This window comes from Oncorhynchus masou, chromosome 24, assembly GCF_036934945.1.
Source record: "Oncorhynchus masou masou isolate Uvic2021 chromosome 24, UVic_Omas_1.1, whole genome shotgun sequence".
In the NCBI taxonomy this organism is placed as follows: Eukaryota; Metazoa; Chordata; class Actinopteri; order Salmoniformes; family Salmonidae; genus Oncorhynchus; species Oncorhynchus masou.
The window spans coordinates 71259756-71403934 of NC_088235.1; the positions used below are offsets into that span (position 1 = coordinate 71259756).

At 43.1% G+C, this 144179-nt stretch overlaps 5 protein-coding genes and 1 long non-coding RNA gene across 6 annotated transcripts in view; 4 read left to right on the top strand and 2 right to left on the bottom strand.

The window, feature by feature from the left end:
• Positions 1-5750: 5750 nt before the first annotated feature.
• alkal1 (ALK and LTK ligand 1) lies at positions 5751-17623 on the bottom strand. Its single transcript, XM_064933168.1, has 6 exons — positions 17064-17623; positions 16079-16363; positions 12719-12772; positions 9990-10073; positions 7904-7977; positions 5751-6312 (listed from the first exon to the last, which is right to left on the bottom strand). Exons 2-5 carry the CDS (start codon positions 16350-16352, stop codon positions 7913-7915), a joined length of 477 nt encoding a protein of 158 aa, XP_064789240.1. The 5' UTR covers positions 16353-16363; positions 17064-17623; the 3' UTR covers positions 5751-6312; positions 7904-7912.
• A 1239-nt stretch (positions 17624-18862) lies between these two features.
• On the top strand, positions 18863-27187 carry zgc:153738 (uncharacterized protein LOC558115 homolog). The gene is made up of 19 exons (XM_064933169.1): positions 18863-19055; positions 19413-19740; positions 21006-21125; positions 21483-21674; positions 21956-22027; positions 22318-22523; positions 22704-22824; positions 22876-22986; positions 23076-23151; positions 23304-23410; positions 24397-24483; positions 24593-24654; positions 24839-24921; positions 25346-25453; positions 25671-25870; positions 26031-26117; positions 26228-26405; positions 26566-26804; positions 26930-27187. Exons 1-19 carry the CDS (start codon positions 19045-19047, stop codon positions 27047-27049), a joined length of 2508 nt encoding a protein of 835 aa, XP_064789241.1. The 5' UTR covers positions 18863-19044; the 3' UTR covers positions 27050-27187.
• Positions 27188-52741: 25554 nt separating this feature from the next.
• LOC135512560 (uncharacterized) lies at positions 52742-54420 on the top strand. The gene is made up of 3 exons (XR_010451430.1): positions 52742-52980; positions 54103-54219; positions 54347-54420. It is a non-coding gene; the product is annotated as an uncharacterized LOC135512560 (long non-coding RNA).
• A 60-nt stretch (positions 54421-54480) lies between these two features.
• Positions 54481-118320, top strand: LOC135511428 (obscurin-like; the record flags this gene model as incomplete). Its single annotated transcript, XM_064932936.1, has 54 exons — positions 54481-54631; positions 54967-55128; positions 56518-56622; positions 56758-57024; positions 58484-58753; positions 58952-59212; positions 63656-63919; positions 64224-64490; positions 64612-64881; positions 65116-65385; positions 65651-65917; positions 67011-67277; positions 67499-67765; positions 67923-68192; positions 68346-68615; positions 69322-69597; positions 69767-70033; positions 74432-74698; positions 74909-75175; positions 75798-76064; positions 76295-76561; positions 76906-77172; positions 77488-77757; positions 78052-78330; positions 78459-78716; positions 78883-79149; positions 79981-80244; positions 82633-82896; positions 84121-84387; positions 85732-85881; positions 87322-87489; positions 88826-89089; positions 90729-90995; positions 91148-91411; positions 93236-93808; positions 97867-98133; positions 98294-98557; positions 98727-102182; positions 103676-103751; positions 103843-103940; positions 111454-111563; positions 111754-111957; positions 112146-112228; positions 112325-112498; positions 112626-112785; positions 112916-113023; positions 113114-113278; positions 115456-115614; positions 115897-116074; positions 116438-116551; positions 116782-116949; positions 117189-117291; positions 117429-117558; positions 118045-118320. Coding segments are annotated over 54 exons (15354 nt in total), but the record flags the coding sequence as incomplete, so codon positions are not given.
• Positions 118321-119907: 1587 nt separating this feature from the next.
• LOC135511429 (obscurin-like) lies at positions 119908-137509 on the top strand. The gene is made up of 24 exons (XM_064932937.1): positions 119908-119987; positions 120066-120205; positions 120323-120435; positions 120692-120860; positions 121146-121233; positions 121376-121576; positions 121694-121754; positions 121889-121966; positions 122122-122294; positions 122416-122442; positions 122573-122725; positions 122811-122856; positions 122973-123047; positions 130807-132574; positions 132685-132816; positions 132917-133039; positions 133436-133603; positions 133697-133802; positions 133975-134214; positions 134432-134649; positions 134790-134846; positions 135137-135212; positions 136192-136341; positions 136506-137509. The coding sequence occupies exons 1-24, from the start codon at positions 119908-119910 to the stop codon at positions 136684-136686; spliced, it is 4623 nt and encodes a 1540-aa protein (XP_064789009.1). The 3' UTR covers positions 136687-137509.
• A 1566-nt stretch (positions 137510-139075) lies between these two features.
• The window catches only part of LOC135511692 (guanylate kinase-like), a 16015-nt gene continuing 10911 nt past the window's right edge, over positions 139076-144179 (bottom strand). Inside the window, exon 7 of the mRNA XM_064933170.1 lies at positions 139076-139111. Coding sequence (XP_064789242.1) covers positions 139076-139111 — 36 coding nt within the window. The remainder of the gene's footprint in view (positions 139112-144179) is intronic.

A 144179-nucleotide genomic window follows, 5' to 3' on the forward strand; every position in this document is an offset into this window, starting at 1 on the left:
GCAGTTCTGCATGAAAGAGTCAGCCAAAATTCTTCCACAGTGATGTGAGAGACTGATCAGCTACAGGAAGCATTTGGCTAACTTTGTTAAATAAAATAAGTATTTATATGTTTATGTTATTCTAATATTAGGTTTTGGTTGAAAATCTGATAACATTCAGTATAAAAAACATGCAAAAATAAAGAAGAAGAAAAAATCTAAAATACTTTGTCATGGTATGTGTGGGGTACAGAGATGAGGTAGTCATTAAAAAAAGCATGTTAAATTCTGATTGTACACAGAGTGAGTCCATGCAAGTTATTATTTGACTTGTTAAGGACATTTTTTACTCCCAAACTTATTCAAGCTTGCCATAACAAAGGGGTTGAGTACTCAATACATTTCAGCTTTTCATTTTTAATTAATTAGTTAAAATCAACAACAACAACAAAAATTCTCATAATTCCACTTTGACATTAAAGGGGTATTGTGTGTTGGCCAGTGACTCTCAATGTAATCCATTTTAAATTCAAGCTGTAACACATCAAAATGTGGAAAAAGTCAAGGGGTGTGAATATTTTCTGAAGGCACTGTACAAGCACTAGGGTTCAATCCCTAAAAAGCATAACAATACTAAAGGTAGAGTGGTATTGTGACGGGTTTCTTCTTCCTCTGACGAGGAGTAGTAGGAAGGATCGGAGGACCAATGAGCAGCGTGGTAAGTGTTCATCATATATTTATTAAACCGAGAATACTAAACAAAATAACAAAGGAGAAACAAAACAGTTCTGAAAGGTGACATACACATAACAGAGAATAATCACCCACGAAACACAAGTGGGAAAAGGCTACCTAAGTATGATTCTCAATCAGAGACAACTAACGACACCTGCCTCTGATTGAGAACCATACCAGGCCAAACGCAAAACACAACATAGAAAAAGGAACATAGACAACCCACCCAACTCACGCCCCTGACCATACTAAAACAAAGACATAACAAAAGAACTAAGGTCAGAATGTGACAGGTATTCCACTCTCCTTTAGAAAAAAACAAAGACATACTGTGAGGAACCAAGGTTTACAAATCTTTCTCAAGGAATTTGATGTAGGTTCTACTGATAATGCTTGACGTATTAGTCATCGTCATGTAGGGATGTGTGCATTCACAAAATGAGATACGAGAGCCATGAATTAATCATAAGGCCACACAAAATGAATCAAGAGCCCTCTATTACAGAAACGTGTGTGGGCACCTCAGTAAGAGAATGTCATGCAGCCATCTACATAATTATAGCATTAGCTATAAATAAAGGTAGTTTGCTTACACAAGGATGATTTAATTGGATTAAAGTGTTTACTTTTGATGCAAAAAAAATCATTTTGGCTGGTTTCTAATGCACGTCACATGGAGCCATGTTTTGAGTTATTCAAAATCTCATACAGAATATATGGTGTGTCAGTTTCTCCATTCTGTATCACCATTGCCATAGGTTTGATACAGAAAATGTAACTTGGACTCAGGGGTAGACTTAACATAGTAAAAATGTAAATCCGTGACACCCCAATTAGTCTGATATTAATTTCTGGATGTCCATCATCAATTTCGTATGATATTTTACAAATTACAATTTGTATGAAATGTTACGAATTTGCAATTCATACAATATGTTATGAATTTCCAATTTGGCTAACATTAGCTAGTGTGTTAATGCTAACATTAGCTAGGTTGCTGATGTTAAGCTATGGGTTGGGGGTTAGGGTTAAGTTTAGGGTTAGGAGTTAGGTTAAAGGGTTAGGTGAAGGGTTAGCTAACATGCTAAGTAGATATAAAGTAGCTAAAAGTTGTAAGTAATTGCAAAGTTGGTAATTAGCTAACGTTGTCCCTAATGAGATTTGAACAAGCAACCTTTGGGTTGCTAGATGTTTGTGTTATACGACAACCCATCCACCCTGACCAACCATGCTACTTTACTTTTTGCCTTAAGTAACCTTCTGTCTTATGTAACCATACCAACCGTAGCATATCATACTAATTTGAATATCCCGGATTTACATTTACTATGTCTATTCTATGAGACCAGGCTTGAAAATGGCAAACCAGAGGAAGAGGACTTTATCAGTCCCTGCTGAGAATTAAAAAATGATCTCTGTCTTCACAGGGACTAATAAAGTGCGTTTTTACTATTCTATATCATTACTGACCATACTATTACTGGGGTACTATACAGACCAATTGAATGAAAAGCCATCACAAATAGAATCAGAAAGACTTTGAGGCAGCATCGTAAACCTATTGGGCCTTGTTGTTCCCCTCTGTGCCTGTGTCCCAAATGGCACCCTATTCCTTATATAGTGCATTACTTTTGACCACGGCCCATAAGGGCTCTGGTCAAAAGTAGTGCTCCATGTAGGGAATAGGGCATCATTTGGGATGCCGCCACTGTCTCTCAGCTGACTGCTGCTTCTGGCTCTTCAGATGTATGGGAAATGACCTGGCTTTGGCTCTATTTATCTCAGTGCCTCTTAGAAGAGGCGCTGGGGCATTCAGTAGGGTTGTGTGTAATTGTGTTAGGGCCCTCCCACACTCCGTCCCCAGTGCATCTTCTGTCTCTTTCCTTAATCTGCACGGTTTGTCTCCAGATGTGATATCCTCCTCATATAAGGATCCAGTGTCTCTGCCCACCCACCTGCTGAGAAAGGGATCCCCCACCTTACCCCCGTGAGGACGGACCCCTTATTTATAGCACCCTAATCCTTTTATAGTGTTGGAAAAAAACACCAGACCACTCCTGTGTTAATTGTCCCGGGTAATCATGGTACAGTGATGAGGAGCCATATAAAGATCATTATGATCGATAGTGCCATTTATGATTAAAAACTAGATATATAAAGAGCTCTGATGATAAATCGTGTGGAAGCATAATTTCCATAGTTTGTTTTTTGTCTCCTTCTTTCCAAAGAGTGTGCATTGACGGTGTGTTTCGTGATGGGGGTGTGATTTGTGAAAAGGCAGTGGTATGACGGAGGCTTATGAGCCCTCAGGACCAATGAAAATGACATCCATTTTATATGGACTTGTAAATATTGTATGATCCACGCTTCTGGAGAACAGGAAATGTGTCTGTATGAAATGTGGTCCTAAAAGTATTGCTACATTCAGATCTAAGTTGTAGTGGTCGCATTGTTCTCCACTTTCAAAGCTGTAGAAGTGGAGGCCAGCTTTCAAAGTGGGGTGTAAACGCAGTCAGGAAACATGAGCTATATCACATGATGATGTATAACACATTCATTGTTGTGAAACTACGATGAAGTGGAAGAATGGCTTCTTTTCACGTCTGTCATTGATGGAGAGGTTTGATATCTCTTTATCTAATAGTGAAAAGGGGGAGATTGCTCATAAGAGAGCCTAGTGATTAGTCTTGGTTAAGATGCTCCAGCTGATGTTCCGAATCATTATAAACAGTCTATAGAGACATGCTGGCGTGAGAACTGTAGTGTTGTAATCTTTGGCCAAGTAAATGTTTGTTTAATCCTATCGGTCCCGAGATTCCAGCAAAAATGGCTTTTCACGTATCTGACTTCCATTTATCTGCATGTCTAGCCCTTATATTTAGCCTCACAATTAAGTATTTCACCATTTTCTTTTCAGGACAACCAGGGCTATAAGTAGAACACAAAACGATTTGACATAAACAGTTGCATTCATGTGTTTTATTGACAAATGTTAATAACAAAATAAGGTCGGCCAGAGCAAACAAATTAAGTATGAATCATGTAAGTTGAGAAATTATTTGCTCACTGAGAAATGAAAATCCAATTGTGTGGAATTTGGAGTTTGTGACAGCAAATATGTGAGCTTATTACAGTACAATAGACACTATGTCTTGGGATTTCCTATGATCTTTATGTAGAAGAACCCTTTACCCTCTAATGACTTGTGTAGCTTGTGAGCATCGGAGAGCCCAACATGTTACATGTGCGTGTTCGTTCTCAGCTTTTCATAGATAGCTTTTATTACACTACATGACCAAAAGTATGTGGACACCTGCTAGTCGAACATCTCATTCCAAAATCATGGGCATTAATATGGAGTTGGTCCCCCATTTTCTGCTATAACAGCCTCCACTCTTATGGGAAGGCTTTCCGCTAGATGTTTAAACATTGCTGTGGGGACTTGCTTCCATTCAGCCACAAGAGCAATAGTGAGTTCGAGCACTGATGTTTGGCGATTAGGCCTAGCTCTCAGTCAGCGATCCAATTCATTCCAAAGGTGTTCGATGCGGTTGAGGTCAGGGCTCTATGCAGGCCAGTCAAGTTCTTCCATACCAATCTCGACAAACAATTTCTGTATGGACCTTGCGTTGTGCATGGGGATATTGTCATGCTGAAACAGGAAAAGGACTTCCTCAAACTGTTGCCACAAAGTTGGAAGTACAGAATCATCTAGAATGTAATTGTATGCTGTAGCGTTAATAAAAACAATGGACGATCAACTATTCCCCAGGCGTGTCTGAACGAGACGATAGGAGAAGATAGCAATAGGAATATATAAAAAAGTTATCATACTGTTTATTTTGTAAGGACATTCCTGTTATAGATGCTATAAATATGTTTTAATTTCTCGGCAATAACAGACAAACTTGGTTTTGGGGTGCAATGTCCCTTTAATTTCTAGATGTATTTATATTCAAAATTCCAATGACAACAAGTCTCAGCTTATTTTTTCTCCAATTGCTACAGTCTCTAGCTATTCCTTTCATTTGTTGTCGTTTTGTCGTTCTTGTGCAAGAGTCCTAAATGACAATACCAACATTTAGGACTTTTACAGAGGCCACGTCCTGGATAACACCAGAAAATAAACACTAATGTTCTTTCTAATGTTCTTGTGATGTCTGAGCAGGCAACTGCAAGAGCATGTTATACCAGCGATCATGTCATTGTCCACAATGCACCAAAAGGAGGGGTGTTCCATCTTTGACCGATAACTGAACTTATGGATTCCTGAGCCATAATAATATAACGTTTTTTTGTTGTTCACCGATCTCACTTGTCAAGTTATTGTAACTGCCAGACATATCACTGGAGGTTTAATACCAGGTGCATGCAGGTCAATGTGAAAGGCACGCTCAAATAAAAAGGTCAGATGCATCCTGGCCCAAAGACCAAGTAAACAATTCTGTCAAGGACCCTACAATTCGAAACAGAACAGGATCAAAAAGGAGACTCTTTTCCAGTCCATTTGGTTTTGTCGAGTTTGAATTGCTTCACTTTCTGTTGTCCAACAGTCCAAGATTGGAATGCGTTTGGGTTCTCAAGGGACAAACTTAGTTTGCCAGCGATTTTGAAACCAAGTCAGCTACAGATTGGGAAATTCAATATAGGCTTTGCTAAGACATTGAGGAAAGGATTTTGCATGCACTCTTTTCCCTAAAACTTGTGTTGTTTTTCCGAAATTGTAGGGGTTATGGGGTGCAGACGGAATTGGAATAACCCTCTAAACGATTGCTTTTCTCAATCCTCATGGTCTTCCCAACAGCATACTCTTGAGTGAAATATAGTTGTGTGTGTGAGTCACATGCTGATGTTTGGAATATGGCATATCATCCTATTGGTAGACATTTTCCTTTGTCGTGCACTACTTTTGACCAGGGCCCATGGGGTTCTGGTCAAAAGTAGTAGACTATAGGGAATAGGATGCCATTTGGGATACAACCCTGCTTGCAGCTTCCTTATTGAGTGTCCTAACAGCAGAAACTTCAGAAATGGTTCCCTCAACATGCTCTTCTATAATAATTGCAAATATGCTGTGCTTGAATATTTTTTTATTGTTCTGTACTGCAGTGCATTATTACCATCGTCATCCTTCAATATGTTTTCATTGTGTGAAATCGTTCAAGTGCCAAATTAAATGCAATGTAGACAATGACAGTGAAAGACATATAGAAACGACCATGGTGGGACCGTCTCAAAAATGTAATATTGACAAAGCAAATAATATTTAGTGAGATGAATTCACACACTTCATCAGATGAGAACTTAAAGAAAAATAATTGAATATTTCAGAATTATTGTGAATAATTATATACATTTCAATAAATAGGTGTATTCAATATTAAATTAAGGTTTTCTTAAAAATACATGATACATGAAAATAAAATGCTAATCTATTTCATAAAACCAATCAAATCTGTCAACATTTTCATATACATACAGTATCAACAACAAAAATAAAAATACTATAAACAATTACAATATTATGTTCTTAATGTGACTGCTGCAAATTGAAGGCACTTCCTTGGCAAAACATAGACCCCGCTCAATATTTTGAACCTGAAACACACAAAATCAAATTACAAACATTTACATATTTTTCGAATGTAATTTTAAATTCTTTACATTCTCAGTTTATAAAATAGGCAACAGGATCTCCCGTCTAGCAGAAAGACACAATCCGTGTCCTGTGACATTCTGGTCATATATATATATATAAAATAGTTTTTTTTTAAATGAGGTAGAATATGAAGAGTTTGAGCTGCCCTTCCGTATTTCCTTATTAGGGACTAAATGTTAAAGGGCACTTCTTGACTTATTTCCTAAAGAGCTGGATGAGTCAATCGATGATTCACCTAATAAGTCCCTCATGACACCCCAGTGGCAGTAGGCCTCTCATTATGGTTCGGACTAGAACACATTCTCTGAATGACTGGAGAGAGGGAAAAACTGCTAATGTGCCAGCCCCCTCAATTTTCCAATCAAATTAATTCCAATGACACTCCAACTAAAGTGGTGCTTGTAATGGGTGCCTCATTCATGTTAGACCATTTAAAGGCCGTTAGATTCCATCAACTGACATGGAGTCAGTTCTAAGTGAGCCTGACCACAAATGTAGGCCACAGATATCCTCATCCCTGCTGTCGTCAGCCTCGTCAGGTGGAGGCAATAGACAAGTGTAACAAAGGGTTATCAACTTAACCACAATGACGATCTAGCATATTAGCTGGACCACGTCAACCAGGTCCTTCCTTTTTCATTGTCTGACCAAGTGGTGAGTAGCTTACATTGTGTGACTGACAGTTTGTTAAGACACTTGGTCGCGTTTCAAAATGATCCTCTTTTTACGGTTGAACTTTTTTTTAAATCTAGGACAATGCTCATTGTACATACGCGGGCCCTAACATAAATCGCTCACATGTAACTTTGTCATGACCTTCAACGTAAAATGATTTCAGCTCGACAAATACTTGCTCTCATCTTTGAGTTTTCCAAAAGAATAAGCCAGACTATAAATAATCAAGCATAAATGTATTTTGCCGAACGTATATTACATTAGGACCTCTTCTTCGATGGAATACCGTTGGAATGACAAAAGGGTCCAATAGCATTATCTTTAAGAATATATGAATGTCGGACAGAAACTCCAGCAACACATGGATCTGATTATGTGAACATGAGTTGTTTTTTTTTTCAAGCCTTACAGATCACTTGCAGATGTTAGACACAAATTAGAATAATGTTGACACAGCAACAACATAGCTCTCTCTCTTCCTGTGATTAGTATCACAAATAACAACTATACTCTGGTGGACCTGTACAGCATGTGAATCTCCATCCACACTACACATGTATTTACAATACATAGCACATTTTTGTTGTGTGTGTGTGTGTGTGTGTGTGTGTGTATCTAGAACCAAAAAGGGTTCTTCTTCTAAGTGGACAGCTATATTACCGGATTGCTCCTTGTCAATCTTTACAGTTAAATATTCACAATATAAATAAGATAATGTCAATCGTTTATATGTATCTTTACATGTCGAGCAAGGAGTCATACAATGCTCGACCAAGTGTACTAATCAACATAAAGCCTAAATATGCAAATCTAACCCCTGTGACAGTTTAACGCCTAAAAAGAAAGTATACTCACATGCAATGTCTACAATTGTGTGCAGAGTGGACTCATTGCTAGCCGTGTTAGCAATCTTGCACATCTTTTGTAGTCTGTAAAATGATAAAGAAAACAGTTAATCACTTTAAAAAATAAAAATAAAAATACTGAGCTATATTGTATGCTCAAAGAAATGGGGAAATTCTATTAATTTATACTAATACAATTGCTCAGAGAAATATTTTTATTTTTTACAATTCAATTCAAAATTATTGCCACCCGTTTTCAGTACTCCAGCACTCTATCCTTGCAAGGAAAACAACACTGAACCTTTAAAAAAAAGAGATTGGAGAAGACATTGGGAGGTGATCTGAGACCATTCCTCCATACAGAATCTTTCAAGATCCTTGATGTCCTTCGTCTGCACTTATGGACTGCCCTCCTCGATTCAAACCACAAGTTTTCAATGGGTTTCAAATCCAGAGACTTTAATTCATTCAATTTATTTCACCTTTATTTAACTAGGCAAGTCAGTTAAGAACAAAATTGTTATTTACAATGACGGCCTACCCCGGCCAAACCCTAACGACGCTGGGCCAATTGTGCGCCGCCCTATGGGACTCCCAATCATGGCCGGTTGTGATACATCCTGGAATCAAACCTGGGTCTACTGAGATGGCCATTGCAAAATGTTGATTTAGTTGTCAATTAACCATTTCTTTGTGGATTTTGATAAGTGCTTGGGGTTATTGTCTTGCTAGAAGATCCACCTGCGGACAAGTGGCAACCTCCTGGCAGAGGCAACCAGGTTGTTGGCTAAAATGTCCTGGCACTTGGTAAAGTTCATTATGCTGTCGAACTTAAAAAGGGTTACAGGACCAGTGGAAGCAAAATAGCCCCATATCATCAAAGATGCACCACTACTTTTTTTACCATAGGTATGAGGTACTTTTCTGCATATACTTCCTTTTTTCAATGCCAAACCCACCACTGGTGTGCGTGGCCAAAGAGCTATATTTCCATGTCATTTGACCATAGCACCGCCTGGAGTTCAGAGAGTAGAAGTGTGCGCCAGCGTTGCGCGGGGGGGGGGGGGGGGGGTCGGGATTTGAATCCCAGCATACACAGTCGACATGTGTGCCAGAGGTGGTAGCATTAACCACTAGACCAGCCTATGCGACAATACTGTTTTATCTTCATTTGAATATAATATGTTTTTACAGCTGTTCCGAATATATGCAACAACAAAAACATGCCATTTTAAAAATCAGAAGGACATTCAAGTCTAGCCAGTCAAAGTTTTAAAATCATCCAAGAGAGAGTATTTCACAATTTCTCCCTCCCTGGCCTAAGCACCACCCTGGAGACCAGGGGAATAGGGAGGCTAAAGAGAGAGGGCCTTCTATGATACATGTGTCTTTTTTCAATAGGAAAGGGGTTGTTGGTGAGCAAAGCCAACACACTGTAACGTACGACCAGTGTTTCACTAAACTGAGTTTCAGTAGTCTACGAGGCTGTTGTGGTTTGCTTTATTGACAAATACAAAAAAGAAGAGAGCAAAACTCAATGCTCTAATTCACTGGTCCACAATGGTGGCAGGGCTGCTGCTCAGACAGTTCAGTTCAGGCAGCCATCTGAGAAACTAACATACAATCTGGGAACATACTGAGGCCATTCGCTACTTACTGTCTGATGTCATCTGTCCCTTTTCCAAGAAAACTACAATGACAACATGATTGTTCAGTAGATCTGCTAAATTGATATTTATATAATGGCACATGCTGTGGAACACTGACATGTTATAGGCTTTGATTCAAGTGTCCACTTATTGCTTCTGTTCAAAGACAAGTGAATCTATTGTTCAGTTTGTGTAAAAAACGGTGAATGTGAGGTCATCGAAGAGAGTTTGGCTAACGTTAGAGCAAGACACCATGTTATGTCACCAAGGCATTCAAATTCAGTCATAATGAGTATTTGGGTTCTAGCTCAAACAGATCTGGGACCAGGCTACAATAAAGTGTCGCAAGGCAGCCAGAAACATGGTATATATGACTATCAGAAACCCAACGTTACTGATCACAAATATAGATACACACAGTATTATGATATTAAAATGAATACATACATGCTGGTTTTGAACAATCCCTTGTGTTGTGATAGAGTCGATGAAAATGTGTTCTACATTCCGATGAGAACTTGACTGGTCCTGCTTAAAAAGAAAGGTTCTTATCAGGGAACAAACAAAACAAAAAAAAAAGTGTTCCATTTCATTTCCTAATTTTTTTACATTTTATTGACAGAACTGAAGTTAATTTTCCATTAGCAACATCATCAAAAGAAAAACAATATTTTTGGACAAGCATGCAAAGTATTATCTAGCAGTCAAGATATCCTTTTTTTCACCAAGGCAGAGCTCCAACTATGCTAATTGCAACTAACTAATCTCACAAACTACATTGATATGCATATTTACTGATTTAGGGGTATGCCAATTCGTTGTTTATGACTTATTTATGATGCACTGTCCATATAAAAGAAACATCCTCTCACTGTCAACTGTGTTTATTTTCAGCAAACTTAACATGTGTAAATATTTGTATGAACATAACAAGATTCAACAACTGAGACATAAACTGAACAAGTTCCACAGACATGTGACTAACAGAAATGGAATAATCTGTCCCTGAACAAAGGAGAGGGGGTCAAAATCAAAAGTAACAGTCAGTATCTGGTGTTGCCAACAGCTGCATTAAGTGCATCTCCTCCTCATGTACTGCACCAGATTTGCCAGTTCTTGCTGTGAGATGTTACCCCACTCTTCCACCAAGGCATCTGCAAGTTCGCGGACATTTCTGGGGGGAATGGCCCTAGCCCTCACCCTCCGATCCAACAGGTCCCAGACGTGATCAATGGGATTGAGATCCGGGTTCTTCGCTGGCCATGACAGAGCACTGACATTCCTGTCTTGCAGGAAATCACACACAGAACAAGCAGTATGGCTGGTGGCATTGTCATGCTGGAGGGTCATGTCAGGATGAGCCTGCAGGAAGGGTACCACATGAGGGAGGAGGATGTCTTCCCTGTAACGCACAGCGTTGAGATTGCCTGCAATGACAACAAGCTCAGTCCAATGCTGCAGTGACACACCGCCCCAGACCATGACGGACCCTCCACCTCCAAAAAGACCCCGCTCCAGAGATCCGGGGCCGGGTGTAACGCTCATTCCTTTCACGATAAACGCGAATCTGACCATCACCCCTGGTGTGACAAAACCGCGACTCGTCAGTGAAGAGCACTTTTTGCCAGTCCTGTCTGTTCCAGCGACCGTGGGTTTGTGCCCTTAGGTGACGTTGTTGCTTGTAATGTCTGGTGAGGACCTGCCTTACAACAGGCCTACAAGCCCTCTGTCCAGCCTCTCTCAGCCTATTGCGGACAGTCTGAGGACTGATGGAGGGATTGTGCGTTCCTGGTGTAACTCTGGTAGTTGTTGCCATCCTGTACCTGTCCCGTAGGTGTGATGTTCGGATGTACCAATCCTGTGCAGGTGTTGTTACATGTGGTCTGCCACTGCGAGGACGATCAGCTGTCCGTCCTGCCTCCCTGTAGCGCTGTCTTAGGCATCTCACAGTACGGACATTGCAATTTATTGCCCTGGCCACATCTGCAATCCTCATGCCTCCTTGCAGCATGCCTAAGGCACATTCACGCAGATGAGAAGGGACCCTGGGCATCTATATTTTGGTGTTTTTCAGAGTCAGTAGAAAGGCATCTTCAGTGTCCTAAGATTTCATAACTGTGACCTTAATTGCATACCGTCTGTAAGCTCTTAGTGTCTTAACGACCGTTCCACAGGTGCATGTTCATTAATTGTTTATGGTTCATTGAAAAAGCATGGGAAACAGTGTTTAAACCCTTTACAATGAAGATCTGTGAAGTTATTTGGATTTTTACAAATTATCTTTGAAAGACAGGGTCCTGAAAAAGGGACATTTCTTTTTTTGCTGAGTTTAGTTAGGCTGATTATATATTTCACTTATGTTTTAAATTGTATGACATCACATTTTATGTATGTTTCTGCAGATATACCAAGATGTTCAAATAAATCTAAACCTAGCTCTGCTCAGACTCAAGAAATCATTGCTCTCTACTGGTCCATGACATCTTAAAAGGACTCAGACAATAGACTTAATGATCACTCCTAAGTACTTCTGGGCCTTTAGCGAGCCTCCGGATAACAGATTCTCACACCATTTCCTGAAGTCTGTTTTGAGGTCCTGCGACAAATAATCCGCTTTAACATTACGTTGCCTTCAACTTTACCCTGGCTGTTTCTGTCGGAGTAATGTGCTCACTTCTCTCCCCTATGTCCATCAGAAATTAATTTAATGGCAACCTTCTCCAGCAAATCTGTGAGGCCCATCCCGGGCAATAACATAGTTCTAGGGATAACATTGAATTAGGGTCTCTGACACCATGATTGGACTTTGGAAAGCTACTTGATTAGGCATTAAGGAGGCAGGACACAGAAATGAGGGGTAATGTGGATTCAGCTCACAGAGCCGAGAGTCTTCCCCTGCCAAACTAAATAGCTTTACATGGATTTATAATATTTGTAGCTGATCTAATGTGTGCAGGGCTGTATGTATCAAGGCTCTCAGAGTAGAAGTGCCGATTTAGGATCAGTTTGGCCTCTTAGATCCCAATGAGAGTACATGGACAGAGGAGACCTGATCCTAGACTCCTACTCGAAGAGGCTTGAAACATATGGCCACTGATGTAAGGTGAGATTGATCCATAAACAAATGGTCAAAATTGAATGTTGACGGAACATTTTTTTGATATCAGTTGTCTTACCTGTGAAATGCTTTATGAACTTGTCTTTCAGGTTTACATCTCTTGGGACAATATCTACAAAAAAGAAGAAAATAAAAGTAACCCATCTGTGAAACCTCTTAGCATTAAATGGAGAATCCACTCAGACACAAGTTTGATGTATTTTCTTCTTCTTCTTCTTTTCTCCGTCAGTCCCACTGTTGATACAGTCCCAAAATGTTTTGCATGTCAGCAGTAAAGTTTTCCAAGATATTGGACTTTCAAGAAGCAAAGTGTCACCGACCACATGATGATGTATTTTTTTACCACACTGCCAGACGCTCCTGTCTTCCATTTCATCAACAAAACTAAAAACGGCACAGAGGGGGGAATAGTGGTGCTGTTTCCCCCTATATGGATTTCAGCTTTAAGATAACCTTTTAGTAATAGGTAAATGTTTAAATATTACAACATTTAAAGTAAGGCCATGTAAATACCAACCCATCACACCTGTGCTTATATTATGAAGTAATAGGCCTATACATTTTCTAGCTTGGATGAGAGCTGATGGAATAAAACTACTATGAGTTCTTAAGTATTTTGATTTAGATTTTTTAGTTACACTGCGTATACCAAACATTAGGAACACCTTCCTAATATTGAGTTGCCCTCAGAACAGCCTTAATTCGTCAGGGCATGGACTATACAAGGTGTCAAAAGCATTCCACAGGGATGCTGGCCCATGTTGACTCCAATGCTCCAATGTGTCAAATTGGCTGGATGTCCTTTGGGTAGTGGACCATCGTTGATACACACAGAAAACTGTTGAGCGTGAAAAACCCAGCAACAGTGCAGTTCTTGATACAAACCGGTGCGCCTGGCACCTGCTACCATATCCCGTTCAAAGGCACTTTTGTCTTGCCCATTCACCCTCTGAATGGCACACACACACACAATCCATGTCTCAATTGTCTCAAGGTCGTAGAAATCCTTCTTTAACCTGTCTCAGTACAGTACAGTAGAGCACAGAACAGTAAAGAAAAGTAGAGTATAGGTCAGTACAATGCAGCACTGTACAGTAGAGTTTAGTACAGCACAGGACACTATAGTAGAGTGCAGTGTAATTTACTGTATTGTACTGGACTGACCTCTGTTGTCCCCTTCTGTACTTTACTGTACTGAAATTAACAATTCTCTACTCTGCTATACTGAATTCCACTGCGCAATGCTTTACATCTGTACTTTTCTTTGAATAAATGTGTTTTTGTAAAATGTTCAGTGGAAATGGTTAGAAGCCGTCCTTGTGCATAGATGGTTTGTTTAACTTTGCAAGCAATGGTTTTTGTTTGGCGTACATTTTAAAGTGAAAATTGGAGCCTCGGCGTCATTCTGTTACCGTGGAATTGCCCATACACCGATTTCCTCACAACTGAAGACAAGCCAACAGGCTTGGAAGCTCATTGCACACATTCTGTAGCTCAGCCAAGCCCATCCTCTCTCCAAACATGCAAAGCACACAGGTGTCAGACGCATTCAGGCTAACAGTGCAAGGAGATTATAGCCCGGCAGTTGTAATGCTTATCAATGTCATAAGAATAATTCCGTGCAGCTAGTTGCTGTGCTAATTTTACCAGACTGGACTGAGGAATGAACAGTACTCTCTGATGCAGAAATCACAGAAGATGATCGGTTCAATTACGAACCACTACAGTAAGCTTAGGCAATGCGTTTGAAGTCCCGACATACCACTGGGCACTATGGAAAACAACGACTCATCACTCCAATATGAAAAGATGAACAGGCTATGGGTCTTTACGTAAGGGGAATAAGGGTCCTGAAACCTTAACCTGGCTCCAATGGTCGGTAAATGCTAACACTAACCGGTAGAACATCAAACTTATTGCCTAAGTCCAACAATATTGCCTTGGAGATGCTGGAGATGTCTGGATTACCTGATGGTCAGGAAAGAGAGATACCTAGTGCACCTTGGCAAAGAGAACGGAAACTGTGTGCAGGAGGTATTTCCCTTTCCTTCCTTGCGTGCAAAACATGGACAATCTAGTGTGACTGTGGGTCTTAAGGAATGGCGCACGCACCACTTGCTAATGTGCAGCCTTTTTCACTTCCTCACAAGGTACTCTCTGTCTGGCCAGCAGCCTGTGTAGTTCTCTTGCCTGTTACACAGTTGGTCTGTGACGCTGCTTTGACAACTTTGGGCGGGGATGTCCCAATAAAGCCTCTGACTAACCCTCGACGCGACATTTGACCGGAATATTAACGCAGCATTTCTAAAAAAATTATTATTATAATATTTTGGATGGTAACAGACAGTCTGAGGGAATGTGAAGCATTGCTCACCCAATTGCACAGATTAGTATTAAGGAATTACTCGTATGGCTCAGTTTCAGTTAGCATATGCTATTTTGTAATGTCTTAAAAGGCACTGTAACACCACCCTTCCTCTCACAATGACTTCAAAGATATATCAAAGCCGTGCACATTTCTTTCAAAGGCAATGAGTAATGCTTCTACCAGGCACAGAATGACAAATTGAATCAATTGGCTCTAAATGTATGAAAGACTTCCCGTTCAGTACTTCTGACCACATTCCAAAAGCCCAACACAAATCACATGGATTCTATTGTTCCACTTGAGCAAAAAAAGGCTTTCACATTAACATAGTCTTTCCATCTTACACGTGAAATGAAGTCAGTGAATGTGGTAAAAATGGCTGTGTGATCACAGCTGACTAAACTGTGTGCCACGTGAGTGTCCTGGTCTAACGTCACCTGTGATGCATCCCTGTGACGCTCACCACTGGCTGTCCAAGAAGCTGGAGGAGGCGGATCATTCGTGGTTTGAGATTCCGCAATGTGTCTTGAACTGAATGAATCATTCACAAGTTTAGTATGCTAATGAGCCTCCGCCCCTGGGCAACTTGGTTGGTGATGCCATTGATAATCTTTTGTTATGATGCGGTGATACGATACCTCACTAGCCAAGTGAGAGGATGGATTGTGGCTCTTTCAGGGTGCCAATAGGGAACTGCAATATAGATTCACAATTCATAGACTATCACATCAGAGACAGAAATACAGATAATGAATTGTAATGTAGAGCCTGTTGAATCAATTGCTGATATTGTCACATCCCTAAATAGTGAAGCATGCTAGCATCGATTGCGTTTGTAAAAACTGTTTGTAAAATAGTCATAATTTATTGACAGCTCTCACCTCTTCAAATCATAAAGTGTGCCATTTCCTACATGGAAAAGGACAAGTAATCATGAACAAAAGGCAACAGTAGCAGACATATTGATACAGACCAGAGGCAGCTGTCACACCCCAGTGAAATAGGGATTACAGTTTCATCATGGCCTAAAAATAAATCTTATCAGCTTACCTATGGGTCTACTGTTATCCAGCCTAGGAACATATAAAGGCTTTTCTCGAGAGGAGAACCTCATCTCTTGGGCTGTAGGGAAGAGGCCACTGTTATAGCGCCTGGAGACTGAAGGCTTGTCCCCTGATTGGCTGTCTCCGATAACCTGTAAAATAAGGTCCAGCAGGGTCCTTCTCCCTTTCTGCTTCACTTCCTTGCTGTCCATGCACTGGCTCGAGGTGATCAGCATAAGGATTATACTCAAAAGTATGTGCCATTTCCTTTCTGCCTGCATGGCTTTTCTGACTGGGTAAACGAGCAAACACAAATCAAGTTAGATACAGTGCTGGAAAGAAACAAATGGTGTCCAATCACAAGGTGTAAGTGCAAAGTGACTGCATACTTCTATCACCCCCAAAAGGATGGGCATAACATTAATAGTGGTGGAAACAGTGAGAAGTAGTCTATTAAATGAAGCATACAAGTGAACATATACTCTGAATGACATTAACGGTAATAAATGCAACTATGAGTAAGATATTTTGTTACTTCGAATAATCTCATTTAGAGGGAATAAAAATGTAGCTAATAAAACAATTGCAAATTCCTTAACATGGTGTTTGTCATGCTACTATACAAAGCCACAGTAATGCTGATATATTGATCTAATATAATAAAACAAGGCGTGGTGTCTTCAATTCAAACAGGTGTGAGAACATTTGCTTTGGGGCAATTCCATGATAATGAAATTATGCTAAAACTCAAGATTTTTCACTTTTAAATGTATACCAAACAAAAAACATTTATTTCAAAGTTTAGCATAGCATACAACTCTCTTGGCATACATTTTAAAGTGAAAAATCCGAGTCTCTGCGTAATTCCATTGCCCTTTGATGAATAGTAACTGTCAAGTGATGATGACAGTAGTCTACTTATACAAAGCAAATTAATAACATGGACATAGAAATCAATCTCAAACTTACTTGGATAACAAAGTCAAACTTACTTTAAGTTACTAAAGGATCCTTATGTCCTGAAAAGTGGACACGAGTTGTCTGTATCAAATCTCTCAAGGCGTTGTCGGTTGTGTAGCTTATTGAGCGAAGATTCCGTTGTCTGCAGCCGGTCTTGAAATCATACGTCCCGTTTTATACGTTCAGCGAGCTTCTAATACAATCGATTTCGAGTGGGTGGTAGGCAACTGTTGATATCTTTGGTTTAATTTATTCCATAGTGGTCGCTACCTTTGGCATGCGCCCCTCCTTTACGTCCAAACCCATCACTGAAAGTGGACTAAGAACACCACTTCACTTCGTATTCGTGCTTAGGAAAAACAATGTTGCAATGTCAAGTTTGGATGGGAAGGATTAATGCTGAGATTTCCATTGGGGAAAATATCATCCGAAGCGCGCAATGGCGGGTGAAATAAGTTTCCAAAATTGCAAGACCTGTTCAATGCAGAGTTGTTTAGTGGCATATGGGCTTGACCCTGACCTATGTCGGCTAATTGTAGTGTCTTTGTTTTTGTTCATGGATGTCCAAGTCTTGTGACTGCCTAAGCGCAGCAGAGAATGCGCTTTCAAGAACAGCCCTCGGACTGTTTCGAGCACTTGAGTTCAAGATCTCATTTTTTTTCTTCTCGTATGGACTGTTTTTAAAGTAAGAAAATCAGGTGGTTTGGTGGTCTTGGACAATTAAGAGAGTGTTGATACATGCCGCCTATTTTTATGAATTTATTACAGAGTAGGCCCAACTGGAGTAATGATAACGGATCGAACATTCATTGAGTGATTTTTGTACACATGCGTGTCATGATATGCCGTCAGGAAAATGTAAACTATGTTCTCCCTCGGTGTTATGATAGTGACATATTTGATAGCGCTATACCTTCATCTCTCATGTATGGCTTTGCATTGATCCAATGTATAGGCTTATGAGTCATAGTTGTGACTGGGTGTAAATTACATTGCAATGGAAAGCAATCCATAATACTAGGAATATATAGGGCTATATCTATGAATCATGCATCAGCAGAGGGCATCAGTTGAAATATGGCATACAGACATCAAAATGCAAACTGTCTTTCACATCATATCCATTCAAATCTGATCCTCGCAAAATATCATGCACTACGAGGGCCATTATGCGGATCATGATGCTGATGATGAGCTCAGCTTCATATTCTCTCCTCAAAATGTGTAGCCCTCATAACAATAGAGAAAAACTGCATTGTCATTTTATAATGCAGTACAGTAACGAAACACCTACTTCAAAACATGTTTCATACCAGGTTGTTATAATGCATAGCCTTAAAGCCTAATAAAACATTTAAAAAATATATATATATTTTAAAGTTCAAAGAATGTTGAACATCATTAGTCAAAGTAGTCTTTAAAATCGCACAATAGCTTTCAGAGAAATAATGTCATCTGGTGGCCTGATAATTACGTTGCAGCCCCAGAGGCTCAGCCTGGCTCAGTCAGTAGCCAGCTAGGGCTAGACTACACTCTCAGATGGGGCCTGAAAATTGTGAAAAGCCCCCAAAATAGACTACACATTTTAAATATCTTTTGGATAATTTAGTATAGGCTACAAAATACATTACAATTTTCTATAATCAATAATCGCCAAAATACTCACTTTCACTCGTCAAAAATGTCACTTTACTTTTACTCATCCTGCTATTGTTACAATGCTAGTCACACATAATTAATTTGAAACCGTTTGTAATTTCTTCAAAATTGTGACAGTGAGGCAACAGGTTCATCCGCGTCAAAGATCCCACGTGGGCTGCTTCCGGAGCTCGTCAGTTGCTATGGGAACAAACGGGACACAAATAAAAAAGTTGTAGACTGCCTTGAGTTTATCAAGCTAGCTATGTAGCTAACGATGTTTGTACAAACTGCTAACTGCCAGGATTTTTTTTGTATTAGTTAGCAAACATTGAATTCAAAAGGCGCCATTGGCTACATAGAGATAGTTGCATCATGTCTCACAGGTTAGTAACGTTAATTGACTTCAGTTAGCTGGCGAGCTAGCTAACTTTAGCTATTAATTTAGCTAGCTATGTTTACTTTATGTTGCCTGAACTTCTGCCAATTAACAAACCACCTGTCTATCAAACTAGCTAGTAGCAGATTTTGCATACCATAATTTTCTTAATAGACAAATATCAATGTGATAGACCTAATGTAAGCCTTTTATCAATGTTATGGACATGATCATACTATTGATGGCAAACTCCCAGTTTTCAGTTGGTGAATTCTTAGTTTTTACTCATTTCCCGAAGTGCAAGCAAATTCTACTGATTTAATTGTCATGATAAATATCCTTCCAATGACTGTCTCTCTTCCAGTACATACAACAAACTGTGGGCTGATGCCCAGGTCGAGTTAAACTCCCTTCTGACTCAGGAGTTCCCTGCTCAGCCTCCTCGCCCAGAGAAGGACCGAGTGGTGTTCTTCCAACGCCTGGCCACCCTCTACGTGCGCTACGTGCAGATCTTCAGGCAGCTGGAGGAGGCCTATGACCAGGTGGTTCATCCCCAGAAGAGGAAAGTGATCCGAGAGGTCCTGGATGGCGTGATGGGGCGGGTGCTGGAACTCAAGAATGAGATGGTGGAGAAAGAGTTCTCTGAGTACCATTACATGGACGATGTCATCCAGGACTTGAAGCTCACGCCTGTAAGTTCACCCCCCCCTTCCCCCTTTTTGTTAATGAAAGTTGATAAGAAGTCTCCTACAGCAGGGGTTCTCAAACTGGGGGTCCCAAAAATGTTTTTAAGGGTTGCAAGTGTGAATGGGACAAATACATATTTTTCATAGATATTTAAATAGGCTACATATATTGCACCAAATAGTTGTCTCAAAAACATCTCATCTGTGCTTCAGAACCAAAAAGTTGCGTGTCTTGATTGTTGACCAATGACAAGTCATCAGCTTTGGCGCACAAAGACTAGCACACATATCCAGATTTTCTTGCTTGATTTTCTCTTGTTTTGCCTGACAAAAACAGAGTAGACCTACCCATATAAAATAGTTTTAAAAATCTACTATGGAGGCATCTTTGCCAGAACAATAATAGGCTACCTGGCAATTTGATTGCAAATTTTCATATTTCAGATAGACTGTAACTGAAAGCGGTAATTTATATGGTAATTTTAGTATTATCAACAGTAAAAATAACTCTAAAATGTTTAACTGTAAATTATGGTGGATTGTGGGAAAATTGTTGTATTTTGAATGGTATTGTAATTACACCCAACAGAATACAGTACCGAACCATATCTTTGGAGTGCCCAAAACCTTTTGACCACACTGTAACAAAAATAGGTACAGAATGTTACTGTAAATTACAAAGAAACTTTGGTTCAACAGTACATTACTGAAAAGTTAACAGTAATGTACTGTTAAACCAAAGTTTCTTTATAGTGTATGGTAACACACTGTAACTTTTTTTTTACAGTAAATTGCAGGTAACTGGATGCTAGTAAGGTACCATAAAAACAACAGGATTTTTTTTTACAATGCACAAGTGAGCACATGGCATTGTTTTTCTGACTCATTAACATATTTTGAGGTGTGCCTTGCAAGAAGCTATATTTGTTGCACCCGTGAGTGAGAACGCTATACTAATTTAACTCTTATGTGGTTATAGTGCCTCATCAATTTAAATGTATGGGGACAGATTGGAGTCTTAAACCTTAAATAGTTGAGCGTTTTGCTATGTCCTTTTGGTCTGTTTTTCCCTGAAGTCGCTGCCAGTTTGGAAGCCTTTGTTAAGGTTTCTAGAATAGCTATTCCCAATATGGTGCTCTGCTTTTGGGCTATGGTCAAAAGTTGTGGCCTATGCAGGGAACAGGGTGCCGTTTTGGTATGTAGCCCATGTTTCATTTACTGTAATAAACGGTATCTTTTTTGGACATAATGCATCTCATGCCTCATCACAGGAGGACATTGAGATCCCCATCCCTCGATATTTCCTCAGTGAACGCAGCAAGGTGTTGCAGGAGAGACGGAATATGCTCTCCAACATCCTCAACCTCATCGAGGTAGTAGAGCGACCCAAAGTGAGTTTTTCTATAACACTTAACATTAGACTTGGTGTTATTACAGGCAACTACACAGCAATTACACATAGCTACACAGTAACTAGCTAAGATATCATCTTCAGTTTATCACAGAACCATGTGTATGTGACCAATAACATTGGGTTTGATTTGATTTGAGAAACTTCCTTTCAATATAATAATTCAATGCCAGTTAGCAGATACTTTGGTCCAAAGCGACTCACAGTATAGTGAGTGCGTACATGAAAGTATGTGAACCCAGCGGGAATCGAACCCACGACTCTGGCATTGCTACATACTTACCTACTGAGCCACACAGGACCACCTTTAATACCCCATGCTGTGTTGTGCCCCTAGCCTGTAGGAGTGCGTGCACTGAACCTGGAGGAAGCCATAAAGATCATCCAGGTGTCAGAGAGGGCCCGTCAGGGTCGCCTGAGGGCCAAGTTCATGAGGGAGATCCAGCGCGATGAGGAAAGGCAGAGGAGGGCCAAGGACAGGGACCTGGGGGCAGCGGCCATCGACACGGCTGTGGTTCGCATCCAGAAGGTATGGTCAAGCCTGTCAAAGTCAGATACTGTACCTTCAATCAGTCCAAGACCATAGGTCTCACACTCGCTAGGTAAATGAGGCTGCTTAGTCCAGACTATACGTCACTGGTATAGCCAAGTGATGATGTGGAGCATATTGGGAGAATACTCTGAAATCAGAGGTCTTTATCTAGCCTGCTGTAGTTATTGCTAGCCTTTTGTATGAATGCTCTGTGAGTGTCAGTCATTAAAGACACCATACAATAGTTGAACAAAGGTGCTACTTTTTCTCTTTTCCAGGTGTGGAAGGGTTATGTGCAGAGGAAAAGAACAAAGAGGGAGCGAGAGGAGGAGATGATATTTTTGGGCATGGTGAGTTGGTTTGATAAGCTCTATCTGTAACGTTTCTATAGTGTAGTGCGTATTGTAAGCTACCAGCAGATGGAGCCGTAGGATTCTTTTATGATGCTCCAGGGAGAAGTTTTCCCTAGGTACAGATCTAGGATCAGATACAGCTCCCCCCAATCCTAACCATAACCATCAGTGGGGGAAATTCTAAACTGACCCAAGATCAGTGTCTAGGGGTACCATCACCCTACTCCGCTTGGTGACAGCCTCATCCACCATAGCAGTTGTCTCACCTTTTCCTCCTGTACCCTCAGGCCATGGAGCCCAGACACACCCAGCCCTGTCCTGCCATAACAGCTGCCCTGGCCAACGAGGCCCGTCGGAGAGGCAAGCAGGAGGAGCATGAGGAGGACTACCAGAAGTCCATTGTGGCCATCACAGACAAACTCAGAGAGGTGGAGGGGCCCGACATGAGGGAGACCATGAAGGACCAGATCAGACAGTGGTTCATCGAATGCCAGTGAGTTTATTACAGGGAGATGGCTGTGAATCACGAGTGATTATGTTAGGAGAATGTTTGTTCACACCGTCATTATATTATTCCATATTAGATGGAAATAACGGGGTGACATTGTCATAGCAGTGAAATGCATACTGTACATGACAATATGCAGCTGATGGTAATATGTTTGGATGTTAGTGATGCAACAGGAACTTTCCCTGACTACCCAGAGGAGGAGGATGGAGGCTCGACTCTCATCTTTGCGGAGAAAACACCTCAACAGGTATTCATCAGTGAATCCATCTTCTGGTGTGAGATGGTAGTAATACACGCAGATTGACTTACAGTAAGTGGGTCTGCTGTCTTTAAGTTAATGGAGGAACTAGCAGCGAAAGATGAGGAGGACGCCAACAAAAGCACGAAAGGGAAGGAGGAGAAGAAGGACAAAGGGAAGAAAGACAAGGGAAAGGGAGGAGATGAGGTACATGAAAGACTTTGGAATAGATAACCATGGTCAACGAGATGCTTTTACTCTGTCCAATCAATGACTGTAGCTTTGTTGAACCACAGGAGGAGGAATCTGGGCTAAAGATGCTGCCGTCTGCTTTCCTAGGAGAACTGGAAGTAGGACACAAGACCTTTGGTGGTAAGAGAAACGGATAACGGCATCCAAAGCATCGCAATGTTTTGGAGTTTATTCTTATTCTCTGGTAGACAAGGGCCTTATAGATGCAGTGTGTTTTCTTATGTATCAATAGTCTACAGTACATTGAAAGTAGATGTTTCTATGACTGACAGAGGTGTGGCAGAATCGTACCGAGTCCAAGAACTTCAGCCAGAGGCACGAGGCTGAGCTGATCAAGGAGGAGAAGAGGAAGGAGATTGAGGTGGAGATCAGGTTGCAGGTGAGATAAATTATTCTGTCACTCTGAGAAGTAAGGCAGGCCAGGTAGCCTTGCTCTTACCACTGCACTGAGTGGATAAAACTAAGGTAAATATTATAGAGATACTTCAAGATTTTTGCCTACTTAACTTGTAGATACCATTTGTGTCACGGCTTTCTTCTGTTGAAGGAGAGGCGGACCAAAACGCAGCGTGGTTATTTTGATACATCTTTAAAATCTTTAAAGATGAAAATAGAACAATATACAAAAACAAGACCCGTGAAAAACCGAAAACAGCCCTATCTAGTGTAACAAACACAAAGACAGGAACAATCACCCACAAAACCCAACACAAAACAGGCTACCTAAATATTGCTCCCAATCAGAGACACTGACTAACACCTGCCTCTGATTGAGAACCATATCAGGCCCAAACACAGAAACAGACAAACAAGACATCCAACATAGAATGCCCACTCAGATCACACCCTGACCAACCCTTAGCGCAATGCATGGAAGTCTATGGTATCTATTAGCATGCTGGCAGTTGCCATAGACTTCCAGTCATTGCGCTAACGCTCATTAGCAACTTCCTTCAAACTGCACGCAGAGACATACAAATTGTCACACCCTGACCATAGTTTGCTTTGTATGTTTCTATGTTTTGTTTGGTCAGGGTGTGACAATTTGTATGTCTCTGCGTGCAGTTTGAAGGAAGTTGCTAATGAGCGTTAGCGCAATGACTGGAAGTCTATGGCAACTGCCAGCATGCTAATAGATACCATAGACTTCCATGCATTGCGCTAACGCTAGTTAGCATTGAATCGTGAAACTACCTCTAACTTCCTTCATACTGGATGCAGAGAGATAAAAATGGTATCCATGATTTTATCTGACTCTGGGGAAGTAGATAAGGGGCTTCATTGCCCAAATCCTGAACTATCCCTTTAATGTTGTTAATAAGGTAAACATATAGGCTACTGAGTGAGCTGTTGTGCTTGACACAGGTGGATGAGCTGATGAGGCAGGAGCTGGCTAACTGGAAACTGGCCGTGGATAAAGATAAGGGTGGCAAAGCCAAGGGAGGCGCAAAGGTAACACACAGGAGGGAACATTTATCTATGACGATATTTCAATAATACCTTTATGTTTGGTATCTGTTTACTTGAGAAGTGTGCTGATGGCATTTATTTTGCTGCTTAGAAAAAGAAAGGGTCGAAAAGTGGAAAGAAGAAAAAGAAAGACAAAGATCTGACAGCTGATAGGTGAGACCAGACTCATCTACATTTCTCCCAGTGGGATAGGCCATTTGAGCTTTTTACCATTTACTTTTACACATGGAATGTACATGATAGGGGCTTTAGAATTTGAATGGCACAACATACAACAATGCTTTAGATCTGGAAAAAAAAGCAATTTTTGAAATATGTAAATATTTGCATCCTATAGGAATATTGAGTCTCTGTATCAGGAACTGGTGGAACAGGGCTTGTTGAAACAATCAGATAACGTTAAACTGCAGGATTATTTAGGTAAGCATTACTGTTTGGTCCCTCCTGTGTGCTGTCTGGAGATACGCACTACCTTTACCAATTACCTTCAGGTTAAGGTCTATTTTCTAACCTCTCCTTTCTCCTCTGAAACCACTTTAAAATGTGCTAAATCATTTTGTGCACACATCATTTTGTACAGACTGCCATTAATCATAATATAAGTGCTGTTATGTATTGTAGACAAAAAGGACAGCTCGATAAGTGTGCAAATACTGCCCTCACCTGGCTAGTGCTTGGCAAAATAATATTGAGGACAAACTAATGCATATTTTAGGGAAATCCCATATTCATGAATCAAGATGGTAAATGTCACTGGTTTACGTTCATCTTTTCTTCAGCTTTTCTAAATGCTCTCCCCAGATTTGATCAGCCTGACTGACAGCTTCTCTCTCCTGTGTCCCAGGCGACTATAGCTATCTGGGGACAACGTTAAGGCAAACTGACATTGAGCCCATGCCTTCGCTATCTGACGTGAGACAAGTTATAGCTCTGTACGCCGTCTTACCTTTAGGTACGTTTGGAACATCTGTAGTTGTCCTCAGATGATAAGAGTCTCACAGAATTAGAGACGTTAATCCTTAATACCAATACAATTGAATTCGTCTTGTGATTGATTTAAACTTGCTAGATTGTCTTTGTTTAGAATATACCGGCCATTTTCAGCTAGACATTTATTCTGGAAGTTTCTAAAGGTTCTAGCTACAGTAAGTTCTGAATGTTGCTTGTAGGTTCTCAGGTGGTCCATGAGAAGGCTCCTCTGGTGAAGGCCATCCTGCTGGCAGGGCCCGTGGGCGTAGGCAAGAAGATGCTGGTCCATGCCATCTGCCAGGAGACGGGCGCCAACCTATTTGATCTGTCACCTCTGAACCTGGCAGGGAAATACCCCGGCAAGAGTGGCCTGGCCATGATGCTCCACATGGTGTTCAAGGTAACACACAATGTAATGAAAAAGTACCCCGTTTTGATTTGTTGATTATGTTGACATTTTCAATTGACTGATGGTTCTGAGGTAGATGTCCAGTCATTTGTTTGGTCACTCGATCATTCATTCATTCATTCATTCATTCGTTCATTCATTCTGTTTGTAGGTTGCCAGACTGTTGCAGCCATCAGTGGTGTGGATTGGAGATACAGAGAAAATGTTTTACAAGAAAGTACCGAAGGAGGAAAAAGAGGTATTCATTCATACCCATGAGTTACTAGCTTAGGTTATACCATTTTCTATAATGCTAGGGTAAGAGAAGATATCTCAATTCTTAAGTCCAAACAATGTTCTCATGTACAGTTAGATCCAAAACGCTTGAAGAAAGACTTGCCCAAGATCCTCAAATCGATCAAAGGGGAAGATCGTGTTCTAGTCGTGGGAACGACTCATGATCCGTTCAATGCTGACCTCAAATCACTATGTAAGGTGTACAGCAAAATTATCCTCATTCCACGTCCTGACTACGCCTCACGATATGGTAAGAATGTATCTCCCAGTTGTTGACATAAGCATTAATGAACTGCTTATGTATGTACTGCCTGTGAATGTGTTATGCATGCATGCTTATGAATGTGTTATGAAGTCTTATTGTAGGCACCCTTCAAGTGCTAATGGTCAAATCTACGCTCTTCACTTAGTAATGTGGAGGCAGTTGATCAAGAAGAACGGAGGACAGGTTACGGCTGCCCTGGACCTGAGCTCCTTGGCCAAGATCTCTGATGGCTACACGCAGGGTCATATGGTGCAGGTGGTGCGCAGCATACTGACAGAGCGCCGCGTCCAGCAGCTGGCCAAGAGACCCCTGGGCGCCACCGAGTTTGTGGCCCCGCTGGCCAAGATCGACCCTGTGTTTCAGGACGAGGAGGAGGCCCTGAAGGTAAATTATGAAATGTTTTATACTTAGCTTTTTTTTTTAAATCTTAGTTTGTTGATGCTGAATGCATTTTCTCTACATGAAAGGTGTTTGACATAAAGACTTTGATGATGAACATTTGTTTACAGAATTGGTATGCTAAAACTCCTCTGGGTAAGAAGCGAGCCAAGGCTGCCTCAGGAAAGGAGGGAGAGGAGGAGGCACCGACAAAGGGAGGCAAAGATGCCAAGAAGAAAGGGAAGAAGTAAATCAAACAACGTCTTACCTTAACTGAACGCAACACTGAAAGAAAAACTGAGGTGGACACCAATAACATTTGCGCACCAGTTTCCTTGAAGTTATTGTATTTTAAATGAATCTGTATAATTTATTTCATTTTCTCTTCATGCACTGTCATTTTCTGTTCATTCAATATGTCACATGGGCCAAACTGCTATTGGAGGGTTGCTTAAAGCAGAAAGTCAGGGGCATCCTGTAGTGGGTAGTGATATTTGTCATGTGTATATAGTATATACAGTATGATTTTATAAATACCTCACATGCGACTCATAGTAACACTAAGTAATAAGCCTATTCAAATGTTTATCTGACTCCATAAAGAGGATTTAACAATATGCAAGAACACTATCGTTGAGTTACGAATAGGCAATCAAGAAATGTCTGAGAATGGATTTCTAAATGCCATCAGGTTACAGGTAAGACCCAAATGCAGACTGTGTTGAAGTAACAATGTTTATTACAGCAACAGGGGCAGACAAACGACAGGTCAATGCAGGCAGGGGTCGATAACCCAGAGTAGTGGGGTACAGGACAGCAGGCAGGGGCAGGGGCAGGCAGGCGGGCTCAGAGTCAGGACAGGCAAGGGTCAAAACCAGAAGGGCAAGAAAAAGAGAGACGGAAAAAAGCAGGAGCTGAGACAAAATGCTGGTTGACTAGACAAACAAGACGAACTGGTAACAGACAAACAGAGAACACAGGTATAAGTACCCAGGGGATAACGGGGAAGATGGCGACACCTGGAGGGGGGTGGAGATGAGCACAAGGACAGGTGAAACAGATCAGGGTGTGACAGTACCCCCCCCCCTCTAGGAGACTTAGCACCTCTCCTCTGGGCCATAACCCTCCCTGTCAACCAGGTACTGGAATCCCCTGCAATTTCCAAGCCCCCAGGAAGACGTCCCGTGGCAGGCAGAGATGATTACAGGCAAAGAGTTTGGCAGAACGGGCTCCAGCCCATGATGGCACCAGTAGACCAGTCAATCAAGGGATTGTGTTGCTGGAGCCAAGAGAATCCCAATACTACAGGAACCTGTGGAGACTCAATTAGCAGGAATTGGATCGTCTCGCTGTGGTTCCTCGAAAATCGTAGGTTGATGGGGGTGGTGTTGTGGGTGACCCGGCCTATAGAGCGCCCATCCAGCGCTCACATTCAAGGGAATGGAGAGGGGTTGAGTGGGGATGCCCAGCTCGGACGCCAGGGTAACGTCCATAAGACTCACATTGGCCCCCGAGTCGATGAGTATCTGGAGAGACTTAGACTGGTCACCCCACAGCAGGGTGGCATGGAGAGGGGGGCAAGTAGGAGGAGAAGCAAAATTGTCCTTAAGACCCACCAGAGTACTCATTCCTATAAATGAGCTAGGTCTCTTGAAGGGACAGGTAGACATAATGACCTGCAGTACCACAATACAGACAACTCTGGGTGTTAAGTCTGCGTACGTGTTCGGCTGGAGACAGCCCTGCCATGCTGCATCGGCTCGGGAAAAGGAAAAAAAAAAGAGATTACTAGGAAGTGTACTCCGAGCATGTGCTGACCAACTGGCAAATGTCTTCACTGACATTTTCAACCTGTCTATCAGACCTCAGGATAAGATCCAGATGCAGAGGAGACAGAGGGCTGTGAGACAAAGGTTTAATTCTTGATACATGAAAAGTGGGATGTATACGGAGGGTGCAGGGCAACAGAAGACGAACAGCAGAGAAGGTTAAGAATCTTAGAGATGGGGAAAGGGCCGATAAAATGGGGGAAAGTTTCTGGTACTCCACCTGGAGGGGTAGATCCAGAGGGGACAGCCATATCCTCTTCCTCTCACTCAGGCTAGAGTGGGGGCTGATAACCCATCAAACACTCAAAAGGTGAGAGACCAGTGGCTGAGCAGGGAAGGGTGTTGCGGGCGTATTCCACCCACACGAGTTGCTGGCTCCAGGTGGTGGGGTTTGGTGGAGACGAGGCAACGAAGAGTCGTCTCCAGGTCCAGATGGGCTCGTTCCGACTGGCCGTTAGACTAGGGGTGAAACCAGGAGGACAGGCTGGCCGACGACCCAATGATTGTGCAGAACGCCTTCCAGAACCGGGACGATAACTGAGGACCACGCACGGTCTGTTCCTTAGTGTCCACATCCCCAAAGAACTATCATGTTCCAAACACACCAAGACCGTCGTAAAGAGGGCATGACAATGCATATTCCCCCTCAGGAGACTGAAAAGATTTGGCATGGGTCCTCTGATCCTCAAACGGTTCTACAGCTACACCATCGAGAGCATCCTGACTGGTTGCATCACCGCCATACGCAGAGGGTAGTGCGTACGGCCCAGTACATCACTGGGGCCAAGCTTCCTGCCATCCAGGACCTCTATACCAGGCAGTGTCAGAGGAAGGCCCTAAAAATTGCCAAAAACTCCAGCCATCCCAGTCATTCTCTCTGCTTCCGCACTGCAAGCAGTACCGGAGTGCCAAGTCTAGGTCCAAAAGGCTTCTAAACAGCTTCTACATCCATAAGACTCCTGAACAGCTAATCAAATGGATACCTGGACTATTTACATTGTTTCCCCCCACCCCCATTTTTATACTGCTGCTACTCTGTTTATTATCTATGCATAGTCACTTTACCTTTGCCTACATATTACCTCAATTACCTCGACTAACATGTGCCCCTGCACATTGACTCTGTGTCGGTACCTCCTGTATATGGCCTCGACACTGTTGTTTTATTGTTGCTCTTTTTTACTTCAGTTTATTTTAGAAAAATACTTTATTTACACGTACCTTTCTTAAAACATTGTTGGTTAAGGTATTTGGCGCATGTGACAAAATTATAGCTTGAAAGGGCATGCCACAAAAGTCCAGAGAAAGAAAGAAAGAGAGAGGGAGAGAGTCTCACCACAGCAGTTCAGGAACAAAAAAGATAAAGACCAATGAATCTAATCTTTTATAAGCATCTGAGTTGTTCGGTTTCAAAATATAAGTTGTTGATCAATAGTATTACTGTAAAGTTAACCTTCAGTCAAGTATCAGACCTAATATGCACTTGGAAAGTATTCAGACTCTCTTTATCCACATTTTGTTACGCTCCAGCCTTGTTCTAAATTTGATTAAATTAATAATTTTGCTCATCAATCTACACACAACACCCCAAAAATTCAGCTCAGGTCCATCCTATTTCCATTGATCATCCTTGAGATGTTTCTACAACTTGATTGGAGTCCACTTGTGGTAAATTCAATTGATTGGACATGATTTGGAAAGGCACACGCCTGTCTATATAAGGTCCCACAGTAGACAGTGCATGGCAGAGCAAAAAAACAAGCAATGAGGTGGAAGGCATTGTCTGTGGAGCTCCGAGACAGGATTGTGTCGAGGCACAGATCTGGGGAAGGGTACCAAAACATTTCTGCAGCATTGAATGTCCCCAAGAACACCGTTGCCTCCATCATTCTTAAATGGAATAAGTTTAGAACTACCAAGACTCTCCCTAGAGGTGGCCGCCTGGCCAAACTGAGCAATCGGGGGAGAAGGGCCTTGGTCAGGGAGGATTGAACTCTTTGGCCTGAATGCCAAGTGTCACGTCTGGAGGAAACCTGGCACCATCCCTGCGGTGAAGCATGGTGGTGGCAGCATCATGCTGTGGGGGTGCTTTTTAGCGACAGGATCTGGGAGACTATTCAGGATCGAAGGAAAGATGAACAGAGCAAAGTACAGAGAGTTCCTTAATGAAAACTTGCTCCAGAGTGCTCAGCACCTCAGACTGGTGCGAAGGTTGACCTTCCAATAGGTCAACAACACTAAGCACACAGCCAAGACAGCACTAAATATGGTTCCCAATCAGAGACAATGACTAACACCTGCCTCTGATTGAGAACCATATCAGGCCAGACATAGAAATAGACAAACAAGACATCAACCATAGAATGCCCACTCAGATCACACCTACACATACAAAGTAAACTATGGGTGTGACAGGAGCATTTAATATCCAATGCTAGTGTGCATGACATTCAATATTCTCTGTGAATGGCGGCAAAAATACATAGCTTCATTCATTTTCAAAAACACAAGTAGGCATATCAGATTTGTGATTACACTGGCAAAATTGGGAAGATGTGGAATAATAAAATAAATTCAGGGAATAACAGTTGTATTCTTGCTGACAAGCACAGTAATTACCCTATATTTTAGCCCATTGTTAAGAATGAGAATTGTTCCACTGATCAGACCAATTTTTTTTACCTTTATTTTACTAGGCAAGTCAGTTAAGAACAAATTCTTATTTTCAATAACGGCCTAGGAACAGTGGGTTAACTGCCTGTTCAGGGGCAGAATGACAGATTTGTACCTTGTCAGCTCGGGGGTTTGAACTTGCAACCTTTCGGTTACTAGTCCAACGCTCTAACCACTAGGCTACCCTGCCACCCTGACCAAATAAACTACATGGATAAAAAGATGTCTTGAAGACAAGATGGCATACATTTGCACCTACACCCTAACTAGACAAATTATTCTTATATGTACACTACCGTTCAAAAGTTTGGGACCACTTAGAAATGTCCTTGTTTTTGAACAAAAAGCTCATTTTATTTTGTCCATTAAAATAACATCAAATTGATCAGAAATACAGTGTAGACATTGTTAATGTTGTAAATGACCATTGTAGCTGGAAACGGATGATTTTTAATGGAATATCTACACAGGCGTACAGAGGCCTATTATCAGAAACCATCACACCTGTGTTCCAATGGCACATTGTATTAGCTAATCCAAGTCTATCATTTTAAAAGGTTAATTGATCATTAGAAAACCATTTTGCAATTATGTTAGCACAGCTGAAAAAGGTTGTGCTGATTAAAGAAGCAATAAAACTGGCCTTCTTTAGACTAGTTGAGTATCTGGAGCATCAGCATTTGTGGGTTCGATTACAGGCTCAAAATGTCCAGAAACAAATAACTTTGATCTGAAACTTGTCAGTCTATTCTTGTTCTGAGAAATGAAGGCTATTCCATGTGAGAAATTGCCAAGAAACTGAAGATCTGGCACAGAACAGCGCAAACTGGCTCTAACCAGAATAGAAAGAGGAGTGGGAGGCCCCGGGGCAACAACTGAGCAAGGGGACAAGTACATTAGAGTGTCTAGTTTGAGAAACAGACGCCTCACAAGTCCTCAACTGGCAGCTTCATTAAATAGTACCCGCAAAATACCAGTCTCACCGTCAACAGTGAAGAGGCGACTCTGGGATGCTGGCCTTTTCAATATGTGAGATATAAGAGGTGTGCCGTGAGAGCGTGAGAAGAGAGTCAAATGCATTTGTCTCACGGCAAATGCGTGAGAGTTGGTAGCTCTGTAGCCGGGTGATTCTGCAACTTCGGGCACTTTGGCTCGGCAAGCTTTCAGAAATTAAAATGTATTGAAACACTTTACCAGTTTTATAATCGGTATTTGATTTGTCTAGAAATAATATCTGATAATGTCTGCGATCGTACTATTCAGGAATTGATATATTTGTCATTTTTCTCAGACAGCCATAGACATGTCATTTCCATCACATCTTTAAACATCCATTTTAGTTGAAAATGAAATATAAAAAAACAACACATTTCTTATATGTTTGTACATTAACTTGCATTGAATATTATTTTAAGTGCTTTTTAAGGTTTTCCTAAAATGAATAATTCAACACAATGCCTGAATGTAAAACTTGCCTTTGTGACAGCTGAAAATATTTATCATAAAAAAATATATTTCCACCCAACCTTTTTGTGAGATTATGATAACAACCATATGATTTCCCTATCTAAAACAAATCAATGTAAATTATACACAATATACTAATTTACCTAATTTGTGGAATGTCCAACACAGGTGTGGAGGGTCACCTGCGTGTGAGAATCACCAAAGTGAACTGCCTGGATTTTACTGGTGTATTTGCACAGATAGTTCTCTCAGTGGCACAACTTCAGTTTTAGATGTGTGGGGGGGGATAATTATTATAATTTGTTTAATCCGTCCGGATAAACTCTCCAAACAGCCTACCCGACTGCTCGGAGGTGTCTGCATGGTCCTAAAGCACACCGTTGCCTCATTTTGTGTCACATTCAAGGGGACAAAAATGCTGTGAAAGTTACACCCCTGAGTTCTCTGCAAAGTCAACATGCATGATGATCTCTTTCTGCAGATTCTCTTCGTCTGGAGTATTGGTGTCGAATGTTGTACGTTTCCCCAACTTCTCTTTCAATCCTCCAGTAGAATATGCAGTGTGCCACACAAATGTCATATGTTCAGTGATCTACTCCATGTTTCCCTCTTTGTTTTTCCTTCTCTCTCTCTCTAGCTTTGTTTTTCCACTCAAACCACCATGTCTGCTCACCAGCATCAAAGTCAGATTTTGAAGCTCTTTGGTTTGGCAAAGGGAGAACTCTGTCGACATGCACTCTTTCTTCGGGTTCTCCCAGCACAAAGACTCAATAAGGTTCCCATTGTTGCTGCAGCTGATCACTTTGCGATGTTAGTTTGTCCCGCATGATCTGGAGGTTGGCGTGGGTTTTGGCATGGGTCCCTATCCTGGACCGTTTGGCTTGACAACCCAAAAAGACATCTTTTAAAGAATTCAAAGTAGGACATCTCTGAATATTCCCCCTTTAAAATCCTGAATTGTGCCATTCAAGAAGCACTTCTGCTCCCCCCCCCCTTTTACCTCATTAGTGTCCCACCCCCTTTCCTCATTAGTGTCCTTTTCCCCCAGCTGTTGAACTGTTGTTCATAGAATCGAGTGATTTTCTTCTCTGTGGCTGTTCTAATTGTGTTACCCTACTTAATCCTGGAGTATTGACTTGTTGGCCAGTTTTCATTTGCCCTCAATGCTTTTCAAAATTCTCTGTTTGCAGCTTTGACCAGGCCATACTTTCTCAGGATGTTGCCTCTGAGCATTTGTGAAGCCACTTGTTTGACCTTTGGCAATGCACTTAAAAAAAACAAACTTTTGCTTTAACTCTGCAATGATGGCATTTTGAAACAATAAAATCCTTCAAGTTCTTTAGAGTTCCCTTCATTTTCTGTTTTGTCTTTGTTGAATCTTGTCTATCCATTTTCACCTATAGTTGAGCATACCTTTTTTTGGTATTTCTCAGTTTTCCATTAAGCTTTATCAAGAATGACTTGTCATGCAAGGATCTCTATGTTTCTGAGTGACTTCTTCCAACCTTTTTCCTTCCAGCAAGTATTAGACTTCTCGTTCCTGTTGCAGGTTGTTACGCACGCTTCTTGGTTGGGGTGGGGGGTGGGGGGGGGGGACGCAACACCCTGCTACACTCAACTCCCCGTGGAGTGAAAGAGGTATGTGACTGTAGGTACGGGTAAGGATGACAGAGGCAGAGAATATTACCTTTAACAGGGAATTTATTCTTCCTTCACACGGTAATTTGGGAAAAAGGGGCTGGACGGAAAGAAAGTAAGAGTTAAAGAGCCTCCTCTCCTACCTTACCCACCCACTACTTATACTTAACGCCACCTGGCGAGCTAACCAAAATACAGGGGGTGGTTCGCCCAGGTCTTACCTAGTGTACATAGACTGAGTACATACTACGGGTATATGTTTGCCCGCAGGCCTCTTGCCTAAACACTCCCAAGGTGTCTTCCCCTTTCCCTGGGGGAACAAAAACAGAATAATTACTAACATAAAATGACCAATTTCAACAATCAAAAACACAGTCCTTTTGACATACACATTCCTCTGCAGGACCGGCTACAAAATACTTTACATCAAATTATACAGACCCACAACAAAACACAGGAAATACAAAGAAGCTCTCTCTTCCTCAAAGGAACACTGGCTTTTCAAGCTGCAGAAGGAGTTTGTAATTGAAAACAGCTGTTTCCCCTGACGAGAGGGAGGGTTCAGAGCTCCAATCGTCAATGGGGTCAACCAATCGGCTGCTTAGAATCCAGGAAGCCATTTCCTGAAATACACACATACAAGCACATACAAACCCAAAACAACACAAAAACTGGGGAACATAACACAGATGATGAGGAAGGGGTATAAGGGCATGCATCAGGGCAGGTGAGTTAGGGGCAGGTATGATGGCCTCATGTTCTGGCTGCAGGTCATCTAGTGACTAAGGTGTTGTGTGTTACCTGATAGGTAGGTCTCCATTGCAACTGTTCTCTTTAAAGTCTGTCATCTATTCCGTTGGTTGCATTTCCATTGCCATCTCTTGCTTCTTTGTTCTTGCTTTCTAAGCTTAAAGATGGATATCACTTCTCCCTTCTCTTTTTTCTTCCAGTATCTCTCCCTGTCTTTTTGCAGATGTTCCTGGTATCATATAGGATCGTTTTTTATTTTGTTTCTGTCTGTGACCTCTGTGCTGTTTTATGTGGCACCTTCTAAAAACAAAGAAAAATACAATTTAAGTTTTCCAATTGTACACACCTTGGAGCATTTTCTAGATTAAAGTAATTTTGTCATTTCCACCACGTTCTGTCCTTTCCATCACAGTTAGGTTTGTGATGTAAATGACAGACTGCTTAGCATGCTTTGGCCAGTATTACAGCTAGCGTATGGTTTACACTAAATACATCAAATATATTTAAAAAAAATCTAAATTCTACCACAAATTATAGAAATTGTTGGCTGTTTGGAAATGACTGACAATAAAAATATTCTCCACACAAGCAATATTTACCTTGGTTTTTCTTCAACTTCTGGACGTCACAACTGGAACAACTGTCCTCTACAGCCATGTGCTTCAGTGTCACAATATGTTTCCATGATAACTAAGTTAACATTCTCTTGACAAAACTTTATTAATGAGGAATTTGCCCTCAGTGGTAGAAATGACACCACTACCAAAGGACAGGTATATTTTGTGTAAATAACAATATAAAGGGCATACTCACAATAAATATTGATATAGATTTAATTTAATTGATTCTTTCTCTAGAAGATAACATTACATCATGTGTAATTATTAATGTTTTCTCATAGGAAAACATAGTAGAAGATCAAAAGTCTGGGTCAGGGACAAGGGCAGTGAAACAGTGAAATCGAGGTGTAAAATGCATCTGAAAAGTAGCTAAAATACTTGATAGAGAGGTGTTGAAAAAAATGGTGTGATTTATAGTGTGAACTTAATAAAGAATAAAAACATTTTTTTAAATAAAATCCCCAAAATTGACCCTGAGGACATAGAAGTTCCCGTAGTTGCAGAATTACCCATTCTTATCTTCTATTTTGCCAAAAGGCATGTGTCTATATAGGCCTCAAATTAAAAACAAAACAATCTGTTCTATTAGTTGACGATATGACACATTGGCCTCATCTTATAAATTCCTTGCAGAGTATCAGATGTCACAATGACTGGGTGTTTTACATCGCTGAATCACATAACAGCTCATATCAATGTCAGCGTCGTGTGTATAGGTGGCAGGGAAGTCAGGCGCAGGAGAGTCAAAATGAAGTCTAAATGGCTGCCTCAGCGCGCCGAAACCAATTGTCCACCGCAGGAGCCTCGGTCTGGCTCTGATGCCAAGGAGCCAGAACCGGCTGATACCCTAATACACATTGAAAAGGAGTAAGGTTCGTGGAGGAGTGACGTAGCGAGTTCTGAGCCATCTCTGCCCAGGGCACGAACTTTGCCCACTCCCCCGGCCGATCCTGGCAATAAGACTGCAGAAACCTACCCACATCCTGGTTAACTCTCTCCACCTGCCCATTACTCTCGGGGTGAAAACCTGAGGTAAGACTAACCGAGATCCCCAGACGCTCCATGAAACGCCTTCCAGACCCTTGATGTGAACTGGGGACCCCGATCAGACACTATATCCTCAGGCACCCTATAGTGCCGGAAAACGTGTGTAAACAGGGCCTCTGCAGTTTGCCGTAGGGAGACCGGGCAAATGGAGGAGACGACAGGACTTCGAAAACCGATCCACAACGACCAGGATTGTGGTGTAACCTGTGAAGGTGGAAGATCAGTCAAAAAATCTACTGACAGGTGCGACCACGGCCGTTGAGGAACGGGTAGAGGTTGTAGCTTACCTCTGGGCAGGTGTCTAGGAGCCTTGCACTGAGCGCACACCGAGCAGGAGGAAACATAAATCCTCACGTCCTTAGCTAAAGTGGGCCACCAGTACCTCCCATCAAGACAGCGCATCGTCCGACCTATCCCAGGATGACCAGAGGAGGGTGACGTGTGAGCCCAATAGATCAATCGGTCGCGGACAGCAGACGGAACGTACAGACGACCAGCTGGACACTCAGGGGGAGAGGGCTCTGCACGTGACACCCGCTCAATGTCCGCGTCCACCTCCCACACTACAGGCGCCACCAGACACGAAGCTGGGAGTATGGGATCGCTCCTCTGTGTCATACAGCCGAGACAATGCGTCTGCCTTAACGTTCTGGGAGCCTGGTCTGTAAGAAAGAGGAAACACAAAACGAGTGAAAAACATGGCCCACCTTGCCTGGCGAGGATTCAGTCTCTTCGCCTGCCGGATGTACTCCAGATTGCGGTGGCCAGTCCAGATGAGAAAAGGGTGTTTAGCCCCCTCAAGCCAATGCCTCGACACCTTCAAAGCTTCTACGACAGCTAACAGCTCTCGGTTCCCCACATCATAGTTTCGCTCCGCCGGGCTGAGCTTCTTCGAAAAGAAAGTACAGGGTCGAAGCTTCAGTGGCGTACCCGAACGCTGAGAGAGCACTGCTCCTATCCCAGCTTCGGATGCGTCCACCTCCACTATGAATGGCAAAGAGGGATCCGGATGAGCCAACACAGGCACCAAGGTAAACAGAGTCTTCAGGTGCCCAAAAGCCCTGTTCGCCTCAGCCGACCACTGCAAGCACACCGGGCCCCCCTTTAGCAGGGAGGTAATGGGAGCAGCCACCTGACCAAAACCCCGGATAAACCTCCGGTAGTAATTGGCAGACCCTAAAAAACGCTGCACCTCCTTTAACGTGGTTGGAGTCGGCCAATTACGCACAGCTGTAATGCGGTCGCTCTCCATCTCCACTCCTGAAGTGGAAATCCGATGCCCTAGGAAGGAGATGGATTGTTGGAATAACAAGCATTTCTCAGCCTTGACATATAGATCATGCTCCAACAGGCGACCAAGCACCCTGCGCACTAGGGACACATGCTCTGCGCGTGTAGCGGAGTATACCAGAATATCATCGATATACACCACTACACCCTGGCCATGCAATCCCTGAGGATTTCATCTACAAATGATTGGAAAAGTGATGAAGCATTCATCAACCCATATGGCATGACAAGGTACTCATAATGACCTGCGGTGGTGCTAAATGCCGTCTTCCAATCATCACCCTTCCGAATACGCACCAGATTGTACGCACCCCTGAGATCCAATTTTGTGAAAAAGCGTGCCCCGTGCATTAACTCAATAACCGTATAGATCAGAGGTAGCGGGTAACTATATTTCACTGTGATATTTCACAAAAAAGAAACTCGAAGAGACGGGTGAAATGGATGGCTGAATGAACACCTGATGCAGGGATTCAGAGACATATGTCTCCATAGCCTCCATCTCCGCTTGCGACAGGGGATACACGTGACTCGTGACTCGTGGGATATGCAGCGTCTACCAGGAAATCTATCGCACAATCCCCCAGTCGATGAGGTGGTAATTGAGTCGCCTTCTTTTTACAGAAGGCGAGAGCCAAACCGGCATATTGGGGGAATGCGCATGGTGGAGACCTGGTCTGGACTTTCCACCGTAGTAGCACCAACTGAAACCCCTACACACCTACCTGAGCACTCTCGCGACCACCCCGTGAGAGCCCTCTGTGGCCAAGAAACAGTGGGGTTATGACAAGCTAACCAGGGTAGGCCTAGCACCACAGAATACGCAGGGGAATCAATAAGGAAAAGACTAATCTTCTCCTTGTGACCCTCCTGCGTTATCATACACAAAGGTGCGGTTACCTCCCTGATAAACCCTGACCCTAATGGTCGACTATCTAAGGCATGAATAGGGAAAGGCATATCCACAGAAACAATAGGGATCCCTAAACTATGAGCAAAATTTTATTAATGAAATTCCCAGCCGCACCTGAATCTACTAGCGCCTTATACTGGGAATGCAGGGAAAAATGAGGAAAAGAGACCGAGACCAACATTAGTGCAACAGAGGGCTCTGGATGAGAATGGTGCCTACTCACCTGGGGTGATGCCAGAATGCCCTGCCTGCCTTCTCTATTCCCAGAGGAACCAACCCGGCACCGACCAGCAGTGTGCCCTCTGCGACCATGAATGGTGCTCGAGCGGGAACCCCCTCCGGTCTCCCTGCGCACCATTCCTCCCAATTCCATAGGTTCGGGAGAGAGGGTGCGGGAGGATGGAACAACCAGACCCCGATCTAGACGTCCACGAGTAGCCAGCATGTTGTCCAGCCTGATGGACATGTCCACCAGCTGGTCGAAGGTGAGGGTGGTGTCTCTACAGGCCAACTCCCGACGGACGTCCTCGCGTAGACTACAACGGTAATGGTCGATCAGGGCCCTGTCGCTCCATCCAGCGCCGGCAGCCAAGGTCCTAAAATCCAAAGCAAACTCCTGTGCACTCCTCGACTCCTGCCTCAGATGATAGAGGAGCTCACCCGCTGCTTTGCCTTCGGGTAGATGGTCGAATACTATCCAGAATTGGCGGGTGAACTCCTCAAAATGGTCCAATCCCGCATCCTCCTTACTACACACAGCGCTGGCCCATTCCAGGGCTTTCACGGTGAGGCAAGAGACGAGGGCGTAACTCTTCTCACAGTCAGATGGTACTGGGGAGACCGTGGCCAGATACAAGTTCAGTTTAAGGAGGAAACCCTGGCAGCCGGCAGTATCTCCGTTGTATCCCGTGGGTAGGGATAAATGGATCTTCGGTTCCGGAGGGGAAAAAGCGTTCAAGGGAGATTCCGGTTGTGGTGGTGGCGCTGCAGAAACTCCCTGTCTCTCCCAGCGATCCATATTCTGGACAATGCGATCCATTACCGTGCTCAAACAGTCAATCGCCTCCGCTTGTTCCCGGACACATTCCTCCACCTCCATGGGCGTAGTGTCCTCTCCTGCTGACTTCATATTTTTATGGTCAGAGATTCTGTCAGCGTCGTGTGTATAGGTGGCAGGGAAGTCAGGCGCAGGAGAGTCAAAATGAAGTGTAAATGGAGTCTTTTAATAAATGTCAACAGAACATGCTCCATAACACTAAAAGGTACAGACACTGACAATAAAACAATCTCTGGCAAAGACATGAGGGGAAACATAGGGTTAAATACACAACAGGTAATGAATGTGATTGAAAACAGGTGTGTGGGAAGACAAGACAAAACCAATGGAAAATGAAAAATGGATCAATGATGGCTAGAAGACCGGTGACGTCGAACGCCGAGCACCGCCCGAACAAGGAGAGGCAACGACTTCGGCAGAAGTCGTGACAGTCAAGCCCAATCTGATTGGGCAACCATAAACGTGACTGTAAAAAAGACGGGTTGGTATGCAATTAATAGCCTATCAATTCTCATAAAAAAGTCTGAAAATATAGGACAAATAAGTCTGGACACCTGACGAGTCTACCTGACCTTCATATTTCTAGTTGAAACTTTTCCCTGACATTTGTTCACAATAAGATATTGTGCTGGCCTACCGACATCCTAACTGACTCTAATCAGAAATGCGACATCATTTTAGTGTACTGCACACCATGGGCGTTACATTTACCGAAAGGTTGCAAGATCAAATCCCCGAGCTGACAAGGTACAAATGTGTCATTCTGCCCCTGAACAAGGCAGTTAACCCACTGTTCTTAGGCCGTCATTGAAAATAAGAATTTGTTCTTAACTTCTTACGGTATAGGGGATGCTTGCCAAAAACCAGGGAAAATGCAGCGCGGAAAATTCAAATAAATTGATATAAAAATCAAACTTTCATTAAATCACCCATGTAAGATACTCAATTAAAGCTCCACTCGTTTTGAATCCAGCCAACATGTCAGATTTTTAAAAGGCTTTTCGGCGAAAGCATAAGAAGCTATTATCGGATGATAGTACAACAGTAAACAAAGAGGGTAGCATATTTCAACCCTGCAGGCGCTACACAAAACGCATAAATAAAATCTAAAACATGCCTTACCTTTGACGAGCTTCTTTTGTTGGCACTCCAATATGTCCCATAAACATCACACTTGGTCCTTTTATTCAATTAATTCCGTCCATATATATCCAAAATGTCAATTTATTTGGCCCATTTGATCCAAAAATCCTTCCAAAATGCGCAACGTCATTACAAAATATTTCAAAAGTTGCCTATAAACTTTGCCAAAATATTTCAAACTACTTTTGTAATACAACTTAAAGTATTTTTCAATGTTAATAATCGATCAAATTGAAGACGGGTCTATCTGTGTTCAATACAGGAACACAACAAACCAAGCTACTTTTCAAGGCTTGCTCAACTCTCAACAGTGTTACGCAGTTCCTAGTTGGCCCTACTTCTTCATTGCACAAATGAATAACCTCAACCAAATTCCAAAGACTGGTGACATCCAGTGGAAGCGGTAGGAACTGAAAACAAGTTCCTAAGAAATATTGTTTGCCAATGAGAACCCAGTGAACAGACACTGGGACCTCAAAAACAAAATCTGAACGGTTAGTCCTCGGGGTTTTGCCTGCTACATAAGTTCTGTATTACTCACAGACATGATTCAAACAGTTTTAGAAACTTCAGAGTGTTTTCTATCCAAATCTACTAATAATATGCATATCTTATATTCTTGGCATGAGTAGCAGGAAGTTGAAATTGGGCACGCTATTTATCCAAATTGAAAATGCTGCCCCCTAGAAGTTAACTGACTTGCCTAGTTAAATAAAGGTAATAAATAATTACATTTCTATCATGTTAAATGAGTGCAGTTGATACATTGTATAACAAATTTTGCTTCACCCAAGTGTAGCACATTTTGTAAGCATAGGTGGCAGAAATGAGAAAAATTAGGATATCTAGCTAGGGCATAGGCTACTAGGGGGTAATGAGCCCCCCCTGTATTTCACATTAACGCCACAAGATGTGACAATTATTTTCCCAACACTTTCCTTGGCTGCCACTGCCAGAATAACGGAAACATTATTCTGTGTCATCACAACTTTTGGAGATATTTCAACAAAAAATGTTGTGCTAAGTTGCTAAAATGTATCAACTTTTGATCAATTTTCACAGAGTGCTAGATAAATGTGACACGTAGATGTGACAGAAAGCCTTAAGATAAATAATCAACTTGTTTAGAGAGAGAAATTTAGATATTTTTTTGGTAATTGGATGAGTGTGTTACCCCTTTATGGTTATGAATGTGTGAAACCCTATGCCTATATATATAAAAAGTGTAAACTGTAGCCATTTATTTGCCTTTATAGTTAATTTGCCTAAGCATAACCTTCATTCAAGTAAAAACATTTTTTCAAATGTTGCTTATATGTGTCAGCAATTAGACATTGTTTTTAGGGGGGGGGTTATTATCCCCTAGTAACCCACAGGAGATGCCAAACGGGAGGATTTCTATAAAATATCTTAGATGACCGATCTGCTGAAGTTGGTTACTTTAGCGACCTAGCTATTGTTCCTGTTTTGAGGCCCTCAAGACTCCTATCGTGGCTGCTTTTTGTGGAGCTGCTGTAGCATAGTTATGAAGTATTTTGGACATTTTCCAATTTCGTTGTTATGCCAGTTATTCTCCTGTTGCTTGACAGAACTGTTGTGTGTGTGTGTGTGTGTGTGTGTGTGTGTGTGTGTGTGTGTGTGTGTGTGTGTGTGTGTGTGTGTGTGTGTGTGTGTGTGTTGTATTCGGTCCTAATCATTGCCCTTTTGATGCCCAGGCTAGAATAACACATTCATTGTATAGCCTAAGTAATTGTTTACTGCATCAGCTGACACTTGCTTGTTGTAGTTTCTTAGCATTCATTTTCGAAAATGAATGATCTTGCTTGTAGAAGGTGGTGATAGATATTTACTTGTAACAAATTAGTTAGTAAGTCAGCCAACATTGAACGTAAGGGTACAAGGTAAACCACCTAGCTAAGCAGCTAATGTTACCCTGTGCATAGCACACGGTGGCTAGCTATCTAGCCATACAGCAAAGGGAGAGGAGAAAGTGGAGTAATGGTAGCCCATTTCTAGATCTGTAGCCATGCCAAAAACTGTCCAACAGTAGCCACGAGGGCATCCCCCCTCAGTGTGCAGTTGTCAGCTACAAGGCCATACATAGAGGTGTGAAGACTGTGTGTTCCACTCACTCCAGTCAAGGGCATCTAATACAAGGAGGGGATTTCAGCGGCAGCAAGTACAGCTCCCAGTTATTCCAGTAGAGCTGAGGCTGGTCTAGGATGAAGCTCAGACGTTGTCCAGACTCCTTAGTGACCAACAAGTGGACAGCTTCTAGCTCTGGTCCAGAGTGTTCCCCCACTAACTCCCCCAAAATACCTTGGCTAAACAGCACCTAACCTTGAGAGTTGGGAAAATATAGTTTTCTTTTAACTTGACCATAAACCACTCTGGAACTACTAAACCCCCAACTACCTGTGTTACATTCACTGAGCTTTACAACCCTAAAACTAGGCAGTGACATGTTTGAACTGAGCTGTGATTAGATTCATGGGTCTTAGATTCCCTGCTAAGACTGCCGTGTTGGTAGGGAGGAGAATCCGAACCAAGGAAAATGTGAGACACACAGAGAGCGGGTTCCAGACGTGGACTCAGAGGCTTAGGTGAAGTGTTCAGCTGTTTTGTCGAGTTCATAATTCACTCAGCACATCCTCACATTGCCTTGGTTCCCCTTAGCATCCGGCTATATTTAACTTCCATGCACCATCTATAATATACTCCGCACGTGAAGTTACTTCAGGAGCAGCACCTTGAAAATGATCTGTTCTAGAGACGGCAAAGTATTTAGCTGTTTCACCTTATGTCTTTCTGACCTGACCTTTTTAGCAAATGGTTAGCTAGTTTATACAGTAGATCCCCCTCCCTTCAATATGACACTCTTTATAGGGACATGGTAGCCTTTTTCTCTATCACTACAGATTGAAAGAGAAATCACTGCCTGCCTCTACTCTCTGATCCAGACAGTCAAGTTGGGAAATGGGCTGTTTTTCTACCGCAGCAGGATAGCATGGAGATTATCCTGTCGCTAGAGTTTCATCGGACTTAGTGGGGCTCTGGAACACATGGTTCTGTCTGTCAAAGTGAGGAAGAAAGTGGTACTGAAGAGATGGTGCCTGCTTTGTGTAGCTGTCTGGAGCTGTTTAGGCTAGGAAACCCCACAGATACATACCACATGGATTGGCCAACTTATAAATGTTATTTGGCATGTTTGCCATGCCGGCGAGTGGTGGGAGGAGCTAGGTGTGTGATGGAGGAGTGAGGGCGGGACTCATCAAGCCCTTTGGCATCTAAGTACAGTGCCTTGACTTATTCAACATTTTATTGTTAGCCTGAATTAAAAATTGATTTTTTTAAATTCTTCTCACACCCATCTCCATATAATACCCCATAATGACAAAGTGAAATCATGTTTTTAGAAATCTCTAAAAACATTTTTTTTAGAAATATATTGAAATTTAAAATCAGAAATATCTATTTTACATAAGTAGTCACATTCCTGAATCAGTACATTTTAGAATCACCTTTGGAAGAAATTACAGCTGTGTCTTTCTGGGTAAGTCTCTAAGAGCTTTGCATAATTGGAGTGTACAATATTTACCCATTATTCTTAAATCAATTCTTCAAACTCTGTCAAATTGGTTGTTGATCATTGTTAGACAACCATTTTCAAGTCTTGCCATAGATTTTTCAAGCATATTTAAGTCAAAACTGTAACTCAGCCACTCAGGAACATTCACTGTCTTCCTAAAAGCAACTCCAGTGTATATAAAAAAAATACCAAGGAGAGTCAGTTAAGAACAAATTATTATTTACAATGACGGCCTACCCCGGCCAAACCCTCCCCTAACCCGATGACTCTGGGCCAATTGTGCTCTGCCCTATGGACCCCCAATCATGACTGATTTTTAACCTTAATTTAACCAGGTAAGTCAGTTAACAACAAATTCTTATTTTCAATGACAGCCTGGGAACAGTGGGTTAACTGCCTGTTCAGGGGCAGAACGACAGATTTGTACCTTGTCAGCTCGGGGGTTAGAACTCGCAACCTTCCGGTTACTAGTCAAACGCTCTAACCACTAGGCTATCCTGTGATACATCCCACGATCGAACCCTGGTCTGTAGTGACTGTGATGCAGTGCCTTAGACCGCTGCACCATTCAGGATCCCAAAGATAAATGTGGCCTGGTGTTTTAGGTTATTGTCTTGCTGAAAAGTGAACTAATATCCCACTGTCTGGTGGAAAGCAGACTGAACCAGGTTTTCCTCTAGGATTTTGCCTGTGCTTAGCTCCATTCCATTTGATTTTTTATTCTAAAAACCACTCCCTGGTCCTTAACGAATACAAGCATACCCATAACGTGATGCAGCCAATACTGTGCTTGAAAATATGGAGAATGGTACTCAGTAATGTGTTGTATTGGATTTGTCCCAAAACATAACATTTTTTTTTGTCATATTGTTTTGCGGGTGTAGTGAAATGCTTGTGTTCCTAGCTACAACATAACAATACACACAAATGTACACACAAATGTAAAATAGTTGAATTAAGAAATATAGAAATATTAGGATGAGAAATGTCAGAGTCTGGAGTTTAAATATATATCTCTGCACGGTTTCCTTCCTCTAGGGCAACTGAGTTAGGAAGGACGCCTATATATTTGTAATCTTGAGAGTAATCCAAAGTGTCATTAAAAACTTCACCATATTCAATGTCTGCTTTTTTTTACCCATCTACCAATAGGTGCCCCTCTTTGCAGGGGCATTGGAAAACCTCCTTGGTCTTTGTGGTTGAATCTGTGTTTGAAATTCACTGCTCAACTGAGGGACATTACGGATAATTGTATGTGTGGTGTACAGAGATGAAGTAGTCATTCAAATATCATGGTAGACACTATTATTGCACAAAGAGTGAGTCCATGCAACTTATTATGTGACTTGTTAAGCACATTTTTACCCCCGCACTTATTTAGGTTTGCCATAACAAATGGGTTGAATACTTACTGACTCACGACATTTCAGCTTTTCATTTATTATTAATTTGTTAAAGTTTTGACAAAGATAATTCTACTTTTACAATATGAGGTATTCTGGGCCAGTGCTCCAAAAAAATGTAATACATTTTCAATTAAGGCTGTAACAGCAAAATGTGGAAAAAGTCAAGGGTTGGGAATACTTTCTGAAGGCACTGTAGATGGTATTTCTGCGATGCCTGATTCCGCTGTCACTTTCAAAAAAAGTATTTTATGTTTATTACCCTGAGCCATTCCTCCCACTATTCAGAGGTCGTTGGGAAGTTTTAACCTAATGTGGCGCTACTGGGTGCGATACCATTGGGCACCAATTCATCCTGTCAACTTTAGCCAATCCTGCTCACCTTGGCAGCAATACACATCTCACAGGGGAATGTACTGTAGACCATTATGCAGGAGGACAATTGAGCTGATGAATGATAGCCCAGTGAAATAAGAGCTTAATATCACTAAATCTCTTGTGACCTTTCAACTGTGACTGCTGTGGCAATTCCACCATTGGCCCTCCTGGCTTGATCCCTAACCTGTGCCTTTTTGGAGAATGACAGATATGGGTAAGCTATGCAAACAGAGCGTGTGATTAAACCACATCAGTCATGGTGTGTGAAAGGCACTGGCATGAAATGGGTTTGGAGTGGGTAAAAAAATACATGTTTTTTTGTTGTTTTTTTGTTGTTGAAATTTTACCCCTTTTTCTCCCCAATTTCGTGGTATCCAATTGTTAGTAGCTATTATCTTGTCTCACCGCCATAACTCCCGTACGGGCTCGGGAGAGACGAAGGTGGAAAGTCATGCGTCCTCCGATATACAACCCAACCAAGCCACACTACTTCTTAACACGCATACAACCCGGAAGCCAGCCTCACCAATGTGTCGGAGGAAACACCGTGCACCTGGCAACCTTGGTTAGCGCGCACTCCGCCCGGCCCACCACAGGAGTCGCTGGTGCGCGATGAGACAAGGATATCCATACCGGCCAACCCCTCCCTAACCCGGAGATGCTAGGCCAATTGTGCGGACCTCCCAGTCGCGGCCGGTTAGGACAGAACCTGGGCGCGAACCCAGACAAGTGCATTAGAGTGTCGAGTTTGAGAGACAGATGCTTCACAAGTCCTAATCAACACAACCGTTTTCAGCTGTGCTACCATAATTGCAAAAAGGTTTTCTAACGATCAATTAGCCTTTTAAAATGATACACTTCGATTAGCTAACACAACGTGCCATTGGAACACAGGAGTGATGGTTGCTGATAATGTAGATGTTCCATAAAAAATCAGCCGCTTCCAGCTACAATAGACATTTACAACATTAACAATGTCTACACTGTATTTCTGATAAATTGTATGTTATTTTAATAGACAAAAAATTGCTTTTCTTTCAAAAACAAGGACATTTCTAAGTGGCCCCAAACTTTTGAATGGTAGCATATACACTGCTCAAAAAAATAAAGGGAACACTAAAATAACACATCCTAGATCTGAATGAAATATTCTTATTAAATACTTATTTCTGTACATAGTTGAATGTGCTGACAACAAAATCACACAAAAATTATCAATGGAAATCAAATTTATCTGAATTTGGAGTGACACTCAAAATTAAAGTGGAAAACCACACTACAGGCTGATCCAACTTTGATGTAATGTCCTTAAAACAAGTCAAAATGAGGCTCAGTAGTGTGTGTGGCCTCCACGTGCCTGTATGACCTCCCTACAACGCCTGGGCATGCTCATGATGAAGTGGCGGATGGTCTCCTGAGGGATCTCCTCCCAGACCTGGACTAAAGCATCCGCCAACCCCTGGACAGTCTGTGGTGCAACGTGGCGTCGGTGGATGGAGCGAGACATGATGTCCCAGATGTGCTCAATTGGATTCAGGTCTGGGGAACGGGCGGGCCAGTCCATAGCATCAATGCCTTCCTCTTGCAGGAACTGCTGACACACTCCAGCAACATGAGGTCTAGCGTTGTCTTGCATTAGGAGGAACCCAGGGCCAACCGCACCAGCATATGGTCTCACAAGGGGTCTGAGGATCTCATCTCGGTACCTAATGGCAGTCAGACTACCTCTGGCGAGCACATGGAGTGCTGTGCGGCCCCCCAAAGAAATGCCACCCCACACCATGACTGACCCACTGCCAAAACAGTCATGCTGGAGGATGTTGCAGGCAGCAGAAAGTTCTCCACGGCGTCTCCAGACTCTGTCACGTCTGTCACGTGCTCAGTGTGAACCTGCTTTCATCTGTGAAGAGCACAGGGCGCCAGTGGCGAATTTGCAAATCTTGGTGTTCTCTGGCAAATGCCAAACGTCCTGCACGGTGTTGGGCTGTAAGCACAACCCCCACCTGTGGACGTTGGGCCCTCATACCACCCTCATGGAGTCTGTTTCTGACCGTTTGAGCAGACACATGCACATTTGTGGCCTGCTGGAGGTCATTTGCTCCTCCTGCTCCTCCTTGCACAAAGGCGGAGGTAGCGGTCCTGCTGCTGGGTTGTTGCCCTCCTACGGCCTCCTCCACGTCTCCTGATGTACTGGCCTGTCTCCTGGTAGCGCCTCCATGCTCTGGAGACTACGCTGACAGACACAGCAAACCTTCTTGCCACAGCTCACATTGATGTGCCATCCTGGATGAGCTGCACTACCTGAGCCACTTGTGTGGGTTGTAGACTCCGTCTCATGCTACCACTAGAGTGAAAGCACCGCCAGCATTCAAAAGTGGCCAAAACATCAGCCAGGAAGCATAGGAACTGAGAAGTGGTCTGTGGTCCCCACCTGCAGAACCACTCCTTTATTGGGGGTGTCTTGCTAATTGCCTATAATTTCCACCTGTTGTCTATTCCATTTGCACAACAGCATGTGAAATGTATTGTCAATCAGTGTTGCTTCCTAAGTGGACAGTTTGATTTCACAGAAGTGTGATTGACTTGTAGTTACATTGTGTTGTTTAAGTGTTCCCTTTATTTTTTTGAGCAGTGTATATTTTATTGGTCAAATATTTGGGGAAGCCTGGCTTCCCTTGGCATCCATGAATACAAAACACTGCAAAGATTGCTAAAGTGTGACTGCCCTTGTGTTTCTTGGCCAGTTATATCATTTTGTTCACACATTAGGTTGTTTTTCAATATTACTTTGAGTTTGCTGCAACTGTCTGCTGCTAGGAAGACATCGCCGTCAGAGATTTGTTTCATCACAGACAAGCCAGTGCCTAAGTTGCCACAGTAACGGCCAGTCACGTAAAGCGTGCAGTTTAACATTTTTGTCTCACCTAATGATTGTGCTTGATTGTGCATGGAGGGGGGTTGTTTTTTGTTTTTAATGTATAATTTTGTCTGGCTTAGGTTACAAATAAAGTGAAGTCGTTTTTGCTCATATAATTTATAAAATGAGTCGTCTAGAGTAGGCAGTGGCATAAGTCAACTGTGGTATGACTAAAGAGTTAGTGTGATTTTTATTTATTTATTCCCCACACAAAAAAATGAATTTCAATATAAACAGGGGGAAAAAAGTGGGCCTCGACCCCTAACCTCCCATCCCATTAACCTAACCCCACCCAATGTATACATATCTTTCAAATCTTGGAATGATCTCAAACCAGTTAGGTCCATGATATCGGATTCTACATTTGGACCATTGGGGGGGATGCAAAAGGCCGCCCTCCAGATCGCAAGGCAATGTTGTGAAAGATTGGAGTATGGTCATTTTGATTCCCAGTTACATTGTTTTTAAATGTTGAACCAAATAGAAATTGTGTGAGCAATAATAGGACCAAAGCATAGTTTACAGTGTTTAAGGGATATATCAGTGAAGACCACCTCTTCCAGGGCAATAGGAGACACCATATTTATCTCTATACTCAGCCAGGGGGCAGAGGAATCATGTCTAAACCAATTTAGGTTGGGGCACAATGCTAGTGCCTGGAAATACAGGATCGTTTACTTTGACATACAGTGCATTCGGAAAATATTCAGACCCCTTGACTTTTTCCACAGCTATTTTCAGGTCTCCAGACATTCAAAGACAAGGACACTCAAAGACTTGTCCCGAAGCCACTCCTGGACTGTGTTGGCTGTGTGCTTAGGGTCGTTGTGCTGTTGGAAGGTGAACCTTCACCCCAGTCTGAGGTCCTAAGTGCTCTGGAGCAGGTTTTCATCACAGATCTCTCTCTATTTTGCTCTGTTCATCTTTCCCTCAAACCTGAATAGTCTCCCAGTCCCTGCCACTGAAAACATCCCTACAGTATGATGTTGCCACCACCATGCTTCACCGTAGGGATGGTGCCAGGTTTCTTCCAGATGTGACGCTTGTCATACAGGCCAAAGAGTTCAATCTTGGTTTAATCCAACCAGAGAATCTTGTTTCTCATGGTCTGAGAGTCTTTAGGTGCCTTTTGGCAAACTCCAAGCGGGCTGTCATGTGCCTTTTACTGAGGATTGTTTTCCGTCTGGTCACTCTCCCATAAAGACCTGATTGGTGGAGTGCTGCAGAGATGTTTGTCCTTCTGGAAGATTATCCCATCTCCACAAAGGAACTCTGGAGCTCTGTCAGAGTGACCATCAGGTTCTTTGTGACCTCCCTGACCATGGCCCTTCTCCCCCGATTGCTCCGTTTGGCAGGGCGGCCTGCTCTAGGAAGAGTCTTGGTGGTTCCAAACTTCTTCCATTTAAGAATGATGTAGGCCACTGTGTTCTTCAATGCTGCAGCAATTATTTGGTACTCTTCCCCAGATCTGTGCCTCGACACGATCCTGTCTCGGAACTCTACAGACCTCATGGCTTGGTTTTTGCACCGTCAACTGTGGGACCCTATATAGACAGGTGTCTGCCTTTCCAAATCATGTCCAATCAATTGAATTTACAATAGGTGGACTCCAATGAAGTTGTAGAAACATCTCAAGGATGATCAATGGGAACAGGATGCACCTGAGCTCAATTTTGAGTCTCATAGCAAAAGGTCTGGATACTTATGTAAATAAGGTTTTTCAATTTTTCATTTTGAATACATTTGCAAAAATGTCTAAACCTGTTTTCACATGGTCATTATGGAGTATTGTGTGTAGATTGCTGAGGAAAGGTTTAATGTAATCAATTTAAGAATAAAGCTGTAACGTAACAACATTTGGAAAAAGTCAAGGGGTCTGAATACTTTCCGAAGGCACTGTATATTTAAAACGACACACATAGCCTACCTACTGTATATGTACATAGAAACTAGGTCAAATAGGGGAGAGGCGTTGTACCGTGAAGGGTTGCTTTATCTGTTTTTTTTCAAACCAGATTTACTGTTCAACTGAGCAATCTGAGATGGGAGTTCCATGCAACCATGGCTCTATACTGTATAATTGTAGCAGGGTGCGTAATAGGTGGCAGAGAAGTCAGGCGCATGAGAGCAGAACTGGGTAGTAACCGGAGATTTATTAAGCAAAACCAATGGCATCCAGAAGATAAATGGGCACAAAAATAACCCGCCGTGCACTCATGGGGAACGTGCACAAGCACTACAATAAACAATCCCACACAAAGACATGGGGGGAACAGAGGGTTAAATACACAACAAGTAAATAAGGGAATTGAAACCAGGTGTGTGGAAAAACAAGACAAAACAAATGGAAAATTAAAAGTGGATCGACTATGGCTCGAAGACTGACGACGCCGACCACCGCGCTTGCCCGAACAAGGAGAGGACCCGACTTCGGTGGAAGTCGTGACAATAATACTGTATGTTTTATTGAATTTTTCTGGTTTAGGAGACTGTGAAAAGACCCCTGATGGCATGTCTGGTGGGACAAGTGCGTGTGTCAGAGCTGTGTGTAAGTTGACTATGCACACAATGTTTCTTATAAAAAGAAGAAGTAATGCAATCAGTCTCCCCTCAACTTTTAGCCAAGAGAGACTGGCACACATGGTATTGAATTTAGCCCTCTGATTACAATGAAGAGCAAGATGTGCCGCTCTGTTCTGGGCCAGCTGCAGTTTTTCTACGTCCTTCTTTGTAGCACCTGACCATATGACTAGGTAATAATCAAGATAAGATAAAACTAGAACCTGCCGGACTTGCTTTGTGGAGTTTGGTGTCTAAAAAAGAAAAGAATCTCTTGATCATGGACAGACCTAGCTTTTCAACCGTTGAATCAATATGTTTCGACCATGACCGTTTACAATCCAAGGAATTTGCAGGAACAGGCACAAAACGAATGTGTTGGTCAGAGGAGAGCTTCCCATCCAATATGACATAAGCACAAATGGGAAAACCATCAAAGCATGTTTATTATATAATTGTCTGGTGATTTATGAACTTGCGTGGATATATCCACACAACTGATGCCGGGCAAGGCTTGCCTCACTGCAGTAAAGCCAAAGCTATCTTAGCGTGTGTAATGACACTGGTCTATTTTGGAGGAGAGGCTGACAGGAGAGATATGTCAGCTGTTCAGCATTAGGCTTTACCAAAGTAGGAAAAAAAAGAGAAAGGGCCACTGGCTGACCATCGGCTCTGGAGACCGTGTGGTAGGCTAGCCCTCCAACCTGGGCATTCTCTCTCCTCGCCAAACCTTTGTTGTTAATCTTGAGGGATTTGGGTTGAAAGAAGACAAGGATCGGACAAACCTTTCATGACAGGCGGACAGTTTTGGCAGCTTTTTTGTCCAGCTGAAAGTGGTATTTTTGTAAGGATACTGAGAGGGCATGAGAGGAAAGAGATTTTCCCAGAATACAGCTGAGCAGGCTTAAGGTGGGTACACCACCGTGGGTGGTCAGAATTCTATTTCTGATACTGTATGTTATTGTATCAAAAGAAATCACTGCCATTGACCATTTTCTGGCGCTTGTTAATATGCGTCAGGAAATTGATAATGATTGGGGACCATAATGCTCGTTGGTCTGAGAATTATAATATTGCAGGTGTTCACGTGAACATTTACTATAACTTCAAAGCTGCTTGGCGTTGTATCTATCTGCTGTTCTGCTCTATGTTCCTGCAGTGACAAGTTGTGAGTATGTCATCCATCAATTAGTAATGTAGACTGAATATCGTACTACGTGCTCACACTAGCCAGTTGCCCATTTGGCCAATGTTAATGTGATCCAGTTGTTTAGATTTTTAACTTCCATGGAAATGGATACATGGAAAATGACACAGTCCCGAGTGGGAGATGCATGATGGTTAATCATATACTCTCTCCACAGCTGTTTGGATATATAAATATGTGAAGTGACTTTGGCTGACCTCCTTTGTCGATAACCTTATTGGGTTTCGTGGCATGAGGTCTGTGAGACAATGTTGTCTGAGATTGAGAATGTGTTTGTATTTCTGTATTGCGCACACGGCACCACGTGAGTAAAACCGATGTGACGTGGCAAGTCATTTGATGAGGTCTTGTCCTTGGATGGCCCTCCGCCATTATCAAGCTTCATGCCCCTCCGAGTGGGTGGAGTCTTAATAACCTTTCAACTCAGCGATTGGTTATGTTTTTGTATTCTATGTCAGTCAGTCATACTGATTGACACCTTTCGTTTGTTTAACCTATTTTGAGGTTAGTGGAGTCTCCTAACATACAAACTATACATGTAGACTGCTGGAGGGGGCAGCACAGCTGACGCTAAATTAGTGATGCTGAGCTCAGCCATGTCAGGTGACAGAGATTACTTGTCATCTTCATGATGTCGGGTGCCAGCCAGCCATGCCACATCACAGTATAGCCATATTAAAGTTTCGCTCTCAAGTCCACATTGGTCCTTCATTTTGAAAAATGTCTGCGAGAGTGAGAGAGTGGAGGGGTTATTTACAAATAGAAAGGTTTCCTTGACTTATAGCATGTTTTTTTTTTGTATGTATCAAACTGTGCCGTTTTAGTCCTAGGGACAACCTAGATACGGACAAGGGGAAAGCCAACCACTATCAGAAGTGGTTGAAGCCACCCCTCCTGACGAACCATGGGAGACAAGTCTGGGAGCAAAGTAGCTGCTGCAAGTAAGGCTATGCTGTTACATTTCTTTTGACTTTGTGTTCCGCTCTAATTTATTCAATATTCAATGACCCCCCCCCCCCCCCACACACACACAAACTTGTTGGAACATGTCTTACTCTCTGTCTACAGAGAACCAAATCCATCTCCGGGTAGTGAAGGGGCTGGAGGATGTGGATGTGCGTGAGAGGGAGGGCTGCACGTTCGAGGTGACCCTCAACCTGTCCTACATAGCGGGCACGTGGACCAAGGACGGGGTCAGGCTACAAGCCAAGCCCACCTGTCACATCGCTGCCCATAAGAATAAACACACTCTCACCTTCACCCGGGTCACCGTAGGAGACACTGGCCTGTTCTCCTTCCAGACTGACGGGAGCCAAAACTGGATCCAAACCTCAGGCCAACTCACTGTCATAGGTAACAGCATGACAGAACACAACAGTGGATAGGAATAATGCAATGGGGACAATTGTATGACCTTCCCTCAGTCTATCGTTTCTGTAATAGCTGCAAGTCTTATTGCCTGTCTGTTTCTATGTTAGCCGGGATATTTTCTCACTGACTTACATTTACATTTAAGTCATTTAGCAGACGCTCTAATGGCTTGGCGAAAAATACATGTAAAATCCCAGATAAATCCCAGTACAGACCACAATACATCATAGCACATAATTTGATCGAATCGCATACTGGATCTCTAGGTAATGTTGGGCCTATCTGTCTGTGTTTGTCTCCCTGTGGTTGTCTGCCAGCCAGAGACATACAGATTGTGAAGGAGTTGGAAGATGAGGAAGTGACTGAGAGGCAGAGCGTGACCTTCCTGTGCGAGGTCAACTGTGAAGACGTGGACGGGCGTTGGTACAGCGACAACACCAGGATCAAACACGGAGACAACGTCAAGATCAGGCACGAGGGTGAGCATGGGCCACAACTGAGCCACAATGTGTTTATAACTCCGTATACTACCAATGATACGTATTAACCCTAGATGACTGACAGGAGGCGCTGTTGAAATGCGGAGAAAGTTTAACCTTACTAAAAGCGGACAATTAACACTTTTTATAATTGTATAGTAACAGCTTTAACAGGTCTATTATCTATCTGTCTGCCTTAGGCATTTCATCACTTTACCTGAAGCAATCAAAGATGACTTCATAGTGGCTTATAAGTATGCTATAACACACCGTAACAAAGATTAGGATGTAGTAATCATGATGTGCTGCTCATTGACAAAAAAACAACATTAGAATTATCACACTGATGGTCGTTATAATACTTTGAGGAAGAAGTGACCAGCGCTATGTTGCTGTACATTATAAGTGGTTATAAACTGGGTGGCTCGAGCCCTGAATGCTGATTGGCTAAAAGCTGTAGCGTATCAAACTGTATACCACGGGTATGTCAAAACATTTATTTATTTAATTTAATTTATTAATTTTTTATTTTTATTTTTTGGCCGCCCGGGTGGCGCAGTGGTTAAGGGCGCTGTACTGCAGCGGCAGCTGTGCCACCAGAGACAATGGGTTCGCGCGAGACATACAGATTGCACAATTGGACAATTGGCATAACGTCGTCCGGGTTAGGGAGGGATGCACAATTGGCATAACGTCGTCAGGTTAGGGAGGGTAAGGCCTGTAGGGCTATCCTTGTCTCATCGCGCACCAGCAACTCTTGTGGCGGGCCGGACACATTGGTGCCGGGTTGGATGCGCGCTGTGCGGCTTGGTTGGATTGTGTATCGGAGGACGCATGACTTTCGACCTTCTCTCCCGAGCCCGTACGGGAGTTGTAGCGATGAGACAAGATAGTAGCTACCACGAGATTGGGGAGAAAAAGGTGGTAAAAATAAAAAACAAACATTTATTTTTACTCTTCTAATCACACCGCGTTGTGTCATGCGTAAGAACAGCCCCTAGCTGTGGTATATTGGCCATATACCACACCCCCTCGGGCCTTATTGCTTAATTCTAATTATACCTATGATGCACTAGGAGTATTGGTACACGGAATTATGAGTCTATATAAGTCTTTATGTATGTGAGTGTATAACTATGCTTATAGGGCATTATTACTCTATCGTAGTGCATTATGAGTACATGTATAATGCATTACGCATATGTTCTTCCTAGAAAGTGTTACCATACTTTTTTACTGTCCCCATTAATGTTACTGTCCCCCTTACAACAAACACATACTTAAATACATGCAAAGCCTCTCATTGTTCATTAAATAGCATCAGCAATCCAGGGGTTATACACACAATTGAAAACTACTAATGAAACACCTATTTCCATCTGAATACAGGTAAAACTCACACCATGTGCTTCAAGTCTGTCAGGCCAGCAAATGCTGGGGAGATCAAATTCACTGCAGACAGGGTCTCCTGCTATGCAACTCTCACGGTAAAAGGTGAACAACATCTATTTTTAGAATCAACGATCTCGATGTTCGTCAATGACAAAAAAAACTGTCATCTGGCCTAAATTGGCTTCATCAGGTGAAGCTTTAATAAACAATGGTTCAGTGTTACCCCTATTTCCACAGAGCTGCCTGTGCAGATAGTGAAGCCTCTGAGAGTGAAGATTGCTATGTACAAACACAAAGGACTGCTGGAGTGCCAGGTGTCCAGGGCCAACGCCCTGGTCAGGTGGTTCAAGAACAGGAGTGAGATCCAACCCAGCAAGAAGCACCAGATTGTTAGCGATGATGTCTACAGGCAGCTGCACATTGATGACGTGGCCTCATCAGACGAGGACACCTACACCTGTGATGCTGGCGATGACAAGACCTCCTGCCAACTACTAGTGGAGGGTGAGATGCTCAATGTAATTCCTTCTGACTTATTGTCAGGTCAGCTTAACATACTAGTTCCAATATTTTTAGGCTAAATGTCCATAAGCAGTTTACAAACAGACCTTCATATAAAGTATTACACCCTCATACTTATCCGTAAGTCACCAAAACACATCATTCAACTAAACATACTACATGGCTAAAAGTATGTGAACACCCCTTCATTAGTGGATTTGGCTATTTCAACCACACCCGTTGCTGACAAGTGTACAAAATCGAGCAGACAGCCATGCAATCTCCATAGACAAACATTGGCAGTACAGAAGAGCTCAGTGACTTTTAACGTGGCACCGCCATAGGATGCCACCTTTCCAACAAGTCAGTTTGTCAAATTTCAGCCCTGCTAGAGCTGCCCCGGTTAACTGTAGGTGCTGTTATTGTGAAGTGGAAACATCTAGGCTCAGTCACGAAGTGGTAGGTCACACAAGCTCACAGAATGGGACCGACGAGTGCTGAAGCGCTTAGCACGTAGAAATCATCTGTCTTCATTTGCAACACTCACTACCAAGTTCCAAATTGCCACTGGAAGCATCGTCTGCACAAGAACTGTTCATCGGGAGCTTCATGAAATGGGTTTCCATGGCTGAGCAGCTGCACACAAGCCTAAGATCACCATGCACAATGCCAAGCATCGGCTGGGGTGGTGTAAAGCTCGCTGCCATTGGACTCTGGAGTAGTGGAAATGCATTCCCTAGAGTGATGAATCACGCTTCTCCATCTAGCAATCCGATGGACGAACCTGGGTTTGGCAGATGCCAGGAGAACGCTACCTGTCCGAATGCATAGTGCCAACTATAAAGTTTGGTGGAGGAGGAATAATGGTCTGGGTCTGCTTTTCATGGTTTGGGCTAAACCCCTTATTTCCATTGAAGGGAAATATTAACGGTAAATTCTAGACAAGTCTGTGCTTCCAACTTTGTGGCAACAGTTTGGGGAAGTCCCTTTCCTGTTTCAGCATGACAATGCCTCTGTGCACAAAGCGAGGTCCATACAGAAATGATTTGTCGACATTGGGGTGAAAGAACTTGACTGACATGCACAGAGCCCTGACCTCAACCCCAACACTTTTGGGATGAATTGGAACGCCGGCTGCGAAGCAGGCCTAATCTCCCAACACCAATGCTCTTGTGGCTGAATGGAAGCAAGTCCCTGCAGCAATGTTCCAACATCTAATGGAAAGCCTTCCCAGAAGAGTGGAGGCTGTTATAGCAGCAAAGGGGGGACCAACTCCATATTAATGCCCATGATTTTGGAATAAGATGTTTGACGAGTAGGTGTCCACACACTTTTGGCCATGTAGTGTATGTTCACACTGATAACCCAACTATCTACATTATTCACTTCCTGGGTGTACACTTTCCTTTGAAGTAGCTCTAAGTGATGATGCTGATCCAATGTGTGCTCCCTGTGCATGCAGAGCAGGCGATCAGCATAGTGCAGGGGCTAAGGTCTGTGGAGGTGACTGAGCCCAGGGAGGCCCTGTTCCAGGTGGAGACCAGCCTGAGGGCAGGGAGGCCCCCAAAGTGGACCCTGGACGGAGAGGTCCTGATGGACGGGCCTGAACTGAGCATAGACCGGCAGGGGACACTGCACACCCTCTGCTTCATCAGCACGGACAGCTCTATGACCGGCCCTGTGCAGTTCAATGCCGGGAAGAGCCGCTCCACCGCACAGCTCACCGTGAAGGGTAAGGTTGATTGTCACCAAGTGGAAGTTGGAACGATGCCCTGCTTACTGTTGACAATGACCCTCCAGGCACTAGGGTAGAGTACTATATTGTGAGAGGTGTTTCCCGTTGCAAGTGTTTCCCGTTGCTTTGCTTTTTAATCCCTTAAACAGACTAAGATACAGTATTATATCATTATCCATCCCTGTACCTTTCCAGAGCGCCCTCTGAAAGTGGTCCAGCCCATGCCAGACGTGGAGGCTAAAGAGAACAGCTCGGTCACACTGAGGTGTCAGTTTGCCCCCTCCCCCAGGGTGGTGCGCTGGTACAGGGGCCGCACTGCCCTGCAGACATCCAGCAAGTACAGCATGAGGACCGAGAAGAACCAGGCAGAGCTGACCATCCAGGGCCTCAAGGAGACCGACACTGGCCAGTACAGCTGCATGGCTGGAGGGTCAAAGAGTACAGCCAAGGTCGATGGTGAGGATGCTGTTGATCATACAGTATTAAAGAGAACAACAAATATTTTTCAGGGACAAAGCTTCAACGTTCAGATGGTTGATCATGGAAATCAGCTTCAAGCTTGATGAAGTGAAACTCTTTGTATAAATTGTCATCTACACTGCTTCGTCTATACTGTGCAGCTTCAGTGATAATGCCAGATAAGCTGGTGTTTGGAGGATACATTGGCATGGGTGTGGTTACGCCAGAGACGAAGTCGAGGGCCGGCAAACCGTGTCAATATATCCTCCAAACACCGGCTTTGAAGACATTATCAAATAAAATGTTATTTGTCACGTGCCGAATACAACAACCTTACAGTGAAATCTTTACTTACGAGCCCTTAACCAACAATGCTTTAAGAAGTTAAGAAAAATAAGTAAAATGATGTAAATAAGAAATAGAGTAACACAATTAAACAGCACCAATAAAATAACTATGCATAGATAATAAACAGAGAGTAGCTGCAGCATATTAGCGGGCCCTTTGATTAACTGTTCAGGGGCCGTATGGCTTGGGGGTAGAAGCTGTTAAACAGCCTTTTAGACCTAGACTTGGCGTTCCGGTACCGCTTGCCGTGCAGTTTGCAGAGAGAGCAGTCTATGACTAGGGTGGCTGGAGTCTTTGACAATTTTATGGCCTTCCTCTGATACCGCCTGGTATAGAGGTCCTGGATGGCAGGAAGCTTGGCCCAGGATGTACTGGGCCATACGCACAATCAATCAATTAAATGTATTTATAAAGCCCTTTTTTACATCAGCCAATGTCACAAAAGTGCTATCCAGAAACCCAGCCTAAAACCCCAAACAGCATGCAATGCAGATGTAGAAGCACAGTGGCTAGGAAAAATTCCCTTGAAAGGCAGGAACCTAGGAAGAAACCTAGAGAAGAACCAGGCTCTGTGGGGGGCCCAGTCCTCTTCTGGCTGTGCCGGGTGGAGATTATAACAGTACATGGCTAAAATGTTGAAACGTTCACAGATGACCAGCAGGGTCAAATAATAACAATCACAATGGTTGTAGAGGGTGCAACAGGTCAGCACCTCAGGAGTAAATGTCAGTTGGCCTTTCATAGCCAATTATTTCGAGTTAGAGACAGCAGGTGTGGTAGAGAGAGAGAGTAGAAAACAGCAGTTCCGGGACAAGGTAGCACGTCCGGTGAACAGGTCAGGGTTTCATAGCCGCAGGCAAAACAGTTGAAACTGGAGCAGCAGCATGACCAGGTGGACTGGGGACAGCAATGAGTCATCAGGCCAGGTAGTCCTGAGGCATGGTCCTAGGGCTCGGGTCCTCCAAGAGAAAGCGAGAGAGAGAGGAAAAAAGAGAAAGAGAATTAGAGGGAGCATACTTAAATTCACACAGAAAAGACAGGAGAAATACTCCAGATATAATAGACTGACCCTCACCCCCTAACACATAATCCATTGCAGCATAAATATGGAGGCTGAGACAGGAGGGGTAGGGAGACACTGGCCCCGTCCACGATACCCCCTGGACATGGTCAACCAGGCAGATATAACACCACCCACTTTGCCACAAGCACAGGCACCACACCACTAGAGGGATATCTTCAACCACCAACTTACTACCCTGAGACAAGGCCGAGTATAGTCCACGAAGATCTCCCCCATAGCACAAACCCGAGGGGGGCGCCAACACGGACAGGACCCACTGAACAGATGAGTCTTCAATAAAGACTTAAAGGTCGAGACCGAGTCTACGTCTCTTACATGGTTAGGCAGACCATTCCATAAAAATGGAGCTCTATAAGAGAAAGCCCTGCCTCCAGCTGTTTGCTTAGAAATTCTAGGGACAATAAGGAGACCTGCATCTTGTGACCATAGCGTACGTGTAGGTATATATGGCAGGACCAAATCGGAAAGATAGATAGGAGCAAGCCCATGTAATGCTTTGTAGGTTAGCTGTAAAAACCTTGAAATCAGCCATAGCCTTAACAGGAAGCCAGCGTAGAGAGGCTAGCACTGGAGTAATATGATCACATTTTTGGTTCTAGTCAAGATTCTGGCAGCCGTGTTTAGCACTAACTGAAGTTTATTTAGTGCTTTATCCAGGTAGGAGGAAAGTAGAGCATTCCAATAGTCTAATCTAGAAGTGTCAAATGCACGGATACATTTTCCTGCCTCATTTTTGGACAAAAAGTTTCAGATTTTTGTGATGTTACGTAGATAGTTAACAGCTGTCCTTGAAACAGTCTTGATATGTTCGTCAAAAGAGAGATCAGAGTCCAGAGTAATGCTGAGGTCCTTCAGTTTTATTCGAGATGGCTGTACAACCATCAAGATTAATTGTCAGATCCAACAAAATATCACTTTGTTTCTTGGGACCTAGAACTGGCATCTCTGTTTTGTCTGAGTCTAAAAGTAAAACTACCCTCTGTAGTGCCTTGCAGTCGGAGGCCGAGCAGTTGCCATACCAGGCAGTGATACAACCAGTATGCTCTCAATGGTGCACCTGTAGAATCTTTTGAGGATCTGAGGACCCATGCTGAATCTCCTGAGGGGGAATAGGTTTTGTTGTGCCCTATTCACAACTGTCTTAGTGTGTTTGGGATATGTTAGTTTGTTGGTGATGTGGGCACCAAGGAACTTGAAGCTCTCAACCTGCTCCATTATAGCCTTGTCAATGAGAATAGGGGTGTGCTCAGTCCTCCTTTTCCTGTAGTTCACAATCATCTCCTTTGTTTTGATCACGTTGAGGGAAAGGTTGTTGTCCTGGCACCATACGGCCAGGTCTCTGACCTCCTCAATATAGGCTGTCTCATCGTTGTCAGTGACACTGTTGTATCATCTGCAAACGTAATGATGGTGTTGGAGTCGTGCCTGGCCATGCAGTCATGAGTGAACAGGGAGTACAGTATTGGACTGAGCACACACCCCTGAGGGGCCCCCGTGTTGAGGATCAGCATGGCAGATGTGTCGTTACCTACCATTACCTCCCGAGTGGCGCAGCGTTCTAAGGCACTGCTTCTCAGTGCAAGAGGCTTCACTACAGTCCCTGGTTAAAATCCAGGCTGAATCACATCTGGCTGTAGGGCGTCCCATAGGGCAGCGCACATTTGGACCAGCATAGTCTGGGTTTGGACGGTGTAGGCTGTCATTGTAAATAAGAATTTGTTCTTAACTGCCTTGTCTAGTTAAATAAAGGTTAAATAAAACATATAAATAAATACTACCTGGCGGTGGCCAATCAGGAAGTTCAGGATCCAGTTGCAGAGGGAGGTTTTTATTCCCAGTGTCCTTAGCTTTGAGGACACTATGGTGTTGAACGCTGAGCTGTAGTCAGTGAATAGCATTCTCACATAGGTGTTCCTTTTATACAACGGGTTACCAACATATTCAAATAATGATTTACATATTTTCATTAAAAACTTTACTTCAATGAATTTATTCATACTATTTCCTCCTTCCACAAGACATTGTCACGACACAAATCTTTGGTTGCTACCCAAGCCGGCTGGTCGTTCATTCTATTCGTTCGGTTGCCAGAGACGCGACCCAGTCATTAAGTATTTTTGTTCTGTATCTATGGATGCGACCCAGTCATTTGGTCGAAATGTTCTATTGCCATACTGGCTGGCAACGTTCTTATCCCTTGCTTGCTAACTAGCCAACTACGGCTAAATTACAGTCACATCAAACAGTGCAGACTGAATAACAACAAAGTAGCTACATTTTCATTTGGTTAAGCTGTTTTCTAGTGACATTTATTTGGATAGATCCAATACAATGAGCTAATGATGTGTGATTTCACCTGGCATAAATAATGTGCTCTCTTGCCTGGTTTTGTTGTTCAAAGGAGCTAGCCAACAACACAGCTACAACAATCACTTCAAACTGAAGCTGGAAATACTGCAAATTAGCTGCACTTTCTTTCATTTGACCTGTTTTCTATTGATATTTCTTTGTATGTATCCATAGAAATTATGCTGATTCATGATTTCGACTGGCTGAGAAAATCTGCCTGCCTGTCTGTCTCATCCCGACTCGAGATTCGTTCATTACTATGCGACAACTGGAGATCGAATTTGAATAATAAGACAATGTTGCAGATGTCGGAGAGACAGACAGTAAGGTTTAAACTATTCTCCGCTGTTGAAAACCAAAATGTTAGTCTAAAGGAAATGCGAGATAATGTCTAGATGCTTTTTATAGTGGAGATCAAGTTTATAAATTGCCTGGCTGGGCTGATGAGACAGTGGATTGCGCAGTCAGATGGAACAGAGTAAATAGACATTTAAACATCAGAGATTTAGCCGGTGGTAACTTGTGGAAAAGACTCTGGCTGAAATGCGGTTATAACTAATCAGCATTCAGGATTAGACCCACCCCTTGTATAAAAGTTAGATATTAAAGACAAGAAACCCCTTACACCATGGATATGAACTATATATACTTTTTTTCAGTGCGAAGGCTGAAGATCGTAAGGCACCTGGAGCACGTGAAGGTGGAAGAGGATAGCAACGCCACATTCACATGTGAACTCAACTACGTGGTAGCCAATGTGCAGTGGCTTCTGAACGACAACCACCTCATCGCCAACACTGTTACCAGGATTCAGAACATGGGCACCATTCACAGCCTCACCATCAAAAATCTCCGCCCACAGGAGAGCAGGGTGACCTTCAAGGCTGGCCTTCTCACTGAGTCCACCTCCCTCAAGGTCAAAGGTACAGTTGTCACTTTTCACTTGTGAGCTGCCACTGCAAGAGTAATTGAGAAACTAATGTAATTCTAGTGGTTGTATGTTCCTAGTCAGTATAGAGTTTGTTTCTCCCCAATCTGGAGATCTAATTGGAAAATGAAGCAAATATAGTAGACTTGGCATTTCTGAGATCTGAAGATGATTAAAATTATCTCCTTAAGTAACTCTGAATGAGCAAGATATCTATCAGCTACTGATGCATGGAAGAACGTAAGAGATTTGGATTAGATCAGTAGCTAATGTGTTCGTACTGTTTTTGTCTCCTCCAGAAAAGCCAGCAGTGTTCCTCAGGTCTCTAGAAGACATGTCAGGGGAGGAGGAGGGGAAGGTGTGTCTGCAGTGTGAGACCTCTAAGGAAATGGCAACCCCCGTCTGGAGGAAGGATGGTACGGTCCTGGACAGCAGTGACAAATATGAGCTTCTCATGTTTGGGAAGTCCTTAACGCTCATCATCCATAGTCTGAGTAAGGATGATGCAGGCCACTACAGCTGTGACTTGGGCACCAGCCAGACCAAGGCCAAAGTCACTGTACATGGTATGTATGGTCCAGATCATCAGTGAGGTCTGGTTCAGAAATAATTGGACCAGAAATCGATCTGATCCATCTGATCGTCAATCAATTGTCCATCTGATCACACTGAAATCTCCCCCCACAGACCTTCACATCACCATCGCCCAGCGTATGAAGACCGTCTCTGTTCTGGAGGGCGAGAGCTGCAGTTTCGAGTGCATCCTCTCTCACGATGTCATCGACGAGCCCTCCTGGACCTTGAACGGTCAACTTGTGATCAGCAACAGCCGCATCCAGATCGTAAACAAGGGTCGCAAATACAAGATGACCATCAGAGACGCAACTGTGACTGAAGCCGGGGACGTAATCTTCTTTGTCAAAGACCTCAGCTGCAGGACCATGCTGTTTGTCAAAGGTGAGTGTCTGAAATGTATACGAAGCTGGGTGTCATCATAGCCAGTCATGACCTAATCTCTCGAAAAGCAAAAAGAGTATTGCCCTCAAGTAATATGAATTACTCTATAATGTGTGTTTGTTTCTAAAGAGAACCTATAGCGACATATGTCTCTGATGTGCCTCCTATGTGCCTGCTGTAAACATATGTGTCCCTAGAGAAAATCTGATGTAATATGTAACCCTACTCCTGTAGAGAAGCCCGTGCATGTGTTCAGGGACATGATGAGCGTTAAAGCCACCCCAGGGGAGAACGCTGAGCTGAGCTGTGAGATCACCAAGCCTGAGGCCTTCATCCGCTGGCTGAAGAATGGCCATCAGATCAGGCACAGCCCCCCCAAGTACGAGATCAGTGTGGAGGACCACCTGGTACGGCTGGTTATCACGAACACCTGCATCAGAGACTCTGGGGAGTACTGCTGTGAGGCTGACGGCATTGCCACCCGGGCCAAGCTGGAGGTCAGAGGCAAGTACTGGGTGGTACTACATTATTTCTGTAACAGTGTAGTGCTGTTTAGCAAAGTTGTGGATTTGTGTCACATGCACATTAGATTAATTGTGACTAAACTTTGACTCAAAGCCTCAAGACTCAGGACTCGACATTGACTTGAACGACTTCTTTTAAAATGTTCTGGACAGTTTTTGTACTGCTTTTGTACCATGTTGTCGCTCCACACACCTGCTCGGGTGTAGCACACAGGAAGTGCATTTAACCCCTCCCACCCCTGCAGAGCTGCAGCACACATTTGCTCGGGAGCTGCGGGACACACGGGCCGAGGAGAAGAGCAAGGTGATGCTGGAGTGCGAGACGAGACTGCCGGCCAAGCGGGTGACCTGGCTGAAGGGCATGGCAGAGCTCCGGGCGGGCAGGAAGTATGTGATGAAGCAGAAGGGCGTGGTCCTCTACCTCACCATCAGCTGCCTGGAGAAGGTTGACACCGACGTGTACACCTGCGATGTTGGCACCATGCAGAGCCGGGCGCTACTGACCGTGCATGGTAAGGCCATAGAAATAGAACGAATAGAACGCTCTTTCCCATTCAAGTCAGCATTCAGTGATAGGTGGAATGGCAGGCATTTTGAGTATACCCATTCTATACAGCTTGCGCGTTTCATGTTAAATCCCTGTGTGTGGGATCTCTGCAGGTCAGAAGGTGTTGATCATGGACGAGCTGGAGGATGTTGAGTGTCTGGAGAATGACACGGTGATGTTCAGGTGTCGTATCTGTCCCAGCGATTATGTTGGGGTCAAGTGGTACCTGGATGAGACCTTACTGTACACCAATGAGCTGAATGAGATCCAAGTGATCCCGGGGGGTTACCACAGCCTCACGTTCAAACAACTGGCTCGTAAAGACTCAGGCACCATCTCCTTTGAAGCAGGCGACAAGAGGTCCTACGCCTCGTTGCTTGTTAGAGGTAATGTCAGCGTAAAGTTGTTCTGTTTAATGAACATCTATTAACACACTGTACTATTACAACAACTATTCACAACATGTAAATGATGTGTCAATCATTTTTGTCCAGAGCGTATGTATTTGACATGTTGTCTATGTAATCTACCCTTCCCGTGGTAAAGAGAGACGTCCCACCATCACCAAAGCATTGGAGGACTGTGAGGCCATTGAGGGAGGCGGTTTGGTGCTGGCGTGTACCACCTCTAAGCCATGCCACATCCTGTGGTACAAAGATGACTGCCTAATGTGGATTTCCTCGAGGTACCACGTCAGTCGCTCAGGTAACGAGGCCAGGCTGACCATCAGGGAGGTCAGTAACAGCGATGCTGGGGTGTACGAGTGCAGCGCTGGGTCGGTCAGCACCAAGGCTGTCGTCACTGTAAAAGGTGAGACCAGGACCTTTATTCCTTCATTTTATCATGTTGTTGTCCTTCTTACTGTGCATTTGGCATCACATGTAAAGTAGTAATGTATGGGATAGTGGTCATAGCCAAATATGATAACAATTATTTCAAAAGACAAAACAGGATTACTTCTTTACCTGTTTGCTTTACAGCACCCCCTAGAGTATTCTTGTCAAAGTGCAATGTACAGTATTACTCATTGGGAGATGCTGTCCTTCTTTCTATTCCAGCCATTCCAGCTGAGTTCACCCAGCCGCTGCAGAGCATGGAGGTAAAGGAGGGGGAGGATGTGACCCTTTCCTGTGAGTTCTCCCTGCCGGGGGTTGCGTTCCACTGGAGGAGGGGCTTGGAGACCCTCAGAGCTGGAGAGAGGTACCTGATGAAGCAGAAGAGGTCCTTCATCTCTTTGACCATCACTGGCCCGAAGCCTCAGGACTCAGGAGATTACACCTGTCAGTGCCGAGACCACAGAACCACAGCCAGCCTCACAGTCCACGGTAAAAGCCATCCTTGCTTTTCATTTCAATTTCCAGGATGCATCATATGGAGTAAAAAAATAAATAATCAATAACTTTGCAATGTTGCATTATCACACCCACAAATTAAACCCAATCTATCTGAAGATTAATGGAACTATTTTTCATAGACATTTTCCATTGTCATTCAATTTTCATGCCGGTTGGTGGTTAATACTAAAATATGGCTATTTACTCCCCAGCCATCCCCGTCTCCTTCACACAACAGTTGAAAAATGTTCAGGCCGAGGAGGGCAACAGTTTAACGTTGCGCTGTGAGCTTTCTAAACCAGGAGTCCCTGTGGAGTGGAGGAAAGGGGAGGAGCTGTTAAAGAATGGAGTGAAGTTTCAGATAAGGAAGAGAGAGACCATATCGGAGGTTCAGATATGGAAAGCTGTGCCTGAAGACAGTGGAGTCTACAGCTGTGAGTGTGCAGACCAAAAGACCACAGCCACCGTCAAAATCAGCGGTAGGAAGTTTCTCAGCCTTATTATGTTCTTATGTAGAGCTAATCTTTCCTGAAGTTACATTTTATAAATGGACATTTCGGCAATTTAAGGCAATTTAAAAAAATAAATAAAAATGTTTGTACTATTCTCATATTTTCTTTCTTCATGTTTCTTCAGCCCTGCCTGTTACCTTCAAACAAAAGCTGAGGAACGTGCATGTCGAAGAGGGGAACAATTTGGTGTTACACTGTGAGCTCTCTAAACCCGGAGTCCCTGTAGAATGGATGAGGGGAGGAGAGGAGCTGCTGAACAACGGAGAGAGGTTTCAGATAAGACAGAGAGAGTTGGTGAATGAACTGAAGATAATAGATGCCAAACTTGAAGACAGCAATATCTACACCTGTGTTTGTGGCAATGTGGAAACCACAGCCGGTGTTACAGTCACAGGTAAGGGTTTGAGACAACTGAGAAAATATTTAAATTCACATTGAATTCATATCTGATGTGAACAAAATTGTATGCAGTGCATCAGCATGAAATCACAGTCCTTTAAGTGAATAGGAGGCATTCCATGTCTCTCATTGCCATGGTGTCTTCCAGCAATTCCCATCACTTTCAAGCAAAAGCTGAGGAACCTGCAGACTGAGGAAGGGAACACCATCTCGCTGCACTGTGAGCTGTCTAAAGCAGGGGTGCCAGTGGAGTGGAGATTGGGAGGAGAGAGGATACTGCAGAATGGAGACAAATACCAGATCAAGCAGACAGACTCAGCACTGGAACTCCTCATCAGGGAGGCTCTGCCAGAGGACAGTGGAGTCTACAGCTGTGTGTGTCGAGACAAGAAGACCAAGGCCACTGTCAAAGTCATTGGTAGGGGGGAGGGGAATGCTCTGTGCTCTAATGAAACAACTGTCACTGGTGTTAATGGCACATAAACTTGGTTAAACTGGAGTCGATGTCTGCGCCCCCTGCGCACATCTAATTAGCATAATAATACAAAATCCCCGTAAGAGTCTGTCTCTTTAAGCTAGAGGTATCTGTCACGGCTTTCGTCTGTAGAAGGAGGAGCGGACCAAAATGCAGTGTGGTTGTTATTCATTTTATTATAATAAAGAAACTATACACTATAAACTAACAAAATAACAAACGTGCGAAAACCTAAACAGCCCTATCTGGTGCAAAACACAGAGACAGGAACAATCACCCACAAACACACAGTGAAAGCCAGGCTACCTAAAGATGGTTCCCAATCAGAGACAATGACTAACACCTGCCCCTAATTGAGAACCATATCAGGCCAAACACAGAAATAGACAAACAAGACATCCAACATAGAATGCCCACTCAGATCACACCCTGACCAACCAAAACATAGAAACATACAAAGTAAACTATGGCCAGGGTGTGACAATATCTGTTTTTTGCATGGGTTATGTCTGAATCCTCCCCGTCCGCCGACGTCGTATCCGCCAACTTAACCAGAGCCCTTAGCTATAGTGTAGGGTTCATTCAATGGCTGTTCTAGCTTTCAGTACATTCAATGTTCACTCTATGATGAAATTGTTTTTTCCCCAAGCTGTACCTGCCACCTTCAAAGTGGGTCTGAAGAACCAGGAGGCCCCAGAGGAGGGCAGCATAACCCTGCACTGTGAGCTGTCTAAGGCTGGGGTCTCAGTGGAGTGGTGGAGGGGGGAGACAGAACTGTCCCAAGACCTGTCTGGAGGAAAGTACCAGATGAAACTGGAGGGGAAAATAGCTGAGATGACCATTACCAATGTGCAACCGGAGGACGTAGGGAAGTACAGCTGTGTCACTGGAGACCAGAAGACCACCGCTGAAGTTAAAGTGCAGGGTAAGAAACATTTGATATCAATGCTTTTCCTACTAAATAAGCTAATTTACTTCTTTAGGTTAGAGGTGGAAGGGTTGAGTGACTCCCGCTTTGAGACCATAAAAATAGTTAGTTTCTATTTGTACTTCTTGCGCTCATACAATATGAACCAATGTTAATGTTTCCACAGCTCTCCCTGTAATGTTCACACAAGAGGTCCAGAATGTGGTGATCAAAGAGGGAGACAGTGGGGAGTTCTGGTGTGAGCTCTCCAAGCCTGGTGACCCAGTGGACTGGAGGAGGGGAAGAGTCCTCCTGAAGTCTGGAGACAAATATGAGATGAGGCAGGAGGGACGCATCACTAAACTGCTCATCCATAACGTGGAGGAGAGGGATGCTGGGAAATACACCTGTAAGAGTCGAGATGCAAAGTCAACTGCTGAACTGACCGTGACGGGTGAGTCAGACCAAACCTATGATTGCACTCTCAGACATTTTTCTTTTAATGTGTGGTCTGTGAACATGGCTAGATATTTGATTAACCATGAATTCATTATGATGAAATACAAATTCCTGCGTGCATTTGTGGTACTGCACATCCAGGGGAATCTTCAGTCCAGTGTGATAAACAAGAGAGGTTAAATTACATACAGTTCTGTCATGTCTTTGGCTATGCCGGATTAAGTGATATGACATGCTATTCTATAAAATAATTTCTCCGCAATTAATATCACCTGATTGAGCTAATCATGTAAATGTAATTAACTTGAGAGTCGGGCACAACGAAATAATATTTATAGAGCTGTTATCTTCCGAATAAATTCTTAAAGTCCTAGTAATATTTTACATCAATAGCAGTCAATATCAATCGTCATCTTACTTCAGTCTCATCTGAAATCTGCACGAACCCTGGCTAACAATTTGAATCAGTAATACAAAATTGGGTTTAATTATTTATTTACTAAATACCTAACTAATCACACAGAATTACACATACACATAATTAAATCATAACTTGATTACAAATTACGTCATAAAGGAAAAAGTCCCTAGCGGGCAGAACAGATATGACAGCTTGTTACACAAAAGAAAAGGGGCTGGGTTGAGTGAAGGAGCGGGAAGACTGAGGAACAAAGGGAAGAAGCTGTACTATCGTAAATACAGTATCTTATGCATTCTAAATTACCGCCCATTTGGAAAAGGAAAATGCAATAAATATTTACTCTGAGCTGCGCTTCGGTAGGTTGGTGGTAGATGGAAGGCCGTGTTGCCAAATCAAGTCCTTTGTCCATTGAAGAATGTCTCTGGTGGTCAATTGGATACGTTGTAGTAACGTCATTGTGTGATAGACGGTGATATACTCTGTCTGTTCCTTCCTAACCCTCGTTTGCAGCGGCTGTTGCTATCTCAACGGCTAGGAGGTATCACTTCTGTAGTGAATAAGAGTTCAAAGTTCGCAACCAAAGCTCACACTGATGTTGGCTGCGTTCTGTAGTTATTATCTGAACCATTCTGACATAGGACCGTCGTCCTACATCCCCGGAACAGGGAGTTCTATTGTCGTCAAGGGCTAATATAGGAAGGGAGAGGAGGGCGTGTTTGACAGTTCTATATCTTCCCGTGTACCCATGATTTAAGTACTCAGCACTGAAAGAGCTTTGTCCCTTACTTGTAACTGTTTGGTTACCTGCTTATTGTCCTGTAAAGGGTTAATAGATCAGAGTCCTTGAATATGAACGTTATCAGGCAAGTTCAAGGACCAGAATGCTCTATATGATTTAATCCTTTACAGGACATTAATGACTGGGATTACTGCAATCGAAGTTTCTTGAAACCACTGTGCGCAGAAAACAAATCCTCAGATCAGTGTTACTGTGAGTCTTTTTGTGGTTGCTGTCTGTGTGTAAGTCGTGAAGTGTGCAGAAAATGGATCGCTATGGTCGTTATCCTCCTGCTTAAGCTTTTCAGTGATCCAAAGAGGCTGCCTAGTAATCGTATGTCTGGGGCACACAACCTGCAATAAGTAGGCATACCCAGGGCTGTGGCGGTTATGAAATGCCATTAGCTGGTGATTGTCATGCAAATAATTGTCGGTCTCACGGTAATTGACCGCTAATTAACATCAACACATGTAGCATCTCCTGGCTTCTGCACATAGCCCACAAGCCCCCGAAGCAGACCTTTGGAGCATCTAGTTAAATAAAGGAATACATAAAAATCTACATTTTTAAAAAGTCTAATAGATCCATGTAATATAGCCTACACCTTCACAATAAATACATTTTTTTTATTTTAGACAGGTCTAAAGAAGCATGATATGAAGAGATATGTAGTCTATTTCAGAAGAACAGAATAGCATTCTCTGAGTTGTCCTTATGTTAGGTCCTGATCTGGTTATACCAAATGGCTGTGGGCGACATTTGTTCATTTAGCAGACAAGATTTGCTTAGAATTCCTTGGCATTATTTTATAGTATGAATAATACAGTTGAACAAAGCTGAATAAAATAGAAAGGATATTTTCTCCAAACAATTTGAGGGAGTGAGCAAATATGGCTGTTCTGTGTTGAGCGGTATTCCTATATGCTTAATTTAGACTTATTAATGTAACTTTAGTTGTTCTACAAACGTTGGGCTATATATATTTAGATTTTTATGCGACTCTAATGATAATTTGAAAAAAGTTGCTTGAAAGGCATGAGCTCTGCTTTGTTTTTTTTTGCGCAGGCTTTACACACTACATCAGTCACTTATTCACAATTTGACAAGCACTTGATAATGCCTAGAATTTAACGGCAGCATCCCCTTTGTGTGCCGTACTGCACCGTAATAAAATCCATGCCTTTTGTGCCAGTGGCCGTTGTACCTCTCTCCCTGAGTGCTGAGGCTCCGAATCACCTCTCACTCACATGGCTCTCCATCAAGTGATCCGGTCTTTCTCACAGGCTACAAGTGAAGACAGACACATCGGGGACTCAACTGCGCGCGCCCTTATCCAATTCCGAGGTGCGTTTTGAAGATATTGGAAGAACTGTCCATATTTACTTTTCGTCAGCCAACAAGATGAGTAGGCCTAACGAACAGCAAAAGCACTAGCCTATGTCAATCTACTATCCCCCATAGTAAAAAAGTCAACCTATTCTGTGTGAGAAATAAATATTCCAAACATTGTCTGGGACAGTTGTGGGGTGCAATAGATCCCAAATTAATACAACCACTAGCATCAAAACCCTTTTTTTTACGCAATGTGGCTGATGCAACAGATCAGAACGTTCAGCTTAAAATGTTGATAAACTATTAGGCTATTTCTTCACATTTATAAGCGCAGCAATGCGCACATGGTAGTAGGCAGTAAGCGGAAATGTTTCATTAGCGGAAAACACCATTATCAAAAGTGACCCAAATTCAATTATGCATGTAATGCTTTTATTATAAAGGGGAATGTTTATGGTGAAAGTTATCTTTCCCAAACTTGAAACTCACACATTGCTTATGTATGCCAGTTAGGGTTTACACCCCTTGTAAAGTGGACTAATGTGCTTAATTTTAAGAAGTTATTTGGCCACTTTAGTTGTGATACAAACCTTATCAAAACATATAGGCCTATAGGCTAGCCTACATGAGGTGTGCGACTATGATTAGAAGAAATCGGGGAAAAAATGTGTTGTTTTTTATGCGTGGCATCATTCAAATCACATTTATTTATGAAGCCCTTCTTACATCAGGCTGATATTTCAAAGTGCTGTACAGAAACCCTGCCTAAAACCACAAACAGCAAGCAATGCAGGTGTAGAAGCACGGTGGCTAGGAAAAACTCCCTCCCTGATAATATATAATTCACAAGAGATAGGCTAATATTGTCACCCATCAGACTATTGTTGACTTAATCTTGCCTTTACATATACTAAATAATATGTGTGAAATTTGTTTTGATTTAGAATGGACCATTATCATGCAATTGTATCGAAACAGGGACAACAGGAATAAATATATGTCATCTATGCATTTAAATAGTGAATAGAGGACGCTTTTCATATGGTTCATTTTCATGCAAGCCAGGTAGGCTATACTCCTATTGTAAATATAAACAATGTACTTAAAATTAGGAAAGTTGAGAAATAAATCTAGAAGGCCTAGCCTATAGAAAGCTGATGTGATCCTCCTCTTTTTAGTAGAGGCCATCACTCTGCATACACTATAGAAATGTTGCACAACATGAGCTCTCATGGGCTCTCATGAAGTGTTTGATTCGATTTTTGATAACATTTGCATTGATGCCAGAGTGATTAGTGGGGCAATAGAGTGCTGAGTACCAGGCAGTTAGCAAGTTTGGTAGGCTACTAATGACCATCAGCAGCATCATAGCTTGGAGAAGCCTAATTACCGTGACTAAACGGCCACGTGGAATTTGACTGCCTTCATAACTTGTGACCTCCAGCCCTAGGCATACCACATTTAACTCTCCATTTAGTCAACAAAAACAGTGCAAAATGAATGGGACGTTGCTAAGGAGACCGTGCATGTTCATCACTGATTCTTCAATGAGCAACGAGCCAGTAAAATGCCCTGTTGCCTGTAGCAATGTGCCTGAGAACCAATAATAACATTGTCTCGCAGCGCTGCTCTGACAGTGAAAGAATAAACCTGATGCTGCATCAAAAATGATGTCTCGTCATTGTGAAGAAGAGTCCTGTATTTCAGCTTTCATTCCACCCCAGGAAATCCAAAAGCTCCTCTGGATTAGTGAATTCTCTCTGTGACAGAAGCACAAGCATAAAGAATGACATGGACTAGCCTGTTGTCCTTTCCACATGCAAGTTGTACCACCACTCACTACTGTTCCTGGTTTTCCTTAGGCCCACCCCCCACTTTCAAAGAACAGCTGAGGAACGTGGATGTTGAGGAGGGTAAGACTGTGACGCTACACTGTGAACTGTCTAAAGCAGCAGCCTCAGTTGAGTGGCAGAGGGGAGCAAAGCTGTTGACGAATGTAGCCAAGTACCAGATGAGGAAGAAAGATTTACTGGTGGAATTGAAGATTATCGACGCAAATCTGGAGGACAGTGGGGTTTACGCCTGTATTTGTGGCGAACAAAAGACCACAGCAACTGTTACAATAAAGGGTGGGTATATTTTGTTAAGTGCAGAAGTCATGAGTTGTTTGATGTCTTACGGAGATGTTGGAGAAAGCTTGAATGTTTAATTGGGAAAATGGACTGCAGATTTAATCAATAGGACACACGTTTTGTATTCAATCCCAGTTGCTTACATAAACAAAGGGAAATGTAGGTTTCATGTAGGTTTTGACTACCCTCTCCTATGGTGTCTTTCAGCTCGCCCGGTCACATTTATAGAAGAGTTGAGGAACGTTCAGGTTGAGGAGGGCAACACTGTGTCATTGCGCTGCGAGCTCTCCAAACCAGGGATGTCGGTTGAATGGAGGAGAGGAACAGCTCTTCTGCAGAATGGAGAGAAGTACCAGATGAAGCAGAAAGATGCAACGTTGGAGCTGGTCATCAGGAAAACCTTGCCCGAGGACAGTGGTGTCTACAGTTGCGTGTTGGAAGACCAGCAAACCTTCGCCACCATCATTATCACTGGTAGGAGGAACACTTTTTTGCTGTTTGCTGTTGTTGAAAAATGTGTCTTCTTGACATTTAAAATTCACAGTATACCCTTCAATCCCACACACGGTTGATGTTATGGGTTTGTATCATTCTTCAGCCATCCCAGCCACTTTCAAACAGACGTTGAAAAAACAAGAGGCTCTAGAAGAGGGCAGCGTGACGTTGCGCTGTGAGCTGTCTAAATCGGGGGTCCCTGTGGTGTGGCTGAAGGGAGAGGAGCTGCTGAGGGAAGGTGAGCGGCACCAAATGAAGCAGGAGGGCAGGACCGTGGAGATGGTCATCAGGAATGTGGTCCTTCGGGATGCTGGGGAGTACAGCTGTGTCACAGCCTGCAACGTCAAGACGACAGCAGATATCAAAGTTAGGGGTATGTTTCAAAACTGACGTTCAGGCCTGCTCAACACTAATATTTTGATGTGCTTCTGAAAATGTCAATGTCTTTAAATGTCGTGTTTGGATTAAGTGAATTTTCCATAAGGAGGGATGAGATGAATCATTGACCTTGCTTGTCAAATAACATGCCACTGATGGATAGAAATCAAAGCAGTTGAGCCAAATGATGTTTCTCACGATCTTAAATATGCGTTCTTGTCAGCTCTCCCTGTAATATTCACACAAGAGGTCCAGAACGTGGTGATCAAAGAGGGGGACAGTGGGGAGTTCTGGTGTGAGCTCTCCAAGCCTGGTGACCCAGTGGACTGGAGGAGGGGCAGAGTCATCCTGAAGTCTGGAGACAAATATGAGATGAGGCAGGAGGGACGCATCACTAAACTACTCATCCATAACGTGGAGGAGAGGGATGCTGGGAAATACACCTGTAAGAGTCGAGATGCTCAGTCAACTGCTGAACTGACCGTGACGGGTGAGTCAGACTGGTGATATTGATACACTTTGAGTATACACTTTGTTATATGTTGTTAATATGTGTGCAACAAAAATATACTGTATAAACACCGAAGACATAGACCTTGTTACTGTATCTGCTTGCAGTTTCTGATATTTCATGGGTCCGTGCAGTAACTGAGTTTGACACTTTTCCGCTGTGAGGACTTTATATGAGTTTTAAGATTTACTTTTGCTTGTTGTCCCCAGCTCCTCCCGTCACGTTCAAGGTGAAGTTGAAGAACCAGGAAGTCGAGGAGGAGAACAGTGTGACGTTATTCTGCGAGCTCTCTAAACCAGGACTGACGGCAGAGTGGAGGAAAGGAGAGGAGCTGCTGAAGAATGGAGTAAAGTACCAGATAAAGAAGAGAGAGGCAACGATGGAACTGACAATAAGGAATGCAGTGCTCGAGGACACCGGATTCTACAGCTGTGTTTACGCAGAAGCCAAAACCACCGCCACTGTCAACATCACCCGTAAGAGGAGTTGCTCTTGGTTTGCTATAACTTTATTTAACTTTATGGGGGAAGGCCTCCCTCTGTTAAGCCTGGTTCCCGTTAAAGGGATATTTTATTGGAAAATTATCATTTGCATAACAATCACCGTTTTTGCTCTGTACTGAAAGGGCTCTTAAATCTTGAAAACTCAACAGCTGACATGCAACATTTATGGGGATTGTATTAACAGTGAATTTATATAAAATAAAATAAACAATAAACAAAATATTAAAATATTATTTTTGAGTAAAATATCCCTTTAAGCACTTAATGACATATTTGCAAAGCACTACAAATGGTTGGTTTGGATCTCATGTCCTCAGCCATTCCTGTCACCTTCAAGATGGGTCTTAAAAACCAGGAGGCCTCAGAGGGGGGCATCGTGACCTTGCGCTGTGAGCTGTCTAAAGCTGGGGTCCCGGTGGAGTGGTGGAAAGGGGAGGAGGAGGTGAGCCCTGGAGGAAGGTACCAGATGAAGCTGGAGGGAAAGATAGCAGAGTTACACATTAAAAACATCCAGCCAGAGGACGTGGGGGAGTACAGCTGTATATTCGGAGATCAGAAAACCACTGCTGAAGTCAACGTGAGAGGTACAGTACGTTACTGTTGTCTGGCTGTCATTTTGTGTTTGTTGGACATGAAATGCTCATTTACCAGGAAACAAAGAGTTGATTTATGGGCCTCCCCAGCAACTGTACCAAAGTGTTCTAGAATACGCACTAAGCAAGAGGTCAATGCAATTGCTCTCTCTAGGAATAAAACAATACATATTCAATATATTCTAGAACAATGTTTTGCCATGACAAACAAATCGTAGCCTACACAGTATCATATATACACTGTATCGTGCAATGGCCCCAAAGGACAAGGTATTTTCTGATGATGTCGCTCTCTGGTCCATACAGCTGCTGCCTCAGTGTTCTTTGAGAAGGAGCTGGAGAGCAATGTGGTGATGGAGGGGAAGTCCGTGGTCCTCTCCTGTGAGGTCTCCAGTGCCACTGTCCCCGTCACCTGGAAGAAGGACGCCTGCCTAGTCACAGATGGGGAGAGGTTCATTGTAAAAAAGAAAGGTCCCGTTCACACCCTGGAGATCGAGAAGCTGAGTGTGGAGGACGCTGGGGAGTACAGCTGCATCACTAGGGGAAAGAAGACCACAGCCAAGCTGGTTGTGAAAGGTAGGCCTAACCCAATCTTAGTGGGGGCTGAAGTAAATCTACAGTACTGCATATCCTCTTTAAACGTACAAAATTATAGGAGCACAATGAGTCTTTGTTTCACCCTGTTTTGGTACGTGATTAGTGTGGGTAGAGGATAGCTTACATCTTTTCCACAAACATAAGGGATGGTGGTAGACCATCAACCAGATAAGATGACTTAATTGCATTTTTTTGCATAGGTCATCTCATCGCTGTATGGCTTGCTACATTAACCTATTAAAAACGCTCCGGAGTCTAACTCTTTCTCTACAGAGCGTGTGAAAATATTGTCCGGACTGAAGGACATGAAAGTCACAGCCGGGCAGGACGCAGTGTTTGTGTGTGAGCTGTCCCACGCCGAGGTGAGTGAAGGCGAGTGGTGGCTGGGCTCCAGCCCACTGCAGAAGAATGAAATGAACCAGATGAGCTTTGAGGGCCACCAGCACTGCCTGGTCTTGACCATGACCACCCCGGAGGAGACCGGGACCGTGGCCTTCGTGGTTGGGGAGGAGAGAACCTCTGCCCAACTGCTAGTTGTCCCCAAACCCAAAGGTGTGCTGCCTCTTTTAATTTGTTCATGGACAGTACAATGCGAAATTATTTTCTTTAACCACTCATACAGTATGTGTATGCAATTAGGCCGCATTTACTTAGTTTAATCTGTTTCCTGTCTCTGTCAGTACACATTGAGAAGAAGCCCCAGGACATTGACATCATGGAAGGGGAGACAGCCACCTTATCCTGTACGACCTCTGACCTCATTACCCCTGTCACATGGAGAAGGAACAGCATGCCCCTCCTGAACGGAGATAAGTATGAGACGCGTAAGAAGGGCAAGCTCAACCTCCTGCTCATCCATGAGACGGAACCAGAGGACTCTGGGATATACTCCTGTGACACTGGGGACATGCAGAGCGATGCAAATCTGACGGTCAATGGTAAAGACATAAAGCAACACTGTTTTTCTGTACCTTAGTTAGAGTACGTTATTCTTTGACTTATCCTCATGGGCAATTCTATGGGGATATTCTGTAAGTGCAATACTCACCTTAAAATGTATTTTATGAACATTTGAGTGAAACAAACGTTCTTCCATCAACCCAGAGCTACCACCGTACTTCGAGGAGGAGCTGCAGGCTGTGGAGGCTGAGGAAGGGGGCACAGCCTTTCTGTTTTGTGAGCTGTCTAAGCCCGGAGTCCCAGTCCAGTGGAGGAAAGGCCGGCTGCCTCTCAGGCCCAACAGGAAGTATCAGATGAAGCAGGACGGCTGTGTGTTTCAGCTACACATCCTGGAGCTGAAGTCCGAGGACAGTGGCAGCTACTCGTGCCAGGCAGGCTGTGTGGAGACCACCGCCTCTGTGTCTGTGAAAGGTATGTGTGTGATTGGTTGTGTAATAGCACACACCTGCTGCATGTTGAGGACTCACACCTCACCAAATCAAATCAACTTGTATTGGTCTCATGCGCCGAATACAAGAGTGAAATGCTTTATTACAAGCCCCTAACCAACAATGCAGTTTAAAAAAATAAGAGATAAAAGTAACAAGTAATTGAATAGCAGCAGTGAAATAACAATAGCGGGACTATATACAGGGGGGTACCGATACAGAGTCAATGTGCGGGGGGCACTGGTTATTTGAGGTAGTATGTACATGTAGGTAGAGTTATTAAAGTGACTATGCATAGATGACAACAGAGAGTAGCAGTGGTGTAAAGAGGGAGTGAGAAGGGTTGGGGGGCAATGCAAATACTCTAGGTAGCCATTTGACTAGATGTTCAGGAATCTTTTGGCTTGGGGTAGAAGCTGTTTAAAAGCCTCTTGGACCTAGACTTGGTGCTCCGGTACCACTTGCCGTGCGGGAGCAGAGAGAACAGTCTATGACTAGGGTGGCTGGAGTTTTTGACAATTTTTAGGGCCTTCTTCTGACACCATCTGGTATAGAGGTCTTGGATGGCAGGAAGCTTGGCCCCAGTGATGTACTGGGCCGTTCGCACCACCCTCTGCAGTGCATTGCGGTCGGAGGCCGAGAAGTTACTGTAACAGGCAGTGATGCAACCAGTCAGGATGCTCTCGATGGTGCAGCTGTACGACAGCTCATCACGGTCATATTCAGTGCAACAAAACTCCAAGAAGTATAAACTATAAACACAAATATATATGTACTGTACACATTTTGAGAGTTGACTTTCCTCTGTGTCCAGTTAAAGTACTCATTGAGAAGAAGCCCCGGGACACCGTCATCATGGAAGGGGAGACGGCGACCTTGTCCTGTACGACCTCTGACCTCACTACCACTGTCACATGGAGACGCAACAACATGCCCCTACTGAACGGAGACAAGTATGAGAACCGTAAGGAGGGCAAGCTCAACCTGCTTCTCATCCACAATGTGGACCCAGATGACTCTGGGATATACTCCTGTGATACTGGAGACATGCAGAGCAGCGCCAATCTGACTGTCACAGGTAAGGATTTCCCATCATCTACAGAGAAGTAACATAACCAGGAACTCAGGTTTATCTCAGGGGGTTACAATATTCAGAATTCTTTCTGTGTATTACTCACCCTAACATTGGTCAAATGGAACATAGATGTGTAAGAGAGGGAAACAATGGGAGGGTGGGACAAGCTTGAATTGGGTGGAGTAAATAGGGGAGAACTGGGACAGGGTTGTGGAGAGGGATGTATTTGGTTTGGGAGACAGAGAAGGAAGAATTTAATAATACTAAGAATTAGACAAGACATTAATAAACATTAACATGAACTAAACATGTTTGCAGGTGATCTCCTGATATACCTGACCAATTTACAAAACTCAATGCCCTCTTTGATAAAAATATTTTCAGAATACACTAAAATCTCAGGATATATAATTATTGTGGAAAAAACTAAATAATGGAAAAAAAATAATACCTCACGACATACAGCAATCCTTTAAGTGGATAACAAAACATATGAAATACTTAGGATGCTTAATAAGTGACAACAAACAGCAAATATATAAAGATAACTTTATTCCATTACTCAACAATATGAAATATGATCTAATAAAATGGAATAATCTTCCCATAAACCTTACAGGTAGATTACATTTCTTTAGACTGGCATGACTCCCCAAGTTTGTGTATTTATTTTCGGTAATAACAATTACCCCACCGAAGACGTTCTTTAAAAAAGTATACTCGTTATAAAATCCATAGAAAAAAGGAAAGTTTTACATCTTCCTAAGCCTGAGGCTGGTTTTAAACTTCCAGACTTGGAATTGTGTCAACTCACTACCCAAGACTTTTACTTGCTACATATAGGTAAATGCACTAAAGAGGAACAATGGGTACATATTGAAGATGTGCATGCTCATCCCCAGAATCTTTTCACATGTCTATTTTCAAAGGATAAAGCTAAGAACATAAATAACTTTATATTTTAATAAGGACACTATAACAATATGGTGGAAAAATGTACGTACTCTGCAAGAACCAATATCTCTCCCTAAAAACACAACCTTATTGAACAATCCTTTGGATAGCTTTTCAGAATTCACTGATAAATTGATCCACATCTTACAATATTACAGTACAATATTTTGAATAATCTCTTTCTATTTACTGAATACAACAGTGAAATGCTTTTTTACGAGCCCCGAACCAACAATGCAGTTTAAAAAAATAGAGATAAGAACAAGAGATAAAAGTAACAAGTAGATTACAGGTAGATTGAATAGCAGCAGTGAAATAACAATATCGAGACTATATACAGGGTGGTACAGATACAGAGTCAATCTGCGGGGGCACTGGTTATTTGAGGTAGTATGTACATGTAGGTAGAGTTATTAAAGTGACTATGCATAGATGACAACAGAAAATGGAAGAAGTTCAAGATGACGATCAATCACCCTCGGTCTGGGGCTTCATGCAAGATCTCACCTCGGGGGGCATCAATGACCATGAGGAAGGTGAGGGATCAGCCCAGAACTACACGGCAGGACCTGGTCAATCACCTGAAGAGAGCTGGGACCACAGTCTCAAAGAAAACCATTGGTAACACACGACGCCGTCATGGATTAAAATCCTGCAGCGCACGCAAGGTCCCTCTGCTCAATCCAGCGCATGTCCAGGCCCGTCTGAAGTTTGCCAATGACCATCTGGATGATCCAGATGATGATCCAGATGGTCAGAATACACTAAAATCTCAGGATATAACAAGCAATTGAATAGCAGCAGTGAAATAACAATAGCGAGACTTTATACAGGGTGGTACAGATACAATGTGCGGGAGACACTGGATATTTGAGTTAGTATGTACATGCAGGTAGAGTTATTAAAGTGACTATGCATAGATGACAACAGAGAGTAGCAGTGGTGTAAAGAGGGAGTGAGAAGGGTTGGGGGGCACTGCACATATTCTGGGTAGCCATTTGACTAGATGTTCAGGAGTCTTATGGCTTGGGGGTAGAAGCTGTTTAAAAGCCTCTTCGACCTAGACTTGGCTCTCCTGTACCACTTGCCGTGCGGTAGCAGAGAGCACAGTCTATGACTAGTGTGGCTGGAGTTTTTGACAATTTTTAGGGCCTTCTTCTGACACCGCCTGGTATAGAGGTCTTGGATGGCAGGAAGCTTGGCCCCAGTGATGTACTGGGCCGTTCGCACCACCCTCTGCAGTGCATTGCGGTCGGAGGCCGAGCAGTTGCCGTACCAGGCAGTGATGCAACCAGTCAGTATGCTCTCGATGGTGCAGCTGTACAACAGCTCATCAAGGTCATATTCAGTGCAACAAAACTCCAAGAAGTATAAACTATAAACACAAATATATATGTACTGTACACATTTTGAGAGTTGACTTTCCTTTGTGTCCAGTTAAAGTACTCATTGAGAAGAAGCCCCGGGACACCGTCGTCATGGAAGGGGAGACGGCGACCTTGTCCTGTACGACCTCTGACCTCACTACCACTGTCACATGGAGACGCAACAACATGCCCCTACTGAACGGAGACAAGTATGAGAACCGTAAGGAGGGCAAGCTCAACCTGCTTTTCATCCACAATGTGGACCCAGATGACTCTGGGATATACTCCTGTGATACTGGAGACATGCAGAGCAGCGCCAATCTGACTGTCACAGGTAAGGATTTCCCATCATCTCGAGAGAAGTAACATAACCAGGAACTCAGGTTTATCTCAGGGGGTCACAATATTCAGAATTCTTTCTGTGTATTACTCACCCTAACATTGGTCAAATGGAACATAGATGTGTAAGAGAGGGCAACAATGGGAGGGTGGGACAAGCTTGAATTGGGTGGAGTAAATAGGGGAGAACTGGGACAGGGTTGTGGAGAGGGATGTATTTGGTTTGGGAGACAGAGAAGGAAGAACTTAATAATACGAAGAATTAGACAAGACATTGATAAACATTGAAATAAATGAAATGAAATGAAATGAAATAAACTTATTTGCAGATGATCTCCTGATATACCTGACCAATATTGAAAACTCAATGCCCTCTTTGCTAAAAATATTTTCAGAATCACTAAAATCTCAGTATATAAAATTATTGTGGAAAAAACTAAATAATGGAAAAAAATAATACCTCATGACATACAGCAATCCTTTAAGTGGATAACAAAACATATGAAATACTTAGGATGCTTAATAAGTGACAACAAACAACAAATATATAAAGATAACTTTATTCCATTACTCAACAATATGAAATATGATCTAATAAAATGGAATAATCTTCCCATAAACCTTACAGGTAGATTACATTTCTTTAGACTGGCATGACTCCCAAAGTTTGAGTATTTATTTTCAGTAATAACAATTACCCCACCGAAGACGTTCTTTTAAAAAGTATACTCGTTATAAAATCCATAGACAAAAAGGAAAGTTTTACATCTTCCTAAGTCTGAGGCTGGTTTTAATCTTCCAGACTTGGAATTGTATCAACTCACTACCCAAGGCTTTTACTTGCTACATATAGGTAAATGCACTAAAGAGGAACAATGGGTACATATTGAAGATGTGCATGCTCATCCCCAGAATCTTTTCACGTGTCTATTTTCAAAGGATAAAGCTAAGAACATAAATAACTTTATATTTTAATAAGGACACTATAACAATATGGTGGAAAAATGTACGTACTCTGCAAGAACCAATATCTCTCCCTAAAAACACAACCTTATTGAACAATCCTTTGGATAGCTTTTCAGAATTCACTGATAAATTGATCCACATCTTACAATATTACAGTACAATATTTTGAATAATCTCTTTCTATTTACTCACCCTAACATTTGTCAAATGGAACATAGATTTGGAATTCCCTTGTTGTCTTCCAACTACCCAGAGCTGGCTCCATGCTTTGAAGAAGAGCTGCAGGCTGTGGAGGCTGAGGAAGGAGGCACGGCCTTCCTGTCCTGTGAGCTGTCTAAGCCTGGAGTCCCAGTCCAGTGGAGGAAGGGCCTGCTGCCTCTCAGGCCCAACAGGAAGTACCAGATGAAGCAGGACGGCTGTGTGTTTCAGCTACACATCCTGGAGCTGAAGTCCGAGGACAGTGGCAGCTACTCGTGCCAGGCAGGTTGTGTGGAGACCACCGCCTCTGTGTATGTGAAAGGTATGTGTATGATTGGTTGTGTAATAGCACACACCTGCTGCATGTAGAGGACTCACACCTCATCAAATCAAATCAACTTGTATTCGTCTCATTCGCCGAATACAACAGTGAAATGCTTTTTTACGAGCCCCTAACCAACATTGCAGTTTAAAAAAATAGAGATAAGAACAAGAGATAAAAGTAACAAGTAGATTACAGGTAGATTGAATAGCAGCAGTGAAATAACAATATCGAGACTATATACAGGGTGGTACAGATACAGAGTCAATCTGCGGGGGCACTGGTTATTTGAGGTAGTATGTACATGTAGGTAGAGTTATTAAAGTGACTATGCATAGATGACAACAGAAAATGGAAGAAGTTCAAGATGACGGTCAATCACCCTCGGTCTGGGGCTTCATGCAAGATCTCACCTCGGGGGGCATCAATGATCATGAGGAAGGTGAGGGATCAGCCCAGAACTACACGGCAGGACCTGGTCAATCACCTGAAGAGAGCTGGGACCACAGTCTCAAAGAAAACCATTAGTAACACACGACGCCGTCATGGATTAAAATCCTGCAGCGCACGCAAGGTCCCTCTGCTCAAGCCAGCGCATGTCCAGGCCCGTCTGAAGTTTGCCAATGACCATCTGGATGATCCAGATGATGATCCAGATGGTCAGAATACACTAAAATCTCAGGATATAACAAGCAATTGAATAGCAGCAGTGAAATAACAATAGCGAGACTATATACAGGGTGGTACAGATACAATGTGCGGGGGACACTGGATATTTGAGGTAGTATGTACATGTAGGTAGAGTTATTAAAGTGACTATGCATAGATGACAACAGAGAGTAGCAGTTGTGTAAAGAGGGAGTGAGAAGGGTTGGGGGGTCACTGCAAATATTCTAGGTAGCCATTTGACTAGATGTTCAGGAGTCTTATGGCTTGGGGGTAGAAGCTGTTTAAAAGCCTCTTTGACCTAGACTTGGCTCTCCTGTACCACTTGCCGTGCGGTAGCAGAGAGAACAGTCTATGACTAGTGTGGCTGGAGTTTTTGACAATTTTTAGGGCCTTCTTCTGACACCTCCTGGTATAGAGGTCTTGGATGGCAGGAAGCTTGGCACCAGTGATGTACTGGGGCGTTCGCACCACCCTCTGCAGTGCATTGCGGTCGGAGGCCGAGAAGTTACTGTAACAGGCAGTGATGCAACCAGTCAGGATGCTCTCGATGGTGCAGCTGTACGACAGCTCATCACGGTCATATTCAGTGCAACAAAACTCCAAGAAGTATACACTATAAACACAAATATATATGTACTGTACACATTTTGAGAGTTGACTTTCCTCTGTGTCCAGTTAAAGTACTCATTGAGAAGAAGCCCCGGGACACCGTCATCATGGAAGGGGAGACGGCGACCTTGTCCTGTACGACCTCTGACATCACTACCCCTGTCACATGGAGACGCAACAACATGCCCCTACTGAACGGAGACAAGTATGAGAACCGTAAGGAGGGCAAGCTCAACCTGCTTCTCATCCACAATGTGGACCCGGATGACTCTGGGATATACTCCTGTGATACTGGAGACATGCAGAGCAGCGCCAATCTGACTGTCACAGGTAAGGATTTCCCATCATCTAGAGAGAAGCAACATAACCAAGAACTCAGGTTTATCTCAGGGGGTCACAATAATCAGAATTCTCTCTGTGTATTACTCACCCTAACACTGTGTATTACTCACCCTGACATTGGTCAAATGGAACATAGATGTGTAAGAGAGGGCAACAATGGGAGGGTGGGACAAGCTTGAATTGGGTGGAGTAAATAGGGGAGAACTGGGACAGGGTTGTGGAGAGGGAAGTATTTGGTTTGGGAGACAGAGAAGGAAGAATTTAATAATACTAAGAATTAGACAAGACATTAATAAACATTAACATGAACTAAACATATTTGCAGGTGATCTCCTGATATACCTGACCAATTTACAAAACTCAATGCCCTCTTTGATAAAAATATTTTCAGAATACACTAAAATCTCAGGATATAAAATAATCGTGGAAAAAACAAAATAATGGAAAAAATAATACCTCATGACATACAGCAATCCTTTAAGTGGATAACAAAACATATATACTTAGGATGCTTAATAAGTGACAACAAACAGCAAATATATAAAGATATAAAACTTTATTCCATTACTCAACAATATGAAATATGATCTAATAAATGGAATAATCTTCCCATAAACCTTACAGGTAGATTACATTTCTTTAGACTGGCATGACTCCCAAAGTTTGTGTATTTATTTTCGGTAATAACAATTACCCCACCGAAGACGTTCTTTTAAAAAGTATACTCGTTATAAAATCCATAGACAAAAAGGAAAGTTTTACATCTTCCTAAGTCTGAGGCTGGTTTTAATCTTCCAGACTTGGAATTGTATCAACTCACTACCCAAGGCTTTTACTTGCTACATATAGGTAAATGCACTAAAGAGGAACAATGGGTACATATTGAAGATGTGCATGCTCATCCCCAGAATCTTTTCACGTGCCTATTTTCAAAGGATAAAGCTAAGAACATAAATAACTTTATATTTTAATAAGGACACTATAACAATATGGTGGAAAAATGTACGTACTCTGCAAGAACCAATATCTCTCCCTAAAAACACAACCTTATTGAACAATCCTTTGGATAGCTTTTCAGAATTCACTGATAAATTGACCCACATCTTACAATATTACAGTACAATATTTTGAATAATCTCTTTCTATTTACTCACCCTAACATTTGTCAAATGGAACATAGATTTGGAATTCCCTTGTTGTCTTCCAACTACCCAGAGCTGGCTCCATGCTTTGAAGAAGAGCTGCAGGCTGTGGAGGCTGAGGAAGGAGGCACGGCCTTCCTGTCCTGTGAGCTGTCTAAACCTGGAGTCCCAGTCCAGTGGAGGAAGGGCCTGCTGCCTCTCAGGCCCAACAGGAAGTACCAGATGAAGCAGGACGGCTGTGTGTTTCAGCTACACATCCTGGAGCTGAAGTCCGAGGACAGTGGCAGCTACTCGTGCCAGGCAGGTTGTGTGGAGACCACCGCCTCTGTGTATGTGAAAGGTATGTGTATGATTGGTTGTGTAATAGCACACACCTGCTGCATGTAGAGGACTCACACCTCATCAAATCAAATCAACTTGTATTCGTCTCATTCGCCGAATACAACAGTGAAATGCTTTTTTACGAGCCCCTAACCAACATTGCAGTTTAAAAAAATAGAGATAAGAATAAGAGATAAAAGTAACAAGTAGATTACAGGTAGATTGAATAGCAGCAGTGAAATAACAATATCGAGACTATATACAGGGTGGTACAGATACAGAGTCAATCTGCGGGGGCACTGGTTATTTGAGGTAGTATGTACATGTAGGTAGAGTTATTAAAGTGACTATGCATAGACGACAACAGAAAATGGAAGAAGTTCAAGATGACGATCAATCACCCTCGGTCTGGGGCTCCATGCAAGATCTCACCTCGGGGGGCATCAATGATCATGAGGAAGGTGAGGGATCAGCCCAGAACTACACGGCAGGACCTGGTCAATCACCTGAAGAGACCACAGTCTCAAAGAAAACCATTGGTAACACACGACGCCGTCATGGATTAAAATCCTGCAGCGCACGCAAGGTCCCTCTGCTCAAGCCAGCGCATGTCCAGGCCCGTCTGAAGTTTGCCAATGACCATCTGGATGATCCAGATGATGATCCAGATGGTCAGAATACACTAAAATCTCAGGATATAACAAGCAATTGAATAGCAGCAGTGAAATAACAATAGCGAGACTTTATACAGGATGGTACAGATACAATGTGCGGGGGACACTGGATATTTGAGTTAGTATGTACATGCAGGTAGAGTTATTAAAGTGACTATGCATAGATGACAACAGAGAGTAGCAGTGGTGTAAAGAGGGAGTGAGAAGGGTTGGAGGGCACTGCACATATTCTGGGTAGCCATTTGGCTAGATGTTCAGGAGTCTTATGGCTTGGGGGTAGAAGCTGTTTAAAAGCCTCTTCGACCTAGACTTGGCTCTCCTGTACCACTTGCCGTGCGGTAGCAGAGAGCACAGTCTATGACTAGTGTGGCTGGAGTTTTTGACAATTTTTAGGGCCTTCTTCTGACACCGCCTGGTATAGAGGTCTTGGATGGCAGGAAGCTTGGCCCCAGTGATGTACTGGGCCATTCGCACCACCCTCTGCAGTGCATTGCGGTCGGAGGCCGAGCAGTTGCCGTACCAGGCAGTGATGCAACCAGTCCTTATGCTCTCGATGGTGCAGCTGTACAACAGCTCATCAAGGTCATATTCAGTGCAACAAAACTCCAAGAAGTATAAACTATAAACACAAATATATATGTACTGTACACATTTTGAGAGTTGACTTTCCTCTGTGTCCAGTTAAAGTACTCATTGAGAAGAAGCCCCGGGACACCGTCGTCATGGAAGGGGAGACGGCGACCTTATCCTGTACGACGTCTGACCTCACGACACCTGTCACATGGAGACACAACAACATGCCCCTACTGAACGGAGACAAGTATGAGAACCGTAAGGAGGGCAAGCTCAACCTGCTTCTCATCCACAATGTGGACCCAGATGACTCTGGGATATACTCCTGTGATACTGGAGACATGCAGAGCAGCGTCAATCTGACTGTCACAGGTAAGGATTTCCCATCATCTCGAGAGAAGTAACATAACCAGGAACTCAGGTTTATCTCAGGGGGTCACAATATTCAGAATTCTTTCTGTGTATTACTCACCCTAACATTGGTCAAATGGAACATAGATGTGTAAGAGAGGGCAACAATGGGAGGGTGGGACAAGCTTGAATTGGGTGGAGTAAATAGGGGAGAACTGGGACAGGGTTGTGGAGAGGGATGTATTTGGTTTGGGAGACAGAGAAGGAAGAACTTAATAATACGAAGAATTAGACAAGACATTGATAAACATTTATATGAAATAAACTTATTTTCAGATGATGTCCTGATATACCTGACCAATATTGAAAACTAACTGCCCTCTTTGCTAAAAAATGTTTTCAGAATATACTAAAATCTCAGTATATAAAATTATTGTGGAAAAAACAAAATCTTGGGGAAGGAAAAAAATAATACCTCATGACATACAGCAATCCTTTAAGTGGATAACAAAACATATGAAATACTTAGGATGCTTAATAAGTGACAACAAACAACAAATATATAAAGATAACTTTATTCCATTACTCAACAATATGAAATATGATCTAATAAAATGGAATAATCTTCCCATAAACCTTACAGGTAGATTACAGTTCTTTAGACTGGCATGACTCCCAAAGTTTGAGTATTTATTTTCGGTAATAACAATTACCCCACCGAAGACGTTCTTTTAAAAAGTATACTCGTTATAAAATCCATAGAAAAAAAGGAAAGTTTTACATCTTCCTAAGTCTGAGGCTGGTTTTAATCTTCCAGACTTGGAATTGTATCAACTCACTACCCAAGACTTTTACTTGCTACATATAGGTAAATGCACTAAAGAGGAACAATGGGTACATATTGAAGATGTGCATGCTCATCCCCAGAATCTTTTCACATGTCTATTTTCAAAGGATAAAGCTAAGAACATTGTCACGCCCTGGTCGAAATATAGTATGTTTATTCTTCATTTATTCGGTCAGGCCAGGGTGTGACATGGGTTATTGTGGTGTGTTTTTGTCTTGGGGTTTTGTGAGATGTCTAGTGTTAGTCTATGGCTGCCTGAGGCGGTTCTCAATCAGAGTCAGTTGATTTTCGTTGTCTCTGATTGGGAACCATATTTAGGCAGCCATATTCTTTGTGTGTTTCGTGGGTGATTGTCCTTAGTGTCCTTGTTCCTGTCTCTGTGTTAGTTTACACAAGTATAGGCTGTTTCGGTTTTCGTTACGTTCATTACGTTCTTTGTTTTGTAGTATTTGTATTTGATCCGTGTTAACGTTTGTTCATTAAACATGGATCGCAATCTACACGCTGCATTTTGGTCCGACTCTCCTTCACCGCATGAAAACCGTTACAAACATAAATAACTTTATATTTTAAGAACACTATAACAATATGGTGGAAAAATGTACGTACTTTGCAAGAACCAATATCGCTCCCTAAAAACACAACCTTATTGAACAATCCTTTGGATAGCTTTTCAGAATTCACTGATAAATTGACCCACATCTTACAATATTACAGTACAATATTTTGAATAATCTCTTTCTTTTACTCACCCTAACATTTGTCAAATGGAACATAGATTTGGAATTCCCTTATTGTCTTCCAACTACCCAGAGCTGGCTCCATGCTTTGAAGAAGAGCTGCAGGCTGTGGAGGCTGAGGAAGGAGGCACGGCCTTCCTGTCCTGTGAGCTGTCTAAGCCTGGAGTCCCAGTCCAGTGGAGGAAGGGCCGACTGCCTCTCAGGCCCAACAGGAAGTACCAGATGAAGCAGGACGGCTGTGTGTTTCAGCTACACATCCTGGAGCTGAAGTCCGAGGACAGTGGCAGCTACTCGTGCCAGGCAGGTTGTGTGGAGACCACCGCCTCTGTGTCTGTGAAAGGTATGTGTGTGATTGGTTGTGTAATAGCACACACCTGCTGCATGTAGTGGACTCACACCTCATCACGGTCATATTCAGTACAACAAATCTCTAAGATGTATAAACACTAATATGTGTACACATTTTGAGAGTTGACTCTACTTTGTGTGCAGTTAAAGTACTCATTGAGAAGAAGCCCCATGATACCGTCATCATGGAAGGAGAGACGGCGACCTTATCCTGTACAACCTCTGACCTCACTACCCCTGTCACATGGAGACGCAATAACGTTCCCCTACTGAACGGAGACAAGTATGAGAACCGTAAGGAGGGCAAGCTCAACCTCCTTCTCATCCACAATGTGGACCCAGATGACTCTGGGATATACTCCTGTGATACTGGAGACATGCAGAGCAGCGCCAATCTGACTGTCACAGGTAAGGATTTCCTATCAGAGAACTAACATATCCAGGGATTTATCTTGTGGTTATTACATTTATTATCAAATGAGGAGATACAAACTTATCACACAAGTCAGAGTTGTACTTAAACTATATCTTTATTCACTTATTAATAAGGAACGCATTCACTCACAAGTGAATGATGTGAGTGCTCTACAATAACGATGGCTGGTCGACGAACCACCCTTAGATGAGTCATTGAGAGCCCCGAGACAAAGTATGCAAAGATCTTTTATAGCAAAGATACACCCCATTAGTCTACATGACAAACAACAGATGGGTCACAAGGTTGGGATTTGTATGAAAGAAATGAATCATTCACAGCAGAAGGTATCTGCTGTAAAGACTGTTCTCATTGTGTGGAAATCAGGGTCTGGCCCCCAAAACAAGCTTCCCCTCATAATTATCCATCTCCACCCTGGTACCTCCCGGCACAAACATCAACTCATGCTTTATCACCAAACGCATGGTAAATCCACTGTCAGCATTAAGCCCCAGAGGACTCCTCAGTTCACACAGACACAATATTCTTCTAAGAACCCACTATTCTGTTGCAACAATTTGATGCAATAACAGTATTATAACATATTGTAATTTCGCTCCCCCATTTTGAGAATTCTCTCAAATTTAAAGAAAATTACACGATTTAGAAACATTAATTCACATGTAGAAAACAAATAGGGCATCATACAACTTTTGACTCAAACATACAGGAAAAAAAACTTCCTTTCACTTGTATACAACCATTGTAAATGACCATACGTTGGTTCATTGAGCCTTTAACCTTAACATAAAATGATCCTTCATTGGGAATGATGTAAACATTGAAACATCGTTAACAAAATTAATTATATGCAGTTTAAATCTAAGTACATTTTTCATCAGTACGAAACAAATCATCATGTTGATGCTAAGCATACTCCCTAGGTCAGCATGGTGGAAATAACTATTTCCATCCCAGAAACTAAAATGAGCATATCTTATTAGACAAATCAAAGTAGTGAATCCCGGTTTATTGTGCTGGTGCGTAATGAACATAACCCAGGACAAGCATCATGACTCCACTATTTATAAGGCTACTCCTATAGATCACATAGATTAGGATAATTGTCACTCTCAGGATCAGAGTTCACCCTCTCCATTCAGCAGGACATGCTGAGAATAGTGTCAACATCTTTAGTACACAACAACAATCAATCAATCAATCCGTAATACATGAATTGCTTCACTCATATGGTTATTAACGTACCAAACTCAAATAAATCAGTCAGTTTTAAAAATCATTCCGTTTCCAAATCGTAATCAAAACCCAACTAATTATCCAACCCAAATTTAGAATGACAATGTTTAGGGATTCACATTGGTCCGAACACTCAAAGTTAAAACCCTCAATATAACACACATCAACATTGGCAAATTGCACATGTATATTATTAATATATTATTAATATTAATATACACTAAAGTTTGGGGTCGCTTAGAAATGTCCTTGTTTTTGAAAGAAAAGCAAAAAGAAATTGTCCATTAAAATAACTTGAAATTGAATGCAACGCTCGTCTGATGAAGACAGAGTGGACCAAAGCGCAGCGTGGTACGTGTTCATGATATGTATTAAAATCTGAATGCTAGAACAAAAAAACTAAGCGAGAAACGAACAGTTCTGTAAGGTAACTAAAACTATACAGAAAACAACCACCCACAAACCCAGGTTGGAAAAAGGCTACCTAAGTATGATTCTCAATCAGAGACAACGATAGACAGCTGCCTCTGATTGAGGACCACACACGGCCAAACACAAAGAAATAGGAAACATAGAAATAAAGAAATTAGAATGCCCACTCAAGTCACACCCTGGCTCCCCCCACTTTGGTGGCGCCTCTGGTGCGGGGTCCCTCTCCGCCGACCCCGTACTGGGGACCCTCGTAGCAGGCCCCGGACTGGGCGCCCTCGTTGCAGGCCCCGGACTGGTTGCCCTCGTTGCGGGCCCCGGACTGGGTGCCCTCGTTGCGGACACCGGACTGGGTGCCGTCGCTGGAGGCTCCGGGCTGGAGGCCTTCTCTGGAGGCCCCGGACTGGAGGCCGTCTCTGAAGGCCCCGGGTTGGGGGCCGTCTCTGGAGGCTCCGGGCTGGAGGCCGTCTCTGGAGGATCCGGGCTGGAGGCCGTCTCTGGAGGATCCGGGCTGGAGGCTGTCTCTGGAGTGGAGAGACACACAAGAGGCCTGGCTCTGGGAGCAGGCACAGGACTCACCAGGCTGGGGAGACATACAGGCGGCTTCACTGGGCCGTGGAGGCGCACTGGCAGCCTCGAGCGCAGACCTGACACAACCCGTTCTGGCTGGATGCCCACTTCCACCCGGCAAATGCCGGACGCTGGCACCGAGCACATCGGCCTTTGAATGCTCAACCGAGACACAGTGCGCATCACCCCATAGCACTGAGCCTGACCAGTCACATGCTTGCCACGGTAAGCACGGGACGTTGGCTCAGGTCTGATTCCTGACTCTGCCACACTCCCCATGTGCCCCCCCCAATTTGTTTTTGAGGCTATCTCTCGGGCTTCCTTGCTAGCCGTGTTCCCTCATAACGCTGCCGCTCTGCCTTCGCTGCCTCCAGTTCCTCCCTTGGACGGCGATACTCCCCAGCCTGCCTCCAGGGTCCCTTACCATCCAGGATCTCTTCCCATGTTCAGTAGTCCTCTCTACCACGCTTCTTGGTCCTTTGGTGGTGGGTAGTTCTGTAACGCTCGTCTGATGAAGGAGTGGACCAAAGCCCAGCGTGATAAGTTTTCATGATATTTATTCAAATCTGAACACTAGAACAAAAATAACAAAATGAGAAACGAACAGTTCTGTAAGGTTCCTAAAACTATACAGAAAACAACTACCCACAAACCCAGGTGGGAAAAAGGCTACCTAAGTATGATTCTCAATCAGAGACAACGATAGACAGCTGCCTCTGATTGAGAACCACGCCCGGCCAAACACAAAGAAATAGAAAACAAAGAAATAAAGAAACTAGAATGCCCACCCTAGTCACACCCTGGCCTAACCAAAATAGAGAATAAAAGCCTCTCTATGGCCAGGGCGTGACACAGAAATACAGTGTAGACATTGTTAGTGTTGTAAATGACTATTGTAGCTGGAAACAGCTGATTTTTAATGGAATATCTACATAGGTTTAGAGAGGCCAATTATCAGCAACCATCACTCCTGTGTTCCAATGGCACGTAGTGTTAGCTCATCCAAGTTTATCGTTTTAAAAGGCTAATTGATCATTAGAAAACCCTTTTGCAATTATGTTAGCATAGCTGAAAATGATTGTTCTGATTTAAGAAGTAATAAAACTGGCCTTCTTTAGACTAGTTGAGTATCTGGAGCATCAGCATTTGTGGGTTCCATTACTGGCTCAAAATGGCCAGAAACAAAGAACTTTCTTCTGAAACTCATCAGTCTATTGTTCTGAGAAATGAAGGCTATTCGATGCGAGAAATTGCCAAGAAACTGTTTGCCACTGTGCACTACTCCCTTCACAGAAGTGCGCAAACAGACTCTTACCAGAATGGAAAGAGGAGTGGGAGGCCCTGGTGCACAACTGAGCAAGAGGACAAGTACATTAGAGAGTCTAGTATGAGAAATAGATGCCTCACAAGTTCTCAACTGGCAGCTTCATTACATAGTACCCGCAAAACACCAGTCTCAATGTCAACAGTGAAGAGGCGACTCTTGGATGCTGGCCTTCTAGGCAGATTTCCCCTATCCAGTGTTATTTTGCCCATATTCATATTTTCTTTTTATTGGCCAGTCTGAGATATGGCATTTTCTTTGCAACTCTGCCTAGAAGGCCAGCATCCCGGAGTCACCTCTTCACTGTTGACGTTGAGACTGGTGTTTTGCAGGTAATGAAGCTGCCAGTTGAGGACTTGTGAGGTGTCTGTTTCTCAAACTAGACACTCTAATTGCAAAAGGGTTTTATAATGATCAATTAGCCTTTTAAAATGATAAACTTGGATTAGCTAACACAACGTGACATTGGAACACAGGAGTGATGGTTGCTGATAATGGGCCTCTGTACGCCTATGTAGATATTCCATTTAAAAAATCAGCTGTTTCCAGCTATTATAGTCATTTACATCATTAACAATGTCTACACTGTATTTCTAATCAATTAGATGTTATTTTAATGGAAAAAATGTGCTTTTCTTTCAAAATAAGGACACTTCTAAGTGACCCCAAACTTTTGAACGGTAGTGTATTTATATTTGTTTAACACTTTTTTGCTTACTACATGATTACATATGTGTTATTTCATAGTTTTGATGTCTTTGCTATTATTCTACAAAGTAGAAAATAGTACAAATAAAGAAAAACCCTTGAATGAGTAGGTGTGTCCAAACCTTTGACTGTTACTATATGTAATGTATAAAATAACTGTTTTATACTATGATCCTCCCCTTATATGGAATGACCGCTGCCTTCATATGTCATTTTGACATAATCTATACAAGTAAAGACCAACCATATCCAATTTATCACATGGAATATGCACAGGGAAAAAAGCATCTGGTTTGCAAACACTTAAACAGATCTTCAGCAGATATGGTGAAAATTCTTGCAAGAGTTACGTTTAAAAAAAAGGAGAAATTGAACTGGGTTGGAGAGGCCTATGCTGCCACCTACTGTAGTAACAGCAGAGGTGTAGGCATCCTGGTAAATAAGAATATACCATTTCCCCTTATATCCCAGCACATGGACCAAAAAAGGCAATTTTCTAAAATTGAGTTAATGGTACTTTACATGGTGAAAAGTACACATTGATTTCATAGTATATCCCACCAGTGGCAAATCTGGTGTTTATAGATGTAATTCATACTTTAGCATGTGACCTAAATCATACATTCGATAAGATTGACTGACGTATTAATAAAAAAGGGAGCCTCCAAAGAGGCTAAAAAATGTTATCTCTACAAATACTTTACAGGACACCTGCAGATGACTATTCCCACCTACAAAAGACAATTCCTTTTTTTCTCAAGAGAAACGCTATTCAAGAATTGACTACATTTTTTTTCTCTAAAAATGCACTCAGCAATTTACTGGATAAAGAAAAATCATGCTTAATTACACCAATAGAAAATGCACTTGGCGACAGAATTTGGAGAATGAACAGCGCGCATCGTATAGACCCGAAATGCGTTAAATATGTAAACGAAAGACTAAAACCTTTACCATTACAAATGCAGACAGAGTGGATAGGGAAAAGCTGACCCCTGATATAATTTGCGATTCCTTTAAGGCATACATTAGGACAGGGTTTCCCAAACTCATGAAGCTTAGATTATTTGAATCAACTGTGTTTCGAATAACCTTTTCCTATTAAAAACTTTGACAGCTTTCAGCATTCCAGCTGAAAAAATACATTTTATGAAAATATTGTATAAATGTCCAAAGGCAGGGGGCACAAGACAGGGATGTCCCCTCTCCCCCTTCCTGTTTGTACTGGCAATTGAACCGCTTGCAGAAATAATTAGACAAGACCCCAAATGTAAACATTAATATAAACTAAACTTATTTGCAGATCTCCTGATATACCTGACCAAAATTGAAAACTCAATGCCCCCTTTGCCAAAAATATTTTCAGAATACTCTAAATTCTAAGGATATAAAATTAACTTGGAGAAAATGAAATAATGTTGATAGGAAAAAGAATAACTCATAATTTACAGCAATCCTTTAGGTGGACCACAAAAAAATTAAATACTTAGGATGCTTAAGAAGTCACAAAACACAAAAAATATATAAAGATTATTTTATTCCATTACTCAATAATATGAAAGTAGATCTAATTAAATGGAATAATCTTCCCATAAATCTTACAGGTAGAATAAACCTCTTTAGAATGACATTGCTTCCAACGTTTTGTATCTATTTTCAGTAATACCAATTACCCCACAGAAGACATTCATAGAATAAAAAGGAAAGTTTTACATCTACTGTACATAAGTCTGAGGGTGGGTTTTAACCTTTTGGACTTGGAATTGTATCAACTTGCTACCCAATACCTTTGCTTGCGACATAGTTAAATGCACTGAAGAGGAACAATGGGAACATATTGAAGATGTGCCTGCTTATCCCCAGAATCATTTTAAGTGTCTAATTTCAAAGGTTAAAGCTAAGAACATAAACAATGTAATTGTTAAGAATTCTATAATATGGAATAAAATGAAAGGTGTTTTACAAGAACCAATACCTCTCCCTAAAAACACAACCTTATGGAACAATCCTTGAATAGCTTTTCAGAATTCACAGATAAATGTATCCACATAATTACAACATTACAATAAAATATTCGGAATTATATTACTGTCTTTGTATTACTCAGCCTGACATTGGTCAAATGGAACATAGATTTGGAATTCCGTATTATCTCTCCAGAGCTGCCTCCATACTTTGAGGAGGAGCTCCAGGCTGTGGAGGCTGAGGAAGGAGGCACGGCCTTCCTGTCCTGTGAGCTGTCTAAGCCTGGAGTCCCAGTCCAGTGGAGGAAGGGCCGACTGCCTCTCAGGCCCAACAGGAAGTACCAGATGAAGCAGGACGGCTGTGTGTTTCAGCTATACATCCTGGAGCTGAAGTTCGACGATAGTGGTAGCTACACGTGCCAGGCAGATGGCGTGGAGACCACCGCCTCTGTGTCTGTGAAAGGTATGTGTGTGATTGGTTGTGTAATAGCACACACCTGCTGCATGTAGAGGAATCACACCTCATTAAGTCACATTCAGTGCAACAAAACTCCAAGAAGTATAAAGTATAAACACTAATATATATGTACACATTTTGAGAGTTGACTCTCCTCTGTGTCCAGTTAAAGTACTCATTGAGAAGAAGCCTCGGGACACCGTCATCATGGAAGGAAAGATGGCCACCTTATCCTGTACGACCTCTGACCTCACTACCCCTGTCACATGGAGACGCAACAACATGCCCCTACTGAACGGAGACAAGTATGAGAACCGTAAGGAGGGCAAGCTCAACCTGCTTCTCATCCACAATGTGGATCCAGATGACTCTGGGATATACTCCTGTGATACTGGAGACATGCAGAGCAGCGTCAATCTGACTGTCACAGGTAAGGACTTCCCATCATCTCGAGAGAAGTAACATAACCAGGAACTCAGGTTTATCTCATGGGGGTTACAGTATTCTGAATTCTCTGAATTCTCTCTCTGCATTACTCACCCTAATATTGGTCAAATGTAACATCAATTTTTAATTCCCTAATTGTTCCGTCTCTCCAGAGCTGCCTCCATACTTTGAAGAAGAGCTGCAGGCTGTGGAGGTAGAGGAAGGGGGCACAGCCTGCCTGTCCTGTGAACTGTCTAAGCCTGGAGTCCCAGTCCAGTGGAGGAAGGGCCGGCTGCCTCTCAGGCCCAATAGGAAGTACCAGCTGAAGCAGGACGACTGTGTGTTTCAGCTACACATCCTGGAGCTGAAGCCCGAGGACAGTGGCAGCTACACGTGCCAGGCAGGTGGTGTGAAGACCACAGCCTCCGTGGCAGTAAAGCCTCTCCCAGCCAAGACAGAACCTCCCAAGACAATGCCTCCCACAAAGGCTCCCACAAAGGCTGCCTCTCCCACACCTCCACCAGGGCCAAAGAAACAAGGCATGATCTGGGCATCCATTGTGGAGTCAGAGAAAGACCTGGAGCCTGAGGCAGAGACAGTGGTAGACCTACATGAGAAACAGTCAGTAAGGTCTATAGGTAAGGAGACTAAGGTAGACCAGCAGGAGAAACAGCAAGTCAAACAGACAGTAATAGCTATGGTGAGGGCCTCAGAGGAAAAAAAGCCATTGAAGTCTATGGTTAAAGAGATTGAAGTAGACCACATGGTGAAACAGCCAGTGCCCCCAGCGAGACGAGCATCTATAATGTCAGATACTGGAATAGACCAAGTGGTGAAACAACCAGTTCCACTAGTGAGACAAGCATCTATTATGTCAGATACTGGAATAGACCAAGTGGTGAAACAACCAGTTCCATCAGTGAGACAAGCATCTATAATGTCAGATACTGGAATAGACCAAGTGGTGAAACAACCAGTTCCATCAGTGACACAAGCATCTATAATGTCAGATACTGGAATAGACCAAGTGGTGAAACAACCAGTACCACCAGTGAGACGAGCATCTATAGTGTCGGATGTAGGGGTAGATGAGGTGAGGAAACAGCCAGTTCCACCAGTGAGACAAGCATCAGTAGTGTCAGATGCTGGGATAGACCAAGTGGTGAAACAACCAGTACCACCAGTGAGACGAGCATCTATAGTGTCGGATGTAGGGGTAGATGAGGTGAGGAAACAGCCAGTTCCACCAGTGAGACAAGCATCAGTAGTGTCAGATGCTGGGATAGACCAAGTGGTGAAACAAACAGTTCCATCAGTGAGACGAGCATCTATAGTGTCGGATGTTGGGGTAGAGCAATTGGTGAGGAAACAACCAGTTCCACCAGCGAGACGAGCATCTGTAGTGTCGGATGCTGGGATAGAGCAAGTGGTGAGGAAACAGCCAGTTCCAGCAGTGAGACAAGCATCTGTAGTGTCAGATGTTGGGTTAGACGAGGTGAGGAAACAGCCAGTTCCACCAGTGAGACGAGTATCAGTAGTGTCAGATGTTGGGTTAGACGAGGTGAGGAAACAGCCAGTTCCACCAGTGAGACGAGCATCTGTAGTGTCAGATGCTGGGTTAGACGAGGTGATGAAACAGCCAGTTCCAGCAGCGAGACGAGCGTCTGTAGTTTCAGTTTCGGATACTGGGGTAGACGAGGTGAGGAAACAGCCAGTTCCACCAGTGAGACGAGCATCTGTAGTGTCGGATGCTGGGATAGAGCAAGTGGTGAGGAAACAGCCAGTTCCACCAGTGAGACGAGCATCCGTAGTGTCAGATGTTGGGTTAGACGAGGTGAGGAAACAGCCAGTTCCACCAGTGAGACGAGCATCCGTAGTGTCAGATGTTGGGTTAGACGAGGTGAGGAAACAGCCAGTTCCACCAGTGAGACGAGCATCCGTAGTGTCAGATGTTGGGTTAGACGAGGTGAGGAAACAGCCAGTTCCACCAGTGAGACGAGCATCCGTAGTGTCCGATGTTGGGTTAGACGAGGTGAGGAAACAGCCAGTTCCACCAGTGAGACGAGCATCCGTAGTGTCCGATGTTGGGTTAGACGAGGTGAGGAAACAGCCAGTTCCACCAGTGAGACGAGCATCCGTAGTGTCAGATGTTGGGTTAGACGACGTGAGGAAACAGCCAGTTCCAGCAGTGAGACGAGCATCTGTAGTGTCAGATGTTGGGTTAGACGAGGTGAGGAAACAGCCAGTTCCACCAGTGAGACGAGCATCTGTAGTGTCAGATGCTGGGTTAGACGAGGTGATGAAACAGCCAGTTCCAGCAGCGAGACGAGCATCTGTAGTTTCAGTTTCGGATACTGGGGTAGATGAGGTGAGGAAACTGCCAGTTCCACCAGCGAGACGAGCATCTGTAGTGTCGAATGCTGGGATAGAGCAAGTGGTGAGGAAACAGCCAGTTCCACCAGTGAGACGAGCGTCTGTAGTGTCAGATGCTGGGATAGATGAGGTGAGGAAACTGCCAGTTCCACCAGTGAGACAAGCATCTTTAGTGTCGGATGTTGGGGTAGATGAGGTGAGGAAACGGCCAGTTCCACCAGTGAGACAAGCATCTGTAGTGTCGGATGCTGGGGTAGATGAGGTGAGGAAATGGCCAGTTCCAGCAGCGGGGCGAGCATCTGTAGTTTCAGTTTCGGATGCTGGGGTGGACAAGGTGAGCAAACAGCCAGTTCCACCAGTGAGACGAGCGTCTGTAGTTTCGGATGCTGGTATAGACCAAGTTGTGAAACAGCCAGTGCCACCAGCGAGACGATCATCTATAGTGTCCGATGCTGGGGTAGATCAGATAGTGAGATCTAAAAAGAAGATGGATATAGAAATAGACCATCAAGAGAAACAGCCAGTGAAGTCTATGGTGAAGTCTACAGTGCAGGATACTGAAAAACCCAAGATGGTGGAGGATGATAACGAACTCCATATCTCAGAGGATGAGTCCTTCACAGAGGCCCACACCCAGGTAACAGTCAACCAGAAGACCAGCAAGCCTGTAGTCGCTGTTGCTGGAGTTCCCAAGGGGCTACAGATGACTCAGCAAATTGACGAGATTGCACTTGACAGTGTCGAGGACGAACATGAGATGTTGGAAGCTGCCATCAAGATCCAGGCAGCTTTCAAGGGATACAAGACCCGCAAAGACATGCGGCCCATCTTCAAGCAGGTGTTTAAGAACCAGAGTGCTGAGACCAATGGTACCATCCAGCTGGAGTGTAAGGTGGAAGGGAAGCTCAACGCAGTACGCTGGCTGAAGAACAGCCAGGAAGTCATAGGAGACCAACGCCACCGCATGAACACCTCAGAAGATGGCATTTGCACACTGGTGATCATCAACATGTCTGCCATAGACACTGGGGTCTATACCTGTGAGGTGGTTAACAGGTTTGGTGTGTCCTCATATAATGGTAACATTACTGTGGGTGAACCTCAAATGCGGATTTCAGAATCCATTACTGTGGATTCTGTGGATTCTGTGGAGTGCGAGGGGATCTCCCTGTGGCAGACCTACAAGCTAACCAAGGAGGATCCCCGCATGACCCTGCAGGAGAGGAGGAGGGCCTCCCTTATTGCCGCCAGCTCTAGTAAGTCAAGTTGGAAACTTTATAGATGTCCTTAATACGTGACCTGGGTCATATGTAGTAATTGTGTTTGCATTTGCTAGGAGTGAGTTGTAGCTGTTTGTTGATAGACTGATATTCATCTTTGTCTTATTAAAGGGGCCATTTGTACATCCCCTTTTTGGACTAAATTAATTATATATTCCCATTGATTCTTGAAGAATGTAATGAGTAAATGACTCACGAGCTTCATTCAACTGTCGTAGCCCATCAGATCCCAAAATATAGGCTTTTTTACTCCATTTTGTAAACAATGCAATTGAAAAGAAAACACTTTATACAGGGGCATCATGCACCCAATAAGTCTGAGGGGACACAAAGTACGTGTGTCACGGCTTTCGTTGTGGGAAGGAGGAGCGGACCAAAATGCAGCCTGGTTGTGATTCATTTTATTTAAATAGAGAGACTATACACGAAATAAACTAACAAAATAACAAACGTGCGAAAACCTAAACAGCCCTATCTGGTGCAAAACACAGAGACAGGAACAATCACCCACAAACACACAGTGAAACCCAGGCTACCTAAATATGGTTCCCAATCAGAGACAATGACTAACACCTGCCCCTGATTGAGAACCATATCAGGCCAAACATAGAAATAGACAAACAAGACATCCAACATAGAATGCCCACTCAGATCACACCCTGACCAACCAAAACATAGAAACATACAAAGTAAACTATGGCCAGGGCGTGACAACGTGAGGATGACTAAGGGGGCGGTCCGTAGAGGGGCTATGTCTCCGGTCCGTAAGTTGGAGAATTCAGAAACAGCTTTTTCCTGCAATCTAGAGCCAAAATCATTATGTGCAATTCTATGTAAAACATATTGTCATTTTTCTGCATATGTTTTAAACTGTCTGTGTCCTCCTGACTGGTGTTCCTTTTTTTAAAGAAACTAAATATGCTTCTCCGTATCTCTGCTAAAATCTGGGTAAAATATTGAAAGAAATGTGAGTCTTAATTCAGTACATTTAGTTTATTGCTTGCTTTTCTAAGTCTACCTATCTTGCCAGCAGGCATGCCAGCTAAAATGGTTAGACAAGCTACTTATGAGGTTGGGAGATTGGGAACCGATCTAGGCTAGCTAAAACCAACTTCATACAATTGCTAAGTGGCTAGTGGTGTTACAAAGAGAAAAAAATATATCTTATTTTATATAAAAAACAAAAATACAGAACAAATCTGAGGGGGCACGTGCCCCTGTGCCATCTATGGGCATGCCACCTCTGCTGTATACCCTCAAAACATGGTTAAAACTATCATTTTGATCTCATCGATGGTCATTCCTTTGCATCCATAGCTCTGTCAATAAATTTGATTGTACTTACATTTCTCCAGTCCCATCCTTCAGATGTTCACCGAAGCAGTAGCGGGGTGACCGCTTTGTTGTTGTTGAATGGCAGATTGCCCCTTTAACTGACAATTATCATTTATTTTTCTCTGTTTCCCCAGTGTCTAGTCCCTCTGACTACGATACAGCTCCAGATTTCATAGAGCCTGTTGACATAATCCCCAAAGATCACAACAGGTAAGCCATTCAAAATCATAATTTAACATGTAACTATATCCTCCTGTTCTATGGCATTATCGTTTGTTAATAAGAAAATATATTCCCACAGGCAAAAGGAAGCCATTAAGTCAGAGGACCAGTTATCCAATAAGGAGGATGAAGAACAGAATGTCACATCTCAACCACCCAGGCATTTTAAGGCCAAAGGTCAGCCATATTCTGTCATGTTGTTAGATCTAAATAGTGAGTTGTTACCTTTTGTGGTGATGGTATTTCACATGTTGTACTGAATCCATTCACTTTAACACTAATGGCTGTAATGTAATATCATGCACATATAATGGGTTGCACTCTGCATTGTGTTGTGTAGAGTTGAGACAGAGTTATATAAAAAGAAAATAACAGGCATTAGTTCAATGCCTCTTAAATGCATCTGCACCTTCTCCAATAGGAGAAGACACAGTGATGATTAGACCTATACAAATATTTGTGCACGTGCACATGCATTGCATGTGGCACCAGAATTTGCATACCAGTGACATGCAGTGAGGTCGGTGGCTGGATAAACACCTACAGTACTCACAAATAAACATTGGTGGAGCCCAAATTCACCATTCAATAGATAGCTCCAACAAACCAGAGTTACATAGGCTATTAACCAAAATTGACAAACAATTTTCATAAAATGTAAATACCAATGTAGCCAAGAAACACAAGCAATAGCCTCTGATAGCGATCTATTTCATTGCTATCATCTGACAAAAACACACTGCTCAACTAAGTTTAGCGATAAACCGATGTAGCATCCACAGCTACAGCTGATAGGTGGTACTAAAATACCGATATATGGACACATTTCATCCGAATAATTTGCCAGTCAAACTCCAAAACCTTTCACAATGGATTTACAATTCTTCCAATGATCATGGCTACTCCGTGCCACGAGTGTGAAGGGAAGTAGCTGGCTAGCTAGCTGGCTAGCTAATCAAATGCGTGGCTGTCTGATCACAGACATCAGAAATATAACACAATGTCAAGGATACATAAAGTTATAGCTAGTTACAACTGAATAGCGACGCAACATTTTATATTACAATTAAACAAACCAATGCATGACGCAGTCAGCTAGCTAACAAGCCTGCTACACTAACTAGCTAGCTGCTTGGAAACAGCAATCAAAACAAGTAATCCATTGTAGTTTTAACACTCGGAAACATATTTACAACAAAATAGCAAATGCAACATACAGTTTATTCACAATGTATTCAGACCCCTTCACTTTTTCCACATTTTGTTACATAACATCCTTATTCTAAAATTGATTAAAAATATATATTTTTTTCAATCTACACACAATACCCCAAAATGAAGAAAAAAAAGGTTTTGAGACATTTTTGCTAAATGAAAACAAACAACTGAAATATCACATTTACATAAATATTCAGACCCTTTACTAAGTACTTTGTTGAAGCACCTTTGGCAGCAATTACAGCCTAGATTCTTCTTGGATATGAGGCTACAGGCTTGGCACACCTGTATTTGGGGAGTTTCTCCTATTCTTCTCTGCAGATCCTCTCAAGCTCTGTCAGGTTGGATAGGGAACATAACAACACAGCTGTTTTCAGGTCTCTCCAAAGATGTTTGATCGGCTTCAAGTCCGGGTTCTGGCTGGGCCACGCAAGGACATTCAGAGACTGTTGTCTTGGATGTGTGCTTAGGGTCGTTGTCCTGTTGGAAGGTGAACCTTCGCCCAGTCTGAGGTCTGAAGCAGGTTTTCATCACGGATATCTCATTCCCTCAATCCTGTATGGTCTCCTAGTCCCTCCTGCTGAAAAAACATCCCCACAGCATAATGCTGCCACCACCATGCTTCACCGTAGGGATGGTATCAAGTTTCCTCCAGATGTGGCGCTTTGCATACAAGCCAAAGAGTTCAATCTTGGTTTCATCAAACCAGAGAATCTTGTTTCTCATGGTCTGAGAGTCATTTAGGTGCCTTTTGGCGAACTCCAAGCGGGCTGTCATGTGCCTTTTTTACTGAGGAGTGGCTTCCATCTGGCCACTCTACCATAAATGCCTGATTGGTTGAGTGCAGCAGAGATGGTTGTCCTTCTGGAAGGTTCTCCCATCTCCACAGAGGAACTGGAGTTCTTTCAGAGTGACCATCAGGTTCTTGGTTACCTATCTGACCAAGGCCCTTCTCCCCCAATTGCTCCGTTTGGCCGGGCAGCCAGCTCTAGGAAGAGTCCTGGTGGTTCCAAACTTCTTCCATTTAAGAATGATGGAGGCCACTGTGTTCTTGGGGATCTTTAATGCTGCAGAAATGTTTTGGTACCCTTCTCCAGATCTGTGCCTCGACACAATCCTGTCTCGGAGCTATAATTCCTTTGACCTCATGGCTTGGTTTTTGCTCTGACATTCACTGTCAACTGTGGGACCTTACAGTTGAAGTTGGAAGTTTACATACACCTCAGCCAAATACATTTAAACTCAGTTTTTCACAATTCCTGACATTTAATCCAAGTAAAAAGTCGCTGTCTTAGGTCAGTTAGGATCACCACTTTATTTTAAGAATGTGAAATGGCAGAATAATAGGAGAGAATGATTTATTTCAGTGTTTATTTCTTTCATCACATTCCCAGACGTGTACATACACTCAATTAGTATTTGGTAGCATTGCCTTTAAATTGGTTAACTTGGGTCAAACTTTTTGGGTAGCCTTCCACAAGCTTCCCACAATAAGTTGGGTGAATTTTGGCCCATTCCTCCTGACAGAGCTGGTGTAACTGAGTCAGGTTTGTAGGCCTCCTTGCTCGCCCACACTTTGTCAGTTCTGCCTAAAATTTTCTATAGGATTGAGGTCAGGGCTTTGTGTCGGTCACTCCAATACCTTGACTTTGTTGTCCTTAAGCCATTTGCCACAACTTTGGAAGTATGCTTGGAGTCATTTGGAAGACCCATTTGCGACCAAGCTTCTAACTTCCTGACTGATGTCTTGAGAGGTTGCTTCAATATATCCACATAATTTTCCTCCCTCATGGTGCCAACTATTTTGTGATGTGCACCAGTCCCTCCTGCAACAAAACACCCCCACAACATGATGCTGCCAACCCCGTGCTTCACGGTTGGGATGGTATTCTTCAGCTTGCAAGCCGCCCCCTTTCTCCTCCAAACATAATGATGGTCATTATGGCCAAACAGTTCTATTTTTGTTTCAAGAGACCAGAGGACATTTCTACAAAAAGTACGATCTTTGTCCCCATGTGCAGTTGCAAACCGTAGTCTGGCTTTTGTTATGGCAGTTTTGGAGCAGTGACATCTTCCTTGCTGAGCGACCTTTCAGGTTATGTTGATATAGGACTTGTTTTACTGTGGATATAGATAATTTCGTTCTTGTTTCCTCCAGCATCTTCACAAGGTCCTTTGCTGTTGTTCTGGGATTGATTTGCACTTTTCGCACCAAAGTATGTTCATTTCTAGAAGACAGAATGCGTATCCTTCCTGAGTCGTATGACGGCTGCGTGGTCCTGTGGTGTTTATACTTGCGTACTATTGTTTGTACCGATGAACGTGGTACCTTCAGGCGTTTGTAAATTGTTCCCAAGGATGAACCAGACTTGTGGAGGTCTACAATGTTTTTCTTCTGAGGTCTTTGCTGATTTGTTTAGATTTTCCCATGATGTCAAGCAAAGAGGCACTGAGTTTGAAGGTAGGTGTAATGCTCCGGGTGTCGTGGGTGTGGAGTCAAACGCAGCAGACAGAGAGTGCAATGCTGTGCTCTTTAATTGCACCAAAGCACCACAGGGTGCTCACAATAATAACGGGCCCAAACACGGGGAATGAAAAATGTACAACTGAAAAATGCACGACCAGGAACAAAAACGTTTCCTCTACTACAGAGCCGAAGGTTACAATAATTAATCCCGCACAACAAACAGGCAGGCAGGCCGGCTGTCTAAAGAAGCCCAACTAATCATCACAAACAGGTGCTACCAATAAACATACAAGGAGGGGAGGAAAGACAATCAGTGGCAGCTAATAGGCCGGTGACGACGACCGCCGAGCACCACCCGACCGGGGAGGGAAGCCACCCTCGGTCGGACTCGTGACAGTAGGCCTTGAAATACATCCACAGGTACACCTCCAATTGACTCAAATGATGTCAATTAGCCTATCAGAAGCTTCTAAAGCCATGACATCATTTTCTGGAATTTTCCAAGCTGTTTAAAGACAGTCATTTTAGTTTATGGAAACTTCTGAACCACTGGAATTGTGATACAGTGAAATAATCTGTAAACAAAAAAATGAATTGTGTCCTTGCACAACGTTGATGTCCTAATCAACTTGCCAAAACTATAGTTTGTTAATTAACAAGACATTTGTGGAGTGGTTGAAAAATGAGTTTTTTTACCCCAACCTAAGTGTATGTAAACTTCCGACTTCAACTATAGATAGGTGTATGCCTTTACAAATCATGTCCAATCAATTGAATTTACCATAGCTGGACCAATCCAGTTGTAGAAACATCTCAAGGATGATCAATGGAACCTGGATGCATCTGAGCTCAATTTCAAGTCTCATAGCAAAGGGTCTGAATACGTATGTAAATAAGGTATTTCTGTTTTTTATTTGAAATAACTTAGCAACATTTTCTAAAAACCTGTTTTCGCTTTGTCCTTGTGGGGTATTGTGTGTAGATTGATGAGGGAAAAAATTATTTCATCATTTTTAGAATAAGGCTGTAATGTAACAAAATGTGGAAAAAGTGAAGGGGTCTGAATACTTTCCGAATGCACTGTATCATTTTATATCTAGCAAGACATTAACTATGTCTTACCTTTTCAGGTAAGACAAAGACATTCCCATTCCTTACATCTACAAAGCAAAAGTAAATGTCCAAGATACGTCAAAATCTCAGTAAAAATGTTAGACAAATGGACCATCCACTTCTCACTTTGTTCACGTGCCCGACTTCTAGCAGTGAAGTAGAGGGTGTCATGGTGATTGCTTGTGCACAGCTTACCCCAGCAATAGCCACACAACATGATTAGGCAATGGACATGCTCAAAATATGGAAACGGCTTGAATGAAGCTATTTCAAGCTAGGCAAAGCAGCTATGCCTATGCTGACCCTTTCCACTAACAGTGACTGGAGTCAGATGGTTGCTAGCATCAAGGCTTTTAATGGCTTTGAATGTATGGAAAGAAGGTTGAGGCAGTTGTAGCAAATGTTGAGATTAAGCATAAAAAGCACCAGAATCATTGAGAAAAAAACATTAGATAACAAAAAAACATCACACGTTATTTGGATAGTTCTGATAGTCCTTTTTTTTAAAGTTGAGTAATTTAGCAGACGCTGTTATTCACAGCGACTTAGAGGAGCAATCATGGTTAAGTGCCTTGCTAAAAGGCACATCAACAGATTTCTTTTCACCTTGTCAGCTCGGGGATTCGAACCAGCAACCTTTCAGTTACTGGTCCAACACTAACCGCTAGGTTACCTACCTCTACAGATGGTCATGTAATTTAACCCTTATTTTATCAACTTACCTGGTAAAATTAGAGTTAAATATATATGTTTAGCTATCTGTTGATAAGCAACTGCTTGCTAAGTTTACGGTTAGGTTTAGAATAAGGGTTAGGGTAAGGCTAGGGTTAGGGTAACGGTTAAGATTTGGGCTAACCCTTATCCCTTAGCCTTAAGGTAAGAGTTAAGTTTAGTGTTAGGATAAGGGTTAATGTTAGGGTTAGGGTTAGTAGATAGTTGATATCTTACTGATAGTCTGTGGAGCATCGACAGATGGACTATCCCAAATAAAGTGTTACCAAAAATCATATATTTATTTTCTTGTATTTAGCTTATCAAAAAAGTTGGTATTATGTTATTAGATTTTCACAAGGTAATCACTGCCTACCCTGCCTTCCCTGACTACACGTCACTGTATCATACACCATATAATACATTATAATATGAAGAATACCAAAATGATGATACAACCCATTGTAATTCTCAAACAGAAAAGGGTAACCTGCACTGAGTTATAGAAATAGGCATCAGTCCAATGTGTGTCTTAACTGCATCGGTGCCTATTGGATAGTAAAGCAATATCACTTTCAGTGCCTGACCAGTGAGAATACAATTCGTTTCACCAAAGGAAACATCTTGGCCAAAAGACTCAAATGTTAGGCTGCGCAGCTAGCATAGAATGCTAAAACAACACCGAGATACCTTCTCTAATAGAGCTGAAGACAAGAGAAAGTGAAATTGACAACGTTCATGGGCGATGGACCAAACCATTTTACACATTTTTGATCGTCATACTTTCTTATAACAGCTCCGCAAAACTTAGATGACAGATGCGGATTTGACAAATTATACACCATAATGCATGGTAAAATAACAAGGCAATAAAACAAGTATAATGTTTATTCAGAAACACCATCATCAACGCCATCATCCCGGAAACCCTAGACCCACCTGGACAAAAGGAATACCCATATGGGAACGCTGTTCATTGACTACAGCTCAGCGTTCAACAGCGCCCACAAAGCTCATCACTAACCTAAGAACCCTGGGACTAAACACCTCCTTCTGCAACTGGATCCTTGACTTCCTGATGGGCCGCCCCCAGGTGGTAAGGTTAGCCACAACACATCTGCCACGCTGATCCTCAACACGGGGGCCACCAAGGGGTGCGTGCTTAGTCCCCTCCTGTACTCCCTGTTCACCCACGATTCCAACACCATCATTAAATTTGCTGATGACGCAACGGTGTTGGGCCTGATCACAGACAACAATGTGACAGCCTATAGGGAAGAGGTCAGAGACCTGGCAGTGTGTTGCCAGGACAACAACCTCTCTCTTAATGTGAGCAAGACAAAGCAGCTGATAGTGGACTACAGGAAAAGGAGGGCCAAACAGGCCCCCGTTCTCATCAACGGGGCTGTAATGGAGCAGGTCGAGAGTTTCAAGTTCTTTGGTGTCCACATCACCAACAAACTATCGTATTCCTCCTCAGGAGACTGAAATGATTTGGCATGGGTCCCCAGATCCTAAAGAAGTTATATAGCTGCACCATCGAGAGCATCCTGACCAATTACATCACCGCTTGGTATGGCGGTACATAGGGTAGTGCGTACGGCTCAGTACATCACTGGGGCCAAGCTTCCTGCCATCCATACCTCTATACTAGGCTATGTCAGAGGAAAGCCCCAAAAATTGTCAGACTCTAGCCACCCAAGTCATAGACTGTTCTCTCTGCTACAGCACGGCAAGTGGTACCGGAGCGCCAAGCCTAGGTCCAAAAGGCTCCTTAACAGCTTCTACCCCTACACAACTGCTGAACAATTAACCAAATGGCAACCCGGACTATTTGCATTGACCCCCTCGTTATTGTTATTTTATTGTATAACTTTTCTTTACTAAAGTTGATTTAGTAAATATTTGCTTAACTCTATTTTCTCAACTGCATTGTTGGTAAGTAAAGCATTTCATGGTACCTGTTGTATTTGATTAGATTTTTTGAATAATCCCTAAAAAGGGACCTAATTGACCCAGTCCACTCTATAATCACTCTGCTCATTCAAAGTAAGAGTGGCAAAAGTACAAATGTAATATCTCTGGTATGTCGAAAGCTATCTAGAGTATTTCATAACCTAGGGAAAGATTACGGTGCTAACCTTTGCACACTTCTCTCACCACTTCTGAACGTCCCATCAGTACCTGATGCCATGTTGAGGACTCCATCCCCCAAACACTATCATGCCCACACACCTGCTGCTCTTACAGGCTCTGGCTCGGAGTCAGATTGTGACGAGGATAGAATAGAGGTACAGTATGGTTTGAACGTGGAGCCCTCTTTCAAACAATTTTGTTCTGATCATTTTTTGAGACAAAAAGTATACTTTTTTAAAATCTCACTAATGAATACAGTAACCTTATCATACTTGGTCCTTATAAACTAACATTTGCTTGGACAAGCAGTTAACCACCATTTTTTTACCAACCTCTTTTCCATAGACATTTGATATATACGTGGCCAGAGCTAACTGCAGTCCTCAACAAGGTGGCAACAAGGAGAGCTTTGTGTTGAAGGAGGGTCAGTACGTGGAGGTCTTGGACTCTGTCCACCCGGAGAAGTGGCTGGTCCGCACCAAGCCCTCCAAGACCACCTCCTCTCGCCAAGGATGGGTCTCTCCTGCATACCTGGAGAAAAAGAGAAAGGTATGAGGTCATCAGTATGTCCCGGTTGGGCATAAAGGATGAGCGTAAAATGGACAACGTCGACATGTTTTGACCATGCAAACAACCACGGTTTGTGTTTCATCATGTAAACAGGATTTGGCAGAGGTGATGATAACATTTCACCGTGCATTAATTCAAGCCTTCGCTGTTTTTTTCTTGTTGTAAAGGAGACATTCCCACAAATGAGAACACCACAACAGGAGCTGGATGTACCAGGGTCTACAGGGGAGAACTACAGGAGAACCTTAAGGTGAGTGAACAAATATTACTTGATTACAGTGTGTTCCGCATATTTGATTCACATCGTTTCTTAAAGACAACTGTCTACATTGCCTTCTGTCTTTAGCCAATTAATCCAGGGGCTGATTGATGGGGAGGAAGAGTTTGTGAAGGAGATGAAGGAATTCATGTCCCACCACCTGCACCACTTAGACACCAGCCCTCATGTCCCTATCAACATCATCAACCAGAAAGAAACCATCTTCCGCAATATAAAGGACATCATGGCTTTACACGAGAGGTCGCACCTGTTCTCTTTGTTGAGAGGGAGAGCTGGTTTTAGTGCTTACGTTTTTTACTCGTGTAAATGAAATGTAAGTAAAACACTTTAAATAAATACTGTCCTTATTTTCCTACCCCATACTCAGATCTATTCTGCCCAGTCTGAGTGAGTGTTCTACTGACGATGACGTGGCCATGCATCTGGTCAAACATGCAGTGGACTTTGAGAAGTATCTGCAGTACATGGTGGGCCAATCACAGGCAGAGGCCTGTGTCACTGACAAGACCATCCAGCAGTACTTCAAGGTATGCAATCCAATAATTTACCCATAATGCACAAAAATCGACCCCCCACTCCCACAAGAAAAACTATTTGCACTCACATGCTCCCAGTTTTCCATACTCGCATTCACGCGTATGGAACTTTGTGTTTCAGCAAAACATGGAAACACACCCTGAGCACCCGGAAACTGCAGTCCTTGATGTCATCACCTTCTTACAGAGACCAGTGGAGAGGATTCAGACCTACCAGGCCTTGCTCAAGGTCAGTGCTCATCATTTGATTCTAAGTGTCCATGTTGAGACCTTTCTGAAGCCTTAAGCCATGTATTTCTCCCTGTGTTTGTGTTGACAGGAACTGATCAAGAACAAGGCTAAGTGTGCGAAAAGCTGTCTTCTACTGGAAGATGCCTTCTCCATGGTGTCCTGTCTGCCCTGGCGCTCTGACAACCTACACCAGGTGTCTCTAATTGAGAACTACCCTGCCCCACTCACTGCACTAGGAGAACCTGTCCGCCAGGTAACTCACCCTTCCTGAACCTCTAGTTTATCTCCATAGAATGTCAGTCCTGAAAGGCTGAAACAGTTCCTAGTTTTCATCCTCTCCTTCTAATAAGGTACTAATTCAGCCCTGATACACCAGGTGAGTGCAGTTAAAGCTCCGGAACTTTGGCGACTACTAGGTATTTTTTAACCCTCCCACTTTGGGCTGGATGTATCAATATGTCGTTCATACATGCAAAATATATGACCGGAATTTATGTTTTACATCAAGCAATTCGAGTTGTAGCCAAAGAGCTTCAGCCCCTCGCCATTTGAGTGACAGCTAGCAAGATACACACACAGCAGAGCGAGAGAGATAGCAATGATGTGGTGCACATCTACACATCTCAGTTGCGGCGAAATACTATACATGGGCACCCTTGCACATTTCTTCTCAAATAAATTGACATTTCATAAAAAAAAGTTTTGGCCACCACACCTTGTAATAGAACTTTTAACATTGCAGAACCAATTTAATTTGTGTAAACTTAAATGTACATTTTAATTTAGAAAATAAAGACAAATGGCATAGACAAAATTATTGGCAACCCGGAGCTAGTAGTTGGTTGCACAGCCTTTGGCCAAGATGACTGCAGGCAAACACTCCTTGTAGACATCAATGAGCTTGCTGCACCTTTCCACGGGCAATGTGGCCCACCTTTCAGCAGCAAACTGCTGTAATACCTTAATGTTTGAGGGGTGCTCTCCACCAACTGCTGTTTTCAGATCTCGCCATAGGTTTGAATGTGTTTCAGATCTGGACTCTTTGCTGGCCACTCCAGAACAGTCCAGCATCTCTTCTTAACCAGTCCTGGGTGTTTTATGATGTGTGTTTTGAGTTGTTGTCCTGCTGGAAGAACCACACACTTCAATGGAGTCCCAGTTTTTGAACACTGGGTTCAACATTGGACTCCAAAACACCTGGTAATCTGCTGATTTCATGATGCCTTGCACACTTTCTTGGCCCCCAGTACCAGAGGCAGCAAAGCAACACCACAGCATTATCAAATCTCAAATGTTTGTTTGTAGGGAGGGTGTTGTTTTCATTGAATGCTTCATTTGGCCATCAGTAAACACAGCGCTGATCTGTATTGCCAAAGAGATCTAATTTTGTTTCGCTGGTCCACAGAACATTTCCCCCAGGATGTATGCTTGTTTAGGTGGGGGTTTTAAGAAGTTCAGTCAGCCTTTCTTGTGGCTGTAATGGTTTTCTTGTGGGGAAAGAGAGGCGGACCAAAATGCAGCGTGGTTAGTTTTATGCATCTTTAATAAAGATGAAAGTACTACAATTTACAAAACAAGGACCGTGACACAACCAACAGTCCTATCTGGTGCCACAAAGACAGGAACAATTACCCACAAAACCCAACACAAAACAGGCTACCTAAATATGGTTCCCAATCAGAGACAATGACTAACACCTGCCTCTGATTGAGAACCATATCAGGCCTAACATAGAAATGGACAAACCAGACACACAACATAGAATGCCCACCCAGCTCACGTCCTGACCAACACTAAAACAAGGGAAACACACACGAACGATGGTCAGAACGTGACAGTGGCTCCTTTAGCAGTAGGGTCTTTCTATGTTTACCAACGACCAAAGGAAGTGTTCAAAGAAAATAGCAACCAAAATACAATTTGTTCCATAATATAGAAAATACAATAACAAAGTGTGGAAACAATGTTTATTTTAGGAGAAGTATGGAATTATTTAAGAAAATTGCAAGGGTGTCAATATATTGGACCGCAACTATGTGATGCAGTACGGGGGGCACCTTTTGGCTCGCGAGCTCTACTTTCAGAACTACTGGCTAAAAAGTATATAAAAGTAAAGCATAATCTCTTTAATTACCAGGTCGAAACAAAAACCAGACGTTTTTTTGTCCCTCCAGGACAAGAATTGAACAGCCCTGGTTTAGAATATGCCAACATGCCTAAACTACCTGATCTGTACTGTAACAAACAGTGGAAGTTTGTTTCTCAGATGCTGATGGGGATACAGCATCATTGGAAGTTGAATGTCAAGGACAAAGCTTAAAATGTGCCATGTCGATCTCGCATTGGTGCAGAAATTAGCTCACTCATGTTTTCTTCATCAATAATCCAGTTTCTCCTGAAGCTTTCATCCCACATCTCTCCTCCTCCCAGGGTCCTTTCACTGTGTGGGAGGAGTCTCCCGAGATCAAGACGTCCTCCAGGGGCCACCAGAGGCAGGTGTTCCTCTTCAAGGACTGTGTCTTGCTGTGTAAGCTCAAGAGAGACCCTGGCATGAACTCTGACACCTATGCCTTCAAGAACAAGATGAAGGTGAAAACCTGCCCTTTGAACTTTGCCCCAGTCAATGAAAATGCATAGTCCAATTCCTCTGTGCCAAGCTTATGTTACCAACCTGGGTTCGAATCCAGGTCTCCTGTGAGCCACAAGATTGTGTTACCTCTTGGAGATAAAAACCTAAGCATTAGCTTGGGGAGATAACACACGTAGTAAGTCAAGGCTATTCACCACATTTAGTATGGTTTCTCCGAACCATCTCCATGACACACAGAGTGCCTTCCTTGTAATATTAACTTACTAACTCCCCTTCCCCAGCTGAATGATGTGGAGGTGAAGGAGACTGTGGGGGGAGAGGAGAAGTCCTGGGGGCTGTGGCACGAGCACCGGGGCTCAGTGAGGAGGTACACACTGCAGGGCCGCTCCTCCGTGCTCAAGCTGTCCTGGCTCAAAGACCTGCGAGAGCTGCAGCAACGCTCCAGCCTGACTGCCAGCAGTGAGTTCCTCTATGGCTGTCTTTTGGCACTGTCCATTGTTAAGTTTGTCTAATACACTTAGAAAAAAAGGGCTCCAAAAGGGTTTCTTCAGCTGTCTCCATAAGAGAACACTGATTGGTTCAAGGTAAACCATTTTGGGTTCCATGGGGAAAGGGTTCTACATGGTTCTACTTGGGGAGAGCCGAAGAACCCTCTCAGGTTCTAGATAACACCTTTTTTTCTAAGAGTGTACGAACACTGGCTTTATCTTCTGTTAACTCTGTCCAGCATGAACTCTATCCACTGTTGGATTTGGGCAGCACTAGATGTATTTTTCCTTATCTCTTCCCAATATTACAGTAGTCATGTGTGTGTTTCTGTAGGTCCACCAGAGTTTGAAGTTCTCCTGGCTGACTGCACCACAAAGATCGGGCAGACAATCAAGTTGGCCTGCAAAGTCACAGGAACACCCAAACCAGTGGTCAGCTGGTACCAAGGTATACAAACCAGATGGCTTGCATAGGGTTTGTTCATTTTTAGTTGTTTATAGCAAATAGTTGAACCATATAGATTTGAGCTTTAGACTAGTTAGCCAGCCATTCGGGAGTAGTGTGGAAGTTCAGGGAGTACAACCTTGTGTACCAAATTTAGCAAGCAGAATGAGGTATGTCCTGTTCTTTAACAGCAGTACGATCTCTGACGCTCTGATATGACATCACCTCTCTAGATGGCCTGGCCCTAGAGGATGGCCCGCACCACATCATCACTGCAGACCGGGCGGGCACCTGCTGTCTCATCATGGATGGGGTCACTCCTGAGGACTCTGGACAGTACTTGTGCTACGCTTCCAGCTCTGTGGGCCATGCTAGCACACTGGCCAAGATAGTGGTGGATGGTGAGTCCACTTTCATTTACAGTAGCTCTGGTGCTGAACTAAACAACCACAGCCCGGGATAACAGAGCATTGGTCTCCCTCACTCATTTCATGTTAATGAATATTAGGGCTAAAGAACACTAAAATACAACAAACATAGCCATATGATTGTACTCTCTAACATGTTACGGTATACTACATGGCATATTGTGCAAAGGTAATGCGTAGAGTGAACGAACTCATTATTTCCTGTCCTACAGCACCCCCCAGATTCCTTACCAGGCTGCAGAGTGTATGTCTGCTGGAGGGAGAGGACATCAAGTTCAGCTGTTCCACACACAGTACTCCTTTACCCAGAGTCAGGTATAGTACAGTAAACTGGACAGGATTTACTGTATCCCCTACAATGTCATGGGAACCTGGCTAGTACCTGCTTGATTCCCATTAAGATCGTCCCACATGTTGTTATTTGGTTGTGTGCCCTGGCATGTTTATGACAGTTGGTTTAAGGATGGCAGAGAGCTGACAGACCAGGGGAAGTACCACATAGAGAGTGATGCCCGCAGTGGGATCCTCACGCTCACCATCATGAACCCTGGAGAGACAGACCTGGGACAGTATAAGTGTGAGGTAGGCCTACAGTACATGTATGAAACCCTGTACTTCATATGTAATAATTGTTCCTAACATACAGGTAATAGCAATAATAATAACAATAATACATTATATAAAACCCTATAAAAAAAGAACAAGGACATCGTACAGCAAAGAGTGGAAAAAACTAAACGGAGATTAAACAATTCGAATGAAACAAAAAATTACTTATCTTAAACTAGGACTGAGTAAGGGGGCTAGCTAAGCTGAGGGAAAAGATAGGTTTGAGTTCGGGCTTTGAAAGTGGTGATGTAGTCAGAGTTGCGGGTGGCTGGGGTGAGAGAGTTCCAGAGTTTGGGGGCAGTGGCGCTGAATGGCCGGTCCCCCATGGTGCACAGTACAGGTATAACATTGAAGGTACAATATACTGTTGCTGTTCTTTATAGCAATGCATTCTTTGAGCTTTTGTGCACTGCTATAAAACAGTGCCGTTTTAAGATGTGAAATCCTGTCATGTTTTAGCTGTGGAACAAGTTGGGCAGTGCCAAGAGTAAAGCAGACATGTGCTCCGCCTTTGCACAAGTGATGGACAGTGAGCCTGACCAACCACAGGCCATCTTGAACCAAGGTACAGTAGGAGAGTTCCCTCCACCAAATCAAGGTAAATGTCCACCTCGGAGTCAGGTCACAGGTTTTGAGAAGAAGGCTACAGTAGAGATTTTCATCTTTAGTGTCCACATGTTCTACACTATAAGACATGATGACAGTCTAATACAATCTAGGACAAGGACCCCATAGGTCTAACTCTTTTCTGATATCTAATTAGAGACAAGGGAAAATATTGTTTTCATCACAGTTTTATTCTGTGGACAATACAAGCTCAGTGTTAACTGAAGAGGGATCAGAAAAGCACATGCCATGGTCCTTACTTAGTTTCACCTCACCTCACCTCACTTTCACCTACTTTACCTCAGATCACTTTACTTCACCTCACTTTATCTCTGTTTTCATGCTGTCAGTCGTCATTGCCATTCCTCGTGTTCAATTTGGATTGTCTCATTACCCAGGTTACCCTTTCTATCCCATTTCATTCCAAACACCCGTGAAACCATAAACACTTCCAGTCACCGACATTAGCAATCAACATAGATATCATATCCTGGCTAGTTGTGCATATTCATGAAAGACATTGATACACTTTAGTATTGGATGTTTTTGCTCGTGTTTTCATCATGTTTCCATCTTTCAGAAATGACAAGCATTGGAAAGGACCGGGTCCTTTCCTCCCATTTGACTGATCTTGATGGATTTCCAAAAGCTTTTCCAAACAGGATAAATAAGGGGCCATAGCTCATTTACATCTCAGGGTGTTTCCCGGACACGGATTTGAACCTACGGTAGTCCTGGAGTAAAACTCTTTCAATAGACACTCTCCTTTGAGTTTACTTTTTAGTCCAGGACTAGGCTTAATCTGTGCCCGATAACCGCCCCCCAGAGCCCATATCAGGACCCCGAAAGTCGATTGATTACGACACAGCAGTAATCCTTGCTATATCCATATATCTGACAAGTGTACATTTCATCCATATCAAACACCTTCAACGAATCACACATAGAGTACATTTATATTTACTGTATTTCAAGGCAGATTAAAATTTTGTAATAAAAAAATAAAAATACAATTAGAATACTGGCATTGCTGTATCTATCAATCACTTTCCTTCATGAGCTATGATTCCACCTCTAAGTAGTTTTCCCTTTGGCTTTTGGACACCAGTTGATCATGTGAGTCAATCCATTCTCTGTAACCCTCCTGCTCTCCATCTTCTGTAGTCCCCGAACAGGAAGTACCTCACAGAGCCTTCATCATGTTCACAGTATCATGGACCCAGTGCATGTGGATGGGTCCTCTCTCCTCTCCAACGCATGCCCAGTTAACTCTCCACTCCTACCCATACAAGATGGTCATGTGCTGGGCATCAGGTCCCCCTTATTCCCCTCCCTGGGGAGTGGGCATGTGTCCATGTCCTGTTCATGGGCTGATTTGCAAACTATTGGGTGTCCTTCAAGTCTGGAGGTAAGACGTGCACTGGTTATTGTGTTCCTGTGAGTCTGGAGGTAAGGGTACTGTACGTTCCTAACATTAGCTTTTAGCATATTTCTCATTCATTCTACATTTTTAAATAGACAGTTGCTGATGTCTCGACACGCTTTGCCTCGGTCACAAATTAGCATGTCTTCAAAAAATATATTCATTGTAAAAGCCAGTTAATAATATGAATGAATGATTTTGGACTATTAGACCCGAACAGCACCTAAGAGCATCAGTATGAGAGAGGTGTCATTGTGCTTCCAGACTCCGACTCAGAGGGCTGGTCCACTGCCATGGTGAAGCAATGGCTGCAGACAGACTTCCACCCCACCTCTGTTGTCAAAATGCTCTTCCAGCCTGGATACCCTCAGCCGTGAGTCTGCCTGCCAGAACTGTGATACATTCATCATCCTACTGCACCATCTCTATTTTTATCCCATTTTCTCTACAGAGCCGAGGGTAGCCAAGAGGAAAGGGACCCTACCGCCAGAGGACACGTGGAGGCTCCACAGTTCCCCACTGAGCTTGAGGAGAGACCGGAGGTTGAGGAGGAACTTTATGTTCCTGAGGCCATAGAGGAAATGCCAACAGGTACTATACTTTGCAATTGTGCATACACACTGTAGTTCCTTATTTTCTAAAAGAGGTGGCCACTGTGCCTAAGACATGAATCATCTCATGAAATGACCCCACTTTCTGTCTCCTCAGCTCCTCCCTCCATCCAGGTGCCGGTGGAGGACCTGTTTGTGGAGCCTGGTCAATCAGCTACCTTCACCATCATCATCACAGGAAGGCCCACCCCCGAGATTCAGTGGTACAAGGTTGGGACGCTTCAAACTTCCTCAATCTAAGATCACCATCATCTCATTCACTGTTATAATTCACTTAATCCAAACCTTCGTTATGACATTCCCCAATACATTTAAGCATAGCTGACACCGCCGGACATAACTAACCAAAACTATTAATCAACTGAGTAGTACGAGCATGGTAATTGTCGGTGTTCTCCTCCACGGCTTGGCCCCTGTGCTGTCGTAGAAGCTGTGCCTTAGTAGTGTCTCTCTCATATGATTGGAGGATGGAGAGGAGCTGTTGGCCACTGAGAATGTGGAGGTGGTCCAGAATGGTGCCCGCTGCTCTCTGACTGTGCTGTGCCCGGAGAGTGAGGACGGTGGCATCTACACCTGCTGGGCCTATAACGACTTAGGACACACCTCCTGTCAGGCTCAGCTGACAGTGGAGGAGGGTAAGACCTCAGTACACACCTATGTTGTCTGTCAAATTAATAAAAAATGAATCCCCCTTGTACAGCAGCGCACTACTTTTCACCTGAGCCATGTGTCTTTCTGTTCACTGTCCTGATTTTTTTTGATTGTCATTCGAACTAGCCGATGCCAAACCTATGACAGATGTAATACAAAATGCCTAGAAGATGAGCATCCTAATCCCCGAATGCAGCTGAAACACCACAAATGTGATGCTCTCTGGCTGACTACATGTGACTGCATGGTCCTGGTCCTCTTTTCTGTAGGTCCACTGGAGTCGCAGGAGAGAGAGGTGGAGCTTGGGAAGAGGAGGAAGCTGCTGTCTGTGTATGACGTCCATGAGGAGATTGGGAGGTAAGTACACATTTAGTTGGGTGTCATATTTTGCACTGCAGCAATCGGTCAAGCTGCAACTGTGGAGGTGATGTTCCCTTTGGCTGCGTTCCAATAAACTAAAATGGGTTCCGTCCTTTTCCTCTTCTCCCCGTGTCTGTAGAGGCACGTATGGGGTGGTAAAGCGGGTTACCCACAGGAGGACGGGTGAGGGCTTTGCCGCCAAGTTCCTGCCCCTGAGGAGCAGTACGAGGACCAGGGCGTTCCAAGAGAGGGACCTGCTCTCCCGGCTGGCCCACCCCAGGGTGGCCTGTCTGCTGGACTTCTTCTCTACACGGAGGACCCTGGTCCTGGTCACTGAAGCGTATCCTTCCCCATGGCGCTTTTAGCCACTTCACCGATGAAGACCTAAGGGTGGAGATGTAGTGCTCAATTTGATCCATGTTTAACACGGCACATCGTTCTTAATACCATAACGTAGCTGCTCTTCTCGCGGTCTCCTTGATCATTTGCTGTCGAAGGGATCAGTCAGCGAGAGAGAGGTAAAACCTTTGCTCTTTTGACTGTAAAACCCAATCTTTTTGAACGGTGTTTAGAGTTGACCCCTGTTTTGCCTGGATGCTAAGGCTATTATGACTGCCCCTATGATGTTTATAAACTATGTTCATGGTACCAGGTGCAGATGTACATTCAGCAAATCCTGGAGGGAGTTGGTCACATCCACAGCATGAACATCCTACATCTGGACATCAAAGTAAGTTTGCATGTTTCGTTTGGTTGTTCATGCATTCACTTTAGTTTTGTGCACATTGAAACAATGCACCCTGGTCGATAGTTTGACGGACAGCTTAGTCCGTGACATGGTAAGTTCCCTCACCCACCATCTGCCATTGGAATTCAATCACACAGCCGGACAATATCCTGATGGTGTTTCCACCCAGAGAGGAGATCAAGATCTGTGACTTTGGCTTCTGTCAGGAGATGGACACTTCCAGACACCAGTACAGCCAGTTTGGCACCCCTGAGTTTGTGGCCCCTGAGATCATACATCAAGACCCCGTCACTACAGCAAGTGACATCTGGTAAGCGAAACGTATGATCTGTTTCAGTACATCTGTGTCACTGTATGTGACATTCCAATCATATGCAGGGGAAAATGTGACGATTTATCGCGACAGAAATATTTTCTCTCTTCTTTGTCAGGTCCATTGGTGTTGTGGCCTATTTATGGCAAGTACTGTATGATTTATGATTTTTGTTTTTTTAAATGCAATATTTGAGTCTCATCATATAGTACATGGAATTTGAGTGAGTGTTAAGTGTTGAAATCATGCTGTGTCCTCATGCTGTGTCCTGTCAGTCTGATGTGCCGCTGTCCGTTCACGGGGGAGACGGACCGGGCCACTCTGATGAGGGTGGGGGAGGGGACACTGAACTGGGACGCACCCGACCTCACCTACAGGAGCACCGGTGCCCAGGGCTTCCTCCGCACGGTCCTGCAGCCAGACCCAGTGTAAGATACACAACCATCGACATGAATGAAGATATTATCATTTCTTATATGGATATAACTCTAAATGATTTGGTTCTCTCCTTAGAAAACGACCAACTGCATTTGAGTGTCTGGGGCACGAATGGTTCCAGGTAAGAATTACATACACAGTTTGTTTCTGTCTCAGGCGGGTTGTTGGAGACAAATAAAATGGAGGAAAACAATGAATCTTGTCTAACACATTCTCTCTTGTTGATTATGTTGTCAGGGTGAACATGAGGATGAGACTGACGATATCAATACAAGGGCTCTGAAAGTCTTCATCTCAAGGAGAAAATGGCAGGTACAATAATGACATACAGGGCTCTATTTTAACAAACCTAATGCAATGATAAAGTGGTAGTATTATAGGTTCGAGGGTGTGTCGGAAATATTTGTGCTATTTTTACAAACGGAAGTATGGGCGCAGTAGCTGGCGTTGGTGCGAAAGGGCTGGGTTTTGATGACTAAACAAATTGGAGGCTTTAAGCCTCACTGGCCAATCTGAACATGCTCCATGGCTAAATATTTGGTTGCTTCAAGTTGTATATTTACAATCTTTTATGTATTCCCTTTATGTATTGCCTTGTCATCAACTCCAATTTCAGTGTTAGTCCATTATAGCCTAGTTTGTTAAATAACCTACAGAAACATAGCCTAGTTTGTTAAATAGCCTACAGAAACCAAAAATATGTTGAACATGTTTTTACTCCACATTGTTCTAAGTAATTGCATGACTTCAATTGGGAAACATATTGTTAAACATAGCATTCACACTGGAGGCTAGGCCTACTGTAAATTGCATTATGGCTGATTCACTGACATGCCAAACGTACGATTACATTCACTATTGATAAGGCCTAAAAAGAGTGAATAATTCTAATCAAATTAGAATCTAAATGAAACAAAAACTGGTTTTAAATAGGGTACAGTATGTCTAAATACAGTTACAGGCACCACAATTGCTTCCTGTGGGCATATAATAGCAAGGTAACGCAGACAATAGAGGGTTTTATGCACATCCAAACTTTTCACAGAAGATGGACAAAGATACAATATATAGAGAATGTCCACTCGAAGCACGTGATGCCGCGGAGCTGAGCAGACGTTGACAAACCGAGCTCTTCAAAGTTATTCCATTATTACCTAAATAACAACATTGAAACAATACTCTAACATCGGCTGATAAAGAGCCATGGACCTCCGCCCGAGAGGCAAGAGGGACGACCAAAACGTTGTTGATTCCCAAGATAACGATAACGCTACAGCTAGCAAGATTAGCATTAGCCCTCATAACTTAGACGACAGTTCCAGACTGTTGCTCTCGGCAGCCTCTTGAGAGCCTGCTGACGTGCTGGCTACTTTCCTCCGGGGAATTTAGGATGGTAACAAAGGCCTTTCTCTGAAAATTGACAAGAAATCGGCTGAACTCCATTCTTCCATTGATGACCTGAAATCCTCCCTGAATGATCTCCTTTTGAGAACGACTGAGGCTGAGTTGTGCATTAGCACAGTTGAAGATACCATCACTCGATATGACCAGGTTCTAATATAACTGCAGAAGGACAATGCCTACCTCAAAAACAAGGTAGATCAGATGGAGAACCAGAGCAGACGTAGTAATATCCATGTGGTGGGATTGAAAGAGGACAGCGAGGGCCGTGACCCGGTCCGTTTCTTCACTCAATGGATCCCGGATGTACTAGGCATAATCAACTTCAACAAGCCACTGGAAATCGAACGCGCCCACAGAACATCAGCGCCGAAACCCCGGTCAGAAAATCATTTTACAGCCAGTGAACACAAGAAATTGAAAAGGGAGTGGGTAGGACAAGTTTTTGCATCCTCTTTTAACTCCAAAGCAAGAGGATCTGCAATTTTGATAAGTAGACACATCCCCTTCTGCGTCATCAACACCATCTCTGATCCCTCTGGCAGGTTTGTTTTGGTGCAGGGGAATATGTCTTTTGAGTCAACAACACCATCTCTGATCCCTCGGGCAGGTTTGTTTTGGTGCAGGGGAATATGTCTTCAGAGTCAACAACACCATCTCTGATCCCTCGGGCAGGTTTGTTTTGGTGCAGGGGAATATGTTTTCGGAGTCAACAACACCATCTCTGATCCCTCGGGCAGGTTTGTTTTGTTGCAGGGGAATATGTCTTCAGAGTCAACAACACCATCTCTGATCCCTCGGGCAGGTTTGTTTTGGTGCAGGGGAATATGTCTTCGGAGTCAACAACACCATCTCTGATCCCTCGGGCAGGTTTGTTTTGGTGCAGGGGAATATGTCTTCGGAGTCAACAACACCATCTCTGATCCCTCGGGCAGGTTTGTTTTGGTGCAGGGGAATATGTCTTCAGAGTCAACAACATTATCTCTGATCCCTCGGGCAGGTTTGTTTTGGTGCAGGGGAATATGTTTTCGGAGTCTTGAACCCTATTGAATATTTATGCTCCTGACTTCGATGACCATATGTTTATTCAGAATGTCTTCCTTCAGGTTGCTCAAGCACCACAGTTCTTGATAGGTACTCTGATAAACCCTCACTTCTTACCAAAGCCGGCAAGCTCACCATGTCATTCATGAAATATCTCAATTTACTAGACATCTGGAGACAGTTGCACCCACAGGATAGGGACTACTCTTTTAATTCACACCCACACAACACACACACATGCATAGATAGCTTTTTACTATCGACCCAACTGTTTCATAGAGTGTAAGATATCGAGTATCTCTCCAGATTGTTTAGTGACCATTCTCCTCTGGTATTATCAATCTCCATTCTTACCAAGGTAAATGGAGCATATAGATGGAGACTAAATTCTACACTCCTAAAGCAATCTGAAATTTGTGCATTCATCAAAGAGCAGATCAATATTTTTACTTTGACAAACAAACAAACCCTTTGCTCCTGACAGTTTCATTCTTTGGGACACATTGGAAGCCTATCTGAAGGGACAGATCATGTCCTATATTAAAGGGTTGAAGAGAAAACACGGTGCGGAACTGAATGCCCTTGAATCTGAAATCTCTGAGCTAGAGAAAACCTACCAAAGAGGCCCGAAAGATCTTTACAGGTAAATAAAAAACTGAAATATAATATTCTGAACACATATCAAGCTGAGAAGGCCATCATTAAATCAAAAGAGCGTTATTACGAGCTTGGAGAGAAAGCTCACAAAGTATTGGCATGGCAACTGAAAGCAGAGGAAAGTAAGAGTACAATTAATGCTATAGAAACTCTTACTAATGAGATATATTTAGCCCCTAATAACATGAATGACACTTTTAAGAAATACTACGAAGACCTCTACACTTCCCAATCAAGCGATGATCTATCAGAGATCGACTCCTTTCTCTCCTCTCTCAACCTCCCATGCCTGTCAGGGGAAGACAGCGAGCGCCTGAGTGAACACTTCTCAGTTCCTGAATTGTTGGAGGCCATTAAATCCTTACCTTGAAATAAATCTCCTGGGGAGGATGGCTTCCCTCCAGAGTTCTATAAAGAATTTAGGGAGCTGTTGGTCCCCTACCTTATGGAGGTACTTAAAAAAGCCGGGAAAGACAACTGCTTTCCAGAGTCTTTCTCTCAAGCAGTGATTACCGTGATCTACAAGAAAGGGAAAAACATGCTAAAGTGCGCCTCCTATAGACCAATCTCTCTCCTTAACACAGATTGTAAACTGGTCACCAAGATGCATTCTAAGAGACTGTATTCCCCTGTTGGTCAACCCAGATCAGAATGGCATTATAATTAATAGATTGTCCTCCAGTAATGTCATAAGGTTATTTGATATAATTCATCTTGCTAACAAAAACAAAATACCTAGTGTCACAGTCTCCTTCGACACTGAAAATGCCTTTAATAGGGTTGAATGGCCATACCTCTTTCGCGTCTTGGAAAAGTTTGGTTTAGGTACCGTGTTTGTAAATTTGATCAAATCCCTCTACAAATCTCCTAAAGTTAGGATTGCTAACAATGGGATTACTTCCTCCTCTTTCCCTCTCTATAGGGGGAACAGACAAGGTTGCCCAATTAGCCCCCACCTCTTTGCCCTCGCCATCGAACCGTTGGCTGAGGCTATTAGAACGTGCCCTGACATACATGGCTTTGAGGTGGGCCCCCATACCCATAAGTTATCACTCTTTGCGGACGACCTTATCTTATTTCTAACGAAGCCAGAACATTCCCTCTATCACTTGCAGATCCTACTACAGTGTTATAGTTCTTTCTCTGGATATAAGGTCAATTTTGATAAAAATGAAATCTTACCGTTGTCTGTCTTTGACCACCATACCATCAAGCACAAGTTTCCTTTCAGATGGTCTCCTATGGGCTTCCCATATTTGGGCCTAATGGTGGATGGTCACCTGAACAACCTCTATAAACTCAATCTGGCCAGCTTGTTGCAAAATGTGGAGGGTAACCTTTGTAAATGGATGGACTTGCCTCTCACTCTACTGGGTAGAATAAATGTAATTAAAATTAATGTCCTGCCCAGATTTCTATATTTGTTTCAATCTCTCCCTATCCCTGTTCCCGCAGCATTATTTTCCCCTCTCGACAAGCTGACTTGCTTGCTTATTTGCAGGGGACCAAATACTTATTTTCCACCATAATTTGCAAATAAATTCATAAAAAATCCTACAATGTGATTTTCTGGATTTTCTTTCTCATTTTGTCTGTCATAGTTGAAGTGTACCTATGATGAAAATTACAGGCCTCTCTCATCTTTTTAAGTGGTAGAACTTGCACAATTGGTGGCTGACTAAATACTTTTTTGCCCCACTGTATATATTAAAAAAAAGAGAATGTCCCCTCACCGTTATACTGTTTGATAAACATAATGGAACCATCTTACAGATCGTATTCACATTTCCTCAGAAATAGCAGACGGCTCCTAAATTACATTTCATGCCAGCTGGACATTCTCATCATAAAGCCAGGATGGTGAATCATTCTAAGTTTAGCTTTTAATCAAATTAAATTCCACCGTAGCACCAGCCGGAAATAGAGTAAGCCACCCAGAAATATACCACTTGAGTAAAAGTCTAAAAGTATCTGGTTTTAAATGTACTTAATAAATCTTCTTAGGGATAGCCCCCTTTTTTTAAATTTTAGCCTAAAATGACATACCCAAATCTGCCTGTAGCTCATGCCCTGAAGCAAGGATATGCATATTCTTGGTATCATTTGAAAGGAAACACTTTGTCTGTGGAAATGTGAAGTTAATGAGGAGGAGAATATAACACAATAGATCTGGTAGAAGAAAATACAAAGAAAAAAACTACTTTAAAAAAACTACATCTTTGAAATGCAACAGAAAGGCCCATCACTCTGGCCATCACTCTGGTAATTACACTGCTGCCATCTTGTGGACACCATCGGATGTGCAAAGATTCAGACAACTTGAGGTATGAGCAAACTACGTGACTTTTAGTGTGTAGTCACCCAGGTACATTTGGGCAAATCATGAAGGAGACATTCACATACCATTTGTCTGCAAGAATATCGTCAAATCTGTTTACTTGGACCTTGATTTTGATTTTCCAGTATTAGTGACATCGGGTGCTGTAGGTCTCCTGGAGGGCAGGCAGTGTTCCCCCGATGATGCGTTGGGCAAACCGCAACACCCTCTGGAGAGCCCTGCGGTTGCGGATGGTGCAGTTGCCAAACCAGGCGGTGATACCGCCCGACAGGATGCTCTCAATTTTGCATCTGTAAAAGTTTGTGACGGTCTTAGGTGCCAAGACAAATTTCTTCAGCCTCCTGAGGTTGAAGAGGCGCTGTTGCACCTTCTTCACCACACTGTCTTTGTGGGTGGACCATTTCAGATTGTCAGTTATGTGTATGCAGAGGAACTTGAAGCTTTGCACCTTCTCCACTGCGGTCCCGTCGATGTCGAAAGAGGCGTGCTCCCTCTGCTGTTTCCTGACTTCCACGATCAGGTCCTTCGTTTTGTTGATGTTGAGGGAGAGGTTATTTTCCTGGCACCACCACGCCAGGGCCCTCACCTCCTCCCTGCAGGCTGTCTCGCCATTGTTGGTAATCAGGCGTACTACTGTTGTGTCGTCTGCAAACTTGATGATTGAGTGGGGGTGTGCGTGGCCACGCAGTCATGGGTGAACAGCGAGTACAGGAGGGGGCTGAGCACGCACCCTTGTGGGGCCTCTGTGTTGAGGATCAGCGAAGTGGAGGTGTTGTTTCCTACCTTCACCATCTGGGGTTGGCCCGTCAGGAAGTCCAGGACCCAGTTGCACAGGGTGGGGTTCAGACCCAGGGCCCTGAGCTTAATGATGAGCTTGGAGGGTAGTATGATGTTGAAGGCTGAGCTATAGTCAATGAACAGCATTCTTACATAGGTATTCCAGTGTGCAGTGCGATGGGAATTGCGTTGACTGTGGATCTAATGGGGCGGTAAGCAAATTGAAGTGGGTCTAGAGTGCCTCTCAACGCAGTCATGGAGTTCAGTGTACATCTTGAAGCAAGTGGGAACAGCAGACTGGGATAAGGAGAGATTGAATATGTATATAAACACTCCAGCCAGCTGGCCTGCGCAGGCTCTGAGGACACAGCTAGGGCCGGCAGCCTTACGAGGGTTAACACTCACTTCAGCCACGGAGAATGAGAGCCTACAGTCCATGGGAGCGGGCCGCGCCGGTGGCACTGTGTTATTCTTAAAGCAGGTGAAGAAGATGTTAATCTTGTATGAGAGCAAGAAGTCCACTATGAATAGCTCTTCTCCGCCGGCTTCATCTTGGAGCAGCCTCAGGGATAAGATAAATTGCCCTGGGGAGTACGAACAAAGGATTCAATTCTGGAAAGTTGTATTCCTGGTCGTAATGCTGGTGAGTTACCGTCACTGTCACGCCTTGGTCTTAGTATTTTGTGTTTTCGTTAATTAGTTGGTCAGGCCAGCGTGTGGGTTTATGTTGTTGTATTTTGTAGTGGGGTTTTTTAGTTATTGGGATTGCGGCTGAGTAGGGGTGTTGCATAGGTTTGGCTGCCTGAGGCGGTTTTCAATCAGAGTCAGGTGATTCTCGTTGTCTCTGATTGGGAACCGTATTTAGGTAGCCTGGGTTTCACTTTGTATTTCGTGGGTGATTGTTCCTGTCTCTGTGTAGTTTTACCAGATAGGCTGTAATTAGGTTTCAAGTTCCGTTTTGTTGTTTTGTATTTATTTAGTTATTTCATGTATAGTTCCGTTTTTTCTTCATTAAAAACATGAGTAACCAACACGCTGCATTTCGGTCCGACTCTCTTTTGACAAACGAAGAACACCGTTACAGTCACTCTGATGTCCAAAAGTTATTTCTGGCTGTATGTAATAACGGAAAAATAACGTTCTGGGCTAATAATGTAAGAAATAACACATAAAAAAACGAAATACCTCAAAGTTGCTTAGGAGCTAGAAGCAGAGCTGCCATGTCTGTCGGCGCCATCTTGCCATCAAGATTGTATTGTTGCTTATGTACGAGGCAGATAAAAAAAATTGTTGTTGATATGGCATTATAGGACGACTGAATTCTTTGGAGGAGCGTGTCTTTGGTAATTGGATGAGGGGAAAACCATTTTTTTCTGTTTATAAATACGAGATTCACAGGCAAAAAAGGCACATCTCTCCTTCCATGGTGACTGTGCGTCATGGCTAGATAGCCTGCGCTTCCAGTCTCAAAATCCATTCCATTATCAACTACTTCCTTTAAGACGTGCTTTTTGTGGGTCTTATAACTTCCCATCAGCGCTGCAGCAAATCACTTTTGCACTTGTTTTTGCAAGCCAGCTGATGTTAGACAGGTAAATCGCGGAACCTGGCTTTAGGGCTGGAAAATGCCAGTGCGGCAGTTTTTTAACATGACAAAATTGCAAACACCCTGCATTTGAAACATAAGGCTCCTTAGCGCCAGCCGATAAAATAGAGCCAGTCTTTTAACTCTGTCCAGTGTTTTCTTGTCTCTTCTCTCTGTTTATGTCAAGTCTTTTCTGAACTGTCTTTTCACAGCTCTGTATGAACGCTCTGTCTTCTCTCTCACCTGCATTCTCTCCCCTCTCTACCCAGCGTTCTCTGACCTGCCTTGGCTCGGTGCTAATCCTGAAGCCCATCCCAGAGCTGCTGGATGCCCCTCTTCGGGAGACCTCCATCACAGCCCCCCGGGACCCCCATGAGCCGAGCAGCACCTCCATGAGCAGCGGCTCCTCCTCTGAGTACGACGAGGCCGATGCCTGGGACTTCTTCCACCATTGCACCACAGCTGACGAGGATGAAGACGAGGAGGAGGAAGAATTTGACCCTCTCATGGAGAGAGCCAGGATCCCTGAGCCCTTTGCCAAACTGAAATTGGAGGAAGAGGAGGAGGGGACCATGGAGGAGGAGGACGAGGAGGAGGAGGAGGAGGAGGAGATGGGAGGACAGATGAGAGTGCTGGAGAGGAGCCTAAGCAGGCAGTCTATAGGGTCCTCGGATGCGTCACAGCAGCCGACCCCCCAGAGGGAGAGGAGGGTCAGCCGAGAAAGCAGCCCGTCCCTATACCTCTCCGAGGGGGATGATGGCTCCGCGTCCGGGAGTGAAGGAGGCTGCATCGCCAGGAGCAGCCTGATCCGCAGCACTTTCTACAACAGCTCCGCGCAGCTCTCGCCAATGTCCGCTCGCCACATGACCCTCAGGGACAAGTTCCAGGCCAAGAAGCAGGAGAGGGGCCGCAAGCCGCTCCGCAGAAGCCTCTCTAGCCGCCTCAACGAGCCTCTCATTGAGTATGTGGAGGACGAAGGCGAGACCAATCACGGGCAAAGGCGAGGGTCTTTGCAGTCGTCCATGCTCAAGTCCTGCTCCTTTGACAGCGGGGTCAGCCTCTCGCACAATGCACCACCACAGAGGAGGAGCAAGTCGTTGGACGAGTACTCCCGACGCTCACCAGGATCCGCCAAACGTAGAGAAGAGGAGAGTGCTTTGAATCTTAAGGAGGTGTTCACTGACAAGGAGGAAGAGGAGAAGAGCTTGGACATTCCCCCTCTCCAAGTGAGAGGTAGAAGAGGTTCAGTGGCAGTGGCTCCCAAACAGCTTACGGCCAGGCTTCAGGAACTGTGTGCAAAATCGCCCCATGCTGGTCCAGAGAAGAGCCTCAGGCCAGAGGAGGAGGCGGGGAACCTGGCTGGCTCTCAGTACTCCCTGGCTGAGTCCCTCATCTTGGAGCATGGCTCTGAGGGCTCCAGCAGGCTGGACTCTTGTGAGGAGCTGTCCCACGGCTACCCTGCAGCCACACAAAGAGGGAGAGCAGGGGATGAGTATGATGACCAGGAGGAGCCCCTGATCACAACGTCCCCCTGCTCCCTGCTCCAGGGATCTGAGGGTGTGGAAGCTAATAATGAGCCCCAGTGCCGGAGCGGCCAACTTCAGATCCCACCGAGAAGGACAACCCACCCCAATCAGAACTCAACGGCCAGAAATAATGGTAAGGCAGAGAAGACGATCCTGCCGGTGAAAACCAGCCCCAGCCTGTCCTTCAAGGCCCCAGAGAGACCCTCGAGGGCCAGCGACACAGAGGCACATCTCCAGAGGCACTCATCCACCCCGGCCCTCCAGGCCAAACCGCCCACGGGGAAGTCTCCCAGGATGTCACCCAAGGTTGGGTTGATGAATCTGTTACGTAGGCAGTCCTGGGCGGGGCATTCCTACTCACAACTGGAGGGCACGGAGCAGGGACCCACGCTAGGGGAATTGGAGCACAAAACCCCCACCATGTCACTCAGGAAAAAGATGAGGGCATCAGCCTCTAGCCTCACCAAGCTGTTCACCAAATCGTCCAGCAAGGAGGACTTAACGAAGGGAGGTGAGCTACCATGCACTTTTAGTTTCGTACACTTTTTCCGAATGGGATCCCTCTCATAGTAGTGGAAACAATCAGAATGTCCACCCTTTATGTTTCTTGGTGTGATGCAGGGCCGATTGTAAAGGGTTCCTCTCCTGCTCCACCTGAGCAAAAGGCGAGTGCTGGCTTGGAGAGTGCTAAAAAGAAGTCCACATTATTTTCATTTAAAATACCTAAAATACCTGCATTCAAGAAGAACAAAGGTGAAGTATATTTGGACTCAATTTGCAATCTACTCAGCAGGAGAGAGGCTTTGTGTGTCTCTTTGCAAGTCTAATGTTTATCTTTCTGTTTTCTCTCCAGAGATGCTCATCCACCTGACCAGGCCTGATGTGCACCAATTGGAGGCAGGTGGATTTCTGCTGGTATGGAGACCAGTGCAGTCCAGCGACCCAGTCGTTTACTGTGTTCAGTACAGCACAGACGGTACGAAAAACACTGCTTACAGATCACACAGATTTGCATATTGATTTTCCACAGAAATGTGTATGTCACAGGAGGCTGGTGAGGGGACGATGGCTCATAATGATGGCTGGAATGGAGTAAATGGAATGGTATCAAGCACATGGAAACTGTGTCTGATGTGTGTGATATCATTCCGTTTGTGCCGATCCAGCCATTACCATCCGCCCGTCCACCCCAATTTAGTACCGTGAGTCGCCGTACCACCTTTTTGGTGTATGTGCAGTGAAGTGAAGCGACACTAAATTGAACAAGTTTAACACTGTCTAACGGATGTTGACGGTGATGATGATGATGATGCACCTGTTGCACATGAAATATTATAATTAGAAAACATTCCCATACCCTCTACTGCCACAGGTGGGGAGTGGAAGCTACTGTGCGAGGAGGTGACAGACAGTTGCTACGTAGTGAAGGACTTACTCAGAGGAGCAGGATACGTATTCAGGGTGGGCTGCATCACCAAGAAGGGGGCAGGACCTTTCAGCGACCCTTCGCCCCCTGTTGTTATGGCAACTCATCCTAAAGGCAATTAGTGTTAATTGATGAAAGTTTGTTTTTGTGCTCTACGTCCCTTTTTGAGTCTGTGGCCAGAAGTAACTGTTCTCCTTTCATCTACAGAGACCCACATTCCCCTCATCCAGACCGAGTACCCAGGATCAAAGGGCAGTGGGTCAAGAGGTCAACCTAGCCACAAGACCTACAGCTTCCTCGCAGAGATCAACAGGTACTGGACGGTCAACACTGGGTTAGGAAAGTTGGCGGTTTTTTTTCTATGCGACGCAAATGTGTACTCATTGAGCATTTCTTTACTGCACATCTGTCCTTCCTACCTGTAAAGCACAGATGTGTGTGCAATATTTCTCACCATCTCTCTCTCGCCGTGTTGTCCATGTCAGGGGTCGTTTCAGCGTGGTGACCCAGTGTCAGGACGGCCAGAGCCAGCAGCTGTTTGCTGCCAAGATCACCCCTTACAGGCCAGAAAATAGAGCTCTGGTGCTCAGGGAGTACCAGCTGCTTAAGAAGCTCAACCACCCCCACCTGGTGCAGCTGCACACGGCCTACATTACCCCCCACTGCCTGGTGCTTATCCAGGAGCTGTGTGCTGGCAGAGAGCTGCTCTACAACCTGACTGAGAGGTCAGAAAGACACAGCTGCTTGATTTACACTGCAACATTACTTAGTAGTGTTTTGGAGGTGTGTTAGTTTTGTAGCGTTGCCTGGCTAATGGGTTTTGCAATTTCCAGAGTGTGGATGCAAAATATGTTTACTGTACTTGGTAAAGATGCAGAAGATGGGTTTTAGATATACCATGTTCCCCCTCCCTCCCTCCCTCTTTTTTTTTACCCCAAACAGAGATCTTTATGCTGAACTCCATGTAGCAGAGCTGCTGGCTCAGATCCTGAGTGCTGTGGACTACCTGCACAGCCGCCGCGTCGTCCACCTGGACCTCAAGTCGGACAACATGCTGGTGACGGACCGCAACGTGCTGAAGATCGTAGACCTGGGCTCCGCTCAGTCTTTCACACCCGGACAGACACTCAACATAGAGGACATTCCGGGACAAGAGAAAGGTACATCAAGAGAACGACTGGAAAGGATGAGCGGGGAGGATGGGTGGATAGGGATGATAGGCTGAACAAAAGCTTGCCTAACTTCATCACTCAACTTTGCTCTTGAAGAACAGTTACATCCGTCTTCCCATTTCACACAGAGACTCCATCGAGCGCCTCTCCACAGACAACGGGCAGAAACAGAATGGCAGATGGGGGTACGCTAACCCAATGTTAACTGTTATGCCTTTCCTAACCCTTACCCTAACCGCACTGAAACAATGCCAAACCTTAATTAACCTAACTATTTTTCCTAAACCTAACCTTAACCATAACCTTAATTCATTTCGACCTCTGTGTTCTGCCGCCGGAATAGAAACGTTCTTTCTTGAAAGATTGACTTCAATTTACTGGCACGTACTATTGGAAACAATGGAATGTAAAACTCTTATGAAGAATGCCCTCTCGATCTGTCATGTTTTGTCAGTTTACATTGTCCTTCCTAAAGCTCCAGAAATCCTCGACGGACAAGGAGTCGGACCTGAGACCGACATCTGGGCTATTGGGGTTTTGGCTTTTATAATGTAAGTAAGAAGGGTTGTTCCACGAAATGAGTGCCTTTTGTGTCCCTTTTAATATTTTAAGTAGAAATTGTGCACAAGTGTTGCATTTTAAAAGCTATTTACATTAAATGAAGACCACATGGACGATTCAATATATCGGACTTGCTGAAGTGCCAAAATTGAGCATTTTGACATATCCCTCTGTGCTCCCTCTGTGACTTCTAGGAATATATTAACCTATTTAACCTGAACATGTTTTCACCATCATTGTAAAGCCCTAATTATTATGTTGTTTTGACAAAGTAATTTCTGGCTGCTATTATTTATTTAATCTGACCCTGTTACGTGAACTGAACTCAAATTTGAATATGGTGAAACTTTTTCCTTTTTATGTAGTCAAACCCCAGTGTAAAAGCAGGTGAGCTGGTTCTACTCGTTTTGGCCATTTTCTGGTGTTTTGTGGTGGGAAACTGACCGGGTCGAGCACAACACTTTAACCCTGTTACCCATAGACAGGCTAGAAATGTTTTAACAATGTCATTTTTTGTGAAGCTTGCATGGTTTTTTGTTTTTTAGTCATTTCAATGTCAATTAAGACCGTTTTTCAAAGAAAAACTGAAACCACCTGCAGGCCAGATTGAATGGGCTCGCGGGCCGGATCCGTATGTTTGACACCCCGCTATACAGCCATACTGCCATTTATTCTTCTGTTTCTCCTCTGATATGAGGTGACTGCGAGGGGACACACACACACACTCTAACACACACATTATTTTTGTTGTTGTATTGTTTGTATTAGTGTTAGTATTATATATTTTTTATTTTGCGTTTGTGTATCGTTGGATTTTAAATTTCTGTTGACTGGCCTCATCTATCAGTGTTTTGTTACTTGTCATGTTTTGTGTTTTTTGTGGACCCCAGGAATAGTAGCTGGTGCTTCTGCAAAAGTTCCAAATAAAGATAAAAAACAAACAAATATGTTCTCCCTCTCACCACCTAGGTTGAGTGCAGATAGCCCGTTCCATTCAGACCTCAACTGGGAGAGGGACAGAAACATCCGGAAGGGGAAGATCCAGTTTGGCCGCTGCTACCCTGGCTTGTCAGAGGGAGCAATCAACTTCATAAAGAACACACTGAGCATCAAGGCCTGGTGAGTCAATTGACCACATCTGACCAGGACCTATACAGTACCCATTGCCTATTGGAGATAGCCAAGCACACCCACAGTTGTTTCATTGAGGGGTAATTGATAGATAGAGTTAACAAACCATTTCAGAATGTTCCTGATGTGTTTCATCTGATGCGTTTCATCAGGGAGAGACCCTCGGCGGCTGAGTGCCTCCAGAACCCGTGGGTACGAGGCGAGCGGGCCCCCTCCAAACACAGAGACTCCATCTTGTGTTTCTCCACTGACAAGCTGCAGGCTTTCCTCACGGAGAGAGAGGTGAAACGAGACCAGGTCCGCACCAAGCTGCAAGGCCCGTTCTTCCAATAATTACACTTCTCTCTGATGTTTAGAGTAGGGCTTGTAAGGACTTACACATGAACTGGCGCTGGATGACGTCTCTTCATAGCCCAGATCCTGATCACAAAATATGTGACGTCTTACAAATGTTGACCTAAAATGGAGAGTGGTCAAATGTGTGCGTATCAATGGCTGCCTAGAGTTTTGTTAAAAGTCTGAAGGACTTGGACTTTGGCTTTGGTTGAATGACAGCGCCATGGTATCAGGGAAATGTTTAGTTAAATGCTTTCTGCAAATACTGTTGCATGAGTTTGAAAACATGATGATATTGATGTGTAAAATGCATCATCCCTTTGAGTTTGCAGCATTGGACACTAAACACACTTGACATTTACATTTTAGTCATTTAAGCAGACGCTCTCATCCAGAGCGACTTACAGTTAGACGTTTGTAATAACAAAGGCTGTTGCATCTCGCCATTCAGACAATGTTTGTGTTTTTTTTGTGTGAATCTTAACAATATGTTTGTGGTTCATTAGCCAAAGAGAAAGATCAGAGGAGGATTCATGTGCCCAAAGCATAGGGCAAGGGCCCCTACCAGAATACAGCTTTGTCTCACAAAGGGAGGAACATTGAAATATTTATATACAAATATAGATAGATATTTACACTACTGCAATGTTTTCAACTGTCTTATTATTATGTATAAATGCAGGAACAGATTATATCAATGGAGAATAAGATCACAAGTAAACTAAGCATATTTTTGATGATCGTTTGTTTGATTTCATGGAGTATACCCTGTGACGGGTGACGGATGTACCTGAAAGGCTAATTAAACAGTATGTCAGTGGTTAGTTTGACCTGCTTTTTATTCATCTAGCTCAGTTGCATGCAAAAACAGACACACCAAGAGACACACGTTTTCCTTTCTGCTGGAAGGCTACAGCAAGTAACCTGAGAGTTAAACTGACCACCTCGGGACTGACCTGTGACCTCTGAAAGCTGTGTGTTGAGTGCTCGGGTCCTTACCCAGCCAGTTACATGTTCATCCACAAATACACTCAACAACACACATCCCTCCTTTTTTTTGTGTAACATTACTCAAGAACTTTATCATTGATTAAAACCAAGAGAGAAAATTAAGACTACAGGATACAGAATGGTTTCTTACTATTGGACCAAAAACCGGTTTAGATTAAAAGACAGTGTAGTGTTTACCTCAAAGGTATTCTGCTGATGTGACATTTCACAGCTAAGACAGTTTTATAGTTTTACCACTTCTCGGGTTGTTTGTCCATGATATGTTGGATGGTCATCACACATGTTAAATCAGGGGCATGTTAAGTATAATGTCGAACCTTGACAATGAAGGATTAGTGGAAGGTCTAGTGGCTTTGGCAGTAGTTTCTATTTGTCTACAGGAAGTAGACATTTACTAGCATCTACTGTATACTCGACACGTATTGTTGAAGCCAGAAGTTTACATACCTCAGCCAAATACATATAAACTCTGTTTTTCACAATTCCTGACATTTAATCCTAGTAAAAATTAGGATCAGCACTTTATTTTAGGAATGTGAAATGTCAGTATTATAGTAGAGACGATTATATATTTGAGCTTTTATTTCTTTCATCGCATTCCCAGTTGGTCAGAAGTTTACATACACTCAATTAGTATTTAGTAGCATTGCCTTTAAAAGACACAGTCAACTTAGTGCATGTAAACTTCTGACCCACTGGAATTGTGATACAGTGAAATAATCTGTCGCTAAACAATTGTTGGAAAAATTACTTCTGTCCTGCACAAAGTAGATGTCCTAACCGACTTGCCAAAACTATAGTTTGTTAACAAGAAATTTGGGGAGTGGTTGAAAAACAAGTTAATGACTCCAACCTAAGTGTATGTAAACTTCCGACTTCAACTGTACCTATCAAATGTCCCATTCCCTTACCCATTTCTCATGATCTATTGACTCTAAGAATGTAAGACAATCTTCTTGAGTCCTAGGCAGGTGTTGGAAGCAAAATTGTTTTTCAATTGTTTCGTTCTGAACAGAGCCATTATTATAAAAATGTCAAATGTTAAATAACATTATTAACCGGACTTCCGTTTTTTAAAATAGTTTCCTTGCTTTTAAAATAACGGTTCTGTTCTGGAACAGAACCTTCGTTCTGATTCTGTTTCTCGAACCAGTTCCAACCCCTGGTCTTAGATGCATATTGTATGTTTCTCTGCAACGCTCAGAACAGTTCTTTATGTGGCTAAATCAGCTGATGTCTCAGGGGAGTGGATCTTATTGTGTTTCAGTGTTGATGCAGTATCATAGATGGTGTTGTTCATGCTGGAGTAAAAGACTTCATATCTCCGGTAAAGTACCAGGCAAGAGGAAGACTGGGACACTGTTACTGTAGCTCCTTATGACTTGATGACCTCCTGAACTTTTGTTATTTCCTGTTGAGGAGAGGAGTAGAATTATGTAAAAATGATGAGCATTAGGCCATACAAATGTAATTAAATGCTTAACCGTTTACCCTCTTTACTTATCTCAAAAATAAAATAAACATCTGAAAAATGTAAAAATTGTACAGGAAAATTTGCAAGATTATAGCAAAAATAATGTCCTCAATCTTTCAGTGAAGAGATACACAACTTCCTCTCAGATTATGGCTGAACTATGCCTCTTTTAGCCTTACCAAGAGGCTTGATTGGGTCGGTAAGTGTTGGGCTAAGGTCGCTTATAGTATTTTTTTTTTAAAGGCACACTTTCTTTTTCCATTTGCTTTTTGCCTCAATTTTCAAAAAATATCATCTGTGAAACATTTAATAAAATCTGTATGGCCTTAGGAAGGAAAAGGCACAACTCTCGCACACAATTGCCAACTTGGGTAACACATAATTTAAGATGCCCCTATAAATGTATAACTACAAAGCAATAACTGTAGAAAAAACATTGTAGTTACATACGACGTGTGATGTAATAACATAGTAAGAGTTTATCAGTATAGGTTATTACACAACTGGAACACAGACTGTGATTTACCTGTTGAAGGTAAATCCACATATGTTGTGTAATTACCCATGTTGTATTTTATGTTATTACACATTTCTTTGTTCCAGTGTGTAACTAATATGTTTTGTAGTTACACTTTTGGAGGTCACCTGTGTATTACCATGTTATGAACTCCAATCCAAACGGTTAACATTGCTACATGTAACTACAAAGGGCCAGTAAAACTAAATCACCAGGTAGTCTCAGGGGTTGACATGGTCTTGATATGTGGATCTTAGTAGACTATGACCTGGTAATCTTTCAAAATCTCAAACTCGAAAATCAAGAAAAATAACTGTAACTTCATCACTTAGGCCCTGATTCCTACCGGAGTTTAGAGCGTGTAAATAGAACGTTATTCCCTTTTTATCCAGCCTTTCCTTCTCTATGAATATTCTGGCCTTGAATTTAAGCATGAGAATATCTTGCTATTCACCCACTATTGGTTTGAGGTGGGGTTCAAATAACAACCTGGTCTCAAGGCATTTCATACTATTCTGTATGTAAATCCAAGACGACAATCCATTTAGTATATGTTACATGTCGTATGGTTACATGCTGTAAGACAGATGGTTACTTAAGGCAAAAAAGTGTATAAAGCGAACATCTAGCAACCCAAAGTTTTCGAATCTCATCACGGACAACTTTAGTATTTTAGCAATTTTTCAACCACTTACTACACTTTTTAGCTACTTTGCAACTACAAGCATCTTAGCTAACCCTTACCTTATCCCTTTAGCTAAACCTTTAACCTGTTACATCTATGGGGGCGCTATTTCATTATTGGATAAAAAAACGTGCCCGTTTTAAAGGCAATATTTTGTCACAAAAAGATGCTCGACTATGCATATAATTGACAGCTTTGAAAAGAGAACAATCTGACGTTTCCAAAACTGCAAAGATATTGTCTGTGAGTGCCCCAGAACTGATGCTACAGGCGAAACCAAGATGAAACTTCAAACATGAAATGAGCAGGATTTTTGAAGCTCTATTTTTCATTGTCTCCTTATATGGCTGTGAATGGGCAAGGAATGAGCCTGCCCGTTCTATCGTTTCCCCAAGGTGTCTGCAGCATTGTGACGTAATTGTAGGCATATCATTGGAAGATTGACCATAAGAGACTACATTTGCCAGGTGTCCGCCCGGTGTCCTCCGTCGAAATTGGTGCATCATCTTCAACTGCACGTTTTTCCAAGCGATTCACAGGAGAAAGTAGACATTCACGAACGATATATCAATGAAGAGATATGTGAAAAACACCTTGAGGATTGATTCTAAACAGCGATTGCCGTGTTTCAGTCGATATTATGGAGTTAATTTGGAAAACAGTTCGTCGTTTTGATGACTGAATTTTCGTTTATTTTGGTACCCAAACGTGATGTACAAAACGGAGCGATTTCTCCTACACAAAGAATCTTTCAGGAAAAACTGAACATTTGCGATGTAACTGAGAGTCTCCTCATTGAAAACATCCGAAGTTCTTCAAAGGTAAATGATTTTATTTGAATCCTTTTCTGGTTTTTGTGCAAATGTTGCCCGCTAAATGCTATGCTAAATGCTACACTAGCTATCAATACTCTTACACAAATGCTTGTTTTGCTATGGTTCAAAAGCATATTTTGAAAATCTGAGATGACAGTGTTGTTAAGAAAAGGCTAAGCTTGAGAGCTAGCACATTCATTTGCGATTTTCATAAATAGTTAACGTTACGTTATGCTAATGAGCTTGAGGCTATAACTGGATACAGGTTTTTTTCATAGCCAAACGTGAACAAAACAGAGCGATTTGTCCTCCACAAATAATATTTTTTTGAAAAACTGAACATTTTCTATCTAACTGAGAGTCTCCTCATTGAAAACATCTGAAGTTCTTCAAAGGTAAATGATTTTATTTGAATGATTTTCTTGTTTTTGTGAAAATGTTGCTGGCTGAATTCTAGGCTTATAGCTATGCTAGCTATCAATACTCTTACACAAATGCTTGTTTAGCTATGGTTGAAAAGCATATTTTGAAAATCTGAGATGACAGTGTTGTTAACAAAAGTCTAAGCTTGAGAGCAAATATATTTATTTCATTTCATTTGCGATTTTCATGAATAGTTAACGTTGCGTTATGCTAATGAGCTTGACCTTAACCCTTTAACCTAACTCATAAACTTAGCCCTAACCCTAACCCCTAGCCTAGCTAACGTTAGCAAGTAATTTGTGATTTGTGATTTGTGACAAGGAAACCAGGAATAAGGTAGAGCGAACCTGCTGGTTCCAAGATACAAAAAAAAGCCTTCTCCATGCACTGTAATTTATACATTGATAAGAGCTATTGATAAGAGTTAGGTAAATGGAGAAGTGGATTGTAAATACACATAGCAATTTTTTTTAAATGATTTTTCACTATGATGCCTGGAGATGAATGTGAAACCAGCCATATGGAAGTAAACTGAAAATCATATCAACATGGCATGTACTGCAGCCCCGTTATTCAGAATTATAATTGAATGCCCTCATAATTTGCATGAATTACATTTGGAGACCCAAGCTATGTATAGGCTTCTGTAGGGCTGAACCTGGCGGGTTGATGACTTCACTTTAGAATGTTTTGATGATATGCCTAGGCTTTTCTCCATTTTATTTTAAAATGTGTATCATGTTAAATATTTGCAACTATCTGGAGACACAGTCAGTATTTTATTCATAGCCTACCTACTTTCATTTTTTTTTTATTGCCTAAATCTACAATATCCAAGTATTTTTAAATCTACCAGTTGGTCCTGCAACAGAGATGAATATGCAAAGATGGCATTTTTTCCCCATTGATCCCTATATTCTGAACCTGCTCTTTCAATATATTTGGTCACTTGAGTCTGTCGACAGAATTCAAACGAAAGGTATACCGTATTTATACAGATGACTTGAGATAAATGTACTGAAACCCCCATTGAATGAAAACTCCACAAGAAAATCTGTTTGCCAGTAAGTGGGATGGTTTTCAGTGGTTGAATGAAATGTATTCAGAGCAAGTTAGGCGACTGAAAAAACGTAAGCTTGTATACCAAATACTGACAAGTGCCTAGGAAAGGAATACTGTACATTCCTAAAATCGGGATCGGGCCCTTAATGCACACAACATTACATCTAGCTCTAATGTAGGAGTAGCAATACTTCTTGATGACATCATTAATCAATCAAACAAGCCTGAGCCAGCATCGGACTGTCACTCACACGCTCAGCATGGAATAATGCGACGAGCAACAACAACCGCTTAAAACAACCTGTGGTAGCCTAACACCATCACTATCTCACCATCACCAATAGCCTAGTGGTGACAACAGTGACACATCAAATAGGAGGGAGCAATTTTTGGAAAACACATAGACATGGCATAAAGAAAGAGAGCATTTACACACAGCATACTGTTAAAATCAACCCATTCCTTCGAAATGCACAACTATTACTTCCCATTGCAGAATATTTTATCCCGTTCAGCACACAAAGTAACTGGTGATCTAAAGTTTAAACGCAACAATGTTTTGCAGGCATTATTTTCAGAGAGATAGCTAACAGCAAGCGAGCTGATAGAAACAGTGCCACTCACCAAATGATGATCATTTGAAAACAGTAGGCCTTCAACTTAAGTTACTCAGTGAGAGGGTGCAGCACTGAGCTAGCCTGCAACTTCACTTCCTGGAGTAGCTCAAACTGCTTCAATTGGTTTCAATGTGCTATTAAGTATTCACATAGGAAGTAATGGTGTCACGTGATGATTGCTTTGTCATTCATATATAGGGGCTCCCGAGTGTCGCAGCAGTCTAAGGCACTGCAACTCAGTGCTATTGGAGTCACTACAGACTCTGGTTCGATTCCAGGATGTATCACAACCAGCTGTGATTGGGAGTCCCATAGGGCGGCACACAATTGGCCCAGCGTCAACTGGGTTAGGGTTTGGCCAGGGTAGGCCGTCATTGTAAATAAGAATTTGTTCTCAATTAACTGACTTTCCTAGTTAAATAAAGATTGAATTAATTAATTAACATGCGGTCTAGTGTCTGAGGGCCCCGCAAATGGCTGATTTAGCTAGCTAGATTTGTCTCCCCATAGACCACCAAAGAAAAATCCCGACTGGACCTTTTCTTCTCTTCCGTGTTTAACCCTTCCCTTTCCAACACAAACTGAAGAGGTGAAATCAGAATATAATTTAAATGATAGAAAAAAAATTACATTTTAAATGTAAATTTAAAAAAAGAACATATCATTTTACACATCCTTAGACCTTTTCTGAAGGCTTTTTCTCACGGATCCCCACTGATCAAATGTTACGGTTAGAAGAATGTTGTCACAACGGTTGCACATGTATTTACAATGTGCTTACCCAAGAGCAAGCAACTTAAGGTGGAGTGAAGTAACCTTTTTGAATTACTATATAGTTACAAAGTCTCTTTGTTAAAGGTCTATGAAAGTATTTTGCCTATGGATC

Excerpts from the sequence above, each read along its gene's own strand:
- LOC135511429 (XM_064932937.1), top strand. The coding sequence starts at position 119,908 with ATGGTGAAGCAATGGCTGCAGACAGACTTCCACCCCACCTCTGTTGTC. Across the intron at positions 121,234-121,375 it reads GTCCATGAGGAGATTGGGAG|AGGCACGTATGGGGTGGTAA; the intron begins GTAAGTACACAT and ends CCGTGTCTGTAG. Across the intron at positions 121,967-122,121 it reads TCCTACATCTGGACATCAAA|CCGGACAATATCCTGATGGT; the intron begins GTAAGTTTGCAT and ends TCAATCACACAG.
- alkal1 (XM_064933168.1), bottom strand. The coding sequence starts at position 16,352 with ATGCAGGCAGAAAGGAAATGGCACATACTTTTGAGTATAATCCTTATG. Across the intron at positions 12,773-16,078 it reads GGATAACAGTAGACCCATAG|ATATTGTCCCAAGAGATGTA; the intron begins GTAAGCTGATAA and ends TCTTTTTTGTAG. Across the intron at positions 10,074-12,718 it reads GTTCATAAAGCATTTCACAG|CAGGACCAGTCAAGTTCTCA; the intron begins GTAAGACAACTG and ends TTTCTTTTTAAG.
- zgc:153738 (XM_064933169.1), top strand. Across the intron at positions 22,987-23,075 it reads AGGGAAAGGGAGGAGATGAG|GAGGAGGAATCTGGGCTAAA; the intron begins GTACATGAAAGA and ends GTTGAACCACAG. Across the intron at positions 23,411-24,396 it reads AGGTGGAGATCAGGTTGCAG|GTGGATGAGCTGATGAGGCA; the intron begins GTGAGATAAATT and ends TGCTTGACACAG.